The sequence below is a fragment of the Pomacea canaliculata genome, linkage group LG1 (assembly GCF_003073045.1).
Source record: "Pomacea canaliculata isolate SZHN2017 linkage group LG1, ASM307304v1, whole genome shotgun sequence".
NCBI classification, from domain to species: Eukaryota; Metazoa; Mollusca; class Gastropoda; order Architaenioglossa; family Ampullariidae; genus Pomacea; species Pomacea canaliculata.
This window is the reverse complement of record NC_037590.1, coordinates 15,408,694-15,552,872: the sequence shown is the minus strand read 5'-3', so window position 1 is coordinate 15,552,872 and position 144,179 is coordinate 15,408,694. Positions and strand designations below refer to the sequence as shown.

The 144,179-nt window shown below is 43.9% G+C and overlaps 1 protein-coding gene across 1 annotated transcript; it reads left to right on the top strand.

Annotated features, from left to right (window-relative positions):
• Positions 1-40,559: 40,559 nt before the first annotated feature.
• LOC112561120 (epidermal growth factor receptor-like) lies at positions 40,560-137,307 on the top strand. Its single transcript, XM_025233412.1, is given in 30 exon segments — positions 40,560-41,037; positions 109,383-109,510; positions 109,513-109,747; positions 110,351-110,500; positions 119,317-119,400; positions 119,839-119,960; positions 120,311-120,452; positions 120,647-120,751; positions 121,296-121,404; positions 124,669-124,830; positions 125,044-125,243; positions 125,760-125,968; positions 126,249-126,391; positions 126,683-126,863; positions 127,130-127,384; positions 127,703-127,833; positions 128,274-128,335; positions 128,338-128,438; positions 128,730-128,843; positions 129,084-129,368; positions 129,572-129,635; positions 130,056-130,147; positions 130,343-130,418; positions 130,607-130,753; positions 131,173-131,270; positions 132,578-132,679; positions 134,389-134,564; positions 135,452-135,662; positions 135,944-136,108; positions 137,170-137,307. Coding segments are annotated over 28 exon segments (3,801 nt in total). The 5' UTR covers positions 40,560-40,937; the 3' UTR covers positions 135,480-135,662; positions 135,944-136,108; positions 137,170-137,307.
• Positions 137,308-144,179: the final 6,872 nt, after the last annotated feature.

Here is a 144,179-nt window from a genome sequence, read left to right as displayed (position 1 = left end):
GTCATTCTCTCGACATGTTGAACAACACTGGAGACAAAGGTCATCCTGAGTGGATGTCACACAAAAGCACCCTCCCACTTTTCCGTTGAGCAGCGCATAAATCCCAGAACTGACTGATTCGGACTATGCCCTCTTCAATGTTGAATTTCCACATCAAGTTACAGACTAGGCTTATTGTTTTGTAGTTTGAGAACTGTCTGCTGTCTACTTTTTTTTCTGAATGGCTGCGACTAGTGACTGCATCCATTTGTTGGGCCATTTCTTGCGGTTCCAGACTCCCAGGCACAGACGAGTAAGAGCCTTTGTTGTTTCATCCTCATCCTGCTTGTCAGCTCCTCCGGGACGTGGTCAACCCCTGGTACCTATCTCCCTTCAGACTGGGTGCCATTCTCTCGACCTCTTCCTGTAGGACTAACAGGTCTGCATTTTCGTTGGTTCTAGTTTGTGATGGATGATAGCGTCTGTCTTTAGCTGGAAGCTCAGGTTTTCAGTCCATCGGTTGACTACAGCAGTGCTTTCTGGGTAAAAACATTCATTTCTGTCTTCTCTGACAATAGTCCATAGTTTCTCTATGGTCTCTCTCATTGCCTCTCGATCCCATTCTCCCTAGCTGCTTTCATTACATTCATGATGGTACAATTCACTTTTTCATACTTGGTAGCTGTTTCGGGCTTACAGTCAAACAGTCTTTAAGTGAACGACAGAGACGACGATACGATTAAACAAAAAATGCGGAGAGCAGAAGTGAGAGACACCGTGTAAGCACACCCGGAAGCCGACACTTGTTAGACCAGCTAAATAACCATATTTGCCAGAAATTGCTTTTTTTTATTTTTTTGCATTGTCGCTCCAGTGGCTTCCCCACTCTTCCGCAGACAGAAGAGAGTGGTTATCTCCGCGCGGCCTGTGGGGGTTCTTTGTCCTTGTCCTGTCGTGTTGCTGTGATTTCTGTCTGCGAGCTATCGCTTGTCCTGTTCTGTCATAATGACAGGACTTTCTGGCATTGCCGGTGTTAGACCACGTGACGATGGCCGCGGTCGTCGCAATCACGTGACCACTCCTAAAAGAGAGTCGGAGACAATGTACCCGACGACCATGAACAAAGTTTTTGTTTGGAAAGTGGAGCAAGCGTCATCCAAGGGTTGGGGGAGTGGGGGAAGAGTTGTCCAAGGGAGTTAACCCTCACGCCACTTAAAAAAAAAAAAAAAAAAAGAATCCCGGCACCCTCTCAGCTAAAAGTTTTCCATAAAAGCAGCTGAGAGTAATGCCGACATAAACCTTTGAGTTCTCCCAGGAAGCAACTTGAAAGATAGGGGGAAAGCCGAAGGGCTCAGAGGAATACTAGTGCCACAATTACAACGCGGAGTATTAGGTCTTGTCGGGAGGATACAGTGGAGACAATAAGGAAGAGCACAGTACACTCGTAATGGTGTGAATGCTCCAGGAATGATCAGGGACAGACAGAAAAAGTGGAAGTCTGCTACTTCTGCTGCTGCCGAGGATGAGAATTTCATGAAGGATTTTGGGCGAGCATGAGAGAAGATTATGAGCAAGGAAGGGCTAAAAAGAAAGTAGAAAAAAAGAAAAGAAAAGAAAACTGAAGAGAAACAGAGTAAAATTCAACGCATAAGAAGGTTCGTTTGTGTGTAAAGAAGTGAGGTCATGTCTTCAAACATTAATATATATATATGGACGAAGAGGCATATGTAGGCAAGGATGGAGGGTAGAGGGCAATGAAGCAGGAAAACAAAAGCAGTCTGGCGCGTGCGAGCTGTCAATGAAAGCGCTTCGTCGGATGCCAGCGCCCACACGATGTACCCGTAATGAACTACCCAGCTATCTGTACAATGAGGTGGCCGCTCTTGATGATTGAAACCAGCCAATTCCATTCCATTTTCCCGTTCTTGTTTCAGTGAGTCTGTGGACATATACTGTCTCTACCTACAGGCACAAACACACCTGTACAGGAAACCACAGTCTCTTTAACTAAGTTTTTAGTCACTGAAATGCAGGTATGCAAAAATTCTGTTTCATCGCCGTGAAAGAAAGAGTGTATGTGTGTCTTCTAATGCAATTAAAAAAAGCCCAGGAACATCTTTTGATTAAAGCCTTTTATGTAGTAGTTTTATGCTCCTATTTTTCTTCCCATTCTATTTTCAGTTTGGTTTAAGCAAGAGGTAAACCTTTCTGCCTGGTTAGAGACTTTTTATTCAGCGAATCACCTGACGTGGACTCAATGGGGGAGAATGTTAAAAACAAAGTGATGCCAGAGCTTTGATGTTGCCGAGCCCGCTTCTACAAAACCTGACAGTCATTTTATCCTGTAACTCCCTCCTTACCAAACCTACCCTGTCATCTGATCCTGTCATTTCCTCCCTACCAAACCTACCCTGAGGGTTGATGATCGTACCGGCTTTTCAACTTCTGGAAACGGAGAATGGAGAAGTTCAAGTGTGGAGCATCGCTGGAGGTTTTGGACTTTGAGTTGTTTCATTTTGACAATTCATTGAAAAAGGTCTAGATTGTTGTTACAGAAAATAATCTTATTTTACAGTTTTGTTTTCATGATCTTTTTGAACGGATAGTAAGTATGATTAGAATATAATTTACACTTTGTTTGCAATGCCCTGCAATGTTTTTGGTTCGGGAGAGCTTCGTAAAAAGAAGGAAGAGAATGCATTGCTTCTCCTAGGGATATTTTCTACTTTTTATGTTTTATTTCTCCTTTACAATGTGTTTTTGTTTTTCACCTGAGTGATTTCTCTATGGTATATGCTGGTTTTCTACTATACTTCATCATTTGACATTTGCCACGACTGTCAGTCATCAGCTTCTTTGTCCTGACTTTTGAAGCTGCTGTTGGATTCTTGAGATTCCTTTTAGTAATGTGCTTCTAATCAGCTCTCTTCACTCAGCTGTCAAAGATGATAGAATCTTATGGCTGGTAATAGCTTATAGAATTATCTCAGCAGTAAATGAGTGATGAGATTATTGCAGTATCTCTGAAGTTAAAAGGTTTACAAACCGGTTTAGCAAATGCATCTCAGAAATTGGGGGAAGAGGGATGAAATAAGAACGAAAAAAGAAAAATAGAAGGCAGGAAGGTAAATAAAAAAGAAAGGCTTTGATGCTGATGCAGCACACTGGCAAGTGGAGTTTAGTTTTCACAGTTGCGCAGCCTCACACCGATCAAAACATCCTGTCACACAGCCTCATACCCAGATTGTCAAGCACACCCTTACACACATACAGAGATGGAAAGCAAGACAGGTAGACAGGTTGCAGAGATAAGACTGTTAACAGTAAGTGGAATGGTGAAATATCTCAGGAGCAAACCGGCGATGAGTTTTGAGAGATTTTGCCTCTCCATCCCCCTACCTGACCCCGCCCTCATCCCCCCTTCTCTCTCTCTTCTCACGAGCAAACTGTAGTTGATGACCTGGCATAACGGGTAGGCATAACCATGAGGTCATTGACCAGAAAAAGTATATACTGTCCGTAAGAGCTTATCGACTGTTGTGTTTTCAATGCCGATGAAGGACACTCCTCAGAAGCTCGGAGCAAAAGCAAGTCCATTCAGTCGGCAGAAAGTCTGAGCTCACAAATGAAAAAAAAAAAATATTACTCAGATTTCCTCTGTATCGTGGGTGGGAGTAGGTGAGGGTGAGAGAGTGCCCTTGCACTTGCGGGTTATGTGAAAGAATGTGTGAACTCTTTGTGGCTGTAGCCATGGCTCGTATCGGAGGTTTTTATCTGACTCCCAGACTTTTTTACTTTCGGTCTGCAGCTCCGTGGAATCTCGTGGGGGCCGTTGCCATGGACTGGACGCTAGACGAGTTGTCTACCCACCTCTCAAGTCTGCACCTGTTAGGTGCCTAGAGATTTGCGCTTAATTTAGACGCCATATCTCTGTCCTTCCCTCTTCCCTCCAAGAATGTTTACCTCGGGTTCACAGCTACCATCCCAAGTTGTGTTTGTGCGTACGTGACTTTGGTCGAGGAGTTATTTCTTATTTATTTACAATTTTTATTGCTTCCTTGACAATGTTTATTATTCAAAACGATGTTAAAATTATCCGAAATTTGTCAGACTCTTTCTCGCTGACTCATTTCTTATTTTATTTATTTACTAATTTGAAAGGAGATTAACATCAACATCTCCTTGCACGTGGATGAAATAATAATACTTTGCCCACACTGCCTTAATGTTTCTTGCAGCTGAGACTGAAACCTGCAAAGAACCAGCTTTCCTCTCAGGCTCCTACCTTGAATGATCGGCTAAAGGTCATCAACCGCCACGAGTCAGCGTTCAGGTGCAACGTCTGAAGCCCCTGACATTTCTTGTTCTTAGTTGCTACGTCATGCATCACGTGACACGTGACAGTTACGTGACGACGACGACTACCAGTTAATGCTCACGTTTAAAAAAAGGAATCCAAGAAAGTGTAACGGTGCGGCAGAATCGATTACATCCCAACCTGAGCTCAGCTTCATTCATGGCTACACAGCACTGAATCCATTCCTCAACACTTACAAGAGGACGTTTAATTTATTATTTGATGCCCTTATGGGAAAGATTTATTGTTAAAATTTTCTGTTTGTTTGTTTGTTTTTATAGTATTTTTTCTCCTTCTCTTATTACCCATAACCTGTCGATTACCCTCTCTCCTTGGCTCGATCCAATTTGCTTTTGCAGACGTTATCAGTAACGATAACTCACAATACATTTACCACGAACTTGTATTACTGGACTGCTGGAAGACTATTTTTTCCAGTTAACTACTAAAACGAGGCAGATGTGTACAAAGCTTCCGGTTTATTCAGATCGTTTGTTACGGCTCGCCGAGACTAACAGCAGAGAATTTCTCAAGAGGCGAACCGTTGGTCTTGGCAGACAGACAGACATATACCTATACACGTCCATACATTTACCTTCGCTTGTTCGCTTGTCACAAACACCAGTGACGTTCGCTCGTGACTCGGCGGTAGGTATGGGATGGAAGTGGTGACACATGGCGTCACTCCTGGATGTCAAAGTTCATGACGATTTAATGGCGGCATTTCTGGCTTTCCTGTCGTCTACGATGTCGCTGCGACGAGTCCTCTCCCTGCCCACCTACAGCAGTAGAGGTAGTCATTGTGGAGGGCTTCATGCTACAAAACTATTCCTTAAGTTTCTCACTCTCACTGGGTTCTCATATGTTGCAATGGATGTTTCTTACTCTCAGGTGTATGGTGCTCTCGCTGTAAGATATTTTTTGAAAATCCCACACATATAGTAGATACACTTCTCTCCTTTTTGGGAAAAACACAGATGGAGGGTAGAAGAGACAGTTGCAATGGTGTACAATTCATGAATTACTTTGATGCATTGACTGAATGCAGTGCCGGCAACAAACACAGGTGATGTTAAAATGCCAGCGGCAATTCCTCATGCAAGAATCATGCGACAGAAGGAATTCAGCTCTTTGAAACACAAGAACCTCTGTACCGAGATTTTTATTCAAGAAAAGGTCGTTCATACTTTACGAAAGCTGATCCAGATTTGGCTTAAAATTAGTAATTACAAAACTTTTAGCAAAATCGGCGAAGACGGCCTCAGGCAGTAAGATCCTAGGAATGTTCCTCCATGGCTGCCTCGCGTAGAATTTCCACCTTCGACCACTTTTAATCGACATTCTTCAAAGAACAAGACATTGCCTACCATGTTAGCAAGTTCACGTTTCCTTCACATAATTTTTGTTCCTTGTCAAACAAGGATAGAGTCTGTTGAAAGTAGAATGAGGTCGATTGCTTACAAGCCGGCAAAATGTCGGGATGCCAGTCGAGCAAACTTTGAGCAGATTGTAAAACTCACTGACTCATAGAGAGACAGAGAAGGAGAAAGACAGATACAGAGAATGTGATACTGATATTAAATTTTTATGGAAAACTCAGGGAGTGAAGAGGTTACCCAAACTCATGGAAATACATGACGATGACTACCATGTTGTTGATTGACAGTGAGATAAGCTCATGTAGACTGGTGCCAAGATGTGTGGATCGTAATTCCCCGTGACCAAACATTCATGCCCACCCGGTATAGGAGTGCCGCGTATCCTGCAGTTTGTAATGCATACCCTGGCCTTTGAAAGCTCTGTAAATTCCTGTCTTTCTAAACATTACCAGTAGTGGTGCCGGCTCGGCTCTAAACTGCACTACCATAAAAGCCAAAGCATGACTGAATACGTTTTCATGTTTATTTGTGTGTTTTTTGAGGGGTGGAGATGGTTTGGGGGTGAGTTGGAATCACCTGCTGTGGTTTACTACAACAGTGTCCATACCATCTGTCTCTACTTCAGTCCACTTACCTTCTGCGTGTCAGACTCCTGCCATTGTATTTTGACAATGTGAAGTCCTCTTCAGGGGAAAAAAACTTCTCTTGTGTAAATCTATATTGTCTTTCTGGTGGCCGGCTGTATATTTTGCCTCAGAGAGTTCGAGACATACAGCTGCTTCCTGTGTGTGTTTGCCTTAGAACACACATCTTTTTTTTCTTTTTTTTTTCTTTTTTTTCCGCAGCAGCTACTTAAGCCAACATTAAGATGCAAGCTTCTTCCTCGTCCCCGCCTCGTACCCAGAGATAGGACCGAGAAACCATCACCCGCCTGTGTGGCACGATCAGACAACTCCTCCCAGGTTTTTAGCCCGAGTGCTCTTTTCTTGGATGCCTTCCATCCCTCCCAGGTGTGTTGTCCGATGTGTACCTGGAAAGCAACAGAGATAGCATGGGCGAAATGGGGCTTTGTGGTTAACCTCGGAGGACATTTTGCCGCACTTCTGCACCGGAAACAGCCTCTAGAACCTGGCTGCACGTGACGCAGACAGCGCTTTGCACGGGAAAAGATGCCTGTTAAACTCCGGCAAATAATTGAAGAGGACGTTTTCCTGCATTATATTCACCAGTCTCAGACACCCGTATGTTTATTTATAGTCCCTTCCGCAGCCCGAGATTGTAGACTGTGGAGCAGTGACTCATTCAGGTGTACAAGCCCACCTTGATTTTTATACTATAGAAGCCTACTATCCTAAATAGTTTCAATTTCTACATTTCCGTAAAATGGCAATAGTCAGATTCCTAAAACTATCGCTTTTTATAAGCTTTCCTTTAATTTAGAGTAATTGCGCAGACCTTTAAAGAGAGGAACTACAAGCTTCCATCTGTTATCTCCCCTTAGTGAATCTCCTCTATTTCAGATTTCGTATATTTAATATTTCCCCACTCGACAGATTTACCACACAACAGCCATTGAAACCAGCGTAGGTGAGTAAAATAAAATTCAAATTAACTCATATAAGTGAAAGCTGAAAGATAGAATGAAATAGAAAGACAAATGGAATGAGAGAAAGGTGGTGGGCGAAGGACAAAGAGCGAAGAAAACTTCTTGACTATTTCCAGGAGCTTATCATTTTCTTTGAAAAACTCGGTAAGAAAAACAATCGAAGATGTCATTATAAGGAATTTTCCAGAGATTTGCTTTTCAAAGGGATTAACAAAAATCTTCTCCTTTTTTTTATATATTGACAACCTTGTTTATCCTCGACAGAACATGTGCAGGACAAGAAAATCTCCTGCAGCACATTAAGGTAAATCATGAATGCAGTTTTGCTTAAACCAGGAAAAGTCTAGAAGATGTTCCAGTCAATAACTGGTCAAAAAAAGTCGGTCTGCTAAGTATGGAAAGTGCAGCAGCGGTCATATTTTGAATTTTAAAAATCCGAATAAAATATTAAAAACATAGATGTCAAAACAAATATATTCAAAGATGCTCAAAATAGATATTCTAATAAAGGTGTCAACACATTTTAATAAGAAACAAAGATGTCCAAATAAATGATTTCTAATTGTGCCATCACTGAGCAAATCCCACTTTGCTTGATAATGATTATTATCATTGACAACACTGTGTTCTTGGAGAGAACCGCTCTGTAATGTCCAAGAACTCACATGTGCAAGAAACAGAAGGAATACAATATCTATGCAGAGTGTCATGCCAAAGAAAAAATAAATAAAAAATGAATAAAATAAATAAAAATAAAACTTGACCGAATGTCTTGGTTTCGACTGACAAAGTTATTGTCAAGGCCCAAAGAAGAGAACCAATTAATGGCGGCCATAGGACTGGGTCCCAGAGCCTCTTGGTTGTTAGCTCGTCAGGATATTTTTCCCTGGATGCTGGGACTGTCGTGCTGCGAAGCCTAATGCTCATAATTTGATTTCGACATTTTGGGAATCGCTCAGAGAGTTTACTGCAAGTTTATTAACGGACCATGGCGCAGATTGTTACGGATGTGCGGCACGAGGAGCCTTGGGAACAAGTCTTCCCAGCAACCCACGCAAACCCCTCTTTGCTTCTCAGAGGACTTTGTCCTTCTCTCTTTCTTGTGCGGATATTGAGTATCTTATCGTGGAGTTACATCATCTGTATGGGGAATAAACCACAATTCTTTCCTTTTACATTCACTCGATCTAACTTGTTTAACTGCGTTTATGATGGAGTAATAATAATAATAATAAGAGTTATGATGACGACGACGATCATAATGATGATTGCTTAAAACTCTCTCTTCCGTTCGGTCTTCAAACGACATGACCGTTTAAAGTTGACGAATGGTTGGGCTTACAGAATATTTTAAACTTTCTGCTCACTACACTACTTCAAATAAATATTTTTACATGTTTTGAGTCTTGCTGTATATTCAATTCCCCTTCGTGTCCCACACATTTAATACACCTGTTTACACGGATGTAAAGTGTTTTGTTTGGAGAAGTACGATGACAGCAGGTGGACTGAGCTGGCAGCAACTGGAAAACAAGAGGTGAGTGTTGACGTGTCATTAGATATTTGGGTGGTCTTGTGATGACAGACCGTATGTGCCCAACCAGAGCAGCAAAATATTGTTTGACAAAATTGGAGGAATTGTTTCATTTTACTCTGGAAACTAACCGGTCAGTTTGATGGCAAAAACATTTACATAGATGAAAGATTTTCGTTCTGCACTGTGATGTGAAAGACAAAAGGTTCAGTTTCCATCGATTCATCCAGCTGCCTAAACATGCTTGTAAAAGTTAAAACTAACAAAATGTTGTTGGAGATGACTTGAATTTTTGTCGATCAAATGCTTTTATCAAATCTTTCAAACTCGATGTTAACGCTTAATATACTCGTGTAGCTTACTAAAGAATTTCTACAGTCCGTGAGTGGTCGAGTCGTCTTGTCGTAGTGGTCGAGTCATCTAATCGCAGTCTCTAAGTAGGGGTCGAGTTCGTCTGTCGCGTTGCTTAGTAACCTGTAAAGATGTTAACGTGTTCCGTTGACATGAAACTTCAAGGATAGATAACTCCTTCCCGTCACCCACCGCAAAACATGGCGAACCCAGTGAAAGCTGGATGAGGTCGCAGGCAACATTCGCCATCAGAAACAGTCTTGCGAAGGCGTGGGCGACCTAAAGAATTTGAAATCAATTGTTTACGGCTGTTCTTTACACTCGTCTCAGGTTACCCCTTGCTGTCGATGGCGTGGGCGACAAAACAAATTCAAAGTGTGGGAGTTGTGTAGAAGTGGGTTAGGGGGAGTGCAAGAAGCATCCACAGCATCGCTGAAGTGAAGAGTTCAGACAAAATAAATAAACGCTTCGGTGGGTGGAGGTGGTGATTGTCGTAGGAAGATGAAGTTTTTTTCTCGGATTTGTCTCGTCTTTCGCTTTAAATAAACTCTTCTTTTTTCTTTATATTTGGATGAAGTTTGTGTGCTGGGGGACTGGGTAGGTGGGTGGGTTTCTCCTACTGAAACATGTGATGATATTGCAGAAGGAGTACGGTCTGTCCTTCGATGTTGTAACAAGTGTACTTGGTTCATGAAGTCCTTGGATAGGAAAGTGTCAAGTTCCACATCTGATGTGTCAAATTGTGCTGATGATTTACCTGTTCTTACTTTCTTCTCTCTGATATCAGCTTTCATGTGTTATTTTTAATCTGCCCTCAACCTTTCCTCCTTGATATATCCCCTGTCTAGTATATCAAGTTTCTTGGAGGATCTATTGACTTTCAGAAAAAAACATTTTTCCTATCGATATAGGAGAGGAGGGTGAGTTAGCCTCTCTACATGCTTATTTCTCCGCTTGACTGAAGGTTTCTAAACTTTCCTTACATTATGCAAGTACCTTTTGTGTTGCTTTTGTCAGATTATTTTATTTGATTAAGACGATGAAGAGTTTTGGTCGGTGTCCTTGCATTACACCAATTTTCCAGTTTGCTCTTGAAGTTAAAAACACTTTAAGAAAATGTCAAACATGAGCAGAATGAAAGGAGCGAAGGTGGGTACGGAGGTCAGACTAGGAAGGAAGGAGAGATATGAAAAGATGTAACGACATACGGATTGAGACCCAGACAAACAGATATGAATATGATTAGAATCAAAGGGTGGTAGGGACAGGCAGACAGAGATACATAGACACAGATACACAGAATAGACAAAACAGATGCGTGTTGGTGTGAAGAGTAAAGACAGACGGAATAAATAGATAGCAGGGTAGCGACAGATATTAAAGGAGACGTAGAAACGAATCCAGGGGTTACCTTATATACTAAAATAGACTAACAATGTACATATATATATATGTTTAGATGTAAGGTCAGCCAGCCACACAGAGATATTGAGGGAGATCAGTTGTAGAATGAAGTAAAGAAGAAGGCAGAAATACAAGAAAAAGAAGGACAGAAAGCGAATGATACTGCAGACTTTTCTTATTACAATTACAGTTTGCTCTTTCACAGAGGCGGTCACCATAAAGTACAGCAAATCTTTCAGATATGAATTAATTTACTCGAGCAAATACAAGTAAATACAAGTCAGAATAAGTGAGAAGAAATGAATTCATCAGTAAAGGATGCTGAGTGCAGAAAGTGGAAACCACTGAATGCAGGTGGCGGCAGTAGTGGAACAATGTCATTGTAGCAATTATATTTGGACTTTTCTCGAAAAGGTATTTGCTTGGTCGAGGACGTTGAGGACAACAGACACATAATTTGTTGTACATGATGACAGCTGCTTTCGTCTTTCGTCTATTCTCAGGATGCTTTCATTCCTCTCACTTCCTTTCCCTGGGGTCGGAGGCACAGATGCTCACTCTAGCTGTAAACTAAAGATCTTTTGAAATATTTTCACTTATAGGTGACTACTGGCGGCTATAACTATATGTGCGGCCGATTGCTGGTCATTCTGGAAATGTTCTGACATTTATTTTCCCGCAGTCTCTCTTCCAGACCTACCATGCTCTTTCCTGATATAAAAGCCTCATCAGCTCCCAAGTGGTCATGGAAACAGGTCAGACTAACACTCCCAGGAAAGGTCTGCGTGGAGGAGGCAAAACTATAAATAAATACATTTTTTAAAGGAATCTACCCGCCCACACGTACACGAGGAAGATGTTGCCGTTGCTGGTCGAGTGAAGGAGGAATGAGGCCGACCCTTCCTTCAAGCCTGTCGGACAGAGGTGGAAGGTACTCGTCAAGAAGGACCACCTCTCTGCTTATATCTGATCGGGATTCACGTACCCCTGACAGCTAGGGTCACGGCCAGCCCTAGAAATGAAGATTGTGACTGGGCATCAGGTTTCCCTAATGCATTCTCACAACCCTGACGGCGCGATTCTGCCTGTCAGCTTGTTTAGCCTTCTTTGATTTCTTCCTTCGTCTTGTCTTGGACAGGGGGAACAGGCCCTGCAGCGGACTTTCAATATGATGTGTCACCTCAGACAGACGATATGCTTAAAGAGGTTGTTGCTATTCACAGTCACAGGGTTTGCTGAATCACAAGTAGACTGCTTTCTTTTTTTTACCAGACAACTGTCTTCTTCCACAAAAAACTTTATATTATGTGTCAAGGACCTGTTGGAAGGTCAAAAGAAGATCCAGAGAAATGTTTCTTATCTTCATTGCTCTTGAGGTTGTTCTGTCTTTAGCTGATTGATGTTTCAGTTCACTTGACCATTTATCTTCAGTTTGACACGTTTTCTGTGAGGTACTTACTTCTTTGACCAATTTATTTGTCGGATGGAAGAGGATCGAGTTTCACAATATTACTTCTTCATTTTTGAATGTTAACATGATAAAACAAACCCTCGAACGCTCAGTCTAATTTGTACTTATTTGTAAAGTCTTGTTTTAAATCCAAATGTTAACTTTTAGGAATTTAGAATGTAAAGGACAAAGCAGTAGGCTTGGAATTACAAAAAAAATTAATGTATTTTTCTGGTAAGCAGCATATGCATACGTACATATATATATATATATGGGCGTCTGTGTGTGTGCTCGCAAGCAGATACACACATATTGCTAAATTCTATTTCTTCAATAGAGGCACAACAAGAATTAAATCAACGCCAATCACAAGTGAGAGAACAATAACAGCGATAGAAAAGAGGTTTAAAAAGAAATTGAGTAGAAAACTGATTGATAGGGATCCAACTCGCCGACTAAGAAATTTAACAATGTACAGGTCCTCAGAGACAGCCCTCAACACCTTCTTTTTATGAGGCAATCCTCGCGAGGACAACCTCGTTTTCATCCACCCCATCATCGTGATGCCAGAATTCCGGTAAGAATTCATCAGTGCCAGCTGCAGCAGTAACAGATGAAGCACTCCACTTTCATCAGCAGACTTGGGGAGAAGTGCAGGCGGCAGACGAACCATCAGGAAGAGACAACAGTTTGCTCGTGGGATTCGTCTGAAAGTAAACTTGTTCAAACACGCCGCAGACTCTTATGTAAGCAGACATTCGTCACTGAACTGGAGGTGAGGATTCCACCAAGTGCCTTGTACCTTAATTCTACACTACTGTATCCAGCAGTCCTATTGTGAGAATAAATATCAGGATCTCGAACACCAGGTAAAAAGGAGTCCATTATTGTGAGAACTAACGCCCTTATTTTTATTATTCAGATGTTAATCCGAGTCACATGCAACACTTAATTCATTAATTGGCAAGTTAGTACAATACACATCTGTTTTTGGTTTGTCAAAAAATGATCATGCATTTTGAATCAGTGCATTTTTGAAAAGCATCCTTTGTTGGTTTCAATTAATATTTGAAAGCCATCAGCGATCCGACATCACGCGAGATGAAGTCCTCTTCTCTGCTCACAAACCAAGCGAGGACTGCATGTTCCAACGCTTGTGTCTAGAGATGAATAAAATTTTTCTCTCAGATTTAGAAAATTAGCATCTTTAATTTCATAAATTCAATCGAAAATTATTTTGCACTGGGTCTAGCCGCTAAGCAATAAATCAGTGGACAGCTCTCTCTTCTTATTCTTCTATTGATGGTTGCTTAAGGCCGGAAGACCAGATGCTGCCATAAAATCGGAGATTTTTGTTGTGTCTGTGGGCGTTCCCCAAGTATGGTGGACAAGACAATAGGATTGGATGTAGTTTTGGACTCACTGTTATTTGAGGACTTCACGTGACTTTTTTCACACACACATTTGATTCTAATTATAAAGTGCTGTCTGTTCTTCTATCATTATTTTATGGAGTATCTCATCCATGTTAGAATTTGGATTGCAATTGTCATCCATTTTAATGATGCAAAAACCAAAAGCTTGGCCTGCCAGTGGCTTCCATGTCAAGAAGCTGCCCAGCTACAGAAAAAGAATGCCTCCTCGTTTGGTCAAAAAAATGAAGACTGCTCCAAGACGCAACTTCCTGTCCTAAAACGAACTGGCAGACAGGATGAAGGAACATGAACAGCTCCATCATCTTAGACCATCAGTCTGCTTCCACTGCTTCATTTGTTAACCGACTTCCGGTAATTAGAGTAGTTAGCTTTCTCTCCCATCTCTCTCTTAACTCTCTTAATTATTTCTCTTTTCTGCACACGTGTTCAAATGCTTTAAAGAGCAGAACCGTTCCAAGGAATTATTGTAGAAACGGACTGCTTGCCGGAGAACTTGCAAGCCTTTTATTTATTTACTATGGTTCTTCTTGAGCGGTGGAGCTTTATTTTGGGATATTGAAATAAATATTACACCATTTGAAAGTTTTAGTATCATCAATTTGTCAACAACTACCCACCTGCAGTCAAGTCACGAAAATATATCGAAAGGGTTGGCCATTTTGGACAAGTGTGTTGTTTCGTAAAATATTTTTATTTATTTGTCTCGCTTTATTATTTTACTCACTCTCAGGTTTTTCCTATTTCCTTTCCCTCACTCACTCATTTCTTCCTTTCTTTACTCCTTATACTCTTTCAAGAGTTCTGATGGAGGGGCACTCTAGCAAGTCACAAAAATTAAGCTTTCTGGATACCTTGACTCGTGTAATGTTTTATTGCAACTTGAAGTAGGATTACATTGACAGCAATACTTTCTGATTTTTCTTCAAGCGCCTATCAAACTGCAGGAATATGCGGCAGCTAATGGACGAGCTTTTTCTTGAAGCCCTAAGCTACTTTCCTCTGCATCTTTGTGCAAATGTGTGTGTGCGTATGTGAGAGAGAGAGAGAAAAAAGGAGTGTGTGTGTTTTGTCAGATGAACTCTTTTCTCCCCCACAATCCTCCATCCTCACCACCGCGCTGCCCGCTCCTCCCTGATTGTCGACTGTGGGCGATGTTCTACCTCGTCCTTGTCATGTTTAGCCAGGTCTTGACTCCATCACCCCGACTCGCTGGCCGTTTGTTATGCTACGTGACCCAGTGCCGCAGCCCGGGGATGTGTCGGCAGCTTGTGGACATGCTTCTGGGACTGTGGGCAGCCAGCCAGCCAGGCGGCCCGCCATGCACCACCACCACATGGAGGCTGCTGCTGAGTGGTCCACTGGTCTCAACAGATGAGGATGCAGAGAGACCGACCTTTGGCTTCTCCCCGCTCGCACACTCGTCTTGTCGCCTCGGGCTATTGCAAGCTTATTTCGTTCATTTCTGTTATTCTTTCCCTCTTTTCTGCGTTTCTTTCTTAAATTAAAATACATATTCACAAAAACACTTACACATTTCTATGTAAAGTAGACAAGAGTCTTTTAATCTTTACTGCCTAATTTTGTTTGGTTGTTAATCTTCTTGTTTGTTTACTTACTTGATAGTTGAGGTTTCTAAACTCTACAACCCGAACAAACACATAAACCTGTGCAATAATTGAAATGTCAGTTGTATTTTTAAAGAAAATGATGTGGAATGTGTCATAGATTAGATCGGAAAGGTGGCACGATCTTCAAATATACAGATAGTCGTTAAATAGTCAACGCTAATTGTTTAACAAGACTAATATAATTAACACATACATATATTTAAACATTTCTCGTTGACATTATAAAGACTCGCAGACTCCGTGGACTAAACAAGTTAGAAGTAAATAATAAGTAAATAAATAATGTTTTCATTTAGTGTGGTGTGTCTGCCTCGTTATCTTCGTGTGAGGGCTGAAATGATGACCACAACGATGGAGCCAACTGCGCCATTGGATGAGTGATGGCCGGGCACTTGTTGACGTCGGTGGGTGAGATGGTGTGAGATAAAATGCGATGGAGTGAGTCTGTGTTTGGTTAGATGTCTGTGACTATACATCTTGTGATAGTGTGGGTGCGATACATTGATTCCTGTCTCTACAGCTTCCTTGGTCAGCCCTACAGGGGTTAAACCTGGCCAGTTGTCGGACAGTCTTCTCCAGACGGCAACATACGACTCGGCTTCATTGGTCAACAATGTGGTCCCTCCATCGACTGTACTTCGTTTGGTTCCTGTAAATTAAACTAAACGCTGATACAATGAGTTTAAATGATGTCACACTTTCTTCTTGGAGAGGTTAGGGAGGATGGTTCATATCTTTCCTGTTCTTCCTTTCTCTTGAATTATCATTCATTGCTGTTGTGTTTCTTACCTGACGTCTTCAGGAGGGAGGAGGTGATACGAATCTTCTGAGGATGGCTTTTAATCTTATGCAAATGTATCCTGTGGCTTTGGGGATGGGTGCTCGCTCTTTTTTTCTGTTGATTGTGGGTTTTGGGAGGTCTCACCTGCATTTCCTGTCGATTTGCTTCTTGTTATCTCTTTAATGAACAAAGTTTTGCTGTGGACGGAAGAATGCCGTTACACAGGATGGAAATGTTGGCCCAGGGATAGACAGATCACCGCTCTTCTTCTCGCCATTGCAAATTACATAGGAACATCTTGATGACAAAAAAAAATGTTTTGTTGTTTTCTGTTTGTTTGTTTTTTGGTCGTCGGTCACTTCAAAGGGTTTACCAGAAAATCAGGTTTGGCGAACTCTGCTGCATTTAACTTAAACCCAGCGCTTGAAGCGCGCATCAAATAAAAAAAGATGCACTTAGTTTTGATAACTTTGATTATTTGTTTATGTCGATCGAAGTAAATGTTTTACTGGTGTTAACCTTTGTGCAAATCTCAATATTGGATTGTTCTTTCCCGAATCTAGACGAATACTCCGATTCTCCCAGCCACCGTCATCATTCGTTCTCGGGATTTGTTGTCCAAACTTCTGGAATGGCCAATACAATGGAACTATAGGGCACTTGGGAGATTTGAGGCTTTCGACAGTTAAGAACCTCCTTCAGGGAAGTAGCTCTGAACGAGCCTGCTCCACATTCATGTCTTCGCTCCTTCCTCGCGCTTTGAAACAATTCCCTTTTCACCTTCCACATCCCAACATCACCCTGACACTGCTGCCGACCCGACCCGCCAGCAAGCCAGACTCCCAAACCACACTGCAACACTGTTCCTCTCCATCCCAACCCCCCACATACACACACTCCTCCCCTGAGCACAAAATTGTTTTATTTTTCTTTGTTTTTGTTTATGAACGTCGGCTTTTCCGCCGCCACCTGTTGCTGGTGATAGTGAGCGTGCGTTCTACAGGGCGGCGCCGTGTTTTGGGAGGACAGACATGATGGCCGGTGTGAGCAGTCAATGTTGCTGTCACTGATTCCAATGGTTTATCCCCTTTCCAAACAACTTTTTAATCTTGGAGAGTGGTCATGTTCAGGGTGGTTGTAAAGACTGCAAAGTTGATGTACTTGGTATAATGATACTCGTGTGGATGGTGTGGATGGTGTGGATGGTGTATGGTGTTGATGTCGGCAGCAAGGTTGGGGCACTAAGTGCACCCCAGACAGACAGACAGGCTGCAGCAATGTAAAACCGTCACAGACTCTGAAAACCGGGTTTTGGCTCGAGGCTGATCATCTCATCTCGAGAGTGTCGGGGTCACGCAAGTGCAGAAAGATAACAAACCGAAACTACGGAATGTTCTCCACAAAACATTCTTTGAAACAACTGGTTGCTGTTTGGCTTGAAACACTGTGTGGAGAATGTTTAACTGATTATTTAAGCGTTGTCCGTGTAAACGTTTGGAATGAGAACAATCACAATATCTACATCCCTTAGCTTCTGTCTGTTCTCTTTACCTCTCGCAGGCTGAGAATTTTCAAATGTTTTCACAGACCAAATTTGCCTGTCGCCAGTTTCACACTGTTTCTTCAAAACATTGTCTGACAAAAGTTTAGTCTATAACATGTTTTTGTGACATCTCCTGGTGGTGTCACGTTTAAACTGTCAACAACCCGCGAAAACATCGAATAAAAAACTCTGGTGACAAGAAAAACATTGATTTGATGAAATGTAATGTATGGCATTTAATAACATACTCAGCCCCTGACCATCTGATGTTTGTGTTTTTTACGATTCATGTTCTGTTTTAAACTGACATATAATGATCCCTGGGTGGCTGTCCCCGACAGGCCAACACACTCCATCTAATTATAACATGGCGACGGCTTTTGGTTTTGGGAGGACAAGGAATGGCGGGAGGACCAGGGATGTTGATGAGCGGAATGTCGGGTCTTTGTTGGTGCACTGGTACAACTCTTTGCTATGCCACTTGTTACCTGATGACAGCTACACAAATTTGTTGTTTTTTGTTTTGGCTAAAAGAGAAATTTACAGACACCTAGACGCCAAAAGCAAGATTTGGTTTTTTTTTTTTTTTTTTTGAACGTCCCTTACTTATTGTCCTCCGCTCATGTTGAGGAGATGTGTTATTATTACTTTTGAACTTTAACCCCAGTGGTGAATGGACTGAGTAAAGACAGTAAAAGACACCAAAACAAAATTTTCTGGCTATAGTTTTATTCGGGTAGATGAAGGAATGTTGTTGAGGACAATGAAGCTGAACATACTGTGCTTGCATATCGTCGACAATTAAGGGGTGGATGTTGGGGTGGGGATGCTTATCGTCGTGCAACGGTGATGAGACGGCCACACCGGAACAACACATCTGACGACGCCAATCACGACCTTCTGCATCACTGGACTTTAACAAACGCATAACAGTGCACGTGCTCGGGGTGATGGACGGAGGTTGCAATCACGTGACTAAGAGAGGCACCAAGAAACTTGTGCATCCATAAAAACATTATTGATATGTAGGAGAGGGGGGGGGACTGTTTTTCCCCTCACCTCAGTGCAAATCACTTAAACACTTGCATGTATTTTGTTTGCCTGCCCAATGAACTCCCTCACCTCACCTCACACTCCTCCCCGGTCAAGGTACTCTACTTGCTTCAAACCTGCCGCAGTAAAGAAGAGCATTCCTCTTTTTTTAAAAAAAAAACGAAACTCAAAACACGAAAGAGTCAGTACGTCACTTCCGCCGAAATTGGGTTTCCGACCTCTTGCTGAAGTATAATCCTCCAGGAATCTCCTGAAGCGTTGCCAGAGTTAAGTCCCCGTGGCACCTTTTGGAATGGCACACCTGATCAAGGAATTCTGCTGGCACTGTCTGCTCCAGGTAAGTGCAGACACCTGCTGCTTCTTTCCTTCTGCAGGAAGAGGCTGCCTCCGAACGGTAATGGGAATAGCTTTGAACTGTAAGCATTGAGAAGGTATCCCTTTCTTACTTTCTATTTTTCTTTTTCTTCATTCTTTCTTACAGTCTTTCTTCCTCGCTTTGTTTTACTGTAAAGCAGCAACATAAATTTTTTAAGTCATTGTTTGCTTATATTTTCCCTTGCTGTATATCAATTATTTTTTATTATCATATTATAAGTCTGTGATGATGGGCTGGTGGCCTGAGCAATAAAGTACAGTTTTCTTTGTCTTTCTCTCTTCAGTGTGTGTCTGTGTGTGGTGCGTGGGAGGTGGCATATGTTTGTGGCTTTAAGTGCCTGTGTGTTTGAAAGTTTGTGTCTGCATTTACCAATGTATTTGTCAGTGTATCTGTCTGCGTGCCCACGCGAGTAAAATCAGAAGAAGGCAAATTTATTTCAAAAAACTTTTTCTACCACCTGCGCTCATTGGTCTTGTGCAAACTATCCTCCTCACTCGTCTCTCAAGCTGTCCCTATTATTCTTTCCCAAGCTGTCCTCGTCACTTGTTCATCACTTTAGAAGCAAGTGTCACATCCTGACATCTTTGCCGACAACACTACAACCGCGTCCGCCTACTCCGTCTGCACACCCGCGCGGTCAGCGCCACCAGAAATAGTCGACAGCAATTTGGATCGCAGCTTGGGGTGATTGCTGTAAATTTGATCTCCACCTTTCCCTTCCAGGAATCATTTTGAAACCCCAGTCTCATGTGTGTGCAAGTAATAGAAAGAAATTTTGATTACGTTCGATAAACGAAAATAAATATACACGGGTGGCATTTAGTGCAAATGTGGGCTTTCGGAATGAAATTCCAGGTCCTAATTTGAACGCGTCTGTTATTGGGTATTAAAGAAAGAGTAAGGTAGACATGATGAAAGGTTTTGGAGTTTATTTCCCAGCAGGCCACTGGCTCTGAACACGGGAGACAGACGTGAGCATGAGTTAGATGCCGAGAGGTCTACATGCGTAAAGATGTGAACAAGAGCAGGAGGACTTGTCTGTATGAGGGAATTGAGTGAGTGAGCATCGACACGTGTAGATGAAGTTTAAACTGTCTCACGGATTCACGCAGTCACGCACACACATCTCAAGTACATACAAAGCTGACTCTAAGTAGTTAAGACTAGGTGGCTAGCCTCGATTAGACCAACAGTGGTGGTTGGTTGTTGTTGCTGTTGTTGTTGTTGTTGTTGTTGTTGTTGGTGGTGGTGGTGGTGGTGGTGGTGGTGGTGGTGGTGGTGGTGGTGAAACCACTGCGAACAGAAGTAGACATCCAAGTTATCTGTAACGATCCTCTTTCCTGGAAAGAGACAGAGAACCGCTTTGACATTTCTACCACAGTTGCCCATCTCATAGCAAAGGACGAACACATGGATGTTTGCCACGCTAGGAGAAAAGTAGCTTTATAAAGCGTGAATTCGGGTGTGCACAGAGGGGTAGCGGATCTGGGGTACACCTCCAGCAGCTTGAGAGACAGAGGCAGGCGGTAGCCATACCAACAGCCTCTCACCCTCTACACAGCCCGCAATCGATGCCGGACATGGACAGGACCAGTAGCAGAGAAAGCCTCCACACCAAGATGTGTGGACCTTGTGAAAGCTGTGTGACTGCTACCTTCATCGCCAGAGCTGGCCTCCAAGTGTAACCAAGGCAAACAACAACAACATCTCCCAGTAATTACTACGCACTTGTCAGAATCTCGGCTTACGATCAAAGCTGAAAACGCACGTGGAACTTCTGTTCATGAACCTGACCCTCGCACTCTCAGCAACATGGAAATCTCAAGCTTGTGAGAAACTCGGGTACCACAGCCAACATCACTAAAGCTCGTTCTTGTTGAAAGTTGTACATCTTCACACTCTCTTTCTCTGAGTCCCACTCAGGAGGAGTGCAGGAGCTCTTCAAACAATATCTTGAGCTGGTGTCTGCAAGGATCACAAATGTTATTGGCAGTTCTACCTGTTCATCCTGATAGGGTACGCTCATACCCGTTCCTTGAAAAACTCTGGATATTTTGCTCTGGTGGTTTATAAACTTTGACCCATGATCAAACTCGCTTTTCTTGAGCTCCACACTCTCGTTTGAGCATGTGGCCTTTGTGAAGTAAACAACAAAGGTCATCTATAATCTACCGACCAAAGCAGGGTAACAAAAAATTGAAAAGATGAAAAAATAATCTCTAGATAGCACGTGATCATAACAACACCCAATACTGATTAAGTATGGGAGGGGAGGGGATATTTATTGGAACCCGTGGCATGTTGTTTCTCAGATAAAAGCATGCACACAAAAAGCAGTCCTCAATATTAGTTTCGGAGATAATTTAGATACCGTTAGAAAATGAAAGTGGTTCTACAAAAATAGAACAAAATGATCTTATTAATAAATGCCAATATTTCTTCCAGTATTTTGCCAGCATTTCAAATGAACACTCGTATGCGCGTGTGCATGTGTCAGTGTGTGCCTGCTTGTGTCTGCGTCTGTGCGTGTTATTATTATATATTATATTATTAATCTTATTCCAGCCCCACTGACGCCATATTGGACCCCACTGCTACCCCACTGTCCCCCACTGATGCCATGCTCTCCCCCACTTCCCCCCACTGACGCCATGCTGGTCCCCACAGCCCCCACTGCCCCCCCCACTGACGCCATGCTGGCCCCACTAGCATCCCCACTGCTCCCCGCCCCAGTCCCACCCGACTTGCCGAGGGTCACGGCGACATGTTGACTGAGCGCCGTGCAGTGTACACGTGCGTCAAGATGGCCAGATTACGCAGGCAAGTGTTAGAAATGGTCTTATCACTCCAAGAAACCACCCCGCTTTTCTCCAGCATCACGATACCACCGAGTTTTATGTTTACCGAGGGACCGGGTCTGTTGATGTCAACACAGCCAGCGGCCCCGCATCACAGTCACATCTGACCCGCACCCGACCTCCTTACCCCACATACCCACCACCCCTCGGGGCTTCGGGGGCCGGCTAATCGCTTCTCAAAATTATTGCCGGTACGAATTTCCAGTTTTATCACACTCGGACAGAGAAATATAAACACCGAAAAGAGAGTACGAGTCTTGTTCTCTTTTTTTCCTCCTCTTTCTCTGTTTCTCTTATTTTCTCTTTAGATTCTTCTCTTTCACTTCCTTTCACTCTTTTCTCTTTTCCAAAAATATTTTAGTGAAATATCTATCGTTAAACATCTTGATCTTAATGTATTTGTAATTGTAAAAAACACAGTTTTGCTTTTGTTAAAATGTTTATGTCCTGCCTGTTGATAATGCTATTTAATTACCATACTGTACAACTTCTATGCTTATACATCTGATGATTTTTCATCCGCTTTCTCTTGAAATTGGCCGACGACCTAGTCAGTAAGGGAATAAAAGAATTCAAATGAATTTTCTCTTTCTTAGTACATATATTTATTAACTACTCCATTTTCTTCTCGTTGTAGTAGATTAGCATTCTTTCCTCCGTTTAGTTAATGAGGGTTAGTGTAAAACAGTTTCTCCTCCCTCTCCCTCCCCTTATCCCCCAAGAGGAGGGCGCTGAACAGGTCAGCTCGCTCAAGACTTTATGGATTAGAGGAAAGTAAGCAGAGGGCGTACGAACAGGTAAGATCGAAAACAAAATAAAGCAGAAAATGTCAATGATGTCAAGCAGAAAAAAAGAAGAGAATAGAAAGTCTTCCTGGCATAGACAGGCAAAGTGACATGAAGCTTCAAGCAGTTGTGCGTTCGTCTGGCTGTCTGTCTGCACAGAGGAATAAATGTAGCCCCTTCTTGAAATCACTTATTTAAACATGTTTTAATCGTCTTTTCCTATTTTTCCCCGTTTTTACTAAAAAGTTTTCACTAAAAACAGACTTTGTGTCAGCGCCTGACTGTTTGCATGTGTGTAAACGGATAACACGGGGAAGACAAAGAGGAACAAGCACACCAAATGAAGTAAAGATACCCAACCCCAGCAGACAGATCCATGCAGCCAGACAGCCGGCCAGACAGATGTCTGCACAGACCAGCATCTGATTTTGCGGTCTCTCAGTGATGTCGGTTATCTGCGGATAAAAAGCTCCGATTGCCGACACGAGAGGTGGACTACACGAGAAAATGTCAGCGCTATTCTGGACAGGTCTTGTGCAATTTCCTCTGCTGCAACTTTCCATTACTTTCAGCAAGCTAATCTGCTAGTCTTGTCATTTTCTTACGATTCGATGTACTTTTGTGAACCTTGGAAGGCGTGAAAAAGTGAAGTCAATTTTTACAATCAAAGTAACCTGCAATATTTAAGCAAAATCAATTACACCAATTCATAGACGAACTTGCTGAGAAGTTCATAGAAATGTTGTGATAGGCAGTCGCACATGGTACAAAGCTAATATGTGTGTGAGTGAGAGAGAGGGAAAAACATTTTGTTTGTAGGTTTTTCTGGCGATACACTAAAGAAACGGACAAGAGATAACTCTCGGAGCAGTGACTTCCGGAGTTACCTGCTCATGCCAGGTACAGTACAAGCCTCACTGCACTGACAGAAATAAAGTTGTATTGTGTTTATTTGTTTGGTTGGTTGGTTGGTTGGTTGGTTGGTTGGTTGGTTGGTTGGTTGGTTGGTTGGTTGGTTGGTTGGTTGGTTGGTTGGTTGGTTGGTTGGTTGGTTGGTTGGTTGGTTGGTTGGTTGGTTGGTTGGTTGGCTGGTTGGTTGGTCGGTCAGTCGGTCGGTCTGTTCGCAATCTTGGGTCTTTAAGTTCATTTAAATCTTTCGTGTAATGTCTAGTAAAATTTTCCCTCAACTCATTCTTTCTGTCGGCTGTGGGTATTTCCAGCACAATCTGCACCCTTATCTTAATGCCTGCAAGCCGTAGTTTGGGTGTCTCCCATTTATTCTGCCAGTCTGTAACCGCGACTGTCTGCAGCTTCCTGTGGGCGTGTCAAACACAGTCTGCCCTTTGTTCCGGGAAACCAATTCTGAGTGTCTTCTACAAGAGTCTGCGGCGATTGTAGAGTATGTATGTAGCATGGGTAGAATTGTAAGGTCTATGGCGTGTGTAGAATCTTGCAGTGTAGAGTATCAGTATGTAGAGAACTAGTATCTGTAGAATCTGTGAAGACATCTGTATAGAACCTGTAACTCAGCGGCTCTCTAGTTCATTCTGACTTTTCCAAAACAAAAAGTTGTTCCGTGGATGTCTGACGAGAAACCTGCTGCGCAGCATGTAGTCGACACTTGCTGTCCCCTCCCTCAGTGCCAGCGATACACATCGATTGATTCATGTCCCCAAGTGGCAGCGTTCTGGCGATACGTATCGCAACTCTGATGCTTCCGTCTCGGTAAGCAACCCCTCCCTCCGACATCCCCACCACCACCACCACCGCCACTCGTCGCTCTTATCGCTCGCACTTGCTAAAATACGTCACTGGTCTCGCTATCCGATCTTTGATCCCTGCCGAGTGCCCCAGGTAAAAATCTTTTTAAAACCTCGCTGCAGTGCATTGAACTCTTTGCGGATTGTTTGGCCTCCTTTCTACACCTTTTCTCGAAGTTTTTCTAAGACACGAGACGTGTGTGCGTGCGTGTGTGTGCCCTTCATGTTTAAGAGGTTTTGAGTTCGTTTCATTCTGTCTCAACTTATGAGAATCACGATCGGAGCAGCCATTCCATAAAGGCAAAAAAAGAAAAAGAAAGAAATCTTGAGTGTTCAGCGCTGCCAAGTGGATTGAGGCGCCATGGCAGCTGATAGAGTTGCGGAGGTACACTGATTCTGTCTCTGTGGGTATTCGCAACCCCACCTCTACTGTATCCGACAGTGCGATCTGATTTATCTTTGTTCACAAGAAGCGATCAACATTCTACGATTATCAATCAGTGACGACTGCAGTTGAAGATCTACTTTAATTTTTTTTTTCGAAACTTTCACTTAACATCGTTGACATTTCTGCTTACACTCAGTTTCCATGGTAACTGATAATATCCTCCGCCAGTCTGTGCATCTGCTCCAATAATCAACCCGCAGTAGCGATGGTCTGTGTTCAAAAAGCCCCAGAGAATTTTGAATCTGTGCCTGGAAGGAACAGCCAACGCGTGGGCATTTTGATGGTCCGTGCCAGACGTCCCTGGGGAAGGACGGAGTGTGAGGTTAGAGGAGGGAGAAAATGCGTTTGAACAATGTCAAACACTTCAACAGTCACCAGGAATGATTGATAAAACCGAAACATCCTTACTGTAGGTGTATGTGTACCATGGTTTGGTTATTCGCATGTATTAATAATCGTGTTCGATGCACACTGCTATAGGCAGGGTATTTTCAAAGACAGAAGCTCGGACTAATCACTCTTTCCTACACTATTCATCTCCTCCTACACAACCCCCTCGCCAACCGCACCCCTGCCCACCCATTCTGTTCCTGCAGTTCTGTGCTGCCGTGGGTCGTTCCAGATAAGCACAGCAGCACATGGAAGCACTTGCAATGTCGTTGTTCTTCCGACTGGAACACAATAAACTTGGCTCGGTGCACTCTGGTAATGGTAGAAGGCCTCGATTATCTTGAAGTGGGTAATCAATCCCGGGTGGCGACCATGCAAGATTTCAGGTCTTGACCTCCAGACACGCCGTGCACCCGGGACCTTTCGATATGCAGTGATTGGGTGGAGTGTGAGATGACCCTTCCACTCCTGCCTCCTCCCTCAGGCGCGGAGGTGAGTGTGAAACACCTGAAAGATGATCCGATGACCTTTAAGCTGCTTCCACTCATGGTCAGAGACAGAGACTGACCTGGACATTGCCTCCTCCGGCCTCCCTAATACTTGATGGAGCGATGGTCTTTCTGTGAATATCCAGCAAATCATTGCCCTTGTAAGGAAGGAAGGTGAAAGGATAAACCAACGAAAGATGAGAAAGATGTTAAGAAAGGAAAACAAAAACAGAGCTGACCTATGAGGAAGGGGTGGCAACTCCAAACAACTTTCTTGCCGGATATCGTCGTGAAGAACTCCACAGAAACCCTTTCATGCAAGAAAGAAACAGACAAACAGAGAAATAAACCAACAAATAAATAAAGGAGAAATAAAATTTAAAAAAAAGAACGAAAAGATAAACGAAGAAACAAGCAACGCACCAAACAAACAAAGAAGGAATGAAACACCAATAAAAATATAAAAAAGGAAATGAATGTTGAAGATTGACGGGGAAAGACAGAGAGGGCGCTGTATTAGTATGATTATCCTGTCTAATGTGTCCGAGGACCAGTTAATTCGTCTCTCCTTTCACGATATCTCGACACGAGAGCCGTCTGGCGGCCTGCCGTGTCTTTTCTATTGCCTCAATTCTCTGCTATCTGTGACACAGTGTCACAAACACACAGCGTGACCTCCGTGGCCTGCAGCTGCACCACACTCTCAAAGACAACATAGATTATAAAAATACACTTCTCTGGTTTTATTTACTTAAACTTGGCATCTCAGCATTATCTCTTTCTTCCAAAATAAAATTTTTAGGTTTTCCCCTTTTTCAAAAGAAAAAAGCATCTTTGGAGGGTTTGTTTTTTAAAAAAAATGATTAACAAAAAAGAAAAATTAAGAGATTGGAAGGATGAAAAATGTAAGTTACTTTGATATACGAATATTTATAACAAGTACTCATCTACTGTGCAGAAATGGATGAGAAGCAGATTTATGCAGAAGACAAGAAGAAAATGACAGAACAACCAACCAAAAGCCAAATTTTAAATGAAAATAATGAAGGAGCTAGAACAATTGCAGATAATTGCCTCCCCTTAGAACTTCCTATTCAGGCGCCATGTTCATCTCTTCCCATTGATATGCCAACAAAAAAAGACAGTATGTGAAACATCCGCATCTCCAGCCCAGAAGATGTTGGAGAAAAGAACAAGCAGCAGCCGGCTGGTGGTGATAAAACGGAGAGAAAGCTTTGTACCGCCTACCTTCTAGAAATCTCGGAGGAACTGTGCCTGTGTTATCTACCTCATGGGATGTGGCCACCGATACACTGCCCTCCACCAACGAGAAACACAGAGACAGACAGCGGTGCCTACAAACAAGCGGCAGAAATCGGTTCCTCCCTTGGGAGGAGAGGTTAAATGTGTACTTCTCGGAAGACCAGTATCAAAGGGATAAATGGGGATCGTCAGAAAGAATGAAGGAAAGAGGAGAAGAGTTTTGTCGGCGTGGAAGGTAAAGCACACAGACTGGTGATGTCGGTGGAGGTGAGTGTGATGACTGTGCCACAGCTTGCTGTAAGAGTTTGTTGTGACAGACTCGTGGACCTGCTTGTCACGAGGTCTTCTGAAAACGAGGCTTGAGGAGTGTGAGACCTTCATAACATTTACAATGGTGGAATTAGAAAACAGATAAAAAATGTTTTTATCTAGATGTACATAGCGCACACACACACACCTATGCATACAAACATAAACACACAGACACGCATGAACTTGCGAACGCATATAAATATTAAAAGCTTACACACAGACATATCTACACACACCTACACACACTCACTCAAGAAACAGCCAGAACATCTTGCTCTATTTTCACAGTTTATTGCAGACTGGCACGACTTTGGTGAAACCTTCAGATTGAAGATGCAGGCTGTTGCCACAACAAGAAAAATTTCAGAAAAAAAATATAAAAAGGGAGGAGGATCTGAAATATTCGCTCCACGCATCAGCGGTCTGTCGCAATCGATGACACGCAATAAATCAACGTGACACCATTTGTGACACACCATCAATAGGACCTTACAGGCTGACACCGTTCCTGACACGATCAATGAGGACTTGACAGAGGTTTGTCAGCAACGACTGAGACGAGCCAGCATCCGTCTGTCCGCGAACAAACCGTACAGAGCACAGCTGCTCCATCCTAACTGTAAAAAATAAATAAATGAATAAAATAAAAAGGTCTGTAAAGAACTGTGCGTAGACTGCACCAGAAACTGGATGTCGCGACTGTCCAATGCTGCTCACCTGGTTCTGGTCTCCGTGGAAACCGTGAAAGACAAACCAGAAGTGGACGACTAACCTTCTGGTTTCTGTTTATGAACCACGTTTACCCAAACTGTTAGCCTACCCAGGGTGGGGACATCAGCTACACGGAGTTAGACTCTAAAAGCCTCTGGCTAGGCCCTGGGTTTTTTCCAGCCAGTAATTATTGAAGGATGGCTCTTCAGGTAATTTTCTCCGGCGGAAGGCAAATATGGCGCAGATTTTGACTGATGGGAAGGATTTTCGAGGTCCTGCCTGTTCATTTGCGATTGATTTACTTGCGTGTTCACATCGCACAGTGTAAAGTCTGCTTTAGGATGCATTGCGACACGCGATCATTACGGTGAAGTGGATGACAGAAGAACAATCAACACAATAATTTTTAAAAATTGACAAAATTGTGTTTGTGTTTCTTAGGAGATCATAAAAATTTAGCAGGCTTTGGCCAGGTAGCCTCCTGCTCACATCCACAATATGTTTAATTGTTGTTCACATTCCCATGTTACATGCTCTCAAATGCATTAATACAAACGTACTGGAATAAACGAGGTTCATTAACAGTGGATGTGCATCCTTGATTCCCATTCCCAGGTGCTCTGTGTCACGTCTTAGGTTTCAGGAAGCTCGTCTGAGCTGCTACCTTTGGTCACGTCTGCCGTTCTACGTCTCTCTCCATCACGTAGTTTGTCAGAGACGTTCGCGTTACACTGCCACTGCTTCCCTAACTTCGAAAGGTGATGGAAAGGGGCGATAGCGACGAAGGGGCATCCACCTCCTCAAAAAAAAAAAAAAAAAAAAAATCAACAAAAACTGAGGAGCCTGAATGTGAACGTCCTTCACTGTCAGCATAGAGTTTGAATCCTTCTCCTCCTCTGCCACTAATGGGGAAGGTAGGATGTTGTCCCTCTGACAGCAACACTTTCCTTCATCTCGCTGAACAAGCTGTGGACGCCACTCGTCTTGCTGTCGTTGAGAAGGAGAGTAGAGTACAAGCCCCGTTAGCTGCGTGTTCTTCCCATTGAAAACCTTCACCGTCAGGCTGCGCTCACCTCCCTCCTTCGCCTCCACCACCACCACCAGTTCCACCTCCTCCGTCCCAACCCTTTCTCCCACCGCACCCCAGGCTTCAGGAAGGCGAGAGTCCGTTTTGCTGTCAAAGCAGTCGTGACACTTTGACCTTTGGCGTCGGAGGGGAGGGAAGAGCTGCACGCACGAGACATACCTGCAATCGATTGCGACCTTGTCACGTCACCGACTGTCGCGACCTCCCGCCATGCTTCGACTACCCGAGCGGCTGGCGCTGCCTTTGATGTCTGTGGGGCGTTGCCATGTCTTGGAGTTGCCGTGCAACGGCTGGATCCCGAATTCTCGCCTGCCTGGGAAGACTAGTGCAATGGGGTAGAGGAGCGAGGAGAGCTTGGTGGCTGGGACTTACCCTTCCGGGTAGCGCTGTAGAGGGTGCCCACCCGGCACTTGGTACCTTGCAAATGTTTCCAGCGATAGCAACCTTATGCTTCACAGGCTCGGGGTGCGTGGTCCTCTGGCTTTTCTGGGAAACATGTCATTATCAGCATCTCAGTAAAAACAAAGATACAAAGTTGTGAAACAATCAGTTGTTTGGTGGAGCCACAGTTGTTTTGTTTTTTTTTAATTTGTGTTTGCATTTTTTTGGTTTTATTTTGGATGTCCTCTAGTCTAATGGATTACCTTTGCGAAATCCGTCAGGAGTCTGGGATTCATTGTCACTGCAGACATGACACTTGATAAACAAGTCACCGCTGTCAGTCTATTATGATAACATGTTACAGCTGTCTGTCAGTCTATTATGATAAACATGTTACAGCTGTCTGTCAGTCTATTATGATAAACATGTTACAGCTGTCTGTCAGTCTATTATGATAAACATGTTACAGCTGTCTGTCAGTCTATTATGATAAACATGTTACAGCTGTCTGTCAGTCTATTATGATAAACATGTTACAGCTGTCTGTCAGTCTATTATGATAAACATGTTACAGCTGTCTGTCAGTCTATTATGATAAACAAGTGAGAGCTTCGGTGATCATGTCTCTCCTCTCGTCCGTTGTCTGCACTGTCTCCCCATCCGTTCTCTCACTCAGTACAAACTGTCTTTGCTGCTCAAACTGAGTATTTCTCTGAACTTCTCTTCCCCTACCTCCCATCCAGACAACTACGGTTCGTCTGATGATGGTATCCTGACTATTCCTGTCACCATAACAACATATGTACTCAGGATTTTTAGTTACTGTGCAGCAAAACAATGGAACTCTCTCCCTTACCATATCCGCCACCTACCCACAATTGAATCTTTTAAATGTGGACTGAATACGTACTTCTTCCTCGAGCATTACAGCAGTTCACACAATGCTAGTCATTTCACATCCTTTCCCCCGCTTTTCCGCTTATTCCTATTTTCCTACTCGTCTTCCTTTTGCAAAATCACGATACCATCAACTCTTGATACTTGGTTCCTCTTTGCGTTTCTGTATTTGTCTTTGATTCGTCATCACTTCTGTTATTTATCCTTCTTTCGTTCATATGTTGTTTGTTTGTTCTTAATTCCCTTGTTTGTTGTCCATGTCACGTTCTTCTTAAAGTTACGAGTGTGCTCCTTACGAGTGTGCGTATGCGCAATACATCCTGCGTCAATTGTTATTATTTATTTATTATTACATTTACAAGTAAAAACAAAAATGCGTACTCGACTCTTTCGTGCATATTGCAGCATGTTCTAATTATAATCAAGTGGTGTTTTTAAGTTTCACTGTTTAAAGACACAGTTTTCAAGTGGCAAGGTCATTTTACAGTCGACTCCTTTCTGAAACCCGGGCAAACAAATGCCATTCATCTTCCACAATTCAATTCTTCGGACATGGACAGGAAGAGGTGGAATCCTTGACAAAGTGTTACAATTATACCAATCATTATAGTGTCAAAAGCACATCCACTGGGAGAACTAGGAGAATGTGTAAATCACTAATTAGGCGCAACTCTTATTTATTCCAGCACGACTTCAACGAGTTTAGCCTCTTTGTATCCACAGATGAGGATAACAAAACTGATGGCTGCTCTCTGACGAACAGTTGTGTTCTTATTATAATTATTAAATATTATAAATCATGTTGAAGTTTACATCAGTATATATTCACTTAAAAGTGAGTTCATTATGGTCTTTAACGAACGCAATTTTTGAATGACGAAAATCTTATTTCTCCTTCATGATGGAGTTTATTTTTGTACTCCTCATTCTCTCTCTTCTTTTTCTCTTCTCCTATTGACACACTTGTGTTAGAGATTGTATTCATTTCACTATGTTTTCCACTCAATTGTCTCAGTTGCTGATGGCAAGCAACGTAAAACCATCTCAGTTATAAATAACAAGGAAATATATATCTCCACGAAATATAATCTCACAATCTCTTTCGTTCACTTTCTCTGTTCGTCCCCAAGGCCCACTCCTTTCTGTGTCAAGCAAACAACTATTTTTACCCTCTGCTATTCATTAATTTGTAGTAGTGAATCTGTCAGGCATTGTTGATCCTGATATATTCTACACCCATAATAACAGTGTGTAATCGATAGTCACGTGACACAGGCGGTGAGATTATGTATTGTCACAATAACAACATCTGACATTGTGCCATCTGCAGTCCAGCTGTTCAACCTCAGATGAATTGTCAATGATGTGTTGTGTGATGTTGTAGGTTCGAACATGAATATCTTTGATGTAAGTTTATATATATAAAATTATCACTTGCCTATACATTTTTCTTTTCATTTGCTCATATTTTTCACTGTTGACATCTTTTTAACGCTGCACCTTGCACTGAGCTTTTATTTCTTATTTTCATGTCTAACTTTTATTTTTGTGACTAGAGCACCTTTCCATGTTCACATTGCCCACTGGGACAAATAAAGTTGGTCATTGTCATTGTCGTTGTCATTGTCATTGTCGTCGTGGTGAAAACTTTGGATTAGGATGAAAATGACTGAAGCCACTGGGTGACACACACACACACTCTCTCTATTTCTCCCTTTTTCTAGCTCTCTTTCGCCTCACTTTCCTATTCTTCTAGTTTGTTTCAAACTTGCATTTCCTGTCTTTTAAAGGACGCATAACCCACCGGAAAAGGGAGGTCACTGCGACTTAACTATCAGAAGCATCTATCAGTTAAGCCCTTTTATCTCTCCTCGTGTTATTCTTAGACTTCCAGAAGAAACGAAAATAAGGCTCGTAGGCTCTGTCACTCTTACTTCTTTTCTCAAAGTCAATGTTTAAAAAAAGTTTTCTCCTCTTCAGCTTCTAATCCATTCATTCATCCTTCTGTCTTTCTTTTCTTTTTTATTTCTCCCTCTCTCTCATTATATATATATCAGTCTTTTTGAATTAATTATTTACCCTCTAAGCTGTATTTCTATATATCATTGTCTCTTTCAGAAGTTTCCTGGACGAAAGGATTATCAACACTCTTCAGAAAGGGGGGCGACTTCCTGTTGATGACGGGGCTGGAGAAGGGAGAAGAGGAAATCCTACTTGCTCCACTGGACCTAAGATCATAATCCTTTTCTTCTTATGTCAGACTTACTTTCTTATGTTGCTGCTTGTCAGATATTCTGGTACATTAAGGCAATAAAGTATTGTGGTCCTTCTTAACCTTGCCAGTTTTACGACTTCGATACTAAAAAAACCTATTTTTTATTTACTTTTTTCTATACCTCTATTTCTTCCTCGTCATGAAAGAGAGAGAGAGAGAAAAGTGCTCGTGCGTGTTTTTCAAGAAATTAGAGATCAGTTGACATTTCCAGCCAAAGATCTTATATAAGGGTGGTGTGGGTGGAAACCAAAGATGTCGCACGATTGCAGATTGTTCACGACCCGTGTTTTACAAGTCTGCTTCTTGAAGAAAAGCTGTTTGAGTCTTGACGTGCAAACATTCAAGGTGCGAACACACCCGGAGTTCCCAGCTCAACACGAAAACAGGTCAAAGGCTAGTCACCCCGACTTCCGGTACCCGCAAAACACCGGGTGAGAGTGAGGACTGTGCAGTGACCTTGTCCTCGCCCTCTTCTGGGAAAGAGTGGAGTGAGGAAGGTGGAGGGTGGGGAAGGGAGATAACAGCCAGGGAAAACACAATCATTGCTGAATAAGAAGTCATAACATATTCAAGCATGCTAAGCGACTACTTATCAGAGACATTTCCTCTTCCCTTGTGTGCATTATATGTTTTTATGACGAACCGCAGCAAATTCATGTAAACAAACCTTTATTTGTTTGTTCTTGTTTTCTTTATTTGTGTAGTCATTTATCCACGTGTGCAGTTATATTCTCTGAATATCTCTCTACTGATCTCGGTTATATTTTATGATCATTTAACCGCATAATATCAAGAAAATGCTAGGCGTAAGTTTCATCATCATCATCATCATCATCATCATCATCATTTGTATTAATTGGTCTTATTTAAACATACGTCCAGTGTTTGAGTGTTATCTTGAGACGAGCAGACGTCGCTACCCAGCAACTCTTCTAGATTAATATTGAGGCGTATATAATAAATATACACACTGTATTTTCTCTTGGCGTCTACGAAAACCGAACCGTCTTCCTTCGCCAGACCAAGAATAATTTCAGACCATATACAAAACAAAAAAAAAGGAAAAAGAAAACAAAAAATGTAAAAGAAAAAGCCTCTAACGGTCTTCAAAGTCCCCACTTGGCAGAGTGCACACCTTTGTGATATTCCATATGCAATCTTTCCCCAATCGCGGGGCTGGGGAATGTTTGTGAAGGAGTACGCTACCCTGGGTGACATTTAGAGTTTCGTCGGCCGTGCAAACGTCGTTACCCTTTGCTTGGCGGCGGAGAGCTGTTCATGAAAGGGCGGCAGGCACTTGGAGCGGAGTTGCTTGACCAGAGAAACTTCCGATCTGCCCTGGCGGAGGTAAGTGGCTCGTGGGGGTGCAAGGCGGGGGTGGGGGAGAGTTGCCGTGGGGAAGTAGGGGGTGGAGAGACACGTTGGTCGTAGAAGACACGAGACCTGCCTCCCTGCCTGCATCACACGGGGAACAAGGAACGGGTTACTGCGCAACTTCACTCAGCCATGTTTTCTTCATCTTCCTGAAGTGTGATGTAAACAAGCATCCAGTCCTGCCAACGCAAGTTTCACGGGTCAAAGACGGTTCCAAAATAATAATTTGGGGAAACCTTTTTTTTTTTTATAAAGATGCAAAGATTTTCCCCCTTTCTCCCAGTTTACGTGTATGTTCATCGAAAGTAAAAAAGAAAACAAAAATCTGCCAAAGCGGCATGGAAGTTTTATCAATCTACGTTTTAATCTCACCTTTATTGCTTCTTGCTCATCAAAGTTAGATGATCGCGCGCGCACGCACACAAACACACAGAGAGAGGGTAAACAGGTAAAATCGTTTGCGAAAGTCACTTCGCTTTTCACTTCAGCAGGACTGACGGCAGCAGCAAATTTTATGCATAAAAGCAAGTCTGGCAAGCATCCAGTCAGCAGGAGCAGTGAGGCTGTAGGGTTACCAGTTCGAGCACCTGTCGGCCCCGGAGAATCATCTGCCCAGGAAAGGGCGTTCAGAAGTGTCTTGAGTTCTCATCGAAAACCCACCTGTTCCTTGGCACCGGGTGACGGCCAGCGTCGTCTGCTACGTGATTTACGGAGTGCGAGATCGCTCCGAGCGCCTGGGTAGCGCGAGTAGAACGTAGCACGTAGAGCGCGCGACGTGGAGGGAGGGTAGAGAACTGGTTCACAGAGGCGATGTCAATAACAACATCTGCAAGGAGACAGGGGCAGGGAGGAATAATGCAGGTGCACTTTGAACGATGGACTGTCAGACCGACATTTCACCGTAAGAGGTCGAGTGAAATGCTGGGAGTACTTTCCTCTGTCTTCTTGCAGTCTCTTGATGGACGGTTTACTCCACTTTAGAACATGGGGTCGCTGGATCGAGGCCCGGTTAGGTATGTTCCTTTCTTTCTTTTTCTTTCTTTTTTTTTTCCTTCACGAACGCACACACGTACACCTGTTCAACAGCACAAATAGGTTGATCATTTAGGATGGAAAATTTTTTTTATTTAAAAATTAAAGGAAAGCTCTTTCGCCTACATGACATGCTCTACTGCTATGAGTCATTAGATTTCATGCTTCTACAGTCGCTACCCAGTTCAACCTAACTCTTAATCCTGTCTGTTTTCTATATTCTCTTTCTTAAATTGTTGCTTGTCACTCCACCACCTCTTTCTTTCTCGCTGTTTACCCGTGTATCTGCTTTCGTTTTTCTTGCGATCTTGCCCCCAGCCCCGTCTTCCACCCCTTTCTCTCACACACAATGAAGAGAAAGCGCACGGGTGTCCTGTGTCCTGTTAGTACTCCTCTTTAGTGCCCTTGGATATATGAAGTAAGTGTGAGTTTGGAATCCTTTATTCATCCACTTCCTTCTGTTGATCTGCCGTTCTTTGTGTCCTATCCGTCTGACTCACTCGGACCTTTCTTGAACGCTGTTTGCATTTTTGTCGCGTGCATGAGAAGAATACAAGCGCGAGCAAGTGATTGAAGTTTTTCAGGTGCGATGACGCACATGATGATGTGATTGATGATATGTTTTATAATGCTGTCCTGGGTGCGCCCTGTTTTCTTCCTCCCCCAACTTGGCAACGGTCCGATAACCTCTACAATTAAACACCTTAACAGTGACACGTACTCATTCTGGGTGCCTTATGCCAAAGTCTTAAGTTTCAATTTCTTTCAACATTCAAAAAATTTTGTCTAAATTGTGGTTGTTTTTTTTTTTATTTAATTAATGTAATTTTCTTCATCGTTTGTTCTGGGGTATTTTTTCTTCAGTTTGTTTGATACGAGTAATGTAGCAGCATGTCCAGGTTAGGGTTAGGGGTAGGAGCTAGGGGCAGAATAAGGAGATACAATCGACAGGGAAGTAAGTTATTTTACGTGAAGTTGCACGTAGGCGGATGTTATTTTATGAGAGAAATATGTCCCTCCATGGAGACTCCAGGGGTCAAAAAGTGCGGGTTGACTTCCGCCAAAATTCCAGCAACAGCTCACCGGCATTACCTCCCTTTGAAGGATGTGCAAGGGACATCGATTGCGGACTACTTTCTCTCCACAGTTTGAAAGAGGTGCTTGGACAAAGTGTGCAATGCAGCGTGTCGGCCACGTTTTCTAGCTAGTAAGCAATGGAGTGAAACCTTTTGTGGTTCTACTGATAAAGAGTTCCTGGCACGCATGACATATTTGTGCGAGTGAGTGAGTGAATAAAACCTGGCACATACTAAAACACTGTATGGAGGCTGGCAGGAAACTGATGCCGGTCTCGATGGTTCTGAAATTCGAAATGGAACCATAAAAAAACAAAACCTAAAAACCCCGATGTGCCTGCCCGTCCCATAAGTGTCATCATTAACCTCCACCCTCACCACACTCTAGCCCTCGTTGCTACCCCTTCTCAGTAGTGTCGTGTGACTCCAGGTGGTGAAAAGGCATCCTTGGCATCTTTGGTTACCTTCTGAGGAGGAGGGTATCGGAGGGGAGGGGATGTACAAACACTAGGTCCCTAGCTTCCTAAACAAGAGGTCAGGATTATGCAGGGCGCAGACAACTGCTTGTAACATGACTAGTCCCTCCGACTGTTGACAAATGGAGTCGGACGCTAAAAGCTGTGTCTGACATGTAACAAATGGCTGTCGTTTAACACTTTAGGTTTTTTTCTTCCTTTTTTTTACTTTTTTCAACCCATTTTTTTTTTACTCTTCCTTTCCCTGGGAGCTTGTTGTCACGGCATCAGCGGCAGTTGGCTAGGATGGTGACATACAGCAACAAAACACGGGTTTCATTAACAGCCTGACCTGAGTTGACAGTTGTACCTTTTTAATTAACGGAACATGTCAAGCAAACGTGTAACCCTGTTCTGCAGGGTGATCACATAACAAACCCATTATAACAAATATTTGTCACTATTTTCCAGTTGCAAAGACCTTCCAAACTACGATGATCATCGTCATTTCATTAAATAGTGTCAATCAAAGTCTGCCAGTACTAACCGTCGGAGGGTTCGGGGGAAAGCATATGGGGATGGTGGTTGGTAGGGGGATGTTCTGAGCACCACTGAGTAGGTTCCCCATCATTTCTTTCTTTGATGTGAGTCAGCCTCGATTTCTTCTGCTTGCCCCGCGGTGAGCTCCTTCCTCACGCCCCTGGAGGACTGTTTCAGACAGGGTGTCGTGTCGAGCGACATCACCAAACCAAACCACTTACCTCCGATTGAGGCTGGCGACCACAGGTTCCTGGGGACCGACCAGGACCACGATCACATTCTGTACAAAGTCGTTTTGCGCTTCTTGTGAGAGATTCAGAACATTGGCAAGCCTATGATTGCTTTTTAATATTTAATATTTAAGTATGGACAGGAAGACTGCTTTCATCTGTTTCTCGCCTCATTTTCTCCATTATTGCCAACAGAACTGCGTCTTATTTGAGTTTATTTTTACACAAACCCTAAGTGCAAGTGTTTAACGGTCCAATTTTTCGATTATGGCATTATTTTTACATAATTCGTTCAAGGTTTCTGCAGGTGCTTACGTGCACCTTTGTTTCTTAAAGGTAGGCGGTGTGGGGGCGGGCTGGAAAGGTGTAGTTCTTTGAAATGTCTGACTCATCAGGACATTTAAAAACAAACACCTGCAAGAAGAAGTTTCGTTTCGATGTTGGAGGCCTACACAAACGGAGCAAAGTGGCTATTAAGCATTGAATTGCATTCATTTGATAAAAATATACTGCTAGGATGACAAAATGTAATCAGCCATACGGTGCTACGACATTAAAGAGTTTTTGAAAAACGTGCAGAAAAGGAAAAGAAACATTGATTTGCGCATGTGTTATGATTATTATTACAACAAAAAGTCCTTACAGGCAGACGTAAAATGATGTAACTGTACTTGCAACGGGTAAAAAAGTTACAGTTGTCTGCAAAAGTGACTGAAAAGAAAACAAAAATAGATAAAAACTTTTAGTGTTCGCACAATCGCACGTTCATTTACATTTTGTGACCCGCCACCCCAGAATCAGTTCTTAACTCAGAAATTTGAGATTTTCAAATGCATATTTTTGAATTGTATAGGTTCTGAATTTTATTTTGGTATTATGATTGTTCTTGTGGCCCTATTGCTGTTTGTTTGTTTGGGGGCTTTGTTCGGATTCTTTTTTTTTAGTCTTTCATTTCTTTGCTTTGTATTCAAACCTGGAACTGATGGGACGAACAGTGACTGACTGCAATATTGTGAGACAACCCGCTGACACCAGGTCGGGCGAACGTCACCTATTGATTGGAAGTAATCAACTCTTGTCGAGACTCCAGTAACTGGCAATTCTCGGGGTCTCCTGGGCATTCGGGTGTAGGAGAATACCTACTAACCTTGCAACATAACATTACACCCGTAACAGTGCATGCACACACACACACTGACACACACTGACACACACACACACACACACACACAAGCATCTAGAGAAATAACTTACAACCTAAAACGACATAAACTCTTTATCTGTACCGACACAAGTGGTATGTAATAATCGACATAACAAAGCTCACAGTTTAGAGGGAAAGTCCTTAATCACTGAACATGTCACAGTGGGACAAGGTGAGCATCAAGCCTGGGCAAAGATCACAACAACACAAAGGTGGGACACTTACCTGGTTTACACCCAGCAGCCTGTACACAAACACCTTCACCTTCTCGTGACCCAAGGCACAGCCGCATTTGCGTTTGAAATGAGTTCGCAGGCTGAAGAGATTAGTTCGGACCACAGACAACTGTGATTAGCTGTCACATTATCTCGCATTAAATTAAATTGTAATTTCATCATCTGTGGCCCGAAGTAATCCCGTAATCTTTTAATGAATGTTCTCTCAAAAGACCAGTGAAGTTTAAAGTTGACCGAGGTTGTTGTAGGATAATAATGTTGTACTGAATATGATAACAACTACACGTTCTTGGTCATGATAACAGTTTTCGATAAAATGTTTATCAGGTGTTTACGTAACATGTGAAGACGGTTGGGGAGATAAACTTGCTGAGGTGGAGTTTTTCAGATGCGTGCTTTATCTAAAATATTCCCACATAAGGGGGCTTCAGACAAATATTACATAATTGAAAGGTCAGTGTTCCAAAATAGTAAATACAATCATTGCTTTCCATCACAAACCACCACCACAGACCGTGTACTGACTCCACAGAATGTCCGGTTGTTGTTCCCTAACGCACGTCCCTGCTTTTCAAATATATGAAAACTAACTGGATAACTGCATCTGAACAACAAAACGGTTGAGTGATTCTGACACAAATTGCCCATCAACAATAATAAACTAAAAAATTCAGCCTTTATGGTAAGCAATAGAACATGAACAAATGAAAGGGAGATGTTAAAAGCCTGCTACTGCGGAGGAGAATCTGATTCTACATAAGAGACCGGACTCGCTCGCCCAGGTCCCCAGTGTACAGACCAGACACATAAAACAGTTTTTTATTCTTGCGAGAGACAGACAGACAAGTAGAAAGACGGATGGAGAGACAAGCATGGAAGAAGAAAGGGAACAAAGGTAGTCTTTAATATTATACGAGGATGTCCGTCCTTCTTTCTATTAACTTGCCGACCGTCTGCTGCTCTGGCACCACCAAACCGTTAGACCAGACCCAGCAGCCGGACTGAGTGGTTCAGCATGACAACAACCTTACATCTGTGTGTATGTACCGTGTCTACGAGTGATGTGTGTGTGTGAGGGCCGGCGTGAAATGTGGTCGTGGTAGTAACCCCCAAATATATCAGCGTTGGCTGTGTGTGTATTGAACAAAAACAAGAAAACAACATGGCCAGCTGTCATGCTTTGAAGACTGTCAGCTGTAAACCTCAAAATTAAAAAAATTCAACTAAGCTGTTACGCTCAGCAACTTGTACATAGAGACAGCTGCAGACCGACACTAGACGGACGAAGTAAGTATGTAAAGATGTCTGGGAAAAGTCTGGCAACAGGGAACGAACGGTCGGTGATCATGCAGACGGTCGTCGACGACTTAAGTGATCAATGGATGTCTCTGTTCCGTACAGTGGTCTCGACAAATTAGCAAACACTTTCATGGTTTTACTTATCTAAACTAGCGCAAATGTCGCAATGTCAGGTGTAGTATTTTTATATTATTTTGTTGTATTCCATTCTTCATGCTATATTATGTTTTGGATGGTAATTAATACTTTTAAAAAAACAAAGACTCACATCAGATGTTCGATTATCGTCCTAACCACTCACAGACAGAGATGTTTATCACACGAACAACTGTCTACCTAAAGTATACAGTCGGACAGGTATGCCCAGACATCCGTGCTTATGATAGACATACACAGTTATCCACACCTGACTAGATGTCACTGTCCTCCCCTCCCTCATCCCCCAAGTCCACAAACGCGCATCGAAACACGTCCCCTCCTCCTCTACAGAGGGAGGATGGATGGGAGGAGCCTTGGGGCCAGAAAGAGGGACGGAAGAAGAAGGAAAAAGCCCAGGTATATACGACTGATGGAGGAGACGGGAGGAGAAGAGACTGTCTTTAGTTTTTACAGGAGTTGTGAGCAATTATCCCGCACTGCCGGCCACAACACGCCAACCGTCGCTACAAGCGGTGTAGAGGTGTGTGCGGGAGTAGCGCGAAAAGGTGTTTATTTACTCGGCCGGGGCCCCGCGCACAGCGCGCGCTAATCAATTATTCATTGTGACGTACTTCCTGTGGAGGCCGCCAAGCGCGCCAGCCAAGCAGCGGAGCGGTGAGTGGCACAAGGCGAGTAGAGGCGAGAGGGAGTACACCTACACACGGAGAGCGGTATGAAGTTGCCGAAACACTGGGACTATTAAAACAAAACTTTTTCCAGGGGCTGACCACAAGTCGTGTCGGGTGAAGAGGACAGCCGCCATGGTGTACCCGGGGCTTGTGGGTTTGTGTGTCGTGCTGGTGTGTGTGTCCGGACTAAGTCGCTCACAGGAACACTTGGAGAGTTTGGAGAATGAGAAAGGTAAGTTCTTGTTTTGATCACACCTGTGGGAAGGGGATTGGGGTGGGTAATGGGAGGTGGAAGTTACTCGTAATGACGAACAGAAGGGAGAGATGGAGGGAGAGAGGAAGAGTTGGGGAGGGAGAGACAGATGTGATGGTATGCCCTCCTCGAATACCTGAAGCGTTTTCGCCTGTGCGTTGACTTGTTTACCTGTTGAGAGTGTACAAGCAGGTAGGGGACGCGTGGCTGTGCCACTAACACGAACAAGTGCAGTAAGTACTCCATACCACACCTTGCTTGACACCTGACAGGTAAACTCTTACACATGCCTTACGTCATCGACGTAAATATCTATTAATAGGTGCTTTCGGCATTCTCAAATATTATGTACCTTCATCACACACATATATTGGAAATGTTAATTTTTTTCTCTCTCACTCTTTCTCCCCCATCTCTCTCTCTCAGACCGAGTGTAACTTTTTAGCTCTCACATACTATGAATGTTTACGTTCTCGTTTCTCTCGCACACACTCACCAGGTAAAACCCGAGTATTGCACGCAGGGCCCGACTTTAAAAAAAAAAACTCGTGCCGTTTATCGGAGACACGGGACCAGCATAATTTGCATACCTGGTGATTCAGCACAGTTCTCGTGCCTCGCACCTCCGACAAAACTCGCGGCTTGCTCAGGTACGGCCTGCGACAGGCAGGTAGCCCCGCATACGGTACCTCCTGGCAATGAACTACAACCCCTCTCCCCTCCACACACACATACAAACACATGTTATAACATATTTAAACACACAAGTATCATTGCAACTAGCCCCACCCCTCCTGCAACTAGTCCATTAACCTGCAAATGTGATGAATGTTGATAACGGTCATAAAATAACAGTTTGAGTCAGTCCCGTGCCCCTGTGCCCTGTAAATAGGACCTGGGGAGATGGCAGCAAGGAGTTTTACGCACGCATACACATGGGTGTCAGGAAGAGGGGTTTACTTATCAAGGCTGAAGTAGTGTGGCAGCTATCAGATTGCCGCCACAGACGCGGTGCTGACCCCATAAAGTTTTGAACCAAGGGCAGGGTGAATGTCGGTCTTGGGACCCTTCTCCTTGCCCTCCCCACACCTACTCCACCTTCACCTCCACTCCCAACCATTACAAAGCCTTTCTCGCGCGCTTTCTATTCTTGATCAAGGGAGAGAAGTGAAATTGTTACTTTTACCTTTCACCTCTCGTCTCCTGACCTCTGTCCCCCTTCTGTCCCGTTAACTCTCCTTACCTGGGTCCACCGAAGTCGTTAACTCCATGTTACCTTGCAGGCCTTTTTGCTCAGCGCCAATGTGACGGCAGGAAAAAAATAAATAAAACACGCACACAAACGCACTCACGCTAAAAAAATTCGCGTGGTGTGTAGGGAGGGCTTAGTGTCACGGTAGGCTGTGACGTCAGGAAGTCTCACCTGTGGCAGCAGGTAATTACAAGTTTGAAGGTAGTATCACGAACAAAATTAGACTGCACCCTCCTTGCTTCATCGTAGTAAATCATGCAATAAAAATAAAGTAGTGTACAAAAATACACATACGTATGAGGCTATATTTAGCTGCTGGTATAAACACCTGTGAAGGCACGCCATCTAAAAGGCTGGTTGGTGTCGGAGGGAGGGAACAGCAGAGGAAGCCGGGGTGTTATCAAGACACGTGTAATAATCAGGCGATATTAATTAATTAAATGCATGTCCTGGGGTTGGCTGGCAGCGCTCTCGCTGTGTCACGTGCCACGCGTGATTTAACTATCCATAACCTGTCCATGACATGTCCGCCTGGCTTGCACGACAGGCCACCCTGCCTCATCCTGGGGGAACAAATCTCTTTTTGGTGCAAATACATAAACCTTGCTGTTTTTTTAAGACAGCGAACGTGGATTGTAAAAACAGTTCATGCATTATCCGAATTATTATCAGTGTTATTGCTGTTGAAGTGGTCGGAGTGAGAGAAAAGTGTGTGTCTATGGAAGGTTTGGCTTGTTACTGGAGGTCACTCTTCAGACCCTCAGGGAACCGTCGATAAACAAGAGTGAACAGTTGAGAAGGATTTTTGCTTGGTGGGAGGGGAGGGATGGGAGGGAATTGGAGCCACGTGAAAGCGCGCATCTTCTTTATAAACCAAAATAACCGATGTCTTGTTTGTGCACATGTCCCCTAGCTACACTCCACTGTTTGTTTTTCGCACTCCAGGGTTGGCTTCTGGCCGGCCCTTAGGATGATTGGATGGTGGTGACGAGGGATTAGGATGTTAAGACACACACACGAACACATGGACAAAGACATATTGAAAGCATGAGGTTTTAGGAATGAGAAGTGTCTTCATTCTCTCATTTCTTCTTTTCCAAATGGTTTGGCTCTCTATCAAGACACTTGTATACACAGATACACCCGTCAACTGTCATTGAAAGTGAGGGTAGGGACACAGTGGCTCTTGCTTCGTTACGTGTAGGTTATAACAGTCGAGGGTTGTATGAAGCAGTGAGTCTCCAGTCATGCCAGAAAAGCTCGGAACAAATACAACACCATGTGACTCGTAGCTGGGAAAGTTTTGCCGAGCTTTCACTTGAGAGCTGGTAGGTAATTGGGCGCTCTGTACAAACACTGATAAGGAGTTGCACGCTGAACCTAAACAAACACAAATCTCAACAACAGTACAATTTGGAACACTCCTCGAAAGTAAGATTTTGCAGATGGCATACTTACTACAATAGACTACAGAATACTACAATAGACTACAGAAAGTGATATCGTTTCCTGTAGCTAGTACGAAAAAAATATTCTGAACAGCAAAAACAAAAATTATCCGAAATGAATTAAATTTTTAAAAGAAAAAAATTGAAATGAAGCTGTTGTTAAATCTTTTAAACCTTTTAATGGATGTCAGAGACAGATTGAGTCTTAACACTTGCTATCGGTGACCTCGCGTGTGACCCCGAAGGCGACCTGACGAAGACTGCGGCGGAGACACAGCGAGGTGATTACGTTCAAGTCCTCGGTGCTTGTACAGTGACTCACCCTCGCCTCGTGAAAGAGCTTCGACCCGCTGGGTCGATTCTACCCGCTGCACGACGGGTATCTCGCTCGCCTGCACCAGTTTGCAAGATGTCACTCGACCGTTCCTGGGCTTTGCCTTGGTGCTGGCACTTACATCCGCTCTTTCTTTTTCTCTCTCTCTCTCTCCCTCATCTTCATTATCGGCGGTGCACGGTAGAGTGGTTGAGGAAAGGACGGTGAGCACACGTCTAGAAAATTCACCGGAGAGAAAAGACAACTCGACGATGAGCTGAGGACGGGTGCGTCTTACGAGATCGTTACGCCATGAAAGTGGTGCCAGACTTCAAACCAACCGCTTTTCTTTGCTCCGAAAACTCTTTTATTCGCTTGGAGTCCATCCTAGACTTGAAGTCATGCATGCACATCCCCCATAGCACGCACGTACGTACAGAAAAACACACACACACAGACTCACGCACTTATCAACCCTTTCCATCCACTCTTCACGCTTTCTCATCCTCTTCTTACCTCCTCCATGTGAAGAATTCGGTTTTGACGAGCAGCTGGTTGAGAGGAGGCGCGTGCATGGCTAGCTGCAGGGCAGAAGAGGCAGAGGAATCCTGGCACGTGCGTGTGCACGCGAGCGCATTCTGTAGTCGTTTTGTCAAAGTTGTAGCAGACACTAACGTATGGTTTGACATGGATGTGTATCGTCGTCGGTGGCACTTCGTTTAGAGTCGTAAATACGATAACAGATTGGAGGGGAGGGGAGATGATGAATTATTTGTCACGTGTCGTGTCTTCCCCAGCATCGTAGGCGGCTTGTTAGTGTCTAATAAGCGATGTAACTGGCCTGCACCACGAATGCCTGTGGTTTTAAAAACTTTAAAAAAAGTAGTTTGGATTTGTCGTTCTTATCATCACTTGCTGACTGGCACGCCCACACTATACTCCCGTCTCGCACGTCAAGACCCTGGGATGCATTCATCTAAGCGCATGCGCCAGTCGTGTGTTTCCGGTCTCCTCTGGAAAAGATCCCACTCCCACTCCGCTGGATTTTTTCTTCCCCCATATTTTGTCTTTTGAGTGATGGACGTCTTTGCTGACTGATGTCTTCTTTTTTCTTGAAGAGATAGAGTCTGAAGGTATTGCAGCAATCCGTTAAGATGAAAAGAAAACCTTTGCTAACATTGGCAGCGCCCCCTAGTAACCATTCATTACTGTTCGCCCTTTTTATCGCAATTAAAGCGTTTTGTTAAATCTGTGAGTTTGCAACTGATTCACGCAAAAGACGAGGACAGATTTGTAAAATGTTTTCACCCGGAGCATGTGAAGCGGAATCAGATATCCTAGTAGTTACAGTGATATCATCCATGTGCACACTATGCGATACCCGTGTGACGATCTTTAATTCCCACCCACCGCCTCTACCCCAGTCGACCCACCTGTAAAACAGGATACCTGACTTTCACAGGTTGGGACAGAGGTAAGACCATCTGGGAGAGGAGATGGACACCTTCCTCATAGAATGTTCATTACCCAAACGACCGCAAGATCCCCCGATATTATTATTATTGTTTTGTCCACGGACACCATTGGTGCCACACAGCCTCCAGGCATCCCAAAACAAAAGTGTGGTATCGTCTACACGTCGACTCCTATCGTTCCACGCCATGTCGCCCATTGTTCCTCTGTGATGAGTGATGGGTTCGTGTGTACAGCAGTCGCATCGGTGTTGCGGGATAAAGGGTGGCTGCCCGGGTCACGACTGACGCGACCTACCCTACCTGGCTGCCAGATAATTGAAAGACCGGCGACCGGCATAGCGAACCCCTGCACCCAACCTTTGTGGCTGCAATGAATTGCATACGAGAGACTTGTTCCTCTATGAGATACCTTGGACTATGTCTGACATTACGGGTGCAGTGTAGTGGATACCCTTACCAGTCTGTGAAACGTTGACTAGGCATGGGAGTCGTTTCTTTATGGAATGCCATACTACCCCTTGCCTCTCACCCGTCCCTTTGTGAAGACAGACATTTAGCAAGTTTTATTTATTATTTTTTATTGATACATCAATCATGGACCTACGTGGCTAGCTGCATTGCAATATATTCTTACAAATGCGCTTAACAGAAACAGAAACATTATATTACCACAAATAGCAACAACGAGATATTATATTTCCACAAACATAAACTGAGTTATTATACTTACACAAACAGACACAATGAGATATTACACTTAGTCAAACAGAGAGATTATATTTCCACGAAGAAGAGCAGGAGAGTTTATGATAGTGGTTGTCTGTGAAACGTTTTGCAATTATCCAGAGACCTTTTATGAGGGCAAAACATTTGTGTAGATTGGTCACCAGCCTTTGACGGCCTGCGATTAGAGAAGTTTGAGTTTAAACAGTCTTGTTTACACAGCAATTCTTTCTGAAACTGTCGTTGAAAGTGACTTAACCCTTTTAGCACTGAGTTTTTGCAGAGAAAGATGTTGCTCCTTGAAGTCTCTCTGGCACATTACAACTTTCTCATTCTGCCAGCGGCTAACCTAGCTTGTGGCTTTGCTAATCGTGCTTAGCACTGTTTAGTGCAATGTTGCCGAGACATCAAGACATTCTGTCTGGAAATAATCATCTGAAGTCCTTTTTTTCTTTTTTTCTCTCTCTCCCCTCATCTTTTTCGCTTACTTCTTTTAAGGTAATCCATAAACACTATTTCAGATTCTAACTAGATTGGAGTTTGTTGACAAAGAGGGAATCGCACTGGGTTTTTTTTTCTGATTGTCGGCTTGGAAGAGTCAAGAGTGATTAAGTTTTAACAGGGGCTTGCTCCCATCCAACATCCTCCTACCATACGACAATGACAATAACTTTCTTTGCTTCCATCTTGTTTTGGTGTTTCTTTGGATGATTTCATGACTGCTCTCCTGTTGTTTACCTCGTAGTCTTTAGGTACAGTCCTTTTGGATATTTGTTTACCTCTATCATTTTCTCACGATCACACTCACACACACACTCTCTCCAGTCTGCCAATGTGCACATCAAATGACATGGGTTTTTTTTTCGTGTTTTGCGCCTTCCAAAGATACGTGTGCAAATCTCATTAACTCCTTCCTGAAAGAAATACTCGCCAAAAAGGAGATATTCACAAAGAGCAGACTCGTTTGGGAGAAGAGGGAGAGGTCGCTAAAGACGAACTGTTTTTATAAGACCGCATCTTAAGGTTGTCCCGAACCTTGGGTAAGAGGTTGCGAAACAAAATTTGACTAGCCTTTTTTTATCTTGTTTGCTTCGTTTGGAAAATCCATGAAGAGAGTTTTTGTGTTTCTCTGAGGCTGGTTGCTATCTCGACCCAATTATTTGGGTATCCAGCGTGCAGTCTCCCTTCTTCTCATAGCTCTGCTCCTCAGCACAGAACTTGCACCAACAGTAAAAATCTAGGGAGGAATAAAAATATTCTTCGCGTTTCCTTGGTTTTTTTTCATAGATATATATAAACAAATTTTGAGCGCACAGTGGCCAGGACGGTCGTCGCCATGTTCTCATTGTCACAAAAGTGACCATGATCCTGTTTTACAATCTTCTGCTAAGAGGTGACCGAGTCACTGACCTTCCTATTTCTCTGATGGGTGAAAGGTCAAGGTTTGTTGAACTCATCATTGCTATCATCGCACCGATTTTAATTTCACAAGGAGGAAGGTAATTTGATTCAAAAAAGTTGTTGCAGATAATCGAGCGAGTCTCTAAAAATTTGTCCTTATTCTTTACCAGTCATGTCAGGTAGTATAGCCATCATTCTAATCACTACCAAAAATTAAAAATAAATAAGTCAAGAAGTGCGAGGATACAGATTTTTTTACTACGCTGCGCAGTGAAACAGCAGTAATTAAAAACATGGACGATACCTAAAGGAGGCCAGAGATAACTTTCAGTAAATGACATGAGATAAACTCTGCTTGTGTTATTTTGTGTAAAGATGTCTTGATGTATTCATTTACATATGTCCTGAGTGTAATCGCTTGACTGCACTTTGTGTAAACTAATAGCTGCATAATGTTTTTTAAAAGATAGGAAGCCCAGGTGGTTGTGGACTGTACAGTCGGTGGTACTTGCGAGGAGTTGAGACCCACCAGAGACCCATTTCTGATCGGGTTGCACTTCCTTCTCAGTTTACTCTAAACATCGGTCTTTATCGCATTTACAACATATAGCAAGTGGCTGACATTTTGGGTGGTTTCCCTTTTTAAGGATAAGTTTATGTTTCTTGGTGGCAGAGAATGAATCCTTGTTCCACGACCAGTGATCCGTCCATTCTGTCTCATTCTCTGTGTGTGTGAGAGAGAGAAAGAAAGATTCTCCTTCCATTTTTCTCTAGGTTTCTGCCTCCCTTATTCTACATCTTGGACTCATGCAAAATTGCATGTGTAGAATTTACGCCTTTCCGAAAGGGAAAACCCGTGAGTTGTCTTGCTTCATCACTCTGTGCAAGGACAATAACATGATAACACATGGATGTAAGCCAACAGTAATAGCATCTGTATTCAGTGTTAGCAGAACTTGTGAATCACCGCAAGTGTAGTAGTAGGTAGCTACTGAAAACATACCCTGGAACTCGGCAAACAGGTCGAGGTGGCAATAGGGAGTGGGAAAAAAATCTGTTACAGAGTTCTGCGAGTCTGAAAGGCGCATTCCTGCAAGTGCCACCATTGATACTCAGCACGTGGAACTGGCGAACACCAAGAGACGGACCGACTTGCTTTGCCAGTTGGCACTGTAGTCTATAGCAACGGAATTTGGCTGATCTGGTGCCAGAATCACTGAATGGTTCCTGGAACCAAAACACAAGGATGGAGAGGAGGAGGAGGAGGAGATAATTCGAAGTTTATGCTTCACGAGGAAAGAAGGTGTGGTGGGTTTAATGTAAGTTCACAGTCACTTTATTTTAATCTCACTTTTTTAAACATTGTCAGTGTCATTCCAAGCCCATCCCAAACATTTCTAACATTCAGGGGGAAAAAAGAATCTCGATCGCTTCTAGAAAAAAAACAACAAGCACTAGCTGTCAGCACAGATGGTAGGTGTTTCCAGAACGAGCAGGAGGGATCCCACTCCCTCACACGTTGGCAGACGAAGAGTTTAAATATGAATGTAGCAACGTTTTGTGTCGGCGGACCGCGCGAGCTGAAGAGAAACCAATCTCAGGGAGGCATCGGGAGGTAGTAGTAGCATTCCCAGGGTTTTGAGGGAGGTAATGATCAGCCCACCAACAGTTGTTTACTTTTGTGGGCGGAGGCACCTGACAAGCTTGAAAGTCTTCTTGTTATTGTCATCATGACCATGCGTATGATAATCACGAGGACAGCGACTGAGTATTTAAATGAACCCCGTACCGTTGATGAAATAATTTTTATAATGGAAATCGCCAGCCAGTTCCTTTTTTCATGTTAATTTTACAGGATTTAAACACTCAAAATGCAAGTCTCGGTCCTATTGTAATGCAATATGTTTAGAAAATGGTTTCTTTGTGTTTTTAATCAGGAAAGTTTCAGAGGGTGTAAATAGCTTTATGTCGAGGGTAGGGAAGGGTTAAGGAGGGCTGTAAGAGTACAAAAGTGTACCTGTGTGAGTGCGTGCTGGTAGAGATGTACTGTCAAGCGTTTAAAACTAAAATTGCACTTTTTCCCCAGTAAGTAGTGCACAGTGACGTAGTAGATCGGTTGGTGCTGTTGCCCGGGGCCCTGACAATAATCAAAGGGAGATGTTGACCTGCTGTGGCTGCTTGGACTTGAATGACGGTCAAAGCTTTGTGGACCGTGTCACCGTTGCCAGTCGCAAACATTGTCAAAGCATTGCTCAGCGGAGCGTGACGACTAGTGCAGGTGATTGCCTGAACAAAAAGGTTTGGAAGAAAGATGTTTGTGGAAGGAACACGCTTCTGTTGACTCGCTGACCTGACCTCTTGTAGTCACGGTGAACAGAGTTTCTGAACTCTCACATGTTTATCCCCACAGGAGGGCAATGCTGCATACACTGCACGTTCATCATTTCTTCTCATTTACCTCCTTGACGTTGCTAAGCGGATTTAGCCTCGTTCCCGAAAGGATTTCACCCCCTGTGGGATTGAGCGGTTGCAACTTCCACTCGCGCATGCTTTGAGCCTGTCGTCTGAATGCCAATAACTTGACGCCGATTCAGTTGTAGCAACAGCTAAACTTTGTTTTCCTTTGGAGCAAATTAAAAAAATCTGAATTCATTTGTGGCAGGTATTTACTCGGTAAACGGTACTACCTGGTTTTAACTTGTAAATAGTCACGCCGCTTTTTTTAAACTTCCAAATATAGCTCTGATTTGATTTAATGTACAGAACTTTATTTTAAAAGTTAAATTGAAAGAAAACGTAGATATTTACAGCTCATAAGTTCGGTCAGTCTACAACAAAAAGCACAAAAACAAAACAACAAAAGCAAGCGTGGTTGGTCTCCCGAAATAACGCTGGGTCCTACTGGATCACGTGACGCTGGAGTCAGCAGTCCATTAGCAATATCAGTACGTGGTTCCCTGAAGGCTTTCAAACAGGGCGTACACCAATCAGTGGCACGGAGCGAGGTAATCTTCAGTTTGTTTGTTGGCCAAAAGCCAGTTCTGAAGACATTTCGCGGTGATTTCTAATTACCGTCCTTTGACAGAAGGGGACAATCTCGGAAGTTCAAGCGAAGGATTCGTTGGCTGAATACGTCTTGCAGCTTGGGTCTTGATTGGTCGACTCTTTGATGTGCCAGTTGGACGTTTCCGTGATGTCCTCTGCGTGATGTTGTCGCCATATCTCAGCCGGAGGAGACTTTATGTCCAGCTTTCGTTGCTGTACCTTTCTGATTCTCTCAAAGCCTGTCCTTGGCTTCCTGGAAATTTTTTTCCCTTGAAACTGATCTCGTCCACGTCTTCGAACCTCACAACCTTCTTAAGAAGTCGTCATTGAGGTACATCTAGTCTAGATTCTCTCCAATCTTTTTCCTGAAATTGGCAGGATGCTAGTCATTTGTTGTCGGTCGTTTCTCTTGAAAGAAAGATTCCTGCTTGTAATGTTGCCAAAGTTATCACCTCTACTAGCGTGGATAGGAACTGTTCTTTATCATCGCTGGTCCTGGTTGACGCTTTGTTTTTACACACAATAAACATATCTCCTACCTCGATGTCATGGGCGAGAAAAGGGATGGACTAGAAGCGAAAAGTAATCTGGACTTTTGATGAGTGTGTTTTCTTTATCATTCTCGACTCTATGAACTTTACACCAGGCGATGTCGAAGGCGTAGAGCTTTTTGTCAGCGCTGTGCTGTGCCGCACGTACCTAATAAGGTGACGTCAGAGACACAGGTGATAATCCAGGTTAATTAGAAAACTAAAATAAAAAAGTTGCTGAACACGGCATACAGTTAGCTGAGAAGACAGCAAACAAATAGTCTGCGTTCGCCCTCCTTTTCCACAAACGAAACCTGCCCTCGTAGGAGGTAATAAATAGAATCTCAGTGTTGTAATTGAACCTTGCGTTTGTTTGTTTTGTTTTGTTTTTTTCCCCCTTCATGTCTGACTTCAGCAAAGCGTTCTCTGGACTTAGTTCCAGTCGTTGATGTCTCGCCTGACCAAAGTCCCACCACGTGCACCACTGTAACCTCCCCGCCACAGACTCCCAGACTGACGCGGCACCCTCACTCCGCCAAGCGGCGCGTGGCAATCCTGGTGGACGGAGAGGTGCATTCAGGGGAGAGCACCGCCACATTCGTCACGTGCCGTGCGTCATCTCTTACTACGGGGCTACGTGACTACGTACCTCCCCCTTCCCCCCAAGGTTCCAGTGCCTCCGTCCTCTCCTCCTCCGACGCGTGGGCGGGGAAGGGGGAAACCCTCGGATGGTGTGTAAAGAGGGTGGCGGTGGGGGGTACTAAGGAGAGAGAAGAATGGGTCTGGAACTGCGCACTTTGGATGAGTGTGTGTCTCCATGTTACAAACATGGCTCTTCGTGGGAGGGGGAGGTATGAGGATGTGTAAAGAACTTTATTTGTTGCAAATACGGGTCACAATGATAATGTGTTAAGTAGATAAGTCAATCGTGGTAAATTATGCCTACAAGGCGAACTTCTCTTTATTTCTATATTTATGCCAACACATGTTAGAGATGAAGGTAATATGTTTACGTGTGAATGATGGAGGAAGGACATGACAAACGTGGTGGTTCCAAGATGAATCAATACTGGTAAAGATGTATGTGGTCGGCTTAGGCTAAAGACGAGGAGAGATACAACTTAAAAGTTCCCTTGCTAGGCGTCGTTACATCGACTAACCGATTTGTGCAGTTGCCATAGTTTCCGTGGCTTAGTTCGAACGCTTTCAGTTACAGAAAGTGTTCAAGGCGCTGGTAATACCTGGAGAGAATGAAGACTATGAGTGAGATTCGCCTGTTGTGGACGAAGGAACGGGAAAGAATAGATGATAAAATGTCGATCCCTAACCCTCCATCTTAAAAGAATAAAACGATGAGGTTGCAGGTACACATTGACGACATCGTTGACTTGCTCCACAGTGTGTGTGTAAGAGGTTGTACATAGAGCATCGTGTCTGGTTCTGCCAGCAAGGACGGGGATGTGGAGCACGATAAGCAGACATTTTGTCAATAGAAGAGACCTAGGGATGGGGAGGAAGGCTGTTGATGTGCCGCACAGCTGCTTGTCGCTTCTAGTGACGACTGACTTCTCGTCAGTGAGATGCTGACAGACAACTTTTTTCCAGCGTGCTCGACTTTCATTCAGCCTGCACTTGTGTCCCGTGGCTGAGCAGGGGGCTGCAGGAGGCAGAGATACCCCCCACACCTTTGCTTTTATTTCCCATCCTTTATCCTTCTTCCCACTCATCCACTCCCCCTTTCTCTCTTGCTCATTTTTTTTTTTTTTTTGTTACTTTAAATCGTGTTTAATCTTCTTCTGGACACGGGGTTATTCATCAACACTGCCTAACACACACTTTCATTTGTGTACAGCTAAGTAAAAAAAAAATTAATCTATAATTTTTTTGGTCTCCATCTAGGAAGGGGAGAAAACGTTAGAAAAGAATAATCTCGAATTCCACTTCAGGCCAGCCAAGCCAATGAAAAAGCAAATGTATTGGGTGAGCATGTCTAGACAGACATCCCTGTTTTTTCGGATGTTTTCTTTTTTCTTATTAAAACGTATGTGGGTAGGTGAGGGTAGTGTGGCAATGGAGTTGTTGTCTAAACGATGTGTAGAAGAGGATGTAGCATATGCAGGGATGCAATTTCCCGACTGTTTATCAGCCTACCTTTTGTTCTCTGTTCAGTGTCGTGACCGACATTTGTGACCGACATTTCAGCGCTAATGAGCTACGTCACGTAATTAACGGCAACACATTTTATGCAAATTAACCGTGACCCGTTAGACCGTAACGGAGAAACAGACAGGTTATGTAGCATCACTTGCAGAAACTGGATAAAATGGAAACACGGAAAATCTCGATCTGTGTCGATGGAAGTGTTGTGTCAAGATTATATCTTTGAGTGAGTAAACATTAACCCTGAGGTACATGCAAGCAGCTGTATTCTTACTCCAGGACTGAGCCTTGAGACCTACTGCGTGGTGGGTTGTATGTAACAATCCTGTATACTTATATAAGATGGCGAACATGTTTTGTGTTAGCATTCTTGCCTATTTGACAGTAGACACAGCTGGAGAGTTAGTCTGGCCTGGAGTTTCGAGGCAACCTGATTCGATTCAACAATTTGCCAATTCCACTGCAGCAGTACAGTCGATTCGACCAAATCATCATCTGCGATAATTCGACCGTGAAATGAGTCAATTTTAATATTCTCTTTCTCGTCCTTGGTTGATGCGCATTGATCTTGCTCTGTGTGTGAGAGAGAGAGATAGTATTTTTCATTTGATAACAACGGTGACTGACTTAAGTTCATCACATGACTAATTTGTATAGAGAAAAAGTTCTGTTTTGTGTACATACAACGAGTCTGTCATTACACTGAATGGTAACTTCTGTGGAGGAATCGACTCGTGCATGGTCGAATCAGAAAACTGTAGAATCGATGGTTGACCTTTGGAACTGAAGTATAGTATATTATATATAAAATAAAATAACGATTTGAAGAACGTCATTTCCGTGACTTCAACACAGGGTGGGAACATCTTGGTCCCAGACGACTGGACAGCTTTAAAAAAAAAATTGTTTTCTGTCAAAAATTGCTTCCTTGATTGCTTTTGTTGACAACACTGGTGAACCTCCTTCTCCGAAAAGCAAAGAAACATTTGAAAATACAAGACAGCGAAAGTGCTGTTAGTGATCTTTGACCTTGTCCTTGGCCTTGTCGGGAGGTTGCCGAGGCTGCAGGGCATCCAGACCTGGTGGTAAGCAGCTTGACGTACGATGCGTGAAGTGTAGAGTGTGGCATCCAGAAACAGTCGCCTGCCAGTCAACCGGATCGACCCCCCTCGGCGTCCGTGGACAGGCAGGGCTGGGCGGGAAGACCGCCATGGTTGACGGCAAATCTCCCCCCTGCTCTCCGACATGCTGTGGAAACAGAATGCATCCAGGCTAGACCGAACACAGAGGTTTTATGACCATGTCGGTGGTTCGTCCAATAAAGGTCACATTTTAAGAACATGCCATTCTTCGCATTGACCCCCTGCCCTCAGCCCTTCCTAGCGAATTTTGAATTTATATTCACGGACATCGGCAGCTTACCCATAGGTAGTTTTGCCCTAACTTGGGAGGGAACCAACTGGTTAACAAACAAGGCAAAATCACTGAAACACTAAAGAGATGGACGGACCTAACCAACTGATGTAATGGGAAGTCTCTATGAAGGGGTCAGAGCGAGGGTGAACCTTACAACTAAAGCATTATTAACTCATTTTTTATTCAGAAAAGAAAAGCTATACGAAGTCGATTTCAAAGTTCATTTTTTTAATAAATGGCATTTTGCTACTCTCACTGAAAACAGTATCTACCTAACAGTTCAGTACCATTATGACTGTCAAGTTTATTTGTGAGGTCTAGAAAATTCAGGTTTTGTCTCGGTTGGTCCAAACCAGAGGTTAGACTAACCGAGGCCGAACAAAACATTCACATGGCTCAGTCGAGAGACCTATTCATCTGGCTGAACAAATGACCATCTGGTCTGTCTCCTTGATATCCTTTCTTGGTCGGAAGTGATCGAGACGGGACCGCCCTTGCATAATGGAGTCATCAACACCCGAAGCATAGTGTCCGCGTTTGGGATGGAAAAAAAAAAACAGGACAGAGACCGCGATATGTAATAATAGCTTGTCCTAGATGCATACAAAAAAGTTGTGCGTATCGCTGTTTGAAGTGTAGACACCGTAAGCCAGTGAAGCACACACACACAGACCTGTTGGTCGACTCGGCTCCCAGGTCGACGTGAACCACTCTCCACCGCGGTGCACTCACGGTATGCTTCTCGTGAACTCTAACCTTGTATCCGTCATAGCTCAGATGGACATCGTGACATTCTGTTCTCCTACCTTCTTGTTTAGCTGCCCCTGCGCCTTTCTGAGAAAATCAAGTTCGAGAAAACACACCTTTCTAATTAAGGACCTGTTAAATGCCACAGGTGTTGTGACGAGGACAGGTACACTGACAGAAGGGGGGACGTGCACAGGTGAGATAAGAAACGACCACAACTTTTTTCCCCCTCAGCTGCGCTTACCTAGCCACATTCTTTACCCCTTTTCGCCTCTTCAACCCCCTTCTAGTCATGGCTGATTCCCACCTACCGACCTCCTTTCCAGCGGCGGAGGTTTTACGATCAGGTGGTAGTAGCCACTAAGGTGTCACCTCGTACCGCGGGGGTCAAGGTATTCAGAAGTTGAAAAGATCCGCGGTGCCCGCGGCGTCTGTACCCGGGGGCTCTTCCTTTTGTCACAGACGTGAACGCTTGGCTTGACAGGTTGAGGTTGGTGTGGTGTTAGTAGAGATTGGCTTGGGCTGTCCTTTTGTACACACGGAGGGGAGCGGGGAGGTGTGTGTGTAAACGGTCGTGTCAGAACTTGCGAGTCAGGGGAAAAAAAAGCAAAGCTTCCTTGCTTGTGTGTAGTTGCCAGCACAAAATTAAGTGACATATGACAGAGTATTTAAGATTTATAAACCATGTGTTCCACCGAGAGTGCTTGAGTGTGTGAGTGTAGAAAAAAGGGGGGTAGGTTTCTTTAAAAAAAAAAAAAAAAGGCAGTGAGGACTGTGAAAACCGCAGGATGACTTTAAGGTTTTTTTTGCCCTCGTCTCTTTTCTTTCCACTTATCTAACATGCGATAAGCTGATAACAGAGTCTGTGATCAGTTACCTGTAGGTGAGGATCAGCTGATAAACGTGGTCTGTAAAGTGTGTGTATGGAGGTGAGGTGAGGGGATCAAGGTGTGCTGGGACGCGGTGGGCTCGTCAACACCGTTGTGTCGTACCGCGCGGTGCATTGTGGAGTGGCTCGAGCGAGGAGGAAGCCATTCCTGGGGGGAGGGGGGGGGGAGAGGAAATATGGGGGGGGGGCTGTCGTACCGGGCGGAGCATTGTGGGACGACTCGTGCAAGTCCTTACTTTACCCCTCCCTTGGCTATGGAAACCGAGAGAGAGAGAGCAAACACAGACAGGCGAGAGAGAGGCTCGCTCACTGTTTACACGACCCACAGCCAAGTCATAGGTGCTTGTGCTTCTCCATAGTGTTGGAGGGTAGAGGGGGTGAGACCTTGACACTGACCCCCCTCCCTCACTACCATCTACGTCGACTACTTGACACTGACTCCCATCACCGCCATCTACGAGGACTACTCGACACCATGCCCTCATCACTTTTAATCAGATTGCATCTTGTTCGTATAGAAGGCTAGTCTGGTATGCATATGCACCTGCATTTTGTACCGTTAACTTCCACGAATACCTATACTGAGCATCCGCCAACTAGCGCACACAAAATTGCAAGCACATGCTGTGTTGGGCAATAATTTGTTTTGTTGTTGTTTTTGCTCCAACGCGCAAATCCAAGGAGTGATGTCATTGGTTATAATTCTTCGGGTTGTGACTTCAATATTATGCTCCAATATATCAACCAAACATAAATGTTATAAAGGTGTCAACAATTGGATTTGCTGACAGCAAACCTCGTGTGTGTGTGACTCTTATCCCCCAACCCACTCTTGTTTCGATAAAGTGTTCTGATTTTAGCGGTTTTCTCTCGTCTCTCCTCGATGACCACGAGCAGATGTTCCCTTCTGCACGAAGATATAAAAGTTACCCTAGTCTAATCTTGCTCGGCATAGACAGATCACGGACTAGATACCTGCGCACGCCCTAACAGGTAAACCAAGCAAATCCTTTTCAGACACCTTGCCCCTCCATGGCCGCGCATCTTTCAGTGTCAGTCACATGGCCGATCCAAGGAGCGCACACAAGGTGGCAGGGAGGACAAAGGGACAGGTCGGACTCCGAGAACAAACGGTCCAGTGTGTTACCTGTTTTCCTCACCTGTACTCGTTGAGCCGTGGTGGTAGTCACGTGACGTTTCTAACCGATGAAGCCGATAAGTGGGACTCGGTCCTTCTCCCTTCCCCATCCAACACCCGATAACGGACAAGATAAGTTGCGTTTAGCATGGACTACACGTGTTCTTTGTATCAAAATGCGACACATTCAGAGAATAAACAGCCGTCTTTCTTGATTAAATTTGATTTGATTTTGAAATCATGGGTTAAAAAGGGAAGTTTCTCTCTTCCTCCACAGGCAAGTAACGAGAGGGTGTGGTGGGAGGGAGAGCCGGAGTGAAAGGGACTTGTTTGGAAATTTGATCAAAGACCCATCGTACTCTTCCCGCACACAGATCCTGTTGCTAGACAGCAAAGTGCTGCAATTAAAAAAAAAAGCGAGGCTGTTTCTCGGGGCCATTATGTCGATGGTGTGAGATTGGGCAGCGACAATGGGCCTTCAGGCTACACGAGGCTTGGAAGCCAGATGTTACTTGCCCAACGCCTCCGCCTACTCGCAGACGCCAAGGAAAACTACAAGAACTTAGTTGTGGTCACGTGATGATGTCTACAGCATCGCACGCTCTGGAAATCTGCTGCAAGGTAGTGTGATGAAACAAGAGAGAATTAAAAAGCTCGGAGGATGTACTCAAAGCTTCTTGAAGACTCCATCCAACATTATTCTCCTTTCACCTCGAATCTGTTCGCAGATGGAACTGAAAAAAATGTCTTGAAGCCATCAGCACAAAGTTGCTTCATTTTAGTCTTCCATCTTTCTCTCTGTTCTTGTTTACTGACAGGTATCACGGGCGTGGTCTCTTTAATTTTGTTCTGTTTCCATCTTTTATTCTCTTTCTTATTTTCTTTCCCACTCACTTCCTGCCTGTGTGGATGTGGGAAGGCATGCACAAGCTGCTACTTTTGAAAAGGTGTGTTCGCCAAAGGTGCAAAGACATGTGTATCACGAACAGACATGACTGTGAAAAGAGGTAGACATACAGTCAAATCTCCCTACTATGCCACCTACCGGGACCGAGCAAAAGTGGCATAGTAGAGAGAGTGGCATAGTAGAGAGGGTTAGTAAAAACGGCTTTATTTGTTCAAGTTACCCGTCAGTCCAAAGCAGGGGTGGGCAATTAATTTTCCCAAGGGGCCGCATGAGAAATTGGGATGGTTTTAGAGGGCCGGACTAATATAGTTAACTCAGTTTTACCCAATACTGTATACATAGTATATATACTGGCGGGAGGGCCGGTCAGAGACAGGAGGCCTTTGCCCAGGTCTGGTCCAAAGCTCTCAAGAATCGTCGGCTTCGCTAGCTGTCTCCTCTCATTCTCCCCCTCACCTCTTCATCCCAACCACATCCGCGCACCTGCATCCTGTCGCTAGTCGACCCCTCACACCTTCCCTATGTCACGTGGCTGTACATTGCCAGCCTCCACCCTCCTATGTTCCATCCCACCTAACTGCGATGTCCCACACTACGTACAGTATAATAATCGAGCACTGCGCGGAATTTCACAACTTGTGTCTTTTAACAGTCACAAAAAAGTGGCATAGTAGGGAGAGTAGGGGTGGCATAGTAAATTTTTTTTTACATTGAATTTATAGTCGGGACCGAGCAAAAGTGGCATAATACCGAGAGTGGCATAGTAGAGAGGTGGCATAGTAGGGAGATTTGACTGTACTTTGAAATAATATGAAGGCTACGAAGGTTGACAGAATAGATAATTAATTCTGACAAAGGAGGCTGGCGCCGCAGTCAACCCGACATCGTGTGACTGCGCATGACGATCTCCTGATAGCGGAGAGGTCACATACAGCACACTCACTTGGGGTCAGGAGGCAAGGTGCTTCTGGTTGAATTTACGATGCTGTAAATATATTTTTTTAAAAAAGACGATTGCTCTAGCCTTTGGCGAAAAATGTATACATTTGTAAAGTACGAGTCCCCTAACTACCCTTTCTTTATATAGAAGTAGGACAGTTGATCATCTGCAATGTGTCTGCACCAGAAGCTCACCTGTCTCAGCGCGACACACTGATGGCGGGGAAAAAAAAACCAAGATGGAGAAGGAGATGGGATGAAATAAAATAAACGGTATGACGTATCCTGCCAGCAGCTTCAGCTTCCCTGTATCATGTAGCAGTCTCGTCTTCCCTATATCATGTACCAGCCTCGGCTTCATCTCACAATCTTGTATTTGTGATACAGTTTTTATGACTTCTCCTTAATGACATCGACGAACGACCTACTTGTCTCACCTCACCTTGTGCCGACTTGTCTGCACCGAGACACCACGAGATCGCAAGAAGTCCACCGGGTTGCCACGGATGCTTCAGAAAGTCGGTTAAGTCGGGTACAGCAGCGAACATCAGTGGCGCCTTGGGTACCTGGACGGGTGTGTGTGTGTCACGTAGAAATTTTACACAGAAACACTCCATAATGGCGTCTTCGCGGGATATTGATGCTTGCAAAAAAAGAACGGACCTGCACTTGTCGTCATCCAACTTTTCCAATATGGAGTCAAAGATTATCTCGAGTGAATCGTTAAACATAACAAATAAATATTTTTTTAAAAAGTAGACAAACACAAATCGAAAAAGGAAAACAGAAACTTTGCCATCTTTGCACAGGGGCTTTTAGAATCGATACGTAAATGTGTGTACCCTGTACATGATTGTCAAGTGCGATCGACCAATCATCGATCACCAATGCATCACGTGAGCCCCCATGGACGGCCCCAAGCGGGACGAACCAGAAAACATGACCGCGCCTCGCGTATCCGGTCTCCGAATCGATGTGTGGAATTGTTTTGCAAACGAGAACACGAGTGATGTGATTTAGATGAAAGAATGAGGCTGCTTTTTGGAAACAGTTGGTTTATTATTAAATCAAGATATTGTGTTGATATTTTTTATTGTTAAATCTTTAAAATTACCTTCTTTAAAGCTTTTTTGCAGTGTAAATAGTTTTTTAAATGAAATTTTCCAATAACGTCAGATAAATTTGTTTAAGCGAGGTTAGTTTATTATGTTTGGAAGTAAATTAATCTTGGAAGGGTGGTCATAAGGGAAGGGAAGAACACGACAGAATGCTATTACAGAGAAGGTTAGAGCTACCAATGTGGCTGTCACGTGACTTATTTCATTTTCCGTAGCTAGCGTCATCTTGCTGATTGCCTGCAGTTTTAATGAGTTGAAAAAACACCCGACTGATGGTTTGCCTCACTCTGGTATCAGCTACACGATCGATCTTGAAAACTTGTTTGAAAAGATGTTCGTTAGATATTCCGCTGAATGGGCAGACCCGTGATTACACGGACTTTCACCTTTCGATGCGAGGTGACTACTAAGCAGCTCAGTGGGGCAAATCCAGATGTTAGACGCCATCAACAATGGTAGATAGTCATCGTGTGTTGATTGCCCGAGTGCTGATCGGCTGCGGGGTTTTCTTCCTGTGCACGGCGACGCCAACACTTCACTGCAGTCTCTCTCTCTCTCCACGGGCGACATGCTCCGGTGGTTCCCAGGAGACCACGCGCACCCGGCGTAGCGGAGATGGTGGCGCTTTTGAAGTCCATCTCATCGCTGCGGAGAGACATTGAGCTAGAGGATATACTGCTTAACAATCGATTACAAATACCAGACGCTGCACGAAAAGAGTGTCCATTAGTGGAATTAAATCCATAGAAGCGAACCGGAAGTGATCCAATTGGACAGGAAAGGCAAAACGCACGCCAAGCATGTGCAATGCTGACTGGCAGAACAAGTAGATAAGGACGAAGAGGCAAGATCTGTTTTACAGAATCTGTATCTCTTTCTCTCCCCCTTTTTATTTAACTCGTTCTTCATTCCTCTTGTATTTTGCCTCTCTCTCTCTTTTGCACTTCTTGCCGAAGAAGAGGTTCACCATGACAAACAGAGAACGCATTTTTTTCTGAATCCATTGTGCTGTTGAAGCGCGACTGTTTCATATGAAATAATAAAGTAGTGATCTTAATACATAAATAAATATCGTTGTGAGTTATGACGATGTTTCAAAAGACTATTATAACAAAAGCTGATTTTTATTCATGAAAAAGTTAGAAAATAAGCTCTAATACGTTTTCTGGGGAAAAAAATTAATAAGCTTCGATCGTATTTTCAAGAAAACACTGCAATGGCAAAGAAACATTTTCATTTAATTTGATTGGCTATGAACCCAAGAGGCATTTTTCTCTAAACCAAAATATTCTGTAAGCATACTGTAAGTATTGCAGATCTTGGTTGTATATATTTATTGTTCTGGAAACAAGTAATTCATCAAGCGGAAAACCCAAGATGGCTCAGACTAATTGGTGCAGAGACCGTTAGTTGAAGTAGTCTTCAGGTCACAGCGACTTGGCGCCATCACAAAATAACAGAAAAGAAAGGTTTATGGGTCATTAAAAAGCACAGGGCTTCGGTGAGAAGCCAAAGTCAACGTAGATACAGAGACAGGGAGTAAAGGAGAGTTGGTCCCCTCAAACCAGTTAAGGGAAAAGGGACATCACTCTTATCGTGTACTGCTGAAAGTTTTTCCTTTTTTTTCCTTGCTTGTCCTATAAAGATAGAGCAACGACAATCTTTATTCGTCTGTTGACTATTCACAAACATGCATGACCCATCATTGGATGCCCACGTGACGCTAATCGCCCTTTGCTTTGTTCTTCCTTCCACTTTGTACAACAACGAACGAAGAAAATTTAGTGTGATGTTCGTATAGGAGAAACTACGTGTCTGTTTTAGCCTTAATACATGGAACTTTTGTTACTAATAACTACTTCTATTTTTGATCATTAAAGGGGAGCGATAAAATGACTCATTTCGCAATGTTTATGTATATGTTAGAAGGATGGAGCATCTCTGAATGCTACATTTACGTAAGTAATGGGCTACTTATCTAAGCGCTTTAACTCAGGCATGATAGCTAGAGAGTGATGGATTGTCGGTAGCCACAATGTGAATCTGAGGGCTTAATTTAGTGCGAGAATCAGTAAACGATAAGGCTTTGGAGATACGGTGACGAAGACCTATTACGGGCGGCAGAGAATAAACTAGAACACAAACGAGAAGTGATGAAACTGGGGATTTCCAGCAAGGTGTGGTGCATATGTCGGTCCTTAAAGCCTAACCCCACTGCAAAATTATTTTTAAACGATGGAATTTCATCTTCAAATCATGTGTTCGGGGAATCACCAGCATTTGAACATTGCAGTTCTCACCTGGCGTTTGATATTTTTTTTTCAGTGACGTCACAATCGGATTTAGGTCAATTAAAAAAAAAATTAAATGGTAACTCGCCAGCGACGTTAATATTGACTCTAGTTGGTCTTTAATAAAAGTCTTTACTATCTTAATTTTTTTTGTGAACGGAAATGAAAGAAACAGATAATGGCAAGGACGTCGATGAAAAACAAGAAACGGGATGATGAACCCGCTTCGCACCTGATACAGACTCGCTGTCACGTGACTCCTGTATTACGTTCCGCTGGGGCACTCGAAGCATTTATCCTTTTTATGCAGATTAGCAGTTTTGCTTCCGCTTGTAACCGTTTATTCATCTGAGGTCATCGAGCATTATTACTATATTATATTGTGGTGCATCGTGAAATAGAGTGTTTTTTTTTTAAAGTTTCGTTTTGTACCTCACGACGCAAATCCACGAACCTTGACCCTTCACTGTCAAATAGTTTCCACGTCAGCAAGCGTCAGGAGAATTCAGCCCAAGGACACCCAGCATTCTCACACGCGAAAGATGTGAATCATAAAACTGTCATAGGGCTACACCGCCGTCTGCTGCTGGACCCATCCAGTCACAGCAACCTTCTCACAGAGTCTGTGGTCAAGCTGTAGTCAGGTTTACGACCCTTCCCCCCAGCACACACAATCACACATATATATCTATATTCGCATTTATATCTCTGCTGTTTATTTTAGATGAAACCACCTCCAATCTCTTACACGTATTTTTGAATGGGGTACCACATATTGTCAGATTTCCTAACATTCCATCCAGGGCCATGTTTGGGGAGTAAGCCCCAAACTTTCTTTACGTCCCTTGGCCTGCTAATCAAAACAGCATCCATCGAGATGGATTGACACTTGCGGAGTACTAGCACGTGGGCGACAAAGTAACAGAAACGGGGCGTGCTGTTCACTCGTGGCTAAATTTGATATTCGTTACGTAGGCGCATGCTTGTGTCGAAAACAGCCGTGGAGGGCATTAAATATTCACTTGTACCCCACTATAAATAGAAATACCCACCTCCAGAAAAAAGGGAGATAAAAAAAAAAAAAAAGGCTGAGAGTTCTTACCTCCCCCGTATGACGTCAGCACAACGTTTGACGTCGTCGATCCCATGTTTGATGTCATGGTGTATACGTCATCGCAGTCACGTGGTGCAGACCGTCTGGAAGATGTCTTGGTGCCCGCTCAGCAGATCTCTAAATGTTTTGACAAGGAGCTGGTGGAGGGGACGGGTGGCTTGCGGGTGGTAGACCCACCTTTAAAAACCGTCCTGCCTTTCAAGTGAACGAGATGGGAGAGATACATCTGTTACTGCCTTTTCTCGCCGACCAAGGTTTATATTCTTCGTTGCCATCGCCCTTACGGTGTATGTTGACATGGGATGCTGAGGTATGTGTGTGTGAGAGTGTGTGTGTACGCACGCGCGAGACTGGGTGGGTAGGGTTAAGGGGTATGGGATGGAAGTGGGGTGGGTGGACATTTCATTCTGATAAGTGCTTTTTCATCGTGGATCACGTGATGGCACAACGACGTCTTCGGAGGAAAGAATTCTTTAGCATTTCTTTCGTTTCTTCTTGCTCTTATTAACGGCGATGCGAGGGCCGCTAACAGTAAACGCATTGGCAATCAGGAAATGTGTTTAGTGCTTCGCGGTCCGACGTAGAAACAGGAGATATTTGAGGAGGAGGTGGTGGTGGGATCTGCCTGTCCACTTGATATGATTCTGGAGGCTGTTGAAGTGAGGATGCTTGGCCTGGGGGGTAGCAGGTAGGGTGGGGGTTGAGAACGAGTGGGCTGACCCGGCTGGGTTATAAAGCAGTTGATCGATCGAGTTGTTGATCTGGGATTCGGCATGGCCAGGCAGGAAGGTTCACAGTCATCTGTAATACGTTAATGATGAGACGTCACGTAGAGGACAATAGAGATGGGGTCGGGGGTTAACAACACGAAAAGGACTGTTGAGGAAGAGAATCCTTCCAAGCGCTGAACGAGGATCGAGGCACAGTATGAATGTTTGTAAACTGTCTTTTATTTTTATTTATTTATTTGTAAATACATTTAATTCAATGTGAAATCTTGGTTACTTTAGTCGGTGGTTCACCATTTTCCGCCGTGTCCTTGTGCGGACCATCAGCGGAACTTAGTGGGTCTAAGGTTATGTGTCATGCTGCGCTCTTTCATCTGAAAACCTCAGCGACGACTGCCGTGCGACAGGCGGATTTTAGGGGTTGTGGATTACTTGGCGGGGGAATGCAGCAGTTCGCACGCCATGTTTACAGAGCATTGCCCATGGTGGCTCGGGCATTACAGGCCCTGGGGGAAAGCAGGTTCCCCGCCCCCCACTCCCACTTTCCCCTTCAGTACTGGCTGTGGAGGGCCGGTCGCCTGCCGTTACCACGTGACCTCTTAGGCACACGCGGCAGCCCTGTCCAGGACTCCGGATGAAGATGGCACGCCACCACCATCCACCGCCGCAGACAGATAAGAGGAGCAGTCAGGTAGTAGAGGCAGGAAGGGCTAGCGGGTATTATCAGATACCACGGGTCATCACAGACTGGCCTTCTGACTGCTTTAGATGTTTGTTTGTTTCCGTTTGAGCAAAATTTATTCCATGACATCTAATAGCTTCCTCGTCCACTGTAAAGTAGCGTTTATCAGAAATAGCCGTCATGACACTGAAGCACCGGAACCAGATGGCAGACTAGGGGTAGGGGGTGGGAGATGGACGACTGTGTGAATAGTAGTGATGGTGGAAAAGCTCGATGGATACGGAGAGTGTCAGTGCTGGATGAATAATAATAATATGATCAGAATAAAAGATTAAGTCTGTGTATGTTTCTAAACCGTGACCCAAGATTGGCCGCACGCTGGCACCAGTCTTTAAACAAGCTGCCTGAAGATACGGCCGAGACGTGCCGCCTGTTCTCATGGTGGGAGCTCAGGGAGCATGGAGCTCCCACTGGCGTCACGTGACATCAGACCGAGTTTCCGACCCGTGCATGCGCACGCATTCTCGGACTCGGGGCGGTCCGGATTAATTACGAAAACACATCACGGAACGCTTATCTAAGGAGAAAGAGAAGAATAAAATTCAAGCGGTTTCTGATTTACATCCTTGGGCGTCTGCTTCTGGCACCGGAGATGGAAAAAACTAGAATTGAGTATGGCGGGAGCAGGGGCGGGGGGTAAGATCAGCGAGTTTTGTTTGATGGTCAGGTTTGGGAGGAAGTGGCAGCTGAATTAACTTGAACGATGGCAGATGGAGGAGAAATCTTCGCTATTATCTTGGGGCGTGTATGTAGAAGAACTGGGTGGTATTTGAAAATTGAAGAAATACGCGATAAGTAAAATATATTGCGAACTTTTGGCGGAAATAGAGAGCCTAGGGGAAAAATATAAAAAGGCAAAATCTAGGTATATTCACATAAAATAATACGTTTTTAGACTTTATATCGAAGCATAGAGATGTAAATACTTTGGAACCAGAATTTAAACATGATAAACATCCCTCATCCCTACGATGACGTGTCTCACCTTCGACCTCGAATAGACAACATACCCAATGTAGCGGGTCTGACGTTCACTTACGTACGTGATGGTGGAGGTCGTTGCCTGACTAAGCTGTAGGCACAGATGGTTTCTTCAAGTTCAGGTGAGTTCGAAATTGACTTAGCAGTTGATGAAACCAAGTGTGCAGGGGCTTCCTTGCTCGGTGAAAAGCCTGGGGATGGAATGTTGTTTGCCTTCGTGCACCCTTCCTCCCAACTCAGCCTCCCTCCTCCCCTCGTAACGCTGACGTCACAAGCCGCCTGCGAAAGGTCGAGTCACGCATGGCGGACTCTCAGCCCCCACTGATGTCGCCAAATCGATGGATCGCATTTGCGCCTCCTAATTGATGGACACGAGAAGGATGGTAATTGACTTTGAAACATCGCTGACGAGATAGGGTCAGGGGGAGTCATTTATCACGACCTGTTTGACTTGTCCTCCATGCGGGTTTCCCCACCTCCTCCCAAACAACCCACCCACCCACCTATCACCGCCACCGTCCTCCTTTTCTTTTCTCGCCGTGTTCTGTTCCACGATTTTTGAACGAGTTTCGCACTGATCTAAAAATAGGTCGACAGTTTTATTATTATTACCTTTTGTGCCCCAGGTTACACTCCACTGACTCTCGTTGACACGTCGTTTAGCGCATGGCGTGCAGTTGGTCTTCTTCCGTTGATTAGGTCATGTTGATGACTGATGGCTGCTACAGCCACTCCCTTTCCTTTGGCTGGTAGGTAATTTGTCCGCCTTTTGGAACAGGCAAGCTTTTTTTTTTTTAATCTTTCTTCTTTTCCTCCTGTCTCAAGTCGTGGCTAATGAAGATAAGATGCAAATCAGTACATCCATAACCTACCCCCCCATTTTTTTTTTCTTTCTTGCTCTCCCTCCTATCTCTTTGTGCTTCTACATTTTGTTCCTCTCGTGCGAGTGCATTATGATTACCCATTCACACCTAGCGAGGTCATGTGTCGCTGGAGTGTGTCACACGCGTTACCTCAGGGACGGTCACTGATGCGAAACCGAAACCTGCTGACAGTCGAATAAGGAGTTCACAGCGGCAGGGTGATCACTGCGCAACAAAAAAATAAAGACATTTAGCAGCTTTCATTACTAGCAAGCAAATCGCCATTTTTCTCATAGCAGGTCATTGTTGACGTGATGATTGTTACCTTCATTAACGCTAATCACCATCATTGTCATCGTCGTTATTATCCGTGTCTGAGTCATCTTCCGATGTCTTGTATTTTCCTAAGCGAAGCTCCAGTGACTCCCACATGAACCTTGTCTGGGTAGAAGCCCAGGAAAACACTTCTTATTCGTCAGAAAAACGACCTGCTCCGCGAAAAAGGGCGGACTGCTGGTAATGAAAGCCACTAAATGTTTTTAGTTTTGTCCCAAGTTGAACTGGCTATTCCATCTTTTGTTGTAGAAAAAAATATGATGATATGGGTTTCTGGCTGCAGTCGCGTAGAAAAGATTTAAAAAAATTGGACTAAGGTACTTTTTTTTGGAAAACAATAGCCTTCTGTTTCAGGAGTAAGAAGGTTGATATTGGGTGGAAACATAGTAACTTATTTCATTATATTTTTTAGGTGTGAATTGCATTTTTAGTGTATTTTGATGTTCTGCTGCTGATGTTGTTTCGCAAATAACTTTTTTTTTCGTGTGATTTATGTCATCTGGGAATGACAGCTGTTGTTGTTTATTGCGGAAGCGGAACGACGCTGATAAACTCCAGACTTCCTGGAAACATAATAGCGCCAGTCGCCATGGAGATATCCGTTACCCACTTACAAAAAGCCGTTTATTGAAGAAAAATCTTTTTTCTCTAAGGTGTCGTGTCTCGCTTTCCATTTATCTTCAACTGATTCACTTATCCACAACAACTCATAAACAGTACGATCTTATTTCTGAAGTAAATTTGTCCTAAATTCGGGGAAGCGAAGACATATTTTTGAAATGCCTGAGCAAAGATCTGTTTCTGGTGAAACATTGATTCGCGTGAAGCCAAAGAAGGTGGACTTTTTTTAATGCTACATTGCGTACTGCATCGAAAAGATCGTTAGCATCTCGCAGCAGCAGACATCGAAATGACTTTACCTGGTGGCTGCACGAGGGAAACATTGAGCATCAACCTGAATTGCTTATCGTCCGTAAACATGGTCTGGGAGCGGTGGTCGCCCACGAATAGGGTTTACGCTGCGTTGGACCGTGTCCAGAACTCGGCAGAGAGAGGTGTGGGGAATGGGGGATAAAGGGAAGGGGGAAATATCTTTATTTCTCCATATTGGCAACGGTTACTATGTCTGCTTTATGTTGTCTTTATTTTCTTGCATCTCAGCGGTTTTAGCAGGTTGTGCATGCAGCTGCAGGATATGTCCATGGAGCGCACTACACACTTCATTGCACGTGCTTTCGCTCAGGATACATCCGTGGAACAGGTTGATGACCTGGTGTGTGCTTACATGCAGGGTGCAACCCTACCAAAACTTGACAGATGTGCAGGAACAATGTTCATGACAGAAGGGAAGAAATCATTCTGTAGTTGCTTAACATCGTCTTTTGCTGAAGATTCAGGAATGCTTTTCTCTTGGTCGAAGGCAGAATAAATAAAGAGAAAAAGTAGAAGGGATGCGAAAAGAAATATACTTTGGCTGTGTGGTTACGGTCAATCTTCACTTCTGTCCCAGAAGATCATTTCGTTTTAGCTACGGACTTGGCTTTTGGATTAGGTCCATTCCTGACTACGTGCTTCGTGCAGAATTTTGCCTGAATAGAAGCCTAATGTATGGGCCGTTGATAATAGACGGCAGAACTGCACTGTAAGACTCCATAAATTGTAATTACTATAATCCTGCTCAATCCTTAGGGGTTGGTGGTGGTGGTAGTGGTGGTGGTGATAAGTGGATGAGTGGAGGGGACGGCTGGTGTGGAGAGACATGCACTGAATGATGGGACTTTGCGGGCTGAAATCTTTTTCTATCCGATTTATATCTACCACCACCACCACCCTTTCCCTGGTCTACTGCTTAGAAACGTCATGGTTAAGGCAGTCTGTCACACAATGTACTGAGATTTTATCATCTAAAGCGAGTGGAACACGGAGCGACTTAGTCCAGTGACAAATGTCCAATGTAAGACACTCAGCAACTCTTTTCACGATCATCGCACTTTCGAATGCGCGTGCGTGTTTAGCCTCGGCAGAAGTTGGAGGAAATCTCAGCTGAAAATTTCCCCAAAATTTCCGCAATTAAACCGACTCTCCTTGTTTCTTTGGAACTTGGTCGCACCGTCTGAGGCAAGCTTAACAACAAGCAGACCATAGGCTGGGCGCTCCAGTGTCCTTCGCCATTTCTGGTCTGTAGTCTAGTGCACCACGTGCTGACAGCCCAGGACACAGTTGTACGGTCGCACAAAAGCACAAAAGATCGCCACAAGCTGTGCAGACCGGAACAGACAAAAATTAGAAGAAACAGGTAACAGGGGGGCCTGATGACAACGATAATTGCCATGCCTGCGTAATTTTCTCGATTTTTAAATCAGTTGTGTTCTTTTCTGAATGGTCTCTGCTGGAGTCTCAGCAAGTGCTGCCATCTAAGGCTTCTTTCAGACGTTTTGGGAGAAGAGAAAAAAAAAGAACACAGCAGGTAATTGCAAGTTTTCCCTCCTCCCTCCACTTTTTTCTCTGTTTTTTTTTTTTTTCTAATCTCTCCCAGAACTGCTGTCCAATCCCGAAATAATAATGTTAATTTTAGCAAGGTGTTCGCAGATTGTGCGACAGAAAGAGGACAAATGTTATCAGTACACCGACGTGCACCATTGGCTGGACCAAGAGGGCTTTGCAATACGAGGACGATGTTTCCGAAATTTATGTGAAACGAGAGGTGACTGTTACATTAGTAATAATTAAGAGAATGTAGAAGATACGAATAATATGGTAAGACATAGTAAAGCCATCATCATCATCATTAAAGATGCCTCTATAATATTTTTTCCGGTTATCTTTCCCTTCATCATTGCTCCCCACTCAGTGCGAAATCGTCTTTAGGGGGAAACACTTTCCTGCCAGACCAACCTACCAGCCAGTCTCTGGAGACTTTGAGGATGCACCGAGTTCGTGGGCACTTTGAGAAGATGTGGACGGTTTCGTGGGACGAGTGGAGGCCGAATGTCTCTGTGGCCAATCTTAGCACAAAGGAAGAGGTGGGCAATAATCGTTCGTCACTGGCATCGCCAAGCTATCACCCGTTGCCTTGATTGCTGGAACAGAAGGCCTCTTGCTGGGAGGGTCAGATGGGTTTCATGGGTGTGCGTATCCCAGTTGGTGCTGCTTGTCCTCCTCCATCAGATCGTACGCAGTGACGTCTGGAGCACCTTGGAACTCGTGCCTCCTGGGTCACGACCTGGTGTCAAGAGGGTTAACATGCAGAAAGGCGCTAAAAGTGGAGGGAGAAAAGTACAGCTAATTTGAGTGAGGATGATAAATCGCGCCATTCTGTAGCGTTTGAGGCGTCTGTGCACTTGAAGCCTCACATAAGAGATAGGGAAAAGAACCTGATTTCCTTTGATACCAGAGTTCGCTGTTTTGATAAAGAAAAAAAAATAAAGGTCATTAAGTCTGAAAACTGCGTGAAATATGTTGATTTACCGGACGAGAAAAGCCACCTGTTTTAGGACATTTTCAAAGGTTAAGCCGTCTTACAACTGAGAAAGTAAAGCTGAAATTAATTTTGATTAGAGGTTTACTTATGGTCCTGAAAAAGGGCAAGCGTGTCGTGTTCTCTCTCTCCTGGCAATATGTCAGCGCTGATAGAGTCCGCTGAGGACTTAACCTCCTACGTCACCCGTCCCTCCAACTGTCTTCTCAGCTTGATGCCACTCCACCCCACCTGTCCCCCAACTGTCTCCTAGCTTGATGCCACCCCACCCCTACCCCACCTGTCCCTCCAACTGTCTCCTCAGCTTGATGCCACCCCACCCTACCCCACCTGTCCTCCAACTGTCTCCTCAACTTGATGCCACCCCACCCCACTCCCACCCCAGTACTGGACGTGTCTGGCGGCACGAGAGTTGCTGCCCCTAGCGTGCCTGACGACTTAGAGACGATGCGCACGTGCACTAAACCTCACTTTGTAGAGTTTGTGAGCTTTGTGCGAGGCTTGTCTTCAGTACAACTGACGTAGGAAAATATTCAACTGATGACAATAGGAATTGTTGTCATTAAAAAATTATTGGTCTTACTCATCTATTGAAGAAAATGTAGACAACATTTGAAATAATAAAATTAAGATTTCTATAGCGCATTTCTCCAGTATACAGCAGACTCAATGCGCCCAACACAAATTTAAAAAAAGCCCAAATAACATCGAAATATTGAGTCAAAACACTCATAGATCGTATATGCGCCATTCGCAGTCAAGAGAAAAGTAAACGCAGAGATACGATATTTTTCTGCATTTGACGAGCGGGGAGAGGGATGGAGAGATGAAAGGAGTTAGGGGAGAGGGAGGAAGAGCGAGAGAGTGGTTTGTTTATACGAATGTAAATTGTGGAATGGCGGAGACAAAGTTGGTTTGGACAACCCTTTTGCGCCGAAGGTGTCGCTGTGCCGAGGGAAATTTCCCACGGCTCGTGTAAAAACGGAGATTAAGTGATGAGGAGAATGGTGCATGGATGATAGCCTGTCAGATATGATTTAACACTCGTATCGTCAGGATATCTCGCGTTTTCCGCTTGTTGTCAAATCATTTCCCACAGCCTCTGATGGAGAGAATCCTGGCGATCGACTACATTGGGAACTGCCTGGAAGAGGGTCATAATGAATAGACACGTGCCTGAGAGATGGGTACATAAAGAATAGCATGCACACTCGCAAACGCACACACACTCTCTCACTCTCGTGTGGGTGGTATTGTTTCTGGGACCAACTGTTGTCACTAAGAGCGATGCCACTTTATCCAGTTAAGGGTTAAGGGTGCGCGTGAAACAAAACAAAGTGCTTGGGCTGAAAGCGTTTTGGAAGATTCGTGCTGAGAGTGTTTTCTAGGAGTCAGCAGGCTGCTTGCATGGATACTTTTCTTTCTCCGGCCTCACTGCTCCACCGAGGTGGTTGTGGCAAACAAATGCTGTAGAAAAACAGCGGAAGCCACTTGTGTCTACCATTTCCCTGTGTGTGTGTGTGATTTTAAGATTTGTACGCCTGCTCGCAATGTAAGACGTACAGACGTACCTGTTGGGCAGACAATAGGAATGTGAGTGGGTCGTTGAGAATAGTGGGTTAGGGGGAGAAACTCTCATTTCCATGTAGGTGGAATTTATTGTTAGACTTTCCGATGGCACGACAACCGACATATTTGAAACGACCTCGTTGCTTAGAGATCCCCCCAACCCCTGTTCTGGAAAGAAATAGGCGATAACTGATGAAACAGGGTATATAGCTATTTAGTTTCCTGCAACTACCAGATAAGTGTAGTTAGAAAAGGAGCAGAAAAGCCAACAGCAATTCCTTAAAATGGCTTTATTTTCCTCGAAAACAAAAACAAAAAACAAAAAAAAACAAAAACACACTTTTTTCGTGAATTGTCTGAGGCTCCCACAAGAAGTAAACAGCGTGTGGTACGGGAGGTGATGTGTAAAGGGTATCAGCCAGCACCAGCTCTCCAGTCCCCCAATGTCAGGGCAGACAAGGAGCAGGTTGAAGCGGGTCGCGTAGTTTCGATTCAGCAGGAAACGCTATTACAATCGCGCATGCGCACAAGCGTCGATTTGTTGATACTGCTGCATTCCAGCTGGCAGGCTGCCTGAGAGAATTGCAAATTATAAAAAAAAACAGCAATAAATGGCTTTCGCATAATATAACTTTTTTATTACGAGAAAGATTATTTATCTGTTGCCTGGTCCGTTCTAATCGTATTGTCGTATAAGGTTGGCCTACTTTTCAAACAAACACCTTGGACTGTCTGGACTCACAGTCTTTTGCTTTGTTCAACTGAGCCAGATCTTAATTTCTTTTCTCCACTGTTGATAATTCTGTTGTGACAAAAGTAACCTTAAACATATGAATCCTTGAGCATCCCGAGACGATTGTTTAAGAGACTGACTGCCCATATTCATTAAGGTGTCGAATTAGCTTAAGCAAATCCCATTCCATCACAAAGGAGCAAACGGAAAAAGGAAAGAAAAAGAAATCCCAAAAGTTACAGCAGTGCGAGTGTTCGTAATCTTGTTTTCGCTGGTGATTGCATTGCTCCACTGTGCACGGTCTCAACCTTTTCGTTGCCGTGGGAGTGAAGGCAGCAGGACTAGAGACGCTTCGCGGAGTCATTTGTGCCCCTAGGCTTCGCGGAGTAGTACATGTAGCTTATGATGAGGGACGCGGCCTCTCGCCGAAAATATCCATCTTTTGATTCCAGTTCTTGTGCCACAGCTGGGCACTGGGATTCCCAAACGAGTCTTAAGGTCCAGAAAACAAACACCAGTTTCATCATGTCTACACATGCCCAGTACTAGACCATCCCGCCCTGAGCATCATGTACAAAAGAAGTTGCGAGGCACTGTTCGCGCTTCTTAATGTTGTTGAGAGAAAAAAGGATGCTTAAGTGAGTCAATTAAAAACTGTTATGTTGCACAATAAGAGGGACTGTTTAATTTATCTTTTATGTTAATTAGTTGTAAGTGCGATTATTAAACCTAGCTGATTGCATCAGAGCTCCGAGGATGTGAGATGTCTGTCTTTGTCTTTCATCATCTTTTTTTTTTTTTAATCGCTTTCTCTCTTTCTCTCAATGCCTCGTATATATTTTTTTAAAAAAGAGCAACTACATCGAACAAAAGACTCAGCTTGATACCTATTTCAATGACTACATAACGTTTATTGAAGTTTGTTTCTTCTCAGTTAGGCTTTTTTCCGATACAAACTACCCCCATTCCTTTTTGGCATCGAGTCATGTACCATCTTTTAAAAAAAAAAAACACCTTCCTTTTGGACGAAATTAATGCAACGAGTATAGGCAGTTTATTGCACAACTAAGATGCAAAAGAGGAAGTGTAAAATGCAGTCCTGAGGACAGACTGGATATTAAAATCTTTCTTGCATCCTAAGAAGAAAGAGAGGTGAACTTCGGTCTTCAGTCACTCAGCACTTGAGATCGGAGGAGTCGCCCACGGAGGCATAGGAGCGGAGCATCAAAGGGCCTCCGCGGCGGCTCATCTTCCTGAAGGCATCGCCGGAAGTTAGGCGGAAAGAGGCAACCGCTAAATCCTACCCAAACATCCATCATCAAAGACTATCACAACAACGATAAACGAGGCTGTGTTTCACCACCGTGTGGGCACGTAGACATGTCATCTGAGAAGGTCATCGTGGACTGCTTTCCAGACGCTCGCATCCGAATGTAACGGGTAGGGTCTTTTTCATCGCCCAGCCCCACCCATAATTTACCGAGCTGGTGAAGAAATTTACCGAGCTGGTGAGACGACCTTTGGATGCAAAGCTTTTCTGGATGAATTCTGGCATCCTGACAAGTCATGAGGCGTGAGGCTGAAGAAGAGGGATGAGTTACAAAACCAAGGTTCAACAGATTATCCGAACGGTACAATGAAAGACAGGGAGGCTCTGTCAGAGGTCCTGACTGTGGTGTGAGTGGTTAGTGCCCACCTTCTGTTCACTTTCTGTATCACCTGAATGCAAATTGGCGTGGATGCTGTGGAATGCCGACTGCAATTTTCGGAGTCGCGACGGTAATAGGCATTATGCACGGTACACTCGGCTTGGGAGAGAATTTATCTTATTGAAACAGCTCTCTGTATTTGCTTTTGTGTGTGTTTTGCAGCGGTTAGCAAGTGCTTTAAAGTGGCAATCGTCGCTTTATTTATAAAACTCGAGTGTTGCTCAGAATCAACATGGTGTGGTTTGAAATAAATTCATTACCAAGGCCGCTAAACCCCGCGTTGACAGACATTATTTAAATGAGGCCCGTTGGTCAGGTGGCAAGTGTTTATGTAGTCAATGTCGGATGTGAAACGTAAGCTTTTAGACGAGGAGAGGTTTTCATAGTTACTGCATTTTCCTTTAGGTGGAAGGAAATATGTACATAAGTACCATAGTTATTTTACATTTTTTTAGTTGGGTGGTAGGAGAACTAACCACCACCCACGCACACATCCAAACCGCCATCAAACGCGGGTGTTTGGCTCCCCAAGAAACACAGATATGGTGCACGTGACGCAATACCCGCCTACCCATTCTAGTCTTGACTCCATGCCAGTCTGGAACAAGACGGTAGAGTGGAGAAACTATGGTGGATGATGGATTCTGGTCTTGCAAAATCATTGCCTTTGGCATGCAGAATTTTGCGTCGCTGCTGGCTGGGTGTGAGGCATCCAAAAACATGATGGATGTCCCAGACAAACTATAGCTTTGAAAGCGGGTGCCGTGCTTTTAAACCGTTAGTTGGCGCAGTCTTGCAGTGCAGTCCCTGCGAGAGACAGACGTTAAAGAAATCTGTAGCAGATAAAAAAAGAAAACCTTAAAATATTCGAATGTCACTAATGCAAACCATAAGGGGACACAACTGACAGGCATAAATATTATTTCCTTCTCTTTTTTTTTTTAATTCTGCTCAAACCTTAACATCATTTTTTATGCTATTTTTAGGCATTGGTTTACATGAGTTATAAAGTGTGGAAAGGAGGAATTCACATCCTTATACAACTTAATAACAGGGCTCGAGTCTGATGTTTTCGAACAAAATTTTCAGTCCTGGAATTTTGTTTCGCATCCCTCCCTTCATGTTGTCCCTTCTCTCCCCCTGCTCCTTTCAAAATATTTCTTACCACATCTCTGTACTGTTCCGAACAGATTGGCTACTGGCAAATTGTTTTGATTTTCCACAAATGTGTGTGAAATTTCCAAAACATGAACACGGGAAGCAGTTGGTTTTGAATGAGTATACTTTTGCGAAAGAAGATAATCTCCGATATCCATACAATTCTGACATATCAGCGGCTTTGTGTGTTTCTTAGAAATCATATAAAAATATCAATAAATTTGTGCACACTCGTAAAATGCCAGTTCTAGCAGATTTCCTGCTGTTTGATTGCTGAATGCTCTGACCCGAGCTTTTTCTAGTCTTTAGTAATTCGTCAATGGTGGCACAAACTCATGGGCTTTCAGTATTTTTGAAAGACATAAGCAGTATGGGATTTTGTGGATAGAATATTCGTGTAAGACATTCGCTTTGTGTCTCCTGGGTCTTCATGAGGTGAATCTCATGGATGCAGACGAAGAAAATTTCAATTACTTACAGCAAGTTATTTTCAATGATTGTCTTGCTGTACTTGCTCTATTCCCTAGTGCCATTGGCACAGACGGAATGAATAGGGCACTTACTGTCAAGTTTTCAAATCTTCTCTTATTTAAAATCCGTGTATGTATGTGTATGTGGAATACTTTCATTTATTTTGACAGAGGTATTGAATACTTGTCATTTCTGAAACGTCCTTTTGCTGAGACACATCATGTTGTGACACATCTCTTGTCCCTTACAAGTTACAGTGAAAGGACAGAACTGAAAGGAGTGCATTCCAGTGCATCCATGCACTACTTGACTTCTATTCAGCCTTTAATTTCTTTTCGCTAAGTCTTTGAGTGCATTCGGGCATTATCGACTGTTAAATAGCTGAAGTTTATGTACAAATGTAGTTTTCAAGGTGCATCAAGCGATGCGTAAGAGGATCATTGCGACAGGTTCGTATTTCATTTCCAGGAAACTGATTTTTCTCCTGGAAAAGTTTTAGTTGCTAAATAGGTGTCACTTATTTTTGTTTCTTCTAACTTTTCGTGTATTAATATAAAATACGACATCTGTCCATTCATTGTTAAGATAATTGTCCTCGTCTTCGCATACACGGATTCTATCTTTGACTAACTAAGTTTGGTGCCAAGTAATGAAGTGCATGTCATGGACATTGTCAGGCACCACACAGGTGACATGATGCATTAGTGCTCATCCGCGATGCCTGTCTTGTACTCTGTTGACCATCGTGTCACTTTACTGGAATCGAAATATATAGAACTGAAAAGTAAGCAGATTTTTTTCTAAGAACGCCATCAAACTGTCATGATGCCTACCGCTCTCTCACTCTCACACACAAAGTATCCGATGGACATGTTTGGTACAACCCACAAATCAGCGCGGATTTAGTGTCCCTGGTGTATCACATCGGCATGTGAATGGTTTAGCATCGAGCCAGCCAGCAGGTCTGGAGGGAGGTACAATCCTGCAATTGGATTGTCTATAAGGCTAGTGGGGCTCTCCACCTACTACCCACCCCGCTCTCTGGCAGGACTGGACCTTTGGGACAGAGAAGCAAAGCCCGGCAATTTATCTTCGGCTTTCAGTTTATGACGCAGGGCCGGCCGTAAGTGATTGCCGATCGACCGGCCTGATCACCATCGTGTCGGCGAAGTTTAAAGAATTAGCCACTGCGACCATCCAATTTCCGGTGTATTCTTACACACCGCTGGTTTGCACACGGCACTCACTGGAGGGGGAGCTGCAGGTACCGCTGGCACTCGCAGGAAGATGTCTGCTTGTGTTTCTGCTTTGAACTTTCTCTGAGCGCGCGTGCCAACAGATGGACAGAACTGTCTTTTACGCCTCAGTGACTTTTCAAGAGAGCGAAGGATGTAGGGTATATATTGTTGGGGGGACGGAGGAATAGGGCGGGTGAAGGAAGGAGAGGATCTCGATGTTCACGTTGACGAGTTGCGTGAGCGTTGTGTAACGACGGGTGACATGGAGATAAGAGGCACTCAATCAACGATGAACACTTCCGGCAGTTATTTTCCCCTTCCCACCCCATCAACCCGCGTTCACGGGTGGTTTGTCTGAACGTGCACCGGGGATTTCCCAGTGTACGGAGCGTGTCATCCTCGTTGTTTTGTCATTTGAACCCAAGATGGCAGCGTAGTCGTTGACGACGGTTGACTTTGAGTCCACAGCCTTCCACGGCTTTGACTCCTTGTGTGTTGGAAGTTATGTTGGTGATGCTGAGTGCATAGTTCTGTACTCACTGGTCAAAAGCTGGAGAAGTTGCTCGGGTGGGAAATTTTCGAGCAAGACGCTTGAAAAGGTGAACGTGTAGTAAAACACACTCACGTGTGCCCGCTCAGAGTTGGGGAGGAGTAAGACTTGGAACTCGAGGCCTAGAAGGGTAACAGGACGTGAAGAGTATTGAAACTGAAAGAGAGGCGACTGGATTCTAACAGGTAAAAAGTGACATGCCAGGCTTTTGCGACCTCATGAAAAGCATAATGACATCAGACTAAACTTAAAAGAAGGGTTAAGGTGGGAAGAGGAGGAAGGCAGACCAGGTAAAATAAAACACAAAGCAACGTGCCTGTTTACGGCCTCGCAAACTTCCTCCTCGGTGCATTTCGCGGAACTGACAAGAGGAGACGAGGGACAGAGCCTCTAGCCATTAACAGTCTCTCTCTCACACACTCCTTGGCTTTGGGTTTGTGTCTGGGCAGACTGTCTAAAGCTTTATGAGGCAGGCTGCTCCACTTTTAACACTTCAACGGATGTCGATGAAAAAGATATACACAGTAACCAAAATGGCGGAAAATCAGTGAGGGGAAAGAAGGCAAGAATGAATAGAAAGAATGAGAATAAGACAAAATGGAAGACAATATAAGGAAGAGAGTAAGAAAGTGTGAGAAAAATATGTGCAAAGTCGCTGATGCAGAAAGATGCTCACATCAGATTTTCGTTTCCTGCAATATGCTGATAGCATCTTTCACACCTTAACATCGCCATCTCGCAATCAGTCCCATTTCCTGGAGGACGACGAGGGTTAAGATCGCCGAAGAAATCTCGCAATCATGCATTTTTCCGTCAATCACGTGTTCAAATCAATGCTGCAAGATCAATGCTGCAAGACATTTCATACTATTGTAGCACAGTTAAAAAATTTAATTCCATGTCTAATTCGCCATATCACCCTTTCCACTTGTCAGTTATAATATTTCAACGGCATCTGTTTATTTGTTTCTGTTTATTTTTGTCCTAAAGTGTTTTGTTAAGACATCAGAGATTTGTAGTGCAAATTACAAGGAAGGTATCTGTCCATATTGTTGTTGTTTGTTTATCTGATGTAGCATAGGTATGCTGAAAAGCCTACGACTACAGGAATTCAAGCACTTTTTAAACATCGCACCATACTTATTTGATTATTCTGCAGGTTTTGTCCTAGTAACCAAACCTAGCTTCTCAAAATGGGACTGTTGTGTTGCAAACTTTTTTTTAGTTAGAGGTCGGGGTTGTTTCTGTGCAAAATGGTCTTATCATCATCCCTCATCCCCATCCTTTTCATCATCATCACCCACCGCAGAGATAGAACGGACGCCCAGGAGACACGCGGGCAAACAGCCGACCACGTGACGTGCTGAATCGTAAACGTTCCCCGTTTGTCAGGGCGGCGAACGTTCCGCAAGATACGGTGGCGCCACTAGAGTCTGGCCAGCAAAATGGCCGCCAGCTGTTTCCCTCTTGCATTTCCTTTTTTACAGGTAAACCACTAGCTCACAGCGCAATGACTGCTATTTACTAACACTTGCGTCTATTTACGTAAAGCCAAATATTCAAGGGAAACTACTTGTTCTGTTTGCCCACCACTCCACCCTCACCCACACCCGCACCTTTCCTTCACTTGGTGTAGTGCAGGGTTGGGATCTTTGGATCGGCCCGTCTGCCAGAATGTGCTTATTCACTTGTCATTTTTATTCAGCCTTTTAGTGAAATTTAATTTTCTAATTACAATTAGAAATCGGCAGTCCGTAACATTTCAACACAAAGACAACAAATAAGCATGATGTAGAGCAGCGGTTCTCAACCTTTTACATGTGGCGACCCCCCTGACGAACACCGGTACGTCCGCGACCCCCCTTAGCCGCTACGTCGTGGAAGAGCGGGGGGGGGGGGGCAGCTTTAGCTAACCTCGAACGCAGCGTCGAGGAAATCAATGCAATTCAACAACGGAAGAGCAAAGTTCGTATCTGCAAGAAGTATAACTGTTAATGAAATTTTACTAAAGCTAATAAATATTATTTTATTGGACACTCACTTTGATTAATGAGAAGGTTGAGCCTGCTTGCTGTTGCATAAAGAAGCGAACTGGGTGCGATGTTCGTACCACTGCTATTCGCAGCTCAGCCTCTGCGTCACACGATTTCTGTATTTCGACTTCAGTGCTGCCAATGCTGAAAATCCTTGCTCACACATATACGAAGTTGAAAATGGCAGCAGAACTTTCATTGCTTTCTCAGAAAGGAGAGGATATTCACCGTTGATGCTAATCCAGAATGTTGTCACTGGTGTTGTTTGAAGACCATTTTCAGGGATTGGTCACTCGAAGGTCGATGAGCTGCTCTTCTTCTTGCGTGGACAACCCGCTTGTGCTAGGATCAGCCAGAAATGGATTACGAAATCCAATCGTATTTAGTCACATCAATTTCAGCGAAATAATGCTGAAACTTTCTTGCAGTCCGTTGAGATGGGCAATAATTACATTCTTCACCTGATCAAGATTCAAGTTGTCAGCCTTGCACTTACACAAGCACGGAAACATATCAAAAATATTTTCTTGGCGTATCTTTTGCGTCCACAACGAAATTTTTCGGACGAAAGCATTCATCTTGTCAGTTGTTTGTAATATGGTGGTGTAATATAGGGGAGTCAGCGATGAGAGATTGGGGGAGAAAGAGGGCAAAAGGCGAGAGGAGGGAGATTGGAGGCTTAATTGTTGAGAGGGAGATTGTGTTTTGAGTTTTGGAAGTGAGAAGTCACTGCATGCCGAGACAGTGTACTTGAATAGGAAGAAGAGATTTGGAGTTTGAGCCCCCGCACCACTCGGTTACACAATGTAAACTAATTCCACTAATACCAGTATAAGAAACTTTTTTTAAAAAATGACCTCCTTCGCGACCCCCTTGTAGGCACGTCGCGACCCCCCAGGGGGTCGCGACCCACAGGTTGAGAACCGCTGATGTAGAGCATCGGGGGCGGCTGCCTTCAAAAGACAGGCTGGCTTTAAAGTTTTACTCCGAGTGATTTCACTTTGCACAATAAATTCCACACGACTTTAATGCATTAGGTTAATGAACCTGCCCTAGAGTCACGTGACTGCTGCCCTACCGTTGTAAGGCTGCCCTGCCCTAGTGTCACGAGCCTGTCATGCACTAGCGTTGTTGTAAACCTGCCTCCGACATTTTAAATTGTATTTAATGCGCACATCTCTAACATAAACATTATATATCCATGTTTTTAAAGAAGCTCACATGCGACTTTTCACCGACAGAAAAGTAATAATAATGTTGATTCACCAACGAGAGGGGTTGGTCTTCAAAGTAAACAACACCCACACACCACCACCACCACCAAAAGTAGAGAAATATGAGTTTGAATACAAGACAGATGAGCCGAGAGTTGAAAGTTGTACGGAGATGAAAACAACTATGGCAGACAAGCGTTAAAAAGTCAGAAAGGTCGGACTGCCGGCCGTGGCGCCACCTTGGCTGAGCATCGCGCCCTCTGTCAGAACATTAATGGAGTCATCACTCCGCCAAGCTGTGAACAGCAAAGAGTTACATTTCCTGTGCGAATCTAACCGACATCGTGTTATTTGCTGCGGTAATAGCGAGTTTGATTTGAGTATTCCTCGCCACTCAAAGGTTTCACAATATTTATGAAATATTGAAAAAAATAATCTGTTTACCCTACTACAGCTTCCTCCAGCCCCTCCTTGGAGGCGGAAACCCGACGCAACCGCTTGATTGGTTGGTTTTTGTTTTTTAATTAATGTTCTTGACTTAAATTCGTTTCTGTGTGCCTTCACGTTTCAATTCATCGCATTAGGTATATAAATATATGTTTATATACATTTCTGGCTTAGAAACAAGAAAGAAGAACAAGTGTAACTGTAATGACAACGGAACTAACCGACAGCTTGGGCTATTTGCTGATGGGCTATGAACCTGTCAGAGAAGTTATTTTTACGGAGAGTCGGGAGAAGGAGTCTCCATATTTTATTACTTAGGATACAACCCCTTTTCCCCCCAAATAAAAAGGTTGCGTGGCCTAGATTAAGGTGAAGGCTGCTCCTTCTCACACACATGCTCTTCTTTGGTAGTGCAACGGTTAGCGCCTGTCACCAAAACAGTGAGGGTTGGTTGTCCTAGGTTCAGTTCTCGTCTTGGGAGTGCTGTTCTTTCTCTGTATGTGGCATCTGTTTACAGAACTGTGTGACTTGCCGTGATATAGCCCTCGCTACTCGCTGTCAAACACCAACATCCACAGGCTGCAAATGCTTTTTTTCCATTCCACAGTTCAGTTCCAATCATAGAATGGATCTTATAGGTAGAAGGGTTTTTTTTTTAATGTTTTTTCTTCTACTTTTTAAATTTTGCTGCTTATCGCCTGCAACATGCCTCCTTAAGAAACCATAATGAGTTCTCAAGCTGGCGGAAGGGAAGCAGTGCAAATCCACGGATGTTATACTTTTGAGACTCCCATCATCCTTCGCGAGTCGCAAATCCAAACGGTTTCATATGTCGTGTTACTGCCAATGGTCGAAACTGCTGTAATCTTCCACAGAAAATATATAACGAAAACTATATAACTGAATTGAAGATTCAGCAATAGTGACCATTATCAAATGCAGGAGTAGCATCTAGATAAAGATGTTATCTTCACTTCTACAGTCAGAACAAAGTGATTATTAAGCTGTGATAAGAGCAGATCAAGTTTTACTCGGAAATAATTCTATTGAAAAAAATTGAATAAAAGATTTCTTTCCAAATCACTGTAACTATTAATAGGTGCACTTTTGTATTTTGTAAATGCGTGCGTGATTGTTTATTGTTTTTCTTGATGTTGTTGGCGGGGTAGATAACATTATCTTCTTCGTTGATGTCACGAGCTGCGCGGGTGGAGACTGCTGCGGAGAGTGTGCTGACCCTAGGATGCGGCCACCTCACCATCACGTGGTGTCAGTTCTATAATGTTGACATTGTTATTAATTTCATTGTTTCGATAGCAGATCGTGGGTCGTATAGGACTTGACTGAAGTGAACAAACAATAAATACTTCACAGTAGAAAGAATGTCGGGTACGTGTATTGTAGTCTCGTCAGCAGACCTGAATGTAAATTGAAACCTGGAAGAATTTTTTTTTTTTAATTTTGTTTCGAAATTACATCTTCACAACAAGCATGGTTTGTTGTGTTGGTGGTACAGAACTAGCAGGTACGAAGTAAAGCTTGGTGGGTCACCATCACCGTGAAGATGATATGACACTAGAGTGCAGAACTGACCATCTCCTCATATTCTGCTCTTACCCTGTCATTTCATTCCCCTGCCCTCTGACCCCATCCCCACCTAGTTCGAAATCACCAGGAAGTGGAAGTACCTGTCCCATAAACCCTAGTTAGTGGTTGAGGTAAAGTTCACATCGGGGTTACAGGGGACAGCGATGCACTATAAGGGAGGGGAGATGGTGGTAATATAAACATATTGAGCAAAAATATTGATTCAGATGCATCGTGAAAGTTGAGGGAGGGGTGAATGTGTAGGGGAGTAGACTCTGGTGACAGCTTGCCACAAGAGTGCACGGCGACGAGAGATGACCGGTCCTGGCTCAGTCCCATAATGCATCGCGCGACCCCAACAGTCCAGGTTAATGATGGATATCTGTGTGACTGTGAAAATGAGGTGGGTGGGTGGGAATTTTCGTAAAGAAGAGTTGCGAACCTGCGTACAACAATGGGATGTGTCACGAGTCGTGATGTGGGAAGGGCTGGAGATAGGAAAATAAAGGTGTGTGAGAAAGAGAAACTTTGTCGTACGAAATTTCACGTGAAACTTTTCTACATTAATATTTCTCCCAGTCTGTGTACACTCTAGTGTGCAAACATTTCCACATCTGCTTGTAAAGGTATAATGGAAGAAAGTGTGGTGAGTAAATGGTGTAGTATGAGACCGACCTATCGCAGTCTTGTTTGGAAACCTTTCTTCAAGATTATCACCTGGGCGGCAGGACGTCAGGCCGGATGACAAATGGCAAACCCTGCGGACCACCTTTCCAAATGCTGTTTTCCAGAAAGAGAGGGACGACTATAAAATGTACATGGGACAGCTGCTACAAATTGCATAAATTCACAGGACACCGAGCTTGCCCTCCATTTTCAACAAACAGCACACACGGCCGTAAACAAAATATTGTTGCAATAAAAAGACACACAAAAGAACATCAAAAGGCACCATGGAAATTCCCTCAGCAGGGAAAGAGGAGCAGCCGCATGACTTTCAAAATTTGGCCAGTTAAACGGGCAAGGTTGAATTCATTTTCCTTTTTTAAAAATAAATATTGTGGGTTCGTGTTCCGCTGTCAGCTGTATTGAGGAGAAAGTGGGGTACCTGTAATAATCGAACGACCAGCTGTCACAAAACGTGGAGGAATGTTAAACCCTTGGCAGATCGGTGATAAAGTGCACAACACCCAGGTGGCTATTCTGGCCGACAAGTTCATTACCTGTGTTTACCTTTTGTCGGGTGGTAGGTGGGGTAGGTGGGGTAGGGGGTCTTTTTACGACGTTCGTTATCGAGTGGCATTCGCGGGGTGAAGGTTCGATACCGGGAAGGTCAAAGTCTTTCGATTCGGACCACCAGGCACATACGTGCTGGAGGACTAGATTGTTGTCGAAACTAAACAAAGCAAGATCTTCTTTCTTTTTCTCTTCTTTTACAGGTGGGTTCGCATAACCGAAAACTTCGTATTTGTTACTGCGCAATTTACAGGAGGAGTTCGGATGCTCACATGTTTTTATCTTTTGGAAACTCATTCGATATTGGTGCAATCTTTATGATTCATGAACAACAAAAGCAGCATAAATTTAGCGGCCAATGGTTTGTGTCCAGTGGCACTGAGAAATTATTACAGCAAAGGAAAGATACCTTGACAGGGAAGTAAACAGAATTGACAGTATTTGTTTCGGGCGGTCTTTCGGTGTATTGTTTCTGTCAAGTAAATAAACCTTTATCCTTCATTTTATAAATTAATTTTTATTTCTTCAGCTGTGTCCAGTCTGCCGTTGTCCTGCTGCTACACGCTGTGGCTAGCAATTCGACTACGACGATATGATCAGTGTACCTTGTTCTTTTTAAAAATCATTAAAATTTCGGTGTGCACCTGTAGTTTATAGCCACATTCTGTGAAAGAATTTAGTATCGGATATTTTTTAAATTATTTTTGAGAAGCATTTTCACCACTTAAAAGTAATAGGCACATCAGCAAGGTTTTCACCGGATGAGCTCGTTCTAATGCATTTCAAGTCCTTATAGACGACTTCCGGTGATGGCGGGAAGGGGAGCAGACTGGAGACTGTACCTAATATTGGCCTTCCTCCACTTTTGTTTCTAGATGCCTGTGACAGCCAAGCGCATGTCTACAGCATCCTCCAGTTCACTTGTCCCTCTCCCCTTTGACATCCCACCCCTCCGGACTTAAATGCACAAGCAGGACTTTGCCCTTTGCCCTCTGGTTCGCATCCCGCCGGCGCTGTATTGTAGCCTAACATGAGCTTCGTAAATTGAAGGGAAATAATTTAACTTACTCAAAGAATAATTTAAGCGAAAATAAAGCGACGTGTCGATGAGTCAAGAGATGAAGAGATGATGTCTAGCAGACGATAGAGAACTCCCGTGCCATACAGTTATTTCCCGTTCAATAAGAGTTGTCTCCCTTGAGACTCGTAGTCCTTTCTACCAAACATCCTGTTTCTTAACTTCCGCATCTTCGCCTGAAAGCATTTGAGAGGGTAGAAGAGTCTGCCGAAATCATCGCTTGGTTTTTAGTGCAGGGACTCGTGGATCGTGTTTTCATTTTGTGTTTTCAGCCGGAAGTCCAGACAAGCACGAATCGCTTAACCACTCTAGTAGTAATTGCTGAAAATGAGCATCCCGTAAATTTGGTTTCTGTAGAGGAAAGACGGCCATTACACTCAGGAAGTAAAAACAAAATAATATTCTTCTACATATTCTACTAATGTGAAGATTTTCCCCAGAACCGGATGTTGCTCAAAGTTTACCGACACAAAAAGTCACAGGCAGGAAAGTCAGGTGATTGCATCGCTAACTAATGTGACAGAGAATTTCGATAGAAGAGTTTCAGAGCCAGGGGACACTACAATTTTGCGAAAGCTCACAAAGTTTTGATCACGTGACGTGAAGGAGGTAAGGCGGTGATGTGACAGCTCCAGGACTGAGGCAGGTCATGAACTACTTAAGAATAAGTTAAATTGTGACAGCTCTGAGGGAGCGAGATAAAATTTTAAAAAAGAAGGCTGTCGCTGTAGATTTTAGTTGTAGAAAGTTGTAATTGTTGTGCATCGGTGAAGCACAGATTCTGCCAGCTGCTTTCCGCTAATGTCCATTAGCGAGTTTTTAAAGGTTTTAACCCAAAGACTCCGATCCATTATCGGGTAGGATGAGGAAGGGCACCAAGCAAAGATCGAGGATGCATTAAGTTTTTGTCCTGTCGATTGATTGATTTATTTTATTTTTATTTATTTGTAAAGGAGAAACCTGTTGGTGGTTTAGAGTTATTGCAACCATTTTTCCTCCGTCCATGTGGATTTCAACTGCCTGCTTTTCTTTGTAAAGAACATGGCACTGATGTCTTGCAGAATTTTAAAACCCTCACCCTTCAACACCAACCCACATCTGCGACAACTTTGTAGAAAGATAATTTTAAAAACCAAATACACCACCTACGAAGCCATTTGGGTCCTACTAGCTCTTTCAACGGACGAAGATATAACACAATCTGACGATCTGCAAGCCATTCTTTCTTTAGACCATATCCCCGGTGTTCGGGAAGAATGGTCGTTAGTGATCGCCCGGCAGTGAGTCGTGGCCCTCTGGAGCCCACCAGAAGTCAGTTTGTTTTAGCGAAGAGCACTGGAGGCCGTGCTTCAGACAGTCTGTACCTGACATTAGGTCTGTGGCCTTGCCTCCCAGGCGGCGCTCTCTCAGCAGCATTTCCCAAGGAAGTCCTCGCGCCGCATCTTTACACACACCAACCCCTGGGGTGATGCCAGTGGTTCTGGTCATTTACCCTGCTTCAGGAAATCAAGGCTAGCCGGAGGGAGTGAGTGAAGTGGTGGGGTGGGGATGTGGAGGGTAGCGGGGTTAAAAAGTCGGGTCCCAGCTGGATGTTTGCTTTGGAAAGAGGGTGCTCTCCCGCTTACCCTCCCTCTCCCCCAGAAAAAAAAGGTTTGCTCCGTCCATCCAATGTCGTCTTTTGCTTGTTTTATTCCCCGGCGGCCATGTTTTCCTTTCATTTGAGCCCTTGTCCACTTTGCACGGTTCTCGGCTGTCCTCGCTGCTTACTCTTCTCCTGCCTCCATCCCGGTGTTATCGGAGTCTCTGTAGGTGGAAATGGGAGGTAATGCTGATCTATCGCGCCGTCAGTTCTGGTGTCACTGCCCTCACCGACTAAATTGCCTGCCATGAGAAATCTCTGTCATCGCAAGTGGTGGGAGGGAAAGAACAGAGCTAATGTTCGACTTCTACAGGGAACTCTTTTGATAAGATCATCCCCACGGAATTCCTCACTACACACCTCGTTTGGCATCTGCGGAATCTGATGTGTGACTCCATTGGTCACATGGTCTCAGAAGAGTTCTGAAGATGGTGTTTTTTGGATGTCATCGGATGCCGCAGATACTAGGGAGTCGACTTCTGATGTCAAGACCTAGACAGTCCATCACCACCTCAGGAACGTAGTTGGACCAAGTCTTTGTTCACAGACTGTCGATCGTTTAAATACTTTAAAAAACAATCAACAATCTTCCGTCTTCCACCCCAGCTTTTTTGTCTGACCTGGTGTAAAGTAGCAACTTAGCATACTTCCAGAATCTTCTAAAACTTGTGTGGAAACATTGAATTGAGTTAGAATTCATCTTCCCGCCCACCCCGCTTAGTGCATGGATCACCACCATCAAGGAAGCTTCCAAACTCTGTCCAGTGGCAACATATAAAACGACGGATAACAGCCACCGTTTATTACATACAAATGGCGGAGGAGAAGATGAAAAGTAGAATATTCCTGGGGAGATTTTCGGACAGCACAGTCGGCCGCAATGATGTCTTCGCCTCAACTGCTTTATTCTCCACGTGTGCCATCCACGTGTCATGACATCAGTTGTGTGTGTGCGTGCGGTGGCAAACAGTCTATGGCTTGCTCAGAGTCGCTGTGTCCTTCTGCAAAGAACGGTTCTATGTTGGTTGTGTCCTGCAAGATGGATGGTTCCGCCCGGATTCCACATCTCCGATGTGCAGGCGATCCTTCCGACAGTCGTATTGAGAAGCATAATGAAGGGTAACTGAGCTTTGTCATCAGAGACATCCTTCATGTATCGACTTTATTTATTTTTCTTTTTAACTCAGGGTGTGAGCTACGGGTTGTAGATTGGAGTCATCGAGACGGTCTGGAGTTTGTGGCAGGCTTTGTGTTCAGTTTGCCGTTACACTCCGTTGCTTTTGTTTTCGCTCTGCTTTTATTCTCTGATTGTTGTGGTTGGCTTGTATCCAAGGGATTTAACTCCAAGGTTATTAGCAAGATGGCAGATGGGTGACATAAAGACAAGAATACGAGATCATGGTCGTAAAAGAGTAGGTTACCTCACAAATGGGTACTACATGGATATTTTTCTTTAGATACCATTAAACTGGCCGCGATAGTCTGTCTTAATTGTTTGACGGTGGTTTGGGGTTGTCTTCCCTGAACTTAATTTTATTAGAATTATACCTGCGCAGGATCGCTTACCTGGTATGTATCCTGCTTAATTTCCAGTTCGATTGTATTAAAGATTCAGCGAGGGAATAAATTTCTTTTCAAGTTTTATCGTGCACCAACTTGTTTTGGCTTGGTACTGGTTGGAGGACAGCCAAAGGGCAAACACTTCCTAATTAACACAGAAAAAAAAAAATACAGAGCTGCGACTAAAGTACAAAAGTGTTTCTTGCTGAAGGTATCACTGCTTCAGTCAGGTGTTTATCTGCTTGTGTTTGCTGTCTTCACACAGTCTTCAATTTCCACTGGTCAAAAAAAAAAATGGAAGAACAAAAAAGTCGTTGATAATCTCGGCAGATGAACTTGCCTGTTGAGTAGGGTGGTGTGAATGTTATCAGGACAGGGATGGATGTCAGATCTCATTTCCATATCGACTAGTCATGTGATGTTCCGGGTGTCATAGGACACTGCTACTTGGTGGTGTTGAAGTTACTGGTGTTTGGACTGTGTAAGTGCTAATGGAGTAGCCGCGCCATCACACCGAGTGCCTGAAGCCTCGGCCAATGTTAACAAGCACCTGTCCTGTCAGTCTGTTTGTAAACTTGTAGTCCAGCAGGTGTAGTAGCCGACAGTCCGTTCTGTGTGATTGACAGGAGATAACAACAGGACTGCTACCCCGGAGAGGGTTTTATTCTCTCTTTGTAGACCTTTACTTTGATAAACACTGAGCCTCGTGTTGGCGGGTGCAGAGTGTGTAAAGCAATAGTTCACGCACCAGTTGTTTTCATGACCCATTTCTTGGAAAATTTCTAGGGCCTGTTACCGGATATCTCGCACTGATGTGTTTGTACACACTTTTTAGCTGCACATTTAACATATCGTGTATCAGATCCGCCTTTTGTATCCTTGTCTTACCGCCATCTCGCTTTACAACTAACCCCCGACCCCTCCCGACCCCGCCCGACCCCGCGGCCTCAGTTTCTAGACAATCCCTGTTATGATGGATTGCTGAGGAGGAGAAGTTTGGAACCGATGGTCGATGGTGACATTTCCAGCATAAGGTCTTGCGTGCGAATTCTCCTGCCGGGGGACATCGCACTTGGCAGCAGACCTGAGAAAATTCATTATCTGACGGATTCCACTCCTGCACTTTTGCTGCAGTAATTTGTAGCTGCTCACTTCTTGTCCAATTTTTACTTACATAAAAAAAAAATTACAAATTGGAGAAAGATCGAATAGCGGATTGCGCATGCGTGAATATGTTCACAGACTCCCCATTCCCCTCGATTTTTTTCACCCTCCCAATCCTCATGTCCTGTCTTTTTAATTGCCTGCTAGTAGGCACCGGTACTCATGCACGAGTGTTTGTGTATGCAGGTGGTTTCGGGGGCTGACTGTATGTAGTTCAGGGAGTGTCAGGCGGGAAAGGTCAGCAACTAGACAGGTAGGTAGGTAGGTGTATGCGCACACATTCATGCCGTGTGTGTATGTGTGTACGAGTGTTACTATCGAGCTGTGTTACATTCAGTCTATAATAACCGTTGAGACACGGGATACTTTCCGTCACGTGGTGTGTGGGTGTGTGTGGGTGGATTGGAGGTGAGGGGGAGATGCCCAGAGGAGGAGGCGAGTGCGCCCATGGCAGTTCGCGGGCTTCTATTGATCCTGCGGTGTTTCCCTCCACCATGTGTTACTGCGTTGCACCTTCTCTTTATGACTTTAAACCCACCGAGGAGGAACACGAGGGGGGAGGAGAGGAGGAGAGAGAGTAGGGGGAATGAATATTTCGGTGGCAGAGGTGGGGGTGAGCGGTTAGCTATGCACCCAAAAATAAATTCACCCTCCTGACACCAGACCGACTTTCGTCACGATTTGCGTATGTAGTATTTCAGACCGAGTGAATGTTGGGGGGTCAAGGGGGAGAGGGAGAAGACGAGCTTAGCGGGTGGGTGGGTGGGGAGGTGTGTGTGTGTGGTGGTGGTGGTGGTGAGGGGGGAAGAATGCAGGTAGGCGGGCGAAACTGGTTGGCTGACGAGAGCGCTCGTGCTGCCGGAGGTCAGAGAGTGCTCGCGTGTCGTTGGGTTGACGGCGGCGGGTAGCTAGTGAACTCTGACCCCCCAACATCATCTCTTCTCGCATGCCTTAGTTTGTATTCTGACAATCCCGGAAAAGTCGTCATCAGGGTTTTCCCTTACGGTGCGCAATGAACTCGTGAAAAGTTTTTCTAAACCTCGTTTTCGATGGAGTTGCGTAACGATCGTAAGAATCTTCCAGAACTAATGACGTAAGCATAAGGTCAACGACCTGTTACCATCGTTGACTCATTACTTATTTACGTCAAAGAGCTAGGGACAAATAAAACTAAGTTTTAAAAGAGGAAATAAACCGAGTTCCTATGCCAGCACCACCACCCACCGCCGACAGGTAGACGGGTGGTCTATGGCACTTTGCATGAGAAGGTCCTGCTGACCGAGAACATTCCACCCGTGGTAGTTAGCGTCTCGTCGCCAGAAATATGCAGACGACCTTGGACATCAAGGGAGCGCCAAGACAAGGAGTGCCTGAAAAATAGACGACAGTCAACTGTAAATCCGGGTTCGACGACTGAGGGTGTAACACACCCCATTACAACTCCGTTGTTAATTTGATTTACACTTTATGGCTCAGAGTAAAAAGTTTAGTTTAGGGCGATCTGCTTAATCTGTGACGAGGTGCTGAAACGTTTTGTTTCTGTTCACCCGGTCTGCCTTTCTTTCATGCTGAACATTCTTCTCATTGTTTAATCTGGGTATTTAACTTGTAAGCTTGGCGTAGATAAATGACTTGCGTGCAGCTAAATCTTGTTTTTGCAAATACCTCAAACTTTTATACCAGACCACAAAAGCTTTTCTGCACATGTGTGGGCGTTAAATGGACACATGTTAGATGTATTTTCAAGGAGTTTTAGAAACATAATATCAAATTAATACTGTCCTGTTTGCTTCTTAAGGTCTAGAAAGGGAGGTAAGAGTAAGCAAAAGACGCTGGGTGTCAAAGTATCCTTACATCTCCCACCATTCCAATCCGAAAATAAAAGTTTCCCGTCAAGCCACTTTTAGACCAGTTGAAATTCTTCAACGGAGAGGAAGAGCAGCGTGGGAGATCAAAGGAACAAGTCAGGAAAGAGGTGAGAATGGGGTGGGAGACAGGTTTGTTATGCTTGACTGACCAGACAGTTAATCACAAGCTTATCACCTCGCTTCACAAATTCGTCAAGGCAGGTGAATGAAAGTATGGCGCAGATGACGAGGTTAGCTGTGGGCGTTCTTTTGTACCTCCATTGACTTAAGCTAATCTGCTCAAGGCTTACACGTTACATAAGTTTTTCTGATGATTGGTCTGCTGCAGGCTTCTCTACCGAAATATATTTTTTCCTCACCTGCTACTTCTTCTTCGTTGAGTTGGGGCAGAAGGGTTAGAAGGGGGACAAAAATATATTGTAGAGAGAAGAGACAGAAAGTAAGTTTCTAAAACGAAGTGGTGAGGGTACTATTTCGCAATACGTTTCGTTTCTGCGGCTGTAGCTGGTAAAACCTGTCGGGAGTGATCCAGCAAAACAACTCCCAGCACCATTGCCCCCAGAGTCCCCCTCTCGTGTTTTGTTTGTCCTGATTAAGGTGACGCTGACACTGGTGGACTGCTCCCTTGTCGAGATGAGGGATGCATCTGGGGCACTGGAAGGAAGGAACTGGACTTTATTTGACTTGAGAAGATGGGTTAGTCTTCGCGGTTTGGTTGTCTGGTGGGGCTAATGACAGGGGGCAGGGACCGGAACTGTGAGGTCACGATGTCCTGCCTCCCACCCACCCCCCGCACACACACACTTCCCCTTCTACATCCTGCTTCCACCCCGTGTGCACCTGTTACGTGCTTAAGGTGACACGCCATTGTCGACAGGTGCCAACAACCTGCCGACCAAGAGGGCGAGCCTGACTAGCTCTGAAACTGCACTACAATCGTGACTGGATTTTAACTTGTCCTGAAATTCTTTGGCAGCATCTACTGATCCTTTATTTTTTTTTTTTAGGTGGAAGGGGGCGGGTAGCCAAGTGGTTAGAACGTTGGTATCAAACTGAGAGGGAGCCGGTTCGATACCCGTGTAGCGCAGCAATCTTTACCCCGAAGTCGATGCAGCTGTGCACCACCCTCACGAAAAGCTGGACTCCTCCCCACCTTCTCTCTTTCTCGGAACAAGTGAGGTCTCTAACAATCACTTCCCAACCACCTGAAAAGGTCAAAAGACGACCTTTACCTTACCTGACTCTTGACCTTTTTCTACTTTCAACCTTTATTCTTTTGACCGCCACCTCGCTGTTGAGCGTCGCTCTTGTCATGGTCGCGTGCGGCTGTTCACGTGCGTAGATGCGTGTCCTGGTAGAGAACACTGTGAAATGGAATGACCATGACGGCAGTGTCCTGGGTACCCAGGGTTCCGGGTGTTGCTTTGTGTGTCTAAAGAGATAGGAGCTTTAAAAAGCATAGAACAATGACACAGAACTACAGACGACCAAATGGAATGACTGAAGCGAGGAGACAAACTCTCCCTTGGTGTTGACTGATCGCAATGTTGTCATTGGATTGTTTTGGTTGTCGTGTGCTGCTGATTCATGAAATAATAAACAGTTCAAACGGTCGCATGGAAGAAAAAAAAAGAGTTTGACCCGGATTAGGAGGCGGGGAGAAGGGATGATGAATTAAAAAGGGATTCGTTCTTAAAACGGTCTGTTAGTGCCTACAATAATAATGCTTGCTAGCAACAGTTTTTTTTTTATTTTTATTTCATATTTTACTTCCAGAGAGTGAGAGATGGGAGGTGGAAAATAATGTTTTCCCTCTTTTCTTCTCGAAAACGGAGAGAGGGCATATTGTTTCCCCGTATTACGCCCTAATCGTGTTTACAGCCTTGGCTATTACTCGTCATCGTCTGACAATTGTTTGCTGAGTTATTTAGTCCCCAGAGTAAGATTTTTGGCTGACGTGGCAGTCAAGAATGTATGTGCCACGTGCTGTGCACTCCCTCATTGGTTGTTGACATAAACGTGGCGAAGGGAGATAACCAGCCCCATCCTCATGACGACAAACCGTTGACAAAAGAATGGGAGGACAACTCTTCCTGCACGATCCTAATGTGACCTTCATCCATTTTGTTCGTGAAGTTTGCTTTCAATCAGCAGTCAGTTTGTTGAAAGAATCATTTTGAATGAAGCAGTTATTTTAATCGCTTCCATCAGACCAAGTCTCCCTGATTGAATCCATGGCCATGTTTGCCTGGCGTGCCTCCACATCAGATTTATTTCAGTTTCACACAGATGACCGTGTTTGTCTGTTTGTGTTGTAACTAGTGTTTGCTAGCTGTGGAAGGAAAGAGCGGTTCTCGTCGGTGATGCAAGGAAAAGTTGATGACGGCTGTTGGGAGAAAGGAAAGAAGGGAGGTAATCGCTCTGGAACGTTTTGCGGAAATATAGGAAAGACTGGTGCCAGTACCAAATTTTTTTTTACAAAACTGTTGAAATAAATCACTTCACATGCTGAATTCTCAGATCCAATTATTAGTTTATTTACGATTCTATTTTCTGTACTTACTTAATGCAATGATAGAAAACTATGTAATAATCTTTATTTTAGCTTCCATGTTGTTAGAAGTTCAAACTAGAGGAGATTAATCGCTCTGCTCACCGGTCTTAATCAAGGAATAGGGTTCTATACTTACTCTCCTTGTTATTGTGTCTGAGTGAGAGACACACACACATATCTGAGACAGGATGAAAGACAGAGGCAGTCAAAGAGATTGAATACAGAAGATTAAAAGAGCGCCGTAGACGAAAGCAAGGAAGGTCTAAACCACCCAGAAACATCTGACTTCCGAGACTTCAAGGACTGAATCCGGAGCTTTACTTACAGGTGCGAGTGTCTTATGAAAGATACCGTTAATTACTGGTCAGATAAGCAAGAGCCGGGCCGTGTCTAGAGAGCTTCACAGACAATTACCAGCGTTTCATGCACTGAGAATATTCGCCATGCAGGTATATTCAAGGGACTTCACTCGCCGGGTAGATAACCTGCGTCTCAGAAGCTTGTTTCAGATCAGGTGTCGGAATGCTGCTTGGCTTAGTTTGGGGGGGTGGAGAGTGGGGCTGGGGGATAATCGTTCGTTGATGAAGGAATTTTATTCATCATCCTATCTGCAAAAGTTGCCTGGTTTCCATCAAAAAATCATAACGAGGCTGAGACTAAGAACTTTGGGGTGGGAAAGGGGTGGGGGTGAGAACTACATTCTGATTACGTTGCCCGTTAATTTTAGACTTTCCGGTGCGTCTGTCGATTTGATATGCCATAATGATGACGAAGCCGACATTTATATCTTCGACGTCATCGATCTACATCCAGTTTTTTTTTATGGGTAGGTGGGGTGGGTGGTATTCCAGTAGCCTGGTTGTGACACTGAGATCATGAAACTCTTTACATGGTTATTAACGCGTTCTTAATCATTATTTTTTTTAAACTTTTGTAATTAATGTTGAGATAGAAAACGCTTGGAAATGATTAAAGAAAGCGAAGGAAAAGAACGGCTACCGCTGCAGCAAGTGTAATCGTCTCCCTTTACCCGTAGCACCGTGGAGAACTACTTAATGAGCTGGCCGCTTTGCTGACTGTTAACGGTTCCACAAAGACCGGTTTTCTACCTCAGCAGACAAGCCACAAAAGAGCCGTCTGGATGCAAGAAAAATAACTCTTTTGTGCGTCGGAAGGAGCTTGGCGCTGCTCTTGAGACATCAGACGAGGAGAGACTGCATCGTCACGAACGCGTGAAGAGGCGGAGGAGGAGGGTTAGTTACAAGGGGGAAAAAAAAGTCCGTCCAAGAGCGAGCTTATGCTCTTGTCAATCACATGCCGCATAAAAACAGGATGAATAGCGGATACAAAGAAGAGAGGGAGAATGATTTTTTTAATACAGCCAGGTTAGAATGTTTTTTTTTGCAGTTGCAACAGAATCCAGTTGCTCTCTTCCTCTCTAAGTCGCTCCATCCGTTGCTCCGTCTCTCGCATTTTTTCTGTGCCTCCCATCCTGTCTCGTGCTATGAAGGGAGATAAGATTCATCAGTGATATAACTCGCTCTCTGTCTCTCTATTTCCCTCTTGGAGAGAAGGCCAAGGCGACCAAACAAAAAAGGTCGCAGAGTTTGAATAACGTCTGGATCGGTGCTGGGCGATGAAGATATCATCGAGTGGAGGATGCAGGAACGCCGTGCTGGTCCTGATGATGAAAGTCGACTTGAAGAGTTTTGGAGTTCGAGTGAAAGAGATCACGTGTGATACGTGCGAACAGGAGAAAGGGCGTAGTGTGGCACCCGGAGATGAAAGATTCCCTCCCCTTAATGTGCAACAATGTTTCATAGTGGCACAAGTTATCTGCCCTTTCTCTGGATTTGCGGTTTAGAAGGAAAAACGATAACATTACAGGGTAGCGGGGTGAAGGGGAGTGGGTATGAAAGGAGGGTGAGTGATGGGGTGTGATGGGAGGGATGAGGCGACTAGCTTAGAGACTTGCAATGGTCGACGGGATGCGATGATGCGAAGGAAGAAGAGGTGGGGTGAGGGAGTTGCTATCCTGGAAAGAAGCAGCAACTGGAATCAAAGGGGATGTTTCCCTCCTCTCCCTCTCTCCCCCACCTCGATGAGTGGTAATCTCTTTCACCGCACCCTGCAATGTCTGCTGAATATGATTTGTGTGGCAATGAAGCAAAGGATCTTGATGAAACCGCAATGAAGATGTTGAGATGCGGTGAGCATCAGTAGGGAAGATTTTCAATTTCTTATTTTGTCCTCCCTCTTCCCCTCCCTTCAGTTTGTATCTGTAGATTCCGACATCAGCTTGAGGTCTGTTTTTATGTTCAGTTGCTGAGTCACGGGAGATGTAATGGATACTCGAGTTCTCATCAGCGCCGGGTGATAGAGAGCAGAAGTGACGCTTGAGTGGACTTTTTATAAAAAGAAGAAATTTCGAGATTTAGAGGGAGATGATACTTGAGGATATCCCTTCCCGCCATCACAGTTTTTGGACTTTGAGGGTGTACACCGAGCTTTTAATACGCTTCCATACGCCGTTGCCTTAGGAGGATTTTTATTATTATTATTTATTATTATTAGGAAATAATGTCTAGGCTGGTGTTATTAAATTTTTTTTAAATCGATTTTTGTTTTCAGAAGTGTTTTGTTTAAAGTTGTGTTTAAGCTTGAGGCAACATTTGCTTTAGGGAGAGGTTTTTAAACATTCGGGCAAACGTTTAACCGACTACACTCAACATCCCGCTTTCTTCGTCAGGTCTTGTTTATTGCGGAGTGTTTTGCTAAAGGTCTTTTTTTTTATCTAAAATGGTGTGTAGTCCTTTAAATATTGGAGAATCTAACACATTAGTAATTTTTTTGATGATTTTCAGGTTCGCCTTAGCTCCTGAAAACTAACCGGATATCATCTACTTAGAAAACTCTAACAATCTTGAAGAAACATTGACTTCCATTTGTTCTGCTCACATCACTGATTATTAAGGCTTTGTTGTGTGAACCTTCTGAACTGAACCCAATTCTTTCCACTTGTTACTTGTATCATGTGACTATTTTGCACATTTTGTTGGGATTCAATTTTTTCCTCAAAATCACTTCCTAATCGTGTCTTGTCTTTCAATCTCTTTCCTCGTTGACATCATCCTTTGTTTGCCTTTTTTTTTTTCATTTACGGGAATCATTGGTTGCGTTTCCTAGAAATGATGATCCTCTCATCCTTTAAATTCCCTTTATTTAAAAAAAAAATAGACGAAACCTCATCCAGTGCCAATGATCGTCCTAGTAACATCGAAAGTATTAATGCACCGGTTTCGTGGAATGATCTTTATCGCCTTCTACCTGTCGGCCAAAACCATCAGCCCTCAGCCCCCGGTGTATGCCCCAGGTGTTGTCAGGTGTGCGGGGACGATGCAAGACGTCGGCCCGACTGACGGAGCAGAAATAACTGCCGACAGACCAGCCAGCCAGCCAGCCAAGTGGCGGGGCGAGATTCCAGTCACTCGACCTCAGTCCACATCTTAGTCGCGTGCGAGCGCGTGCGTCGACAGGGGCGAAGCGATCCATCTTGCCCCCATCTCTCTCCTCCTGATGCTTTCACAGCCTGGCCTTCCTGGAGAGATGTCAGAGGCGGAGAGAGCCTGCGGAGCTTGGTGTTTGAGAGAAAGACTAAATGGGGGAGTTTGGGGGATAGGGGTGGGCATTGTGTTCGTGCAAGTTCGCACTCTGTGGCGGAGGGAAAGGGGGGTACACAAAAGACGATTCACCCAGGTAGAAGTTTGCAAACTGAAGCTACACCTGTGGCGATAAACGTCAAGTTGTTACCTTTTCTTAGGGGCGTGTGGAGGATGTGGGTGATAGAGGGTGGTGCGGGTGAGCTGACGGAATGGGCAACGATTAGGGTTAGGAATAGGTGGGATTTATCCTGAAATAGAACGCCTACATTTTTGTGTTTTAAACTCTTAATCTTTAAATAAACTGACATTGGAATGGGAATTGAGAAATCACACTGTATTCTAAAAAAAAAAAAAAACATGTCTGGAAAAAGTTGAGGTGACATCCTTCAAGAAAAACGCAGTGTACTGCATCTTTAACCTGCTACTCTCCACAGTTCCCGTGTGGTTCGACTTTTTTTTTTTCGACTTTGACATGGAAAAGAATCTGTTGCAATGCCATGCTTACTGCCATGCAAGCTCAGGCTTCAACAAAGTCGGGTAGCCCCTCTCTTCAAGAATATTTCATTTTCGATCACCCACTCCCTATCCCCCGCCCACAACTAGCATTGGATTGATCATAATCTTTATTCCCGCATGCCCGATGCTGTCAGACCAAAGAAATCGCAGCAACACTCAGATTGCAGCTTCGAAAATGGCCAGTTCTTTTTTTTTTCTTTCTTTCTTTCTTTTCCTCCTCCAGGAGGATGCCGGACGGCCAATTTCCGATTGTCGGCAACAAGAACCTTCCTGGTTTCTAAACTAAAAGAACAATAAAAGTGCGTGTTTCATTTTCAAACAAGAGGTGATGTGAAATTTGTTTCTTCTCCCTCAAGGGTTAAACTGGGGATGCAGTGTGTAACGGCAACGATTTATGTCGCTTTTTTTCTTGTTGTCGGAGGCTTTTTTCCTCCCGTCGTCTGCCCGCCTGCAGAATTGGCAGACAGCTCGCGGAACACACTTTCGTCGGGTGGGTGGAGGAACTCCGGGAGTAGAGTTCACCGACATTTCTATCAAGCATCAGTGGCAGCCGAGAATTTAAAGATTTGAATTTGTGGGGATGGGCAGGGGTGTGCGTGTGGGGGGGAGCATAACGAGTGAAGGTTGATGTTAAAACGATTTATGGACAAGTAGGCCGCGGACAAAATTATTAATCTTTTATTTCATGCCGTATAATTATATGGTGGAGTAAAAACGGCATTAGAAAAAATAGTCTGAAATGCTGAAAGCTGTTTTTCACGTGGGGTTAGTATGTTTCTTCATTTTTTTTAAGCTTTTCCACTACTAGGTCGACTGCTATTTTTTTTATTGAAGAGCTATTCTTTCAACCCTTCCTCTCCCTCTCTTTCTCTTACTGCATTTGTCGTCTTCCCGACCAGTTCATCTCAAGAGTCTAAACCTGAATTGTACTGTTAGCTTCATTTATTATGAAAATTTTCACAAGAATTCATTATAGCCATTATTAAAAAAATATAGGAGAAAGGCAATAACATTTTTCACCAATATATTCGTTTAAGCTCATTTTGTTTTCTGCTTTCCTCTCATCCTCCTTCCTTTTTTTTCCTCTGTAAGTCATTGTCATAAGATTTTGTTATTGTTATTGTTATTAATCACAGAAAACTCCTGTCAGGAATGTTTACATGTATATCAGCTGATAAATAATCGATTGTAGAGTGACACTTCTTTCTCAGCCAATCATTTTGGCCTTCAATACGACTTTCCCTCTTTGCGTCAGAACGCAATCGCTTAATGCCAGGGAGCCTTAAATTTTTCAATAGAAAAAAAAAGTTACTTTATCGTTTCTTTAAATATCTGGAACAAAACTGTCGTCCATTAAAATGCGCTAAAGATGCACTCTTTTGCAGATGCCATGCACAGGTCGCAAAGTTTGTGCGCGCGCGTGCGAGAGCGAGCTTTTTACGGTGAAATGATTTTTCTTGGATTTTCCTGGTCACAAAACAACACACAGCAAGTCTTTTAAACAGATGAAACTTGCATTACTATGGCAACTGAAACAAAGCCAGACTCGCAAAACAGGCCAACTACAGATGAGGGGAATCGCCGTGTCGCTTTAACGACCTGCAACCTCCGGAACCCATCCTTCTGGGACACCCTCCTTCCACGTATCTGATGGCAATACCTTCTCCCCTCCACTCCCCTCCACACCCCTCCACACCTCTCCACACCCCTCCACACCTCTCCACAAGCCTGAGTCTGAAGAATCCATTACCGACTGCTCCTCCATGCATGCTCATGCAAAACCCACACAGACACGCACAATCGTTACTAGACACTGCACGTGCAGCTTTTGTTGTTTAGTCTAACTGTTGTACTGTTTGCACCCGAGTCGTTCGGCTGTAAAGAGATCTTTTGAAAAGTTCTCCTCTCTGACGGAAGCTGCACGAGTTTACCTCCAGGAATAAAAAACTGAGAAGATTTTGGGAGTCGGGAGGATAAGATAAGGGGATGAATCCTGCCACAGGTTGAGTGTCAAGTACCAAATTTATGGAAACTCTCAGCCCTGTGCTATCTAATCGCACTGGAATCGGCTGGAGTTTGGCGCAGACAGATTTTGTTCGACTCTCTTCCCTTTCGTCTCGCACCTTCCCTCCTTCCTTCATCCCTCCTACCCCGACCTGTGTGCACAAACGTACAGACGTGCGTACTCACACGTTTATGTGTGTGTGTGAGAGAGTGTGTGAAAGGTGCAAGCTAGAAATGAAAGTCTCTGACACTCAGATGAAGCAAACACAAAAATTCATTACAATCTTCGCAATATTTGAGTTTCATCTGAATTTCCATAATGAAAACTATTTTTTCTCATTCTGTCGCCTTGCCTCAAGATATGGTGAGGACAAATATGTTTATTGCCTACTTTTTAACAGGTTGTTGGCTTGTTGAATAACAACAATATTTTTAGCCTGTAGTTTTGGCCGACGACAACAGAGAAGCGCTAACAACTTCCAGAGAATTCAGTGCCGTGTGCAAAAGCAGTTGGGGTTTGGGGCGGCGTGGTGGTGGTGGGTAGGTGTGGAGAAGTGGGTGTATGGGTATGTAAGGTATGTGAGATTTAAAGTGAAGAAGAAGATAAGTCTGTTAACTATAATACCTGGCTTTCGACTCTTTAATAATAATGTTCCCCTATATCATTTCTCTTTAAAGTGCCCCGTGTCAACAGGGTCTGTTATGCGAACTTGCATTTTAAAAAAGGTGAAAAAAAAGTATTCCTTCCAATCACAGTGTTTAAAGTCGGTCAATTTAATATGCCTCGTGTGCTATTTATATCGCGGAGGCAAATACCGTTAGTTTCTAATGTAGTTTTTTTCTCCACCTTTCACGGGATTTTTTCTAAACATAGTATTAGGTTGTGGGTAGTGCAGCAGACCCCTTATGCTATAAAATTAAATTACATTTTTTTTTTAATATTTGTGGAACGACAGGCTAGTTATCGTTTGTCTCCCTAATGAAGTGGCGAATGTAGGAAAAAGATAAAATTAACTTGACAAGTTATTTTTGGAAGTGACCTCCTTGCGAACCTTCTCGATGCTTGTGTTGGCCATGTGGCCATGATGGAGAAAACACTTTATTTTCGTAATCTAGACTCGACGAAGAAGATTTTTTTTCAAAGTCCAAACCTCAATTTTCTGAAGAAAAATAAAAGAGATAAAGAAACGTTTGCAAATCTTATTTTTATGTTGGTTAATATGAATTGGGTTTTAATCTCAAGAAATGTGTTTACTGTGAAAGCACGACACAGCCAAGGAGTCTGTTGGAAAGATGAAGTCGTTTTATGCTGCTGTTAATGAGAATTAACAGAGTGGCTATAATTATACATTATGGCAATGAAGACGGCTTTTTATCAGCACCAGTAAACTCAAGGGACTAGACGAGCTTTGGACAACGATAAACCAACGATAAACATCCGGAAGAAGATGGACCAAACGGGATGCAGAATAAAGAGCATAATTAGTGCGGGATGTTGCCCAGGACTGTGGGAACCCATCGACAAAACTGACGAAGAGACTCTCGATGCAGGTTCATCGCACATTTTGGAAGGAAAGGGCGCCGCACAGGAAGGAAACAGAAGTCTCTTCCCTCCTCTGAAGTTCGAACTACACTCCCTCCCACCTTGAAAACACCTGCTTAAACATTCTTTCACTTTAAAGAAATCAACGGGGCGCTGTTTGTTTTCCTCTCACCTGGAGAGCTCGGCAGGAACTGGATACACGCAGGATCAGGTGTGCTGTTGATGCCCGGGACCATCTGAACCGGAAGCGGCCGTCGTTCGCAACCCGGCAGGTGATCGAGAACTCGTTTCCTTCGGTGCGCACCTGCGGGGCCCGGCGCCTGAAGTTCGGATCGTCTCCGACATTATCAGGGCCAGTATTTCGCATCCCCTTGCGATGAAAGGTTAAAGGTTGATATTGTCATGAAGGGAAGTGCTGGGAAGACATGCTGATGATGATGTTGGACGATGTAGCCAGTCGATAGCTTGGGACAAAATAATTGATTGAGGGTTAGGACGAGTGTGTGTGTGGGAGGAAGTAATGGCGGAGCACTTTTAAATCTGTTATTGCGAGATGCACGGTCTGTCGGCGATGTTGCTGGCTTTGCTGTACGGCACAAAGTTGTGGCTGTCGTTGGTGGTGTCGATAATTGTCTGCTGCTGATTGCATTAGACTTGATCTCTGTACGCACCAACTAGTCTGGCATTCTTTCCTCCAATGTACCAGGCTTTGTCCGCTGCCAATGTCTTTCTTTCTCTGGAAGTTAGTAGAGTGAGAGAGAGAGGATAAAGGTCACGTGGGGTTTGACGAGGAGAAGATAGCATTTCGAGGTTGCTGGTCGGCGGTTTAGTTACTTTTCCAGACCTCCGGCCAGTGGAGGAGTTGTTTTGAGAGAAAAGAGAAGGGAAAAAATGATAGGTTGGGGCTTGTACTCGTCAGTGAAAGATGAAACACGGGTATCATGTATCATGTACTACAACCCTGGGAGATCAGGAAAGACATAGTTTGCTCGTAATCGGTCGTATGTATGCACGTTTCGTGAAGATAAATTAGACCCAAGCTCACAAGATGGATATACAAGTTCAGGGAAGCAGTATCAAGCCCAGTTCGCTGGGAGAGTGAGGGTGAGGCAGAAGAAAAAAGCAGGGAAAAGGGAGAAACTTTGACTCCATTAACCTCCTAGCCTGACTCCTCCTCTCCCAGATTTCCCAGGACAGATTGACAGGTTTATTAAACGAACGTGCGAGATGTATGATGCTGCACGACGAACCCCGAGTGTAGGACCGCTTAATTGTTGTCAACGGCTACTGGCGCGCTGCCTGCTCCCCCCTTTCTCAATCCTCCAAAAAAGTTTCTGGTCCTGGACGGTGTCAGACTCCTATTGATGGCGGCATGACACTGGGCTCGCCAGACCTTCCATGTAGCCAACGAACGAAAGTGTCAAAACTTTTAATATCGCATTATCCTCCCCCTGTGTATAGGGTTTTCCGGAAAAAGCTGCAGAAAGAGATTGATCGTTCTCTCAAAGTTCTGATGAAACTTTTTTTTTTTGGAGGTTTACGTCCTCCCCAGTGAAGAAGGGGACGATGTGGACGATAATCCAAAAATGGAGAACGGAACGACTTGGTGTTGTGTATACGGGAGTAAGTTGCTAAGGTTGATTAAGATCATTCACCAGATGGTTAGCAAGGATGTCGAGAAACATCTGGAGCGAGGAGGAGCTAAACTTAGGATGGCGAGGTCAGAAACTGTGGCGACGGCCGTGGAATAGGTCGGTGTGACCAGTGACTAAGCACAAAGTTACCTTGATGCGCCATTGTCAGGCAAACAGTCTGGTTGTTGTTGTTGATGTGTCTGATGATAATGTTTCTGCGATTGTATTTTGTAGGACATTTCTCCTCCTACTCTCAGAAACGATCGGCTTTGTTTTTGTTTATGTTTTGAGGTCAAGGGTCTAATCTCCGCACTAAAAGGCGCGTGCGTCCTTTGGCAGCATGCAGTTGTTGCCAGGTCAAAGTTCATGGGTACGGCACAGTTCTTGAGGCTCGACTCTATATAATTACGTGACTCTGAACTCTCAACAGAGCGTCTACCCCACCACCCTTCATTCCCAAGGCCGCTTGGTCATGATGTCAAAGGTCAGAAGTTGAACTAAGAGAAGTCACATCAGCTTACATTTCTTCAAGGGCAAAAATCGGACCAAACTCCAGTCTTGCTTTCAACTAATCTCATGGACATTGAAAAGCCTTTGGCCTTTAAAAGCAACCGTCATCATCTCTAATGTAAAACAAAGGATTTTGCAAGAATTTTAATAACAAAAACACATTTTACAGTCGTTACGCAAGCGAACCGCCACTCATAGTAGGTGATCCATTACCGCCGAGACCTCGAGTTCAACCGGGTATATCTGTGTTCCAAACAAATCGAGACTTAGTATTTGTTTTGACTCTGAATTTTAACAAAAGAAATGATAGCAAAATTTCGGCTAACTTTTTTTAAAAATCAATCACGATATTGACTTAATGGGGTGTCATTCTCGGTCCCCAGATTCCTTTTCCACCTTAAATTATTGCCTTTATTAATTGTGAATTTGCGCCCGTTTACAGATGAGGGGTTACAGAATAGTCAATAGCTGTTAAAATAAGAATGTGAGCTCCAAGTGCATTCGTATCCGATTAAACGCCATTTCCTCTCCTGAACGAATAATAATCCATGTGTGGGCTGTTCGCACATTTAGATAATGTAAGCCCCATTTATCAAAAACAAAAAAAACAAACAAAAAACACCAATGCTTTCATGTTTCTTCCTCTGAAGGGGTGAATAAATAAAATGTTTAATGCCTAGTGTCAATGCTTCTGAGTTTAAAAAAACAAACATCCATTAATTTCTACATTGATTTTTTTTCTGGAAGTTATTTACTTGAGCCTATAAAATGACCGAGGATTAGGGAGAAGGGAGGGGCATGATTGATAGAGATGTGAGATAGAGGATAGATTAGAATACCTTGGGACACAGTTGTGGGTGGCGAGGTGGGGAAAGACACCAAAAATTCTCTCCAAACTCTTTCGTCGTTGTTCTATAACATCATATGCTTACAAGTTGTCAATGCCGATGTGTGTGTGTGCACGCGCGAGCGAGAGATAATCAGATAAGTGTTGGCTTATTAAATTTAGAGATAACCTCTTCATTGCTGCTTTCAAATATTTGACTCATGGCTTTATCGCCATCATGTCGGAAATTTGTATTTTTTTGCTGTAGTGCGACAGTCCTAGCCAGGGGGCTGTATTCTTGTGTCGTCCATTAAAATTATCAATAACCGTCGCATCTGCCGCTCCTGCTCCCATCCACCCGCGCACCCACATTCCTTGTTTTTCACACTGTTTCTATCCCTGACTACTTCTTCTTCTGCTGGTGAACTACATTCTTCAAGGCACGAGGATAAGAAGAGAACAGATGGCAGAAATGGATGCTGCCTATACTTTATCGTTGAGTGTTGTTTGGGCTGGACTGCACCTAAAAGGATGTTTGATATCGGGTAGATTGCTGCGGGTACCGGTCAGAAAGAAAATATTTACTCTCCTCGAGGCGATAAGCACCGGCACCCACAGTCACGTGATCAAACTTGTGACTCCGTTATCTTAGAGGTGGTGGGGTCGGTTTAGGGACGAGCACGAAGAGAGAGAGAACTGATAAGGGGAGTGGGGTTGAGGGGGTGACCCCCGACCTAATTGTTTATGACGAATTTTATAAGCAGCCGCTGATAAGTAGACAGCACTTATCTTTGCCTATCTCGTTTCCTCGCTTTTACCCCGGCCTCTGTGCCTTGGGGGTCCAGGTCGTCAAGAAATCAAAGTTCGGGGCTATCAGTGGAGATTACGATGAGCATATTCTCTTAAATCACTCGTTATCTTCACGAATGTAAAGTAAGTTTACACACAAGACTATCGGTCGCACGTTGGCAAATTGCGAAATTATTTTTTGTTTATTGGCCTGATGCGATAAATAAATAATTGTGGCCTGAGCTTTCTAACCTCATTGATCATTCGCCCTCCGTAGACCCTGTCGCCCTACCCGGGTTTGTTCCTACGTGCTAAGTGCGGGTGTCGAGTTTTACAACATCCGTGCGGGTACATAAACAGACAGGGGTCGGGTGCATATAGACACCATGCTCATCCCTGGAAAAAATATTGTATGTAAATTTTATGTTCGCTTGGGTAAGTCAGTTACGACGATAAAACTCTCTCACACATATATTCGGGTGCGTGCACAGATACGGACTTTATTTCTTCCCAGTTCAGCAACATTTTAGACGATGAGATGGATTTACAAGTGGATTTTCATGGGAAAAGTGATGAAGTATTTCGATATTAAAGTCGCTTGTTGTTTTTTTTCAAAGTGTCCAAAGATAAAAAGTTCCTGGTTGTGTTCCTGTGGTAAATGTCCAACAGTCTTGCAATCTTCCAGTGGACGCGGGACTCGGGTGGTTCGTGTACCACGGAGAACTTTGTGGAACTAGAATTTGCTGCCATGGACTTTGATATGAGCAGAAAATAATGGATTTTTGTTCCACGGTGCTGGTAAAGAACAATATGTTCTCTCGCTCCTCTCTACAGACCTGCTCGGCTGACGCCCACCTTGTAAAGTCATCGTCTGGCGCTCGCCGGCGGCACGTGCTACTCGGAAGGCGGCCTCCAGCTGCAACTGCAATGAAACGCTGAGGAGTTCTGAGGTTTAAAAATCCTCAACCGGAAATTGCCTTGACTTCTTTCTCGCAAGGCATAATAACTGTGCAGGAAACGATTATTCCTATCAGAGCCGGTCGTTGCTGCTGCTTCTGTTGTTGTTATTGTTGTTGCTGTGGTGGTGTTTATAATTTGAGGAGAATCACTTTGAATCACTCGTGACCGCGCATGCGCATTCACTTCAATACAAACATCAACTACACAAATCGTTTCTGGCAAAGTTTCCCCACCGTGGCAGCCATCTTTGTTCAGGAAAGACAACTCGCGCTCCCTACCTCCTCCTTCCTGTCGACTTTCAACAAGCTTTGTGTCGTGGATGCTCACACACAGTAGAGGCTGACAGGCGTCTGCACGTCCTTCAGGGAAAGGACGGGCTGCCCCGCTGTTTAAAATAAGATTAGACAGGTTTATTTATGTCCGTGGGTTTGCCCATCCGTTCGTACTCGCACGACACTTGCATGAGGCCGGGGGCCATGACGATGGTGCGGTGGCCTGACTGCCGCCATGTTTAATGCATGAGGTCTTCACAGTGGGACCATTGTCTCGCCTGGGGCTGTGTTCTCGGAGACAGACCTATGCTTGCAGCTTCTCTCTCTCACCCAGACCTCGATGTTAATACATGTAGTTGCCACTAACAATCCTACTTCAAACTTTTCTCTTCAAAGTCGCGGAGTAAACTACTTTCCTCCACTCATTTGTTCATTCGGGGTGTTTTTTTTTTTTTTTTTTCTTCTCTCGTTCAGTTTTTCGTGTCATTTGGTTGGAGGGGAAACACCAGGTCTTAATGTGGTCGTGAATCTCGCCTGGCTTGTGAAGTTCTATCAGACAGGCTGTCCTGGGTGCTGCCATATGCATTAGAATCCGGATTAGGAAACGCCTGATGTCTCGGTTAGCGATAAATGGAATACTTGAGGGATGGCGGGTGGCTAACAGAGATGATCAAGAACTTGTTCGTCGTAAAAACGAGATCACACGGGGGTCAGGTCTGGAAAGAAGGGGTGGATGGGGTGGTGGTAGCGGTGCGAGGATGTTGTCAGAGTGCACATTGTCGGCGAGTCGCGAACACACACACACAGCGCTGAACATCATCGATCACCCGATAATGGGTTCATCAGTAGGTGAGCCGACGTCACCCAGAACTCCCCCTACCCCATCTCCCTCCTCCTCACTCACGATGCTGGCTGTTTATCCCCCGTGTTTAGACGCCCACGTGAATTACAGCAGGCGTCGTCAGGACAAGTTTGTTCCAGCAATTTCCAACTCGTGAACATCGATCCCTGTAAGTAGTGCCGGCACTGACATACCCGGGGTATTAGTTCATTAATCTCCTTTAAGGCGGCTTCGAAGAATGCAGGAAACATAACTAGCGGGTCCGGTCAGAGGTTGGTTAGTCGAGAATGCGTGTGTCTCTATCAAGAGACTACCCTTGTGAGAGGCTTGGGTGTATCGGGTATGTCTGCTCGCCACAAAATAGTCCCTGGGTAGACGTAGGAAACAGATGCTGTTAATGAATGGATTGATTCGAGGATCCGGTCTGTGCATTCAGGGACGAATAATGTCAGATGGCAATTCTGCACCGTTGCCTGGAGCATAATTATTAATGAGTTCGGATCTTTTATATGAAGAAATAAGATCATTTTTTTGTTGTTTTGTGGGGTATTTATGAGGTGGTGGTGCTGCTGGTGGTGGTGGTGGTGGTGGTGGTGCTGGTGGTGAAAGACGATAAATAATATGGTGTCTTGCAAATGAACTGATATCGGTTGTGCCAGGGGCGATATTAGAAGCACATGCCGAACACACAGATGTTGCAATCATCTCCCGTCACTGTGTCTGTGTCACGATGTCATGACACGCTTGTGTCAGTAGCTCTAACTCTTTGTTGTCATGGTTACTGACACGGCTGTCCTCGTGCATCATGTCCATAGTTATTCTCTGTTGTGCTGCAGTGTGTCATTATATTACTGGTCATTGTGTTGCAGTATGTCATCTTATTTCTGTTGTTGCTGTGTGTCATTATATTTCTGTTGTGTTGCAGTGTGTCACGGGACGTCCAACGGACTGGTGGCGCGAGGCGACTGGGATTTCCGCTACAGACAATACCAGGACCTATACACAGGCTGCACTTACGTCATCGGCAACCTCGAATCGTCTTTCTCGACAAGAATGACATGAACTTTGACCTCAGCTTCTTGTCCTCCATTCGTCTGGTGACAGGATATGTGCTCATTGTCGGCGTTCACGCGGATTATGTGCCCCTGACTAGTCTTCAGATCATTCGTGGAAAGACTTTATTCCACTATCCCCAGAGCGACGACGATTACAGTTTGTTCGTGGCCCTCAACTACGATCGGAATAACAAGAGCATCGGTCTGAAGGAGCTTCGATTCACCTCGTTAGCAGGTAAGGACGAGAACTCCAATCAAGCCCGCGCCATGTGCAGAGTTACCGATCTTTGACATCGGGAATGTTGCCCCAGGGACATTTTATATTCGCTGTTTATAAGAACGATAATAACTTCACGGATTTAAAACGAGATTAAATCTTAAATGTGATCGTGAATATTAATGGCGTTTTGCGTGAAGTGATGTTGTTCGCTAAAATAAACAGAACAGACCAGCTGTCAGTTGGTGTAGTTGGGTTTGTTTTTACGACCCCTGAACTCTTGATTTTGTTTTTATTATTGTTGTTATTTTACCTTGTCTTGTGTCGGAATTTTAATTTTATTTTACCTTCAAAGAACTTATGTATGGCAAAATAACAATAGTTAAAGCGGTTTCAGTTCCAGTAAAATATTTGATATTGAGATGCCTTCAAAAAACATGAAAGAAGTATTGTTTGTGATAAAAAAAAAAACTAGTAGATACGAATGTAAAAACACACCCTCCACACACACACACGGCACAGCAGAGAAACTACCCCATTGCAAACAAACAAAAAGATTTTTTTTTAAAAACATTGAAATAAAGTTACCATATGTATATGTCAAAATTGCTTTCTTTTCAGAAATTCTTGCCGGGAAGGTATTCTTCATGAACAACAATCAGCTGTGCTACGAGAACACCATCAACTGGCAGGACCTCAACCCCTACGTCACGCCACCTGTAGAGTTTCGGTTCAACTCCACCGACTACCGACGGCCGTGCGACACCCTGGGTGGGTAGCAGCATGTTGTGTGTCGTGCCTGCAGCTGTTTACACTCTTATCAGTCACGTGTTCTATCTGTGACCCAGTTTGCATGTTATTAGAAAGCAGTCATGCATGGTACGGCAGAAAAATCGGTCTTTATTAAAGATCCACTTCGATGTTCGCGAAAACGGTTGATTGATCACACTGTTCCTCCTTTTCTTTCTTCCATCTTTCCTCTCTTTTATCATTCTTTTAAAACTTTGTTTCGTTCAATTTTCCTTCTATCTCTTTCTTCCTTCTCTTTATTATGCGTTTAAACCTTCCTCTCCTCATTCATTGTATCTTTTACTTTTTTTTTATCAACCTTCGATTATTTGTTTTTTCCCTTATTTATTTTCTTGCTCTTTCCTGGAGCTCGGTCGTGCGCTTTCGGTGACAAGACAGGTGATTGCCAGAAATCTCTTGTAACAAGCAATATTTTTGAGGGAACATTTAAAAAACATTGCGTGTAGGACCAGTTCCATAATCAATGAAAATTCTGCGTTTTTCTTGCCTTGGATCCATTTTGTGCTGTCTACAAACTACACGTTAATTGACTGGGTTTCTCGCCTTAACAGACTGACCCCTTCGTCCATTTTATTTTTAATTCTATTTCAGAGAAGATTAGCATTCGGGATTACTAAAGAGCCATCTTGCTGGATCTTCTTGCTCCCATGATTCCACTTTATGCTTCTTGTTCTTCGTCGTGGGTCAGGTTGTGTGTGTGTATAATGGGTGGGAGGGAGATGGGGAAGGATTGGGGAGCAGGGAAAGCCTGTACAGCCTACATAAGCCACCTTGAGGTCAGCTATTTTGAAAGTTCGATTGGCACCATTATTCCCTCTCCCCCTGCCAAAGGTCTTAGAATCCCCAGTCGCTAATAGCCAGGTCAGTATAATTAACTCTAAGACACTCCACTCAGGACAAAGGAAGAGCAGTCTGCTGACGAGGGTTTCGGCCAATAGGAAGACAGCATGTCAGGAACGATTGGTAGAAGTGCACGATTTCCATCTTCCTTCTCTCCTGGACAGTTTTTCTCCCCATCTTCCACCCTTTCTCTTGCCTACCCTACTTTCCGTATTGTTTCCCCCACCCACCCCATCCTGCAACACTGGAAAGCATTAAACTTTTTTTTCAATTCCCCCATAAACTGTCGGAAAGATCGGATTTCAAAAGCCAGTCTCTGATCCCTATTGAGCTGGTAAATGCCGGTGGATGGCGGGTGAAATGGATCTACCTGCAGCAAGAATGCAATTAGAGACAGGCAACCGATGCCACGGCGAGAGAGACTAGGTTGTCTCCCGCGTACACAGCAGCCAGAAGGCCATTCACCTGTTGAGTATCATCAAGGATATCTCGTTACTCTGTCAGGTGGGGAGGGTGGGCGGAGAGGTGGTTCTGTCGTTGTCAACGTATAGGTTTTACATGAAAGAGACGGGAGTACGTAGGATTGAGGAACAAAACAAAAAAGGTAGGGGAAGGCAGTAGGAGGTCAGTATGGGATTCGATATTGAAACATAAAGTTAACGCTTTAATGACAGCTGGCTTGCATCCGAGACTAACCCACTTAAGCTTTCATGTAACACTAAACCCTCAGGTATCTGCGTTAAGGCCCTTGTCCGGAACCTCAGCAAGTCAAAGACAAACGCTGAAATTATTCATGTCTATAGTATACGTATCATAACTTTGCTGCTTAGCCACTCACAGGTTAGGTTTTTAAAATTATTTTTTAAAGAAAGGTAGATAACCTCTACTCCCTGACGTAGATCTAAGAAACCGGAAGCACAACGACATAAAGCTTGTGCTTTTGTATCCAAGTCAACACGAGAGCTCACATCGCCTGCTCATGCTCTTCGTGTTGATACCCAGACCGGAAGCTCGGTCGCAAATGCCTCGTTCAAACAGTTAACGTGGGAAATTCATCTTCTAGTAATCCATTTTACTCACAATCCATTCCCTAATGGAAACTGGTTGTCGTTCTCGGGCTCGTAAAGAGGATGTCTCGGGAGAAGTCCTGGCTTTATATTTGAGGTCTGCACGCGAACATCATCAGGGGAACATGGACAGCACTGCGCATGCGCTTCTGTCCCCTGCGACGGAGGACAGGTGGAGGCCAGGAAGAAGTTGTAGAAGTTGTAGGATCTCCACCTCAAAACCTTCAAAGACCTCGACTGGTCCATGTTAAAAACAGATTCTGGTAGGCAGAGGTACTATAAACCTATATCTGTAAATTTGAGCGCCTGAATACACTTCGGTTTATTTATTATTTCGTTTTAGAAATGTTGATTTACACCCTACAGTCAACAAAACCTGCAAAATCTCGCCGGCGCGTGAATAAGGTGTGACGTCACAACCGGTGGTGTCCTCGCTGTGTCTCGGTCTGGCAGAGGAGGTGAATCAAATGGTTTAACAGCAGGAAAGCGTCCCTCGTGTTCACACTGTTCACAGAATCATTGCTTCAGATGCTGCTTGTGGCACTAAGCAGTCTTCAAGCGTTGGTGTGAAAAGGAGTTGCCTCCCTTACGTCACGTGTCACAACGGAAAGGGTCGCCCTTTGGCTGAGGTTAAAGTGCACCAGACTCTCCATCTCTTCCTCTTTCCTCTCCTTCTCTGGCCGCAGAGTTGAAAGTGTTACTTTGAGAGCATCATCGGGGCCGAGTTTAAACCTCAATCCACTGTGCATTATGGGAACACAGTTTACAGCCTCGACATGGCTTTTAAAGGATCGACAACCTTCGTCTTCAACGAAGTGACTTGTAACTGCATCATGGCCCTGAAACTACTTCAGCAAACTCGGAATCCCGTCAGGGAACTCGTAATTTTACGGGCGATAAAATAAGGCAAGTGAAGACCGTTGGAGCTGGTTAACGACGAGAGGCGCGAGGACTTTGCTGGAAACAGATTTGGTCGTATTAAAGTATTTTCAAGATTCTGCTTCTTTTTTTCACCCCGGGTGTGAAGGTCGTGACAGAAGAAGCGCTTTCAGCTGAATTCTGGGGGACTTCTTTAAACAGGGTTAGCTGCTTTCACAGACGAGGCTGGAAATGGGTTTTAGGGCTAATAATGTTAGGGACTGTCTTTACAGTCGGACATTTCTTTTTTTACTGTTTAGTGTGGAAATATTGTGCGGTGTCCACAGCACACCAGTGTCGAGCCCAGGTCTCTCCCTGACTCAGAACTGTTGTCAGATACAGACCACTCCACCGGTGCTGGAAGTCTGGAGGGGGTGAGGAAAATGGGGAAGAAATTCGAGTGTCGGCCAACCGTGTCAACAGGTGTCCTATTCAGAGGATAAAGTACATACCCTCTACCTCCCCCAGGATCCTCCTCCCCTTTAACAAAGACCTTACAGTTGTTACTGTGGCGGTTATTGTCCAGTGTTTTTGTCAATACGCTGTTAGGACGACTCCAGGGTTTGGACCAGACTTCATGTCCTCATCCCCTGCTGGTGTGCAGGTGAAGGTGGGCAACTCCATCACGTGACTACCCTGACTGCTACATTTTCATCTTGCCTGACAGCACTCTAACAAAAGTTGTCGGAGAAAACGTGAATAGCTTTCAATGAATCACATTATCGACAGTCCATTCTGTTGGACATCAAAGAACTTTCAACATTTCATTCCCTTATTAAAATCCCACTGTTGTCTGCGAAATAACTATATATTGTTATATTGATCATAAATGTAGCTTTATATGTTTTTAATCTCCGGTGATTGAAATCCAGGAGGAAACGCGCCGTCTCTCCATATTCATGGCCTGTAAATAGTTGTTTTGTTTTCTGTAAAGTGATTCCGGGTGGTATCATGTACACGTTTAAACCAGATTTGCGGTGCTCGGTCGATGATCAATCTTTATTCTGAGAAAAGCCAAGAACATCAGAATCCCAGACAAGTACAATGAAGATCGTTTGCTGCTAATCATAGCTCAATGTAGGGGGGCAAGCAGTTCCTAAAAGGAGTGGGGGACACAGATGCACGACATTTAGACCGGGTTCTACCCATGATAACAGAAAGGATAGCAGGGTACTTGCTGCTGGCCAGACTTGCAGCCACAGATTACCGGGCTCTGTAGACAGACACGGGGTGGGCCAACCGTCTGCAGTTGGACAGAGGCCAGGAATGGAGGTGCTTTTAACAACCATATCGAGTGCCTCTCGGATCTGGCTGAAAAACTAATCGCCTTTGAATTGGTCTTGTAGAAAGGGAATTGAAAGTCGGCCGTGTCCTCTGCTTGGTGCTGGGTGATAAGGATCGCTCTTTCTTTCGTTTTCTCTCCAGTTACACCCCACCCACCATCCCCGAATTTTTTTTTTTAAGGGTCTAAGTCACTGTAAATGATCTTGTGTGGTAGCTTTTTTTTTTTTTTTTTTGGTTCCTGAAATATATTTTGGAGGGCACTGCTGAATAGTTATTTACATTACTTTTAATACAAAAGTTATGACTGCGTTGGTCTGGGGTGTCCAGGATTACCTAACCCAGCCCTCCTCACCCCCTAAAAATAGTTCATTCGGATCAAGTACGAAATTAAACTCATAGTTTCTGAAGAATTAATAGTGCATGGCGAATTAGTTTGCCACAGAAAGTAAGACTAACTTTTTTTTAAAAAAAAAAACATGGATTGACTTCAATCTCATTACTGGCGACACAAATGGATGCAACCAGCGCCAGGGTTTTTTACCTGTGCCACCTAGGCTTTGCCTCATCAGCGGGACCTAATTTTGTTGCATCTCAGAAAATGAGATCTTGACTTGATTTTTCAACCCAAGTAATCGCTTCTTCAATTTCGTGAACAGAACGCAGTTGTTCGCTCTGACCTGCGCAGTTAGTATCTTCTAGCGAAATAATATTCATTTTTAACAAGTTTTACTTTAGTGAGTCTTTAAATAAAAGACGTTTGGTCCAGTGTTGGGGGGACGACTGTCTGTTCAAGTTATGTACTGATACCGTTTACCTTAGTAATAATAATGAGTACCGCAGGAAACGTTGAAAGTGAGAGCAGAGAGTTATGTCCTTGCTTGTCTCCTTCCGTCTGCTCTGCGCCGATGCGCGTAGCGAAGTCTTGGGAACGTAACCGCCACGTAGGCGACGACGTAAATGTTGACGTAATCGGTAGCCCATATCTTGATCACCGAATATCTACAGCGGCGTATAAGTGTAAAAACAAAACAAAAACATTTGAGTGTGTATGCAGTAGTTAAAGTTTACTTTGTAATACATTTGTGCTTCAACATTCGCAAGCCGCAGCCGCTTGGGACATCAACACACACACGCCCTCCAAAAAACAAAAAAACCTGGGGTTGTCTGTTGTCACGCTTATCTGCCCCTGTATTTAGTGCCCCACCTCCCTCCGTGGAAACGCCTGGCCTTCGATATGAGGAGGAGAACAAGAGGCACTTGTGTGCCCTCCCAGACCCCTCGCCAGTTCTCGCGATGCCAGTCAGTCTGCAATCGTCTTGAAGACACGGAGCCCCGGGTGGGAAGGTGGGAGGGGAGGGGACTAAACGATGGGACGGGTTTGGGGATGGAGGGGAGGGAGGCATATAAGCGATTTATCTTTGGCGGGGTGTTCAGGCAGAGACTTCGCACTGGGCTCGCCGGTGGGGACAGGGGACGGAGGGTAGTGGAGGGTAAGTACGGTACAGTCCTTGAAGTTGCTTCATCTTATTCCTCTAGCATCCCCCTTCTCCCATCTGTTTGTTTTTGTCGGGAGATTTTTCAACAAAACGTCTTTAGTAGTTTGAAAAGAAAGTCAAAACAAAAGCAAAAAGCTGGGAAGTTGAACTAGGACAGACGAGTATGCTGTTAGTTCTTCTGGTGTAGGACACGTGGACTGGTGTAATTTCAGTTAATATCCGATTGTATCACCGGGTGAATTTTCACTTAGAACCGGCTTCCGACTAGGGAGGCTGTCTGTTACAACTCCATTCGTCTAGCGATTTTATCTGTTATTTCGGCGTCTAACAGACGGGTGTACGTGATTGTACCCAGGGGGACACAAAACTGTTATTGTGCATCTTTTCCAAGTCTTTATCCAATAAACATTGCCCTCAGCTCATCCAAAACAAAAAAAAAGCTTAAAGTCAGGAGTACTTTTATTTTTATCATTCTTCTACGTAACACACGAGAAACGAATCTGATAAACAAAGAGATTTAGAGAGGGTCGGAGGTAAGTATTTCTCTGTTCTTCTGGGAATATCCGAGTCCCAAAGCACCCGTGCTTTTCCATCCTAACATCTTCACACCCCACTAATCTGACACCAGGAAGAAGCTGGGAAGCGAATGCTGCAGTGTGTGGTCAGGAGGAATGGTTACAACAGATACCTTCCCACCCTCACCAAATGATTGTTGGCCCAGAGCCGACCTCCCTGGGAGAAGAAAGAGAGGTTGAGGGTTTCGAGGTCTCGACTTTGTGTGAGTGGCTTTCGTCTGCTAGGGTCGGGGTGGCACTGTGGGTGCGGAGGGGGAGTTTCAGGAGCAGGAGGTGTGCACATGCCCACACCCTTACGACTGCATCTTCATCAGACGAGGTCGAGGTTGCAGTGATGAGTCGGGAGTCGACTGGCCCTCGACGTAAAGGTTGCTACGACATCATATGGAAATATTTTTCTCCAAAATGTTTCTGCCTCTCCACACAGCAACAAGATGGGGAAGTGGAGGGGAAGGAAGGGGAGTGACCATTGGGAGTTCTTAAAAATTTGGCAAATACTCATTAAGGAACTGACACAAGTCTTTCAAATCGAGTGGAGCGTGAAAGACTTCTGCCTTTTTTTTTGGTCTGGAAATTTTTCATTCAGTCCTGAACGTTAAATTTGTATCATCAATTTCTCTCCTCCCTACCCATTTCAGCTTAGATATAAACCCTTTTTACTATGCACGAGACAGAGAGACTATGTGTACACCCTTCACGTGACTTTCTCAGCCAACTGTAGGTGCTGTATGTCAGGAATCCTGACAGCTCGGCCTTAGGTGCCGACTGTCTGTGGAAGCATCTGAATGGCCGTGCTGCTGCTCTGGATACAGAGTGGAAAATTCATGCGATTCCATTATCAGAATTGGCAGCGTTCTTGTGAAGGGGTGGCCTCCCCACGGCGGCAAATGTCACAACCTGCCACACCGGCACCCTGTCTGGAGCGCAGGAACACAGCGTTCCGACAGATTGGTTACCGTGGCACCCGCCGTGCCCACCTCCTCCTGCTTTGATTGGCGCGAGAGGGGCTTTGAAAGTGGCAGGTGGCCAGCTTCACTGTAACTTTTGTTATCACCTTCACCCTCTCTCACTGATTTAATGTACGTGTGTGTGCACGCGCGCGCATGTGTGTGGGGGTGTGTGTGTTTTCTCTTATCCTGAACGTAAAATTGTTATAGTATTTGAAAAAAAAATATTTGTGTGTAATAACTTCGTCAATGGATGCAGTATAAAATATAGAATCCAAGACTCCTAAAGACTCTCTTCCCACCACACACATTAAATCATTTACCGATCCGCACTATCTCTCCCAACATTCACTAGCCCATGATGCAGTCGCTGAATCTGGAATTAGGAAAAGAGGAGGCTGTTTATTTTTCGTGGGTGAGTGGGTCGATGATAGCGACGTGATTGATGTTTCTTTGGTTAAACGCTTCTACAGAGCGGTGACTGCATGCACTCGGAGCACCAACTTACTATTGTTGGGCGATCCTCCACAACCTTGTGTTTTCGAGGCTAGCAATGTCTCTGCTTTCCTCATTCCCCGAGCTTTGCGCGTCTGAGAAAGCGATACACCGTCGGGGCGATGCAGACTAGACGGCGAGGTGCAAGCATTTTGTTTAGTCGGAATGTAATTCGGTGAAGACCTTTTGCATGCAGCAAGGGAGATGGGATGGGGATGGGGAGGAGAACCACCGAATTTTGCAGCAACTGAAACAAAACGAAAAACTGTAACAACCCGTGTTAGAGCATGGCGGGATGGTGGTGTTGATTGCAGAAATCGAAAGCGAACGCTCGCCGAAACGGTTCTGGGTAGGTTCTTAGGGGTTTTTACCGCTACCTCGACACCTAGGTTCTGTCAATCGTGTGCTCACCGGGGACTATGTCTACAGACTTGTTTCCCTGTGTCTGTGTGCGATGTTGTTGTTTGCTGTTAACAGAAGTTAATGAATGTTCCTATAGAGTATAGATGAAAAGTCATGCGCCGAGCGTAGCCTAGGAAACGAGGATCCTACTGTTCGCGTGTTTCCTCTTCCTTCCCCCTGCAACCCACCTCTGCCCGGGTATCTTTTGTGAAAACAAACATCTAATGTTGGACTGGCACACTTTTGGCGTTTCGGTGACTGAAAAAAGCAGAGTTCACATCTTTTATCATTTCCCTCGCATCTTTTTTGTTTCGTCCAAGTAGATTAATCTAACTTTGTCGGAGACTGGGTTTTCTCCGTGTTTTGCGAAATCTGTGGTTTTTACCTGCTGGTAGTCGTTACCTTCGACATTTTAAATGTGGCGACAAAGGTCTTGTATTCTAAGGAGTAGCGTTTTCTCTCTCTTACTTTGTTCACCATGTTTTTCTATCAGTTACTGTTTTTACTCTCACTTTCTACCTCCACTCGATCTTTCTTCTCCTCTCCCTTTGCTTCGATGTGTGTGTCTGCGCGCGCGCCTGTATGCTCAGAAGTAGTGCGTAGATGTGCACGATAAAATGTCTACTATAAAGTTAACAAAAGTGATGTAACGAACTTTTAGGGTTTTGTTGTTTGTTTGTTTGTTTTAATCACCTTACCTTCTATCGCACAATTATTGTTCTGCCTGACCAACGTAAGACTTTCTCATCGCAGGGTTGGAGTGTCATGCATCCTGCTACTCCAATATCACAGAAAAGCGCCACTGCTGGGGCGCTGGCGAGGGGATGTGCCAAAAGCGTGAGTAGCTATCACTGTCGACCTTAATAAATTTTAAAAGAGAAGGGATTGTATTATTAAAAACCATAAGTTAATCATGAATCACTATCAGTAGTCGAAAATTGTATAAACAAATCGTAATAATCATTTTTTAATATATCATGGAACCAGGGCGTAACCATCAAACATTAAGATACAGCCAGTGTTTCTCACAAATGTATGATTATCTAGAAAAACTCACAGACTTAGCTTACCCTCGTAAACTACAAACAGCAACAAGTCGCAAGTATTGTTCACATCAAGACACTGCCACAGAGGCGAGTAATGCAAGGGACATAATCGCAGGATTTGACGTCCTAGCTTCCATCATGGGTGGTGTCCCTTGTATAGTTGTCGGAAGCTACTAAAGAAATAAAATCGAAAAAGTTCTTGCTGACGCCGCTTGTGTCGATGTTTCAGTGAGCCAGGGGGATGCGTGTCACCCTTCCTGCGAGCGTCGCTGCTTCGGCAAACTCCCCAACCAGTGCTGCTATCAGGAGTGTGCGGGTGGATGTAACGGACCAAAGAAGACGGACTGTTTTGTAAGAGCGCAAGATTTGTCTGTCTTTTTAAAGTTTTTTTTTCCTACAGAGCTTGTTATTTGTCCAGTGTTATTATGTTTGGCGCAGTCAGTGATGGCAACGATACTGACAATGATTTGGTGATGAAATATCCTTAGTAATCCACCTTTGATTTCTGTTCGAACATTTATTAAGATTTTGCTGTTTATTAACAGTACTGGTACGAGGTATTCTATCGTGTTACAGGGTTAGCATGCTTCGTTCTCCTAATATATATAATAAATATAATAAAAACGAATATACATAACTGTTACTCCTGTCATTTTTCGTGCTGACCTTTACCTGGATTTTAACCCTCTTCTTGTCCACAGGCTTGTCGCAGTTTTATCGACGATGGGAAGTGTGTGCCGTACTGCCCGCCAACCATTATCTATGACTTTCGACAGATGATCAACATAATAAATCCCGATGCCAAGTTTGCATATGGCGGCATCTGCGTTAAAGAATGTCCAGGTAAATAGTAATTAAAAAAACAAACTCCTGTACAGGTAAAAGAGTAAGGTGGCCGTAGATAAGGTTTTCTGCAACATAGGGTTGACACACTTTCAACCTATATCTGCGAGGATATCTCTGGGTGGCTGGTAGGTTGAGATGTGAGATGACAGGATATCTCGGGTGGATAACAGAAGCTGTTGCTATGCTTTCAGGTTTTCTGCTGCAAGACTCTGGATCGTGTGTGAGAGCATGTCCAGCGGGGAAGCACGCTAAAGACGGGAAGACCTGCGAGCCCTGCGAGGGTCCTTGCCCACGAAGTAACGATTTTCTCTTGTCCTTCATTGTGATCGCGAGCGTTCACAGTCAGTGTGGTCTCGCACACAAGCGTTCACAGCGAACGTTCGCTTTCGTTGTAGGGTGGCGTTACCATGGGAGCGCATGTCTGCGAGAGTGTGCGCGAGTGTCTGTACGTTTCATTTATGAAATGAGTTTGGGCTTGTGTTCAGAAATCAGTCTGTTTATTGTAGATGAATGTATAGTGAAGATGTCTAACGTTCTCCCTTGTGAACTCCTCGTCACTCCACCTTATGCTGAAAATTTTTTTTATATCTTTAATCAAATATAATTATTACCTTTTGACTAGCTTTATTTCTCCATCATTTCATGGTGTGATCCCTGACTTGTATAAAGTGAGTACAGGAAGGAATTTCTACTAATTGTATAACATGCAATAAACACTTAGGTTTTCATCGCACAGGTGTATTATTGTCCATTTGTACATATCCAGCCTTTCTGTTTAGTCAGAAAAGGAACAGGAAAATTGCTTTTGACCAACATCACGATGTAATTTCTTTCTGCCAGAATGCAATGGCACAGGCATGGAATATTTGTCTGCGGCGAATCTGGATAAATTTAGAAACTGTACCTCAATAGATGGCAGTTTAAAAATTGTAATGGCCTCATTGAGTGGGTAAGTATTTTTTTCTCTTTTCTAGCATGCAAAGGCACAGAGGGGGCGGAGTTCTTGAATGCTGAAAATTTGAAAAATTTTACTGACTGCACTACGATAGACGGCAGCCTAAGAATTCTAAAACATTCGTTTCTTGAGTGAGTATAAGCAAAGTGTGGCTTCTGTTAAGCGAGTCCAACGCTTTGTAAATAATGCTGTAAAAACTTACTCCTATGTACATTGAGCATCATTGCTCTTTACTTTTCCTAGAAATTTTGCCGCGATACCCTTTATTTATTTTTTTTTTTTCGAAAAATCTTGAAGGGTTCAGACACAAAAACTTTGGTTACCAGAATTTTTTTTTTTCTTAGAATGTATCAAATTTTCGTAAATTCTGTAATCATGAAAAAGTGAACAGCGGAGTGCTTCAAACCAACTGGTCATTTCCTTTTTATAAAAAAACAAAAATTCCTTTGGTGTTGAGGATTGATTGAGGACAAAGTTGTAGTTGTTACAGAGCTGTAGATGACCACTCCATACCGTACTCACCACCCAGTCACATGGTGACGTCACGGGATGGTGACCGTTCACTCGGCCGTCCTGCACCTAATGGTGAATCGAGACTATGGACAACGCTTTGCTCACACAAGAATGACCTGCCGCCTGTTGACCTCCCCCGCCCTCTCCCCCGCCCCCTCCCCGCATTTATACGTGTCATCGTGGTCACGCTTTCTGCCTCTGGTGTTGCCTGTAGTGGTCTGTGCTGCGAGTCACGCGTGGCGGCTGTCCCTCCGTCGTCATCGTCGCAAGTGCAAGAAGGTCGTTAATTAACAATAGTGCATGTACCCGTACTCTAGGATGTCTCTTTACCCCCTCTCCCACCCGGCCAGTAGTCATAGGTTTTGCATATTTGATGATGCCAGGTGGTTGCCCCCTGATGTGTCTACGACTGCTGGGTAGACAGTCTGCGCGATGTAGCATGAGCTCCAGGTGTTAACAATCGCTAGTGAACGTAGACAGAACTAGTAATCAAGCTGGACTGCACTCATTAGCTAGTTGGTGTTGCATGCTGTAGCATTCATGTAGTAGTTGTCGACTTGATGTGGATGACACTAATTCGTTCGGCGCCAGATCGAAGCGGAGAAACACTGCCTGGCTCTCGGCGGTGGACTGGACACTTTGTTTTCCTTTTTTTTTTGGTAGACTTCGGTTAATTGTAATTTTCTTAACGATGTACTTCCGGTTCGTGTAAATTGAGGCTTTGTTCTTACTGGTGGATTTCAAAATACAGTTGTGGACATGCTCGGACACAATCAAATGCTATGATGGGCAAGCAGGTGTTTCTTGGTGTCTCGGTCAATTTAAGAACACCCAGCTGACTAGTTTTGCAGGAAGTGGCCAAGCGTGAAAGTGACTGTACGTCTACAGCATGACAGGATGTATTCATTATCAGCATGTCAGCTAGTATAGGATGGATACTGTGTACGCATGCGTCTCGGACGACACGTGCACGCCGTTGTGTCTCTCGCTCAGTGGCTCGTTGTCGTGACAAACAATTGTTTACACACGTGTTGGTGACCACGGAAGATCAGTGTCTTGTGTTTTTCGTGCATGTAGAACAGTCTGCCTCACATGCAAATGAGCTGGGCTAGTATCTCCTGACATTGGAAATAACTCCAGGGCGTCAGCGCTGTGTTTATCTATATTGTATGTGTGTATATATATGTGTGTATGGTTCACAGTTCGTGAGATTTGTGCGATTCGTGACAATAATCCGAGTATCCTGTTGGTGGTATCCCTCCCCTCACGTGTAGCTGTGCTTGTGTTCAATGGCGAGAGTCCCTCGCTGACGTCGCACACACGCGCGTGGCGTAATCTCAGGTCCCCGGATGTTGCACACTCCGCACGCCTGTCATTGTTTGGTCTCAGTGTCTGTGATGTGCGTGCGCATTCCACCCAGGGACAGACCTGTCTCTTGTCATTTCCCTCATCACTAATGCCGAAGCACTTTGATGTACAGTGACAGCCTGTTGTCTCGTCCTGTGAGGTAGATGAGAGTTGTCTCACTGCATGGAGTGTTGGCGGTTGTGACTGTCGTTGGTCTTGTGTAACGATGATTATTGATGATGATCTTGTTCTTTGTGTGAATACGAAGGATACCAGGAACACTCTTGGGTTCTTAAATCTTGAAGATTCATTTTCTTCGTTGCTCGTATTTTATTTACACAGTCAAGTCTGGTTTGTTAGTATTTAGCTAAATTAATGTTTCTCTGTCAATTCTGACTTTTTTTTTTTTTACTTTAATTGTGTTCTGTCAATCAGTTACTAATTATTCACTTGGCCACAACAAACATAGTGTTATCTAATGCCCAGAATCACTGTGGCTGCTGCATGGGTTCGGAGGTGCTAGGTCTTGGGTTGTATTATGTTGACAACGCCTTTGATGGTTCATTAAGTCTCTTCTGAAAGTACACACGTGTTTTGGTTACTACAAGGGTTTACAAGTTTATTTACGGACACATTCTGTTAGAATATCAAAGGCTTTTGCCGTTTTTCATTGTTGGCTATATCATCTACACGAGGGAGCCTCTTCAGGTTACCACACTAAACTCATAGTATTTCTTATTCGTTTGAATTTTAAAGTTCAGAAGTACGATTAACATTTAATTTCAAAGTATCTAGTGTACATCCTGAATTATGTAACTTGAATGGTCTTGCATTATCCGCATGCCGTCGTTGCCATGTTAGTCGAGCAGAAAAATGTGTTTTGCATGAATTATAGTAGGTATTGGTATGTCAGTATTGTACAGTGGTATGCAGTATTTATATAGTTAGGAATAACAAACTAATAATAATTTAAAGCATACAGATGGCTGCTACAGCAGCTTGATTACCATACATTTGTGTTAATTGCACAGAAGGCAAAAAGGATTATGATTATTTGTTAATTGCAAATTAAGTGGCATTGAACACGATCTGAATGAAAATAAAATAGTTTCAATGTTTTAAAGGCAGAAAAATGTTTTTGTACGATGTCTACAACTTGAAGTGAATGTAGCATTTTTTAAAAAAGCTGTTTAATGCTATAGATCGAAGTTTGTTAATAGCAAATTATTAAAGGGAAGAATATTATGGCAACTCAAAAGTTTTGCTCGTAATGACTAGCAATGTCGGAATTTCGAGTACCAATAATGAATAATCACAAATGATAATGTTGATAATGAGCATACGAATGATGGTGGTACTGATGACGATGATGATAATGAATATGATGATGATGTGCAGAGATCCACACTACAACATCCCCCCTCTGCACCCATCGAATCTGTCCGTGTTGAACAGTGTGAGGGAGATCACCGGCTTCCTCCTCATCCAGTCAGACGACAAGGACTTCGTCGACTTGTCTTTTCTTTCCAACCTGGAAGTCATTCATGGTCGTCAGCTAGAGTGAGTTTATCTCATCATTGACCTGCTTGTCAATCAGTTTGGGTAGCTCACACCAGTGAGCTTGGTCTCTGTGTTAGTAACGATTCATTGTGATGCTCGTGTCCTATGTCACCCCTACTTCCTCTCCCTTCCTAGTGTCAAATCACTTCCAGGTGAAAAAAGTTTCCTGCCAAAGCATCCAACCAAGTATCACTTAATGTTTTAACTTTGCAGTAACGGACATTCACTCAACATCCTGGCCACGCCCATTCGTTCACTAGAACTCACATCATTGAAGTCCGTCCGCAACGGAAACGTCGTCTTCGTCGGCAACTCCAACCTCTGTTACATTTACACCATCAACTGGACGAGGATCTTGTACACGAAGGAGCAAAAGATCCTACTTCACACCAACCGAGCTCCTGCAAATTGCTGTGAGTGTACAGTTTGTGTAATTTTTATTATTATTATTGTCTTGTTAGTCATCGTTGTATTTTAGTTATTTCTTTTCTATAATATGTATATTTTTGCTTGTATTGTAATTTTTTTATGAAATTTGTGTAGAGAATTTTGTTTGTATGTGTCTTGTATCTTTTTATATTATTGCTATTTTTGTGTATACTTGTGTATTCTTGTGTTTGTCTGATTTTTTTTATTTGTGATTTTTTTTCTTTCTTATATAATTTATTTGTTTGTGTTGCTGTGTTTGTGTCCTCTTTTTTTTTTTGGGGGGGGGGGATTTCTTGAATTGTTGATGTCCACCTTCTGCTTCTGTTTTTTTTTCGTATGCAGTTTTGCCTTGTTTCTTGATTTTGTTGCTTGCTTTGCTGAATGTGAAAAAGAGGCAGGCGAACTGAGAACGAGTTTTGGAAGGAAGATGGGTGGAGAGTGAGGGAGGGGAGCGTGTAGAAGTGATGCTCGGGGTAACAGTTAAGTCGTTGGTCGTGCAGCACACGACGGCGAGGTGTGCCACCCGCAGTGCAGCGCTGATGGATGCTGGGGCAAGGGGCCCAACAAGTGTCTCACCTGCAGGCAGTACGTGGACGACGAGGAGCGGGTGTGTCTCAGCTCCTGCTCCGAGAGACCCTTGCTGTACTACGCGGGCAACGGCAAGTGCAAGCGATGCCACTCAGAGTGCGCCAACTCCTGCACTGGGCCGGTGAGATTCCCTATCCACTGAAACTTGTTTTTGTGGGGTTTTTGGTGCTTTCTTTCTTTTGCTCTTTCCTTCATTTTTGTCTTTCTTTCTATTTCTTTGCATCAGTAACTTAACCCTAACCATCATCCCCATCATACCGAAAGAGATGTTCCGGGTACCAAACTGGACCATCACTGCGAGGAGGGAATGTTTTTGAGAACTGAACTGACCCGGATGATAATTCTAGCCTGTGATGACGTAACTGGTGTGACGTCACGCTGTCCACTTTGTTGTCTCGCAGGAAAACCACGAGTGCGATGACTGCGCCCACGTCGCCATACTCAGCCTCGAGGACGGCAAGAAGCGATGTCTAGACGCGTGCCCTGGTGCTATGTACCCGGATGAGAACCACGTGTGCCAGCCTTGCCACTCCACGTGCACAGGGTGAGACAAGTGTGTCAGGGAGTAGTGGGCGTGGCCTGTTTCAGTGCAATTAAACATAGAGCACTGAAACATGGCTGATGAAAGGACTGAACACCCGGTCGGTAATGAGTGGTTGAAAGGGATCTCAGAAATGGATGTGGAGTGGGGTTCTATCATAGCAGGGTGAAGGCACATAGCATATAGATGTAGCATGTACCCTATACAGTTACTGTGTTGTTCGTGCATCACGGCAATGTCGGGGTCATAATGTAGTGGATGTCTGTGACCTTGTTCTTGTACCTTTGCCCTCAGGTGCACCGGGCCGTCTGACATCGTCAAGGAGGGCGGTTGCAACACGTGTGAGGTTGGCATCAGGAAGGATCCCTTCGAGACTGCCATCACCTGTTTGCCTCAGGACACTGACTCCTGCGAGCCTGGCTATCACCTGTCCACCGTCTCCTCCACCAATCCTGGTCCCATGGCCGGGCGAAGGGTAAGGCCAGCTAGACGATGGTTACCCGGTCTGAATTAAATTCCACCTGTGCGTATGTTAGAGTGCTTTCATGCATGAGGAGGATGAAAGACGATTTAAATTGTTTCTTTGGAAGACTATATATTTACAAAATATTTAAAAGCAGCAATCTAAAATCCTTTTGTCCCTATTGTCTCCCCTTGACTATTTTCCCGCAAGGTCTTTGCTGGACCACCTTGTTTCTGTTAGAGTCTTATCATGTTTCCTTGTAATTGTTCCAACCCCAGGTCTGCGAGCCGTGCCATCACTTCTGCCTGACGTGTGACGGCCCCAGCGTGCGGTACTGCACCTCCTGTCGCTACTTCGCGGATCTGGACGGACTGTGCATCGACTTCTGCCCACAGTATGCGTACGGAGACAACATCACCAAGAAGTGCATCCAGTGTCATGCCGAGTGTCGTGGCGTTTGTTTCGGTTCCTCCAGCCTGGAGTGCAACTCCTGCACCAACTTCAAGATTTACCTGGACGAAGAGAAGCAGCAGGTGGGCGTCAATGTGCTTTTAAGTACAGTTTAAGTACATCACAAACAGTGTACTTTTTTTTAATCCTGTTTATTACAAAGACCATGGACTATACAGTACAGCTTAATTAACAGGTTTATTTGTTTGGTCTGTTCATTTGTCTCTTCGTTAAGTTTTATTTTGTCCAGATTTTTTCTTTTCTTCCGCTCTTTATCCACTACCCTTATTTTTAAATGGTCTCATCTCTCTGTTCCTTCCTCCCTTTCTATTGTCTATCTTCCCTCCACAACTCTCAAAGATTGCCTGTTTAGATGAACGACAGCACTTTTTTTTTTGTAGTTTAACTGCACGCCCGGGTGTCCGGCCAGTCTGCCGTATCAAGTGCGGGACAGCAACACCGATGAGAACCGCAACGTGTGTGCCGACGAATCCCACCCCGAAGTGCAGCTGATGCTGCAGAAGGACAGAGAGTGAGTTTCCCTCATTGTCTTGTCGCCGACTGATTTCCTTTCACTCTTCGTGGCTCATGCTACAAAGACACAGAGAGCCGACCGTTGTCTTATTCACTACTTTGACGATTGTTGAAATATAAAATACCATTTCATGGAAAAATGGTTGTGCAAACTTCTTACAGGTCAAAGGGAGAGAAGCCCAGATACATTGGTGATGAAACGAACACAGCAATTGTAGAAGATCCAAGGCATTGTAGTGATGTCCTTCTGGAATTGTTTTCCTTTGTTTATCATTCGCGTGACGTCGCCTTGAAATGTTTGTTTTATTAATTCAAACACAACCCTAGATGATGCTCGTCACCCTAGTGTAGTTTGTGTGTGTGTGGTATAAATTTGAAAAAAAGTTTTTGTGACATGGATTGTCTTTAATTTTGAATCGGGTTTTTGTGTGTGTCCAGAGAAGAGAAGAAGAAGATCATCATTGTGACCGTTTCCACCATTTGCGGCATTCTGTTCCTGGCTGGACTCTGACTCTGTTCGGGTACTACTGCCAGAAGCGAGCCAAAGCCAAGGAGAAGACCGCAGAACTCACAGCCAGGATGACCGGCTACGATGACATCGAGGTAACCCACCCTTAATGTTTCATACTTCACTTCCTTGCGCCATTCTCGTGGACGGGTATAGGGGTGGTCTTACATCTCAGTTCTCATGTATACCACACATCCATTTTCTCCTTCACTGTTGTTCGATTCTGAATCCCATCATACATCTATGTATTAGAATATGTAAATTTGATAATATATATGTTTCATCCGTATTAGCAGAGCCACTGAAGTATAAATGTTGTTGTGGAATGCGTTTATTCGAAACACTATCATAAATTCTTTTGCTGTATTTTTTTTTCTTCCCCTCAGCCCATCACCCCAACAAACGCACAACCTGACCTGGCAAAACTGCGGCTAATCAAAGAATCCGAACTCCGAAAGGGAGGAATCATCGGCTCAGGAGCCTTTGGCACCGTGTACAAGGTAAAGAGATGTAGAGACTCTCCCCATTGGTAGCTGGCACTGGAAAACAATGATACCTTTAATATACAGTTCTATTATGATTCAAGGAATGGAAATTTCTTAACCAAGCAATAAATAAACAAGCATTAAATAAATAAATTACAAATAAGAACAACATAGAAGAATCCTCTGGTAACTTCACAAACAAGCAAAAAGGAGATATAAATAAAGAAAATAACATTTCTCACTCAAATTTGGCAGGGTTTCTGGATCCCTGAAGGCGAGAATGTGAAGATCCCAGTGGCCATCAAGGTTCTGCAGGACGGGACGTCCCCCAATCAGAACAAAGAGTTGCTGGAGGAGGCCCGTGTAATGGCCTCGGTGGAGCACGTGTGCTGCATCCGCATCCTGGCTGTGTGCATGTCCGCCCAGATGATGCTCATCACGCAGCTCATGCCCCTCGGCTGCCTCCTAGACTACGTCCGCAAGAACAAGGACCACGTGGGCTCCAAGGTCCTCCTCAACTGGCTGACACAGATCGCAAAGGTTGGTGATGTTGGGGATGTTGCACGCGCATCCGATGGGCGAGGGAGGATATTCACAATCTCCACTCTCTTTATCAAACCACACTTCTCTCTCTCTCCTTTCTATCAGCAGCATAGACACCTGTTCTGTCAGCAAAATCTTCTCGCAGATATACTCCAAACAAAGAGTAGTTTTAAAGTTGCCTTTCCTTCCCCTGTGTGCAGGGCATGGCCTACCTGGAAGAGAGGGGCATCGTGCATCGTGATCTCGCAGCTAGAAATGTTCTGGGTAAGAATACTTTAAGGGCAGATAACATTTTTTACCTGTTATTTGAATGTTAACCTGTGTTTATAATTTTGTATAGGGTATTTTTTGTTTCGGCGTTTTTTTGTTTGTTTGGGTTTTTTTGTTTTGTGCTTTGTTTTTTTGTTTTGTGTGCTCATTTGTCAACAAAACATGGTTTTCGACTATACACACTCCAGTGAACCGTAAAGCGAGGGAAGAATTTTACACACACGCACACACCTCTGTCCACTTTTTCCCATTAGTCAATGTGCATTATTAACTCTTTGAAAAAAAGTGTAAGTTGTTGATTGAGGTGGTATAGTTCGAACTGTGGCTTGTTTATCGATGGGAATGTTTAAAATAATAGTCCTAGACCCAACAGGTATCAGTTATGCTAATTGATGCAACCATGTGGCCGTGCAGTGCAAACACCTACACAGGTGAAGATAACGGACTTCGGGCTGGCCAAGCTTCTGGACTACAATGAGGAGGAATACAGGGCGGCAGGAGGCAAGGTAAGTACGGACTCTCAAACCAGTCAAAAGTCTCATTCTGTTTCCCTGGACATCAGTGCTTTTCCGTGTTTTGGGTGCGAAGACATGCTTTAAATACTTTTTAAAATATTTTCTTTGATCTCTGTACGTCTGTTTCCTCCCTTGACCCCTCAGGTGAGTGTAGTCAGTCCTCAAACTTGTTGATGCTTGTTTCAGATGCCCATCAAATGGCTGGCTTTGGAATGCATTCAACACCGAATATTCACACACAAAAGTGACGTTTGGAGCTTCGGTGAGTAAACCTCTGTATTGCCTGTTGACACTTTTCTCTATTGATGTATAAATTAGTATTGAATGTTTGCCATTTGTTATTTATTTTTGTCATACTTTTATAGGTATAATTGCTACTGAGAGCTAACTGGCTGTTCCCCATCACCACCACCAACAACAAAACTAACCCTAGTTTTTATGTGTTTGCAGGCGTGACGGCCTGGGAGTTGTTTACTTACGGCCAAAAGCCTTACGACAACATCCGGGCTCGTGACGTGCCGGGCCTCCTAGAGAAGGGCGAGCGCCTGCCACAGCCTTCCATCTGCACCATCGACGTCTACATGATCATGATTAAATGTAAGTCTGTGTCAGGGTCTGACTAAAGATGAACTGTGCTTACAGACTTTCTTGTGCGAGGGGGACAGGAGGAATGGAGGGCAAGCGAGGAGGATTGTGGGAGGTGAGAGATGTTCTACGAGTGACGTGACACACCTTGTATTCTAGGAGCTGTGATGTCACTACCTCGTGTCCAGGAAATTGTCAGGAAGGTTGTTGGCTGTATCTAATGTATCGAAAAACAGAGAGAAGTTGCTGGGGTGAGAGAGAAGTAGGAAGGGGCTGTTGCAGTTGCGCATGCGTAAGACCTTGGTTGGCGGATGTGTTTAAAACTCTACATCGTTTATGAACATCTAGTTAAGCTATTCAGACAGACTTGCACAGCTTACACTAAGCAACACGTGTGTGTGCGTGTGTGTGTTCGCGTGCATTGAAAGCAGGTTGGATGCTGGACGCCGAAAGTAGACCGTCCTTCAAAGAACTGGCGGAGGAATTTGCCAAAATGGCACGTGACCCCGGCAGATACCTGGTGGTGCAGGTGAGTCTGGCTAAAAAATCACATACCTGCTTAGGCAAGCTTATTTTCGTATCTAATATCATGTCATTAACAGCTCTGTTTATTTTCAGGCTGATCTATTTTCAGTTTGTCAGGGACTGCGCTTCCTTGCATTTTGTGAGCGTTGCATCCGGCCGAGGTTTTTTTTTTTTTTTTGAGGGTTAGGGAGGAGGAAGAGGAATAAAAGGTTGGATAGTTGTGGGTTTATGGCTTCTGGAAAAAATATTTAAGAATTAAGTGACTTTTTTCTAGATTTTTGCTTCCGATAATTATGGTTACTGCTGCCGAATAATCTCTTTAGTCTTTTGAAAGGAAGTTTTGTTTCTTTGCGCTGACAGTCTTTGGACATTGAGACAGGTGTGTGAAGATAAGGGAAACCAGAGGAGTAGGAAGGTTTATAAAGCCGGGTTAATTGGGAAGAAAAAAACAAAAACGAGTGCATGGTTACGGAAATGCCAATCTTCGTTTACTGAAATTAAAATGCAATTAGTGGAGTGAATGAGGATTGCAGAGGGTGGGACTAAAACTGTTTTAACGGAACTAAGAAGTTTTTTCACTGTCGGATTGGTCGTTTAACTGGTCACATTTATATGTTAGTGAGAAAAAAGTCAGGAGCGCAGTCCCTGATGTGTCTAGGCCACTGCTTTGTATGGAATGCATTATTTATGTTACTGAGCACAGAATGTGGTGGAGAGCTAGTGTAACCATCACGGTGTTAAAGGTGTTCTCCTTTTTGCATACAGATTTTTAGTTTGTTTATTTTCGGTTTTTATTTATTTGCTTTCTGTTTTGCTTGTTTCTTTGCACTGCACACTGGGAACAAGTTCCTTCCCTTACTGTCTACTTATCAATTTCTACAATAAAAATGAAGTACCCAGTAGGTTAAAGTTTGATAAGAGATGCCTCTTGTTTGTATAAGGATAAGAAACTATGGCAAAGGTCGTCATTATCTAAGCCACTACCCCCATCATCATCCTCATCCTCATCATCTTCATCATCATACACCATACTGGTAAGGGAACGTGTAGGTATTAAGAAATTGTTGGTTTTCCAACAACTATAATGTTATCGGAATATTTTATCAGGAAAAAAATTAACATTTTGAACACAGAAATGTTAGCACCTGTAAGTCTTCGTACGTAGTGAGTAAGACATGATGTTAGAACTGTTAAGCCAATAAGGAAGTGGTGTCTGCATTATACTGTTGTGAGCCACGTGACCATGACGTCACCACATCAGGTGTGAGTGTGTTGCGCAAATTCGACACGTGAACCTCTCTGTGCACGCAGGGCGATGTTTTGAAGAAAATCCCAGAAGAAAGTTTTCGAGGCTCACATCTTGACCTTACCCCCATTGATGGCGTGGAACCCCCTCTTGGTGCAGTGGGAGAGGTAGCTGCTGTTTGCATGCTTCCCCCCAATCATCTTCCCCCCAACCCTCTTACACTTCATCTTCTGACCTGTGCCTCCTTTTGTTTCGTTAATCGTTCCTTGGTGTATCATACCCCTACACCTGTGAGTTATATTTTTTTCAGTTGCTGCAATGATTGTTATTGTGACCTAACCTCTCCATTAACTGTGCATGATTAACTTCATAACTGCACAGCCTGCGGAGTGTGAACGGAAATGACCTGTCCAGCGAAAATGTACTCCGTTCGTTGCGATGCTCCGCTGCATCTTTTCAAAACAATTCAGTTATTGGATCTTCTTGTTGAACTCGAACAAAACGGAAGTGCATGTCCTTGCGCATGCGCAGTCCGTTGTTGCGACGGTAGTGGACACGACTGCTGTTGGTGACCCGGCGAATGTCACTGGAACCTTCTTGTGATTGCATGATTCTAAACAACTGTTGTAGTTTGCTGAGACAAGGTTTTTTGTTCTTTCTTGACATGCATGATGAAACTGTTAACCTGTCTTGTGCCCAGCATGCTGGTTGATGGCAGCATGGAGTGAGTGTACGTGTCCTCTGTTAATGTGACACAAAATCTTGAAAAGTAAAAACTGATCCACGCAGTATTAGCAAGTAATGCTATCTTGACAGAACTTTCAGTTTATCGCAGCATCCTCCAATATAGAGGAAAAAGCCTTATTCACAAGATTTCTAAGTTTTCATTGTGATCTTTCGCGTCTTACCGACACTTATTATTACATCTATAATGTACCTTCCGAGTGCAGCCTAAAGTCAGAACTATTCATGCATGAATGTATTGCATTTATGTTTCATTTACCTTGAGGGAATACAGTTGTCGCCAATACTGGTGTTCTTAACATGTGCATGTTGCCTTCAGTGTGTCGCCGTGGTTGTAGCTGTAGTTGCTGGCACGGCGTAAAACACAACCAACCAACCTTCAGTGTGTGTTGTCAGTGCAGCATGACAGTCACTAATTAACATAGATATGGAGAAAATTCTTCATCTCCAGATTGTTTTTTTTTTCAGTCTTATTTCAAATTGTTCATCTTCAAGTTCTTTGCTATTTTCTGTACTATATCATTGCTTTCTCTCTTCTTTTTCTTTTTTTTTTTTTTTACTATCTCTTTAATCTCTCAGAAATTTCTCTTTTATTTCTTCTCTCACTCACTCCTTCTTATGTACTCTCTCTCTCTAACGCTTCACTAGACTACAATGTCTTTCATAATAGATCAAAATTTTTCGTTCTATATTTCTCGGGGGGGGGGGGGTTTGTTCTTTTTTAGTGGGGGGGGGAGACAGGGGTTATCCATGTATTTTAGGTGTTAATTTTTACACGAATATAAGCATTAATTAAATTACAGTACCATAGTTCTGAATGAATCGGTTTCAATCCAGAAATACACCAGAAGAAAAAGCTTATAAATATTTTCTATCTTGCACTGTTACTGGAAGGTTTAATGTAAAACTGTTATATCTGTTATATCACTGTGTGTTAGTCAACGAGGTGGAGATGATCCGAATGGACGAGAGAGAACTCCTAGTCTTAGGTCAGACACTTCCTTTCATCATTGCCTCCCCTATCTAGCAAAAAGCTTCCTCTGTTGTGTTACCGCTGCTGATGCCCTTTTCTCTTTTTCAAACGCCATGTTTACGGTCCGTGGTGTTGTTGTTGTTTTTTCCGCCACTCAAGGGAGACAAGCTGATGCGGCTGCCCAGCCACACGTTCGACAAGAGTGACCTGATGAGGAGCGTCAGCATGACGGCCGACGGTCCGGAGGAGATCATAGAGGCGGAGGATTACTTGCAGCCGCAAGAACCGCAGCACTCCCCCACCAGATCATCTTCGAGAACAACAACTCGCCTTCAGTACGTAACTTTTCCTTAGATGGACAGGTGTTGTGACCTCTCACCTCTGATCCTGTTCTAACCCCGCGCTGGGTTGTGTCTACTGCGAGCTTCACCGGCTGCTGCTTCACCCAGTCCAGCATCTAGTTTTAATATCAGACACGTGTATGTCTGTTATAGAGGGTCCCCCCATAATATTGTTATTGTAAGATACATTGTTATTGTTTGTTGATGTTGTATGATGTTCCACATCCTGACTTCCCATCTGTCGTGATGAGGACAGCTTGCGGGGGTCAGGGGGTGCTCATCTCTGTTTTACCTAAGCTTCAATTTACCCAAATTTAGTTGCATATTTAAGTTCTCTTGTTTAGTTTGAGCATTGTTTTTTTTTGTTTTGTTTTGTTTTTGTTTTTTGTTTTTGTAATAATTATTGTTGTGTTCTTTGTCTTGCTTATCTTCTTTTCCTCGTAGTGTTGTTTTTATCGTCACTTTTGATCACTTTTCATTTGGACTTCCTTACCAAAAAAAAAAAAAAAAGTTGTATTCCTAAGGAAAATATTTACTTGATCATGTAATGATCATAATTATTTGATAGTGTAATGACCACGTTTACTATATTTAATCTTGTAATGACCATGTTTACTATATTTGATAGTATTCATATATGCGAATATTATTTACTTTGATCATGTAGTGACCATGTCTTTGTTGTGCGTGTGTTTAGTTATTTTTATTGATTTTTTAATTAAAATTTTTTTTTTTCCTAGTCACATCTTTACATTTTTCTTTTCATCTCTTACATCACCAGTAATTAAAATTCCTCGTGCAAAAAAAGTTGCCGTCAGCATGGACATACAGGAGACTCGCGAGCGCTCATCTTATCTTTATGATTTTATTCTTTCTCCAAGGCTCCATTGCTGCCACAGGGGGCAGTGAACTACCCTCTCAAGGCTGAGAAAGGAGAAGTGAGTGGCCTGCCGTGGCGAGAAAAGAACTACGCGCATCTGAACGCCGCGGTGGAGGCCCGCAAGCAGAGACAACAGTCGCCAAAACGAGGCCGCGAGGACAGCTTCAACTCGCGCTACAGCTCCGACCCCATCAAGTTCTTCAGGGAAAGAGGTGATAATGAAACTTCCGGTCTAATTATTTAAAAGTAAACCTTTTTTTTTTTTAGCGACCTTTAACGAACGGGCTGTGTATAAAAATATAATAATCCTATTCTTGACATAATTTTATTAAAAATTGCTATAAAAAATTTTTGCAGGAAGCATGGCAAAGTAAATAAAATATCAGAACCTGAATTGAATACTTATCTCGTTTCCCTGTAAATTCCATTCATGGCAACCTGCCATAAAGTATCTGGACTTCTTCAGTGACTTTGTCTGGACCTTTCGTTGCAGAAGAGATTGAAGGCCCGTCCTCCTATCCCTTGGTTACCAACCAGAACGGCTCCCCCACCCGCAAGTCGTCGCCGACGAAAGTGCTGCAACTGGCGGTGGACGAGGACAACTACCTGGCTCCTCATTCGACCAACCCGGTCATGTACACTGACCTCAGTGACAAGGGTGAGACGCCAATAGGTCAGCATTTCTTATTCCAGCTACTTCGCGCTTCACGCATTCCTGCATGATGACCACCTGCCCTCACCTGCTCGTGCCTCCCCAGGCTGCTGACACTGGGGGAGGGGAAGGGAAGGGAGGAAAAAAGCAAGTGCATGGGGAGCACAGCGAGGAACACTGATCTCTACATAGCGGCACATGTAACACTCGCACATCATCAGGCTGTCTTCTCTAAAGCAAGCTTTCTGCTTGTGTGTATGCGAGTTCGTACATGAGTAACACTGGGAGGTGTAGCCTGCACTCTCTGTGTATCTGTGCGTGCGTGCGTGCGATCTTGCACTAAACAAGTGAGAGCAAGAGTCTTCCATAACGAATGTGTGCAAACAGTTCCTATATGCAAAGCATGTGCACTGCAGTATGTGAATAGTATTCATTCAGCGAGTACAGGCTTTTGGTGTAGCGTTTATAAAGCTTTATTTTTATTTTTATTTTATTTATTTTATTTTTTTTGCCAGAAGTGCTGATTCTACCGAATTTTTAACGGATTTTGTTGTTTAACAAACATGCATGCGATCCTGTTCATTTATCTTTAATGATATACTTCTGTTTATTTACTTTGATTTATCAGTGATTTGAAACATGGTTATAGAGGGGAACATTGCAGGTTTTATGTAGACGGGTTTGTATAAAGACCGAATGTTGTAGAATGACATAAAGGTGTTACACATCAGCAGATTTTTTTCAAGATATCACCGCAGGATTTATGAATTATTTGATTACAATATTGGTAGTTATACATACCTTCTGTATGAAGTAGGTATTTCAGCCCAATTTCCTTTTTTATTTTTTATTTTTATTTTATTTTATTTATTATATCTTAATTTTTTTTATATATTTGCAAATACGAGTCTTGTTTCGATTTCTTTCCTTTTTGTTGCCTTTCTTTTTTTATCAATTTATCTCTTTTATTCTTCCTCTTATTTCCTTCAATTTTGCTTTTTTTCTTGCCCTTTCTTTCCTTCACTCTTTGTCCTTTCATTCATTCACTGACTTGTTCGTTGTGCCAGGCTACTACCAGAACGAGAAGGTGTTTGAGGAGTATCGTGATGCAGAGGACGAATACGAAACCGACCACATGCTCAAGAGCTCCCCACTCCACACGATTCCTGCGGTGGCCAACCCCGAGTACTTCGACCACGATGACGACGACGTGTGGGAGACGAAGCCCACGTCCAACGGGCGCCTGCCTAGCAACGCCCCCGCCTTCTTTAAACCCGCGCCGGAGAGCGCCAAGTGCATCTACTACAACGATCTTCCGCAGGACCTCATCACCATCGAGAATGTTGGTGGCAGCGGCGGTGGTGGTGTTGGGGTAGACGGTGGCAGCAGAGGTTTCCCGGCGGGGAGAGTGACAGTCAGGGAACAGCGGCCTTCGGAATCCCGGGTGTAGCCGATGTGGGTGGGTTTGTTTGTCTCACGCCCAGCTAAAGGGACGTCATCGATGTCGAGAGTGAACGACAACCCGACAGCAAACTTAATGGTGGGGGAGGTGGAAGGGTGGAACTTTGGGAAAGGGGGCGCCTTCGGGTGTAGGATGTGTTTGAAGAATTTTCTCTAAGTCGAGGACGATGTGCACCCTGGCTTTCCCGTTTAAGCTGCATCAAAGAGATGCGACATCCCTACCCGCCCATCCACCCACTCGCGCATCATTTCTTCTGTACTTTGGGTTGTCAGGTGGGTTGTGAACCAAAGGTGTGACACAGGAGAAGGCGAGTCAAGTGTGGTGCCGACAAACTAAAGACACGCCAGGTGTTGTGGCTGCCTTCGCGACTGGATGCTCCTCCTCTTCGAGTGCCGCTGTCTGTAGCTTTGTAGTCTTCACACCGTGCCACTCACCCAGAGGTAGCAGACTGAGGTCACACGGGGCACCACGTGACTGTTGTTCAGTTGTGCTGGAGAGACACAGACACCGGAACCCCGCCAGCAGTAGACTTCCATGCACCCCTCCACAAACACTTGTCTTCGGAGGACTTTGGCATCGGTGGAAGCTTCTGGAACTGTAGTGACCTGGCGAGAGGGACAGGCTGTAGTCCCCTGTCACCACCAAAACAGTGCTTTGCAAATCAAAACAGGCTCAATTTTTTTGCAGCATTTATCGGACAACAACAACAACACAAATACAGGGCAAAAGATTTCGTGCAGAACATGAACCTTCAGATGTTTAACTCCAATTCTGTGAATGCTGACTTGTGATCCAGAGGGATATTCGTTGTCATTTTCAACTAAGTATTGTTGTGCTTTTTTTGTTTGGTTTTGTTTTATTGTTGGGGTTTTTTGTTGGTTTTTTTTTTTTTTTGGGGGGTGTTTATTTTTTATGGGTTTTTGTCCTTACATGTCGCTGACTGTTCTATATGTATTGTGGTTGCTAGCACTCACAATAATGTACCTGCCTGGCAAGATCATTCTGTGAAAGATGTCTGAGCGTGCGCAGACAGCTGAATGTGGACAAAATAAATTCTGGAACAGCTTTTAAGGAGTGTGACCAGGCTGTATCTTGCCATAAACACTTCAGGGGCTCGTGTAGGGAGATGGAATACGCAAAGAGATGTGAGAACTTTGAAAAATATTGGCACAGCCGTTACTTCCGTTTGTTTCCTGATATAATTTATTGAAATTGTAGGCATGTATTTTTTTAAGAGAGAAGGAGAAAGGCACTAAACAAATGCAGTCGTTTGGTTTGGTTCTAAGACACTGACTTCTGGTATTTAATCGAAACAGGTGAAGATCACTGAACTACTTAATGATAATCACATCTGGTGTGCATTCGTATTAGGGTGTGCAGGGCCTAGTCTGCAGGAAATGCTACCCGGGATTAGGCTTGCATCTTCACCAACGTGCACCACCTTACTTCTACCCTCCCCATTTCTCGACTGTTTAAAAGAAAATGGAAGACAACTCTAGTTTTCATAGGATAAGTCCTAGCTTTGTCTCCCCTGTCTTAAAGGGCACAAAATGTGAGACAGGAAAATGATTTGGGTAATCAGGAGTGGGGTTGGGTGAAAGATCATAAAAGACAGAAAGAAAAAAAAATTTGAGACCCAATCACACAGCGTATGCACGCTTTACCGAGACCAGTTCCCTCCCTTTCACCCCTGTTTCCTCTTCCATCACTCGTGCTTATTCGTGCTCCCCCCTGCTCCTTGCCTCCGATGCCAGCACACACCATGTGTCGTGCACTGACTGACCTATCTTTGAGAACAATGAACCGTTACAGCTGCACGGGATGCTTCACAGCCCTCGCCTGTTGTACTGCCAAAGTCTTGTTTGTGCCACAAATTGTAACCGCCCTTAGTTTATTATGGTAGATCTCGTCTCATGGTTGTTATTATGATTATTATTTTTTTTTTTTTTTTTTGCCTTATATCTCTCCATGCCATTGCAGGTGCAACTATACGTGTGTCAGTAATCACTAAGGTGCTTTTGTATCAAGTTAAATGTATATCGTACTTTGTTAGGTGTCATTTCGCTGTCTACCCGTTTGTCTACCCGTTTGTCGAGGTTGAAAATGCGTTTTGCGTGACGAGTGTGGAAAATGCGACTGTGGATCGCATTATGAATGATGACATGGGTTCGAGACCACTATTCATAAAGCATAAGATGTTCAAGAAAAAAAAAAACCTCACAGGCTTTACAACCTAAGACTGCAAGGATCGATGCTCAATATGTCTGTGGCATTATTGTAAAAGTTTTTTTTTTCGATGGACGTCTGACCTAGTGCTTTAAATTGTTGTATAAAATATCGCTTGTTTTTCTTTTTTAAACATATTTGTGCTGCTCCAGAACATCTCCACATACAGTGAATGATAGAGTGCAATGTTGATTCTGTTTTAATCAATCCATTTGTCTCTGGATGTGATAAGAGTTTTTATTTCTACAACCAAACCTGTGTGATTGTCACAGTTGGTTAAACTCGAATGAATTTTTAGAAAAAGAAGAAAAATCTGCAGCGTCAAGTCTCAGATATAATAAACTTTTATACAGATAGTGAAAATCCGTTTTACAGGATGGGATGTCGGGAAGGGGTGTTTTACGGTTACCTACCTATAAACAGTTGTTTGAAAGATTTTACAGAAATAAGATGACTTGTAGGTGATATTGAAAATGTGCCACGACTGAGTGAAAATAGAATTTCTAAGCCAGAGTTTGTCATGGCGATTAATATTGCAATGTATGGGTGCATGTGACTTGTGGAACACCGGCATGTCAGACGGCAGAGTGACGTTCCACTGTTGTTTATTTACGTCACGTGTTACTTTTTTCCCGCTAGGTCACAATCGCTGTTGTATTTGTTGACTAGATTACCAGCGAGCCATCCAAAGAAAGAACCGTTTGGTTCTAACTGTATCTGTCCATGATCCTCCCTGCTACATTAGGACAAACATCTATGCACGTCATCACTTTGTAAACATTGTGTAAACAGTGGTGACGTGCATAACTGTTCTCCTAATCATCGTAATTGGTGGACTTTGTTTTCATTTTTGTAATGTACGAAGTATAGGATCAGCTATGTTGCATGTGTTACGGTCTCCGTGTAACTTTTTGATGTTAAACTTGCATGAATGCTGTAGTAGTCGAGTAGTGTAGTGTACATATGTATAGAACCAGAGGCGCATGCTCGGCTGAAACAGCTTGTTATCCTTAGTGGTACAAATCTGATATTTTTGTATCATGGACTTTGTTGCCGAGGGGCGTTACACTTCGTGAGAGAGAAAGCGAAAAGAATGAAATTTTTCCCTCGATGTCTCTCCACGTTACAATGTTTGGGGCGGAAACAAAGAGAGAAAAAGGCCACTACGAAACCGAGGCTTTAATTTTTTGTGAAGTCGGGTAAGGGAGGTCAGGGCTCAACGTATGTTTTTTTTCTTTCTACTGATCTATAAGTCACATTTTGTCTCACACACAAACACACGCATATCACTATTATTTTATTTATTCCTCTTCCTATTCTGTATTGTCTTCTCTTCCCCATTCTCTTTTATTTTTCGATGTTGGAAAGTTCTGTGGGGCAGTGGTAAGGTGTTTGTTACCGAAACAGCAAGGTTTGATGGTCTGCGGTTCGGATCTCGCTCGCGGCAAAGTGATTTCTATCGAAGTACCCTTGTATACAGGCTCCTCTTGTAAGGTCTTAGTCCCTGACTCAAATAACACAGCTAACCGTCCTTTGTTATCGTCCTGACATTGTCTTTTGAGTAGCGTCCCCTTGTGACCACAGCATTGCATGTTCATCATAAACCTGCTATAATATTGAAAACATTAAACCTAGAGAACTTCCATCTTTTGTGGCAATTTTTAAAAATTTTTGTTACGTAAATGTTGTGATACAAAACTGTTGTTTGTGGTGGGAGGGGGTAACACCAGTTAAACTCAGAGAACATAGGTTTGGAGTCCCTCCTCTCTCTCTCTCACACACAGAGGTAAGTTAATCATTGGTTACCTAATCACACCGCATATATTTTTCCTGTCAGAGTAGTGTTAGTGATCCCTCATTCGAATACAATTCTCTTACTGCGTCAACCCAAAAAAGATCAAAAATATTTTAAATCCATTTTCTTTTTTTTAAATCATTGAGAATAGGTTACCAATTCTTGAACTATGTTGATTGCAAGATTAAAAAAACATTTTATATGGACATTTCGCGGGTGGGGAGGGTAAGATATGGCGTAGGAAGGTATCAGCTATTCCCCTCCTCTAGTGAACAGCTGCCAACAATATAGCTATTAACATGAAAGAGAGAGGGTTAAACCAGTAGTAGATAAGAAATATAGGAACAAGAATAGGTTAACCTGTGCCTGTGGATTGTACCCGAAGCAAGCATAAAGGTTTAGACGATGATAAATAATGAACTATACAATCTTGCTTTTATTGTGAATGAGCTGAAGGAAATAACTACACAACTTTTGTATCGTTTAGTTTATGACCACCAGTCAGAATTTTGTTGATGTTGTAGATAATTATCGTGAACGTGCACAAATTACCAAGGTCACTGATCTGTGAATATGTACCAAGAGGAAGAATAGGATTTGTTGTTGCCTGTATTTCCGCATCTTGACGAAGTAAAAAACAACTGCCAACTGATTCTCTTTTTGAAATAAATTAGAGGAAAACATTTCTAATTATCATAAAAGCAAAATAAAAATCCCGTACTTTTTTTCAAGACAGGAAAAAGTCTAACCATCGTGGTTACCATGGTCCAAAAAAAAAAATAAATAAATAAACACACTAAGAACAACGGTTGCTCGGGTCCAAAACACATCGTAAACTATGATGACTGTGGTCCAAGAAACAGTACGGGGAGGGAGCTACGACCATGCAGACTGGCATAGCCACGTACATAGAGTTCTCATAACTAGCCTTGTCGCCGAGTAGTCGTGCAGTAGGATTTCTAGCCGTTGAAAGAGATCTTGAGGCTAGCACACCATCTTAGAAGCTAAATGAGTGTGCGTCTCTTTAAACCCACAATCAAAATGGCTTGGTTTGTCGTGATCTCTTCCTGGGTCATATTTGTGGACCCCTGCCCTTAACAAAGCAAACAATAAAAACTCTTTCTTAACGCTGCATAATATCTGGGCGATCGTGCAGCTGTCGTTTCTTGTAATACGAGCGGCAGGTCAGAGGTCAGTCAGTCGTAGTGATCTCAGGGATGCGAAAGTCTGTACACGTTAGCAGGAACATCTCGACCCTCCTGTGGACTTGTCTGCTGGACTTATTTCCCAGTCAGTGACCTCAGCTAATCTTATCCCACCTCTCCCCTCCCACAAACTAACTCAGACTCCTGAAATTATGAATATTATAGGCCTCTCCCCCTTTTTTTCTGCAGTTTTGAAACAGAATAATTATAGTCTTTTTTGGATCGTGTGCTTTTCCACAGTGATAGAGCTTGCGTAATGCCTACCTCATGTTGTTAAAATAGGCGAGGTTCTACTCCACAATCTTGCAGGAAATTCTGGATGAATCGTTATTGATCACCTTGTTCACTTTGATCACCTTTTTTTTGTTGAACCGTCGGTGTCCGTTGGGGAGTCGAGCTCGCCGCAGTTACTGCTGCCTTTGTCTCAACCACCTTAGGACTGTGATGTGTGATGACCCCAGGCCACTTCCGCTGGCCACATGCGCACTCTCGGTCACGTGGGTTTGGCGAGCGACAAAAATAAGCGGTTAGAGTGCGCATGCGCAGTGTCAGGTTCTCCCCACCATTTATCGACTTACAAGTAGACACAACATTTTTTCTATTATTTCAGCAGGACTTGTATGAAACTCCCTGATATCAATCTTCGACGAGGAGAGTCTTTGCTTAGATAATAATTTTTACAGCGGGATGATTTTAAGTTACATAATTATTTTTCAATCCGTGGACGCAACTCCATGTACAAATCCCTCCCTACACTGTCTGCCATCGCAATACCGCATGCACATCCGTTGTTTCTCGGGCGTCTTTAAGTGGAACGTTTGTATGATTATATATATTTATACATGTTACTTATTGGATACAATGTTATGAAATGATGGCAAGGTCACTTGTCAACGATCAAAGGGAAGCGCTTGTTACGACTTCGAGAGTGAATTGTAAATACTGTTTATAACACAGTATATCAGCACCTTCACCTGGTTCTTCTTTACATATGCTTGTGCTGCGTTTAAACGTACTTGTCGATGTTGCCATTACAAAAATGTTAATAAATAAAATGTCGATCATCAAGAATGACTCCTTTTAAAGCAGTCGCAACTTTCGGCTTGGGAGGCGCCCTGAGCCTGGTTTGTGTTCGTGAAAAGAACAGATTTCTACAGAATTTTCTGTATGTGCGGATGCTTCTAGCATAGGTCTTACGTTTAGACACACAGACACCACAAGATGAGATAAAAATAGGTCCAATCTTCATCCGTTATCTTTTGGTGTGATGACAGTTGCTCTCAAAAAGAGAATGAGCGACGAACAGTTGAGAATTGTCAAGCTGATGAAAACGACGAGACAGTAGCAAGAATTTTTTTTCTTCCCTCTCTTGCCCCCTCATCCCTTTTA